Source organism: Orbicella franksi, chromosome 2 (genome assembly GCF_964199315.1).
Source record: "Orbicella franksi chromosome 2, jaOrbFran1.1, whole genome shotgun sequence".
Classification (NCBI taxonomy): Eukaryota; Metazoa; Cnidaria; class Anthozoa; order Scleractinia; family Merulinidae; genus Orbicella; species Orbicella franksi.
The window spans coordinates 29,914,045-30,057,087 of NC_138146.1; the positions used below are offsets into that span (position 1 = coordinate 29,914,045).

The 143,043-nt window shown below is 39.1% G+C and overlaps 9 protein-coding genes, 1 long non-coding RNA gene and 10 other non-coding genes across 24 annotated transcripts in view; 6 read left to right on the forward strand and 14 right to left on the reverse strand.

The window, feature by feature from the left end:
• The window catches only part of LOC145479180 (uncharacterized), a 23,766-nt gene extending 21,950 nt beyond the window's left edge, over positions 1-1,816 (forward strand). Inside the window, exons 22-23 of the mRNA XM_081457459.1 lie at positions 560-729; positions 1,113-1,816. Coding sequence (XP_081313585.1) covers positions 560-729; positions 1,113-1,378 — 436 coding nt within the window. The 3' untranslated portion in view covers positions 1,379-1,816. The remainder of the gene's footprint in view (positions 1-559; positions 730-1,112) is intronic.
• A 19,773-nt stretch (positions 1,817-21,589) lies between these two features.
• Positions 21,590-30,488, forward strand: LOC145472853 (uncharacterized). Its single transcript, XM_081454994.1, has 14 exons — positions 21,590-21,723; positions 23,107-23,120; positions 23,636-23,663; positions 23,833-23,912; positions 24,419-24,844; positions 25,613-25,636; positions 25,749-25,943; positions 26,567-26,767; positions 27,169-27,281; positions 27,476-27,549; positions 27,685-27,705; positions 28,021-28,145; positions 28,513-28,533; positions 28,747-30,488. The coding sequence occupies exons 1-14, from the start codon at positions 21,590-21,592 to the stop codon at positions 30,486-30,488; spliced, it is 3,198 nt and encodes a 1,065-aa protein (XP_081311120.1).
• Positions 30,489-51,766: 21,278 nt separating this feature from the next.
• LOC145472899 (snaclec 1-like) lies at positions 51,767-53,530 on the forward strand. Its single transcript, XM_081454995.1, has 4 exons — positions 51,767-51,775; positions 52,016-52,019; positions 52,614-53,006; positions 53,406-53,530. Exons 1-4 carry the CDS (start codon positions 51,767-51,769, stop codon positions 53,528-53,530), a joined length of 531 nt encoding a protein of 176 aa, XP_081311121.1.
• Positions 53,531-53,868: 338 nt separating this feature from the next.
• Positions 53,869-55,853, forward strand: LOC145469595 (uncharacterized). The gene is made up of 4 exons (XM_081453352.1): positions 53,869-54,126; positions 54,245-54,451; positions 54,962-55,125; positions 55,468-55,853. The coding sequence occupies exons 1-4, from the start codon at positions 53,993-53,995 to the stop codon at positions 55,731-55,733; spliced, it is 771 nt and encodes a 256-aa protein (XP_081309478.1). The 5' UTR covers positions 53,869-53,992; the 3' UTR covers positions 55,734-55,853.
• Positions 55,854-59,453: 3,600 nt separating this feature from the next.
• Positions 59,454-73,292, forward strand: LOC145472915 (uncharacterized). The gene is made up of 16 exons (XM_081454996.1): positions 59,454-59,523; positions 59,918-60,493; positions 60,806-61,277; positions 62,782-63,026; positions 63,443-63,562; positions 65,070-65,138; positions 65,573-65,671; positions 66,176-66,613; positions 66,926-66,949; positions 67,545-67,937; positions 68,368-68,480; positions 68,973-69,106; positions 69,225-69,419; positions 69,930-70,093; positions 70,439-70,533; positions 70,891-73,292. The coding sequence occupies exons 1-16, from the start codon at positions 59,454-59,456 to the stop codon at positions 73,021-73,023; spliced, it is 5,340 nt and encodes a 1,779-aa protein (XP_081311122.1). The 3' UTR covers positions 73,024-73,292.
• A 3,999-nt stretch (positions 73,293-77,291) lies between these two features.
• Positions 77,292-85,470, forward strand: LOC145479181 (uncharacterized). Its single transcript, XM_081457460.1, has 12 exons — positions 77,292-77,349; positions 78,020-78,061; positions 78,785-79,012; positions 79,244-79,672; positions 80,121-80,144; positions 80,447-80,836; positions 81,100-81,212; positions 81,496-81,560; positions 81,830-82,009; positions 82,296-82,462; positions 82,677-83,296; positions 83,795-85,470. Exons 1-12 carry the CDS (start codon positions 77,292-77,294, stop codon positions 84,485-84,487), a joined length of 3,009 nt encoding a protein of 1,002 aa, XP_081313586.1. The 3' UTR covers positions 84,488-85,470.
• Positions 85,471-96,705: 11,235 nt separating this feature from the next.
• On the reverse strand, positions 96,706-98,250 carry LOC145469605 (uncharacterized). 2 transcript variants are annotated; one of them, XR_014042344.1, is made up of 3 exons: positions 98,128-98,250; positions 97,926-97,986; positions 96,706-97,065 (listed from the first exon to the last, which is right to left on the reverse strand). It is a non-coding gene; the product is annotated as an uncharacterized LOC145469605 (long non-coding RNA). The 2 variants fall into 2 exon arrangements; XR_014042346.1 differs by having other exon boundaries at positions 96,706-97,544.
• Positions 98,251-100,290: 2,040 nt separating this feature from the next.
• On the reverse strand, positions 100,291-102,682 carry LOC145469615 (uncharacterized). The gene is made up of 2 exons (XM_081453373.1): positions 102,575-102,682; positions 100,291-101,106 (listed from the first exon to the last, which is right to left on the reverse strand). Exons 1-2 carry the CDS (start codon positions 102,654-102,656, stop codon positions 100,343-100,345), a joined length of 846 nt encoding a protein of 281 aa, XP_081309499.1. The 5' UTR covers positions 102,657-102,682; the 3' UTR covers positions 100,291-100,342.
• A 924-nt stretch (positions 102,683-103,606) lies between these two features.
• Trnaq-uug (transfer RNA glutamine (anticodon UUG)) lies at positions 103,607-103,678 on the reverse strand. Its single transcript has one exon. It is a non-coding gene; the product is annotated as a tRNA-Gln (tRNA).
• An 839-nt stretch (positions 103,679-104,517) lies between these two features.
• Positions 104,518-104,589, reverse strand: Trnaq-cug (transfer RNA glutamine (anticodon CUG)). The gene has a single exon. It is a non-coding gene; the product is annotated as a tRNA-Gln (tRNA).
• A 422-nt stretch (positions 104,590-105,011) lies between these two features.
• Trnaq-uug (transfer RNA glutamine (anticodon UUG)) lies at positions 105,012-105,083 on the reverse strand. The gene has a single exon. It is a non-coding gene; the product is annotated as a tRNA-Gln (tRNA).
• A 1,848-nt stretch (positions 105,084-106,931) lies between these two features.
• Positions 106,932-107,003, reverse strand: Trnaq-cug (transfer RNA glutamine (anticodon CUG)). The gene has a single exon. It is a non-coding gene; the product is annotated as a tRNA-Gln (tRNA).
• Positions 107,004-107,441: 438 nt separating this feature from the next.
• Trnaq-uug (transfer RNA glutamine (anticodon UUG)) lies at positions 107,442-107,513 on the reverse strand. The gene has a single exon. It is a non-coding gene; the product is annotated as a tRNA-Gln (tRNA).
• Positions 107,514-108,531: 1,018 nt separating this feature from the next.
• Trnaq-uug (transfer RNA glutamine (anticodon UUG)) lies at positions 108,532-108,604 on the reverse strand. The gene has a single exon. It is a non-coding gene; the product is annotated as a tRNA-Gln (tRNA).
• An 866-nt stretch (positions 108,605-109,470) lies between these two features.
• Positions 109,471-109,542, reverse strand: Trnaq-cug (transfer RNA glutamine (anticodon CUG)). Its single transcript has one exon. It is a non-coding gene; the product is annotated as a tRNA-Gln (tRNA).
• Positions 109,543-109,988: 446 nt separating this feature from the next.
• On the reverse strand, positions 109,989-110,060 carry Trnaq-uug (transfer RNA glutamine (anticodon UUG)). Its single transcript has one exon. It is a non-coding gene; the product is annotated as a tRNA-Gln (tRNA).
• A 1,047-nt stretch (positions 110,061-111,107) lies between these two features.
• Positions 111,108-111,179, reverse strand: Trnaq-uug (transfer RNA glutamine (anticodon UUG)). The gene has a single exon. It is a non-coding gene; the product is annotated as a tRNA-Gln (tRNA).
• Positions 111,180-119,064: 7,885 nt separating this feature from the next.
• On the reverse strand, positions 119,065-119,136 carry Trnaq-cug (transfer RNA glutamine (anticodon CUG)). Its single transcript has one exon. It is a non-coding gene; the product is annotated as a tRNA-Gln (tRNA).
• Positions 119,137-122,962: 3,826 nt separating this feature from the next.
• Positions 122,963-130,875, reverse strand: LOC145479182 (uncharacterized). Of its 4 annotated transcripts, none has more exons than XM_081457461.1 (6): positions 130,288-130,875; positions 129,803-129,847; positions 127,631-127,741; positions 127,063-127,458; positions 126,522-126,767; positions 122,963-123,897 (listed from the first exon to the last, which is right to left on the reverse strand). In XM_081457461.1, exons 2-6 carry the CDS (start codon positions 129,840-129,842, stop codon positions 123,677-123,679), a joined length of 1,014 nt encoding a protein of 337 aa, XP_081313587.1. In that variant the 5' UTR covers positions 129,843-129,847; positions 130,288-130,875; the 3' UTR covers positions 122,963-123,676. The 4 variants fall into 4 exon arrangements, with proteins under 4 accessions (XP_081313587.1, XP_081313588.1, XP_081313589.1 ...); XM_081457462.1 differs by having other exon boundaries at positions 129,803-129,843; positions 130,073-130,875; XM_081457463.1 differs by lacking the exon at positions 130,288-130,875 and adding an exon at positions 129,997-130,055.
• A 2,235-nt stretch (positions 130,876-133,110) lies between these two features.
• LOC145469624 (QRFP-like peptide receptor) lies at positions 133,111-134,666 on the reverse strand. Its single transcript, XM_081453384.1, has one exon. It carries the CDS (start codon positions 134,659-134,661, stop codon positions 133,522-133,524), a length of 1,140 nt encoding a protein of 379 aa, XP_081309510.1. The 5' UTR covers positions 134,662-134,666; the 3' UTR covers positions 133,111-133,521.
• Positions 134,667-143,043: the final 8,377 nt, after the last annotated feature.

Sequence of the window (143,043 nt, forward strand, 5' to 3'; positions counted from 1 at the left end):
TGACTGACTGACTGACCGACTGACTGAGTAATTGATTTATTGACCGACAGACTGAATGATTGACTAACTGACTGCCTGTGTAACTGACTGACGGTGAGAAATAAACTGACTAACGGACTAACTAAGCAACTAATCGACAGTCTAACTGGCTGACAAATTGATTGGTTGATTTTCCTAATAGGCCTATTGATTTCGGTTTTAGTCAACTTCAGGCTGATGATTCTCATGATAAAAAAGATGACTGTCTCGCAGACGGAGCACAACAGTTTCATTAGAAACATTCTTTTCATTGGAGTACAAGTAGTTGATTTTGTAATTTTTTCTTACATGAAACTTCCAGGATTGAGAATGAGCTGTCAGTCAGTTGCAGTTTGGTTCCTTCTGTTGTTTATCAGGCAACCTGTTACATTATAGAATAAAATCCAAACAACGTAAAATGATATAAAGATTGTGTCACCTAAAGAGATGTCGTTCAATAGATAAGCAGTCCAAATGTGATACGCTGATGAGGGGAAATAAACCCTAAAACGAAAAACAAAATTTTTAAATGTCGTTTCAGGTGCCTGCCAAATGGTGTATCACATGTTGAGGTTATTTTGAGGCTTGGTCCAGAGGCTAGTTCTGATTCCATACAGTCGCTACAAATCAGCATCAAAGAAAACGACGGAGAACTTGAACTGTCAAACGGAACGTCTGCAAAACTTATCTCTGTCAAGACTCTCAAGCCAGGTAAAAGTCTAGCGCAATGTATGCATATCAGGGCTGTAAGTGAAAAGTAAAAACTTTTATGTACACGCCAAAGATTACGTTACTGACAGAACCGTCAACTACAAATTTTTTTCAAGTAAACGATGCATTGTATGATATTTATCGGTTGATCTAGATCACAACTATATCAGTTCTGAGTTATAATCATGTCGCATGTCTTAGCATGATGCTTAAATGGAGTAAATGGAATTTGCAGTCATCTTTGCTTCTCTTTAGAAGAGAGCAAGCATTTTTCCAGGCCCTAAACTGCTTTAAGGACGTGTTCGGGAACGAGAACTATGCTCAAACCAGTTATTTCTTCAATTCCTGTCCTAAATTAAACCGGCTTCTTATTTGGATTTCAGGCTCGTCATACTGTCCAAATCAATGTGTGAGTACTGCTTGCCAAGCAGGCTGTGATCCCAGCTGCTGCACACCGACGTCTTCGTCGCATCAAATGCAATATCCATCACCAGTGGTTTACGGGCAGCCCGAACCCATCTACCCCAGCCAAAATCCATGGCAATGTCCAGTCGCCTGCACTAGGAACGTCAACTTTTGCCCTCCATACTGCTCTTCCAACTGCTGCAATTCCAAAAGGAGATCACGCGTCAAAATACACAAATTCTAATCTCAATTTTAGTGTTGTTTGCATCTTTTCATTAAGGCTATCTAGTTGAAACTGAAAAAAAGTTTCATTTTATTTTAAAATTGCATTTAGCATTGCTTACTGAATAGTGCCACTGGTTTGATGTTGAGAGGAACGCGGAGAACTTTCGAACAGTTCATTTTGTTACGTTGTGCTTATTTGAAATGCAACAAATTGGAAATTTTTAGCCATAGAATCGATGTATATTAATCATGATTTAGTCATGATGAAAATAGGTCGATGAACTCTGGGTAGAGTCACTTTTTATTTTAAAGGACAGACGACAGCAAGTTTTACTATACTAATCAATTTTCCTTAAATCAATCTATTTCGGTGGTAGACCAGCGGTGTTCATTTCCGGACCCGCGCTTGCCCGAACGTTGCTCAATGCTTGTGTTTGTATATATAGAAAAGAATAAAGAGGACTCTATTCTCTCAATCACGTGTCTCTCATATATTTCAGCGTAGTTTCAATCGTTACTAATCCCTTCTTAAGTTTTTTAAAGCTGCCATAAAAAATTTAGACATAGAGCCTTAATCTTAGTTAAATTGTAATTCTTTGTGAGAATAGTTGACCTTAAGTCAGAATTTCGAAGAATCATATATTTTAAACAAACAGTCTGTATCGCGTTATCGACGCTAGAAGTATACTTTTTTTGTTCTTGCGGAATGGAAGGGAACAATGGTCATAGGTCTGAGAACTTCATTGCGCTAAAAAACGTTGACGGATTTACGAAGTTCTTCTCTCGTGGATTACAACTAGAGAATATATGAGTTTTATTATATACATTAAAATAATCAACGAGGGACCATTTAGCTCCCGTATTATATATGGTTTGAGCCCTCGACACCTACCTACCTTGCTCGTAACCTTACTAACGTAACCAACACTGAAGCCGAATAGACGGACGAAGGCCACTGTTCAGCCACTCAACCTGAGAAGATAAAATGGGAAGATGCTATACACCAGTAACAAACAAAAAAACAGTAGGTGCTCGATGAGCACATGAATCTACGCCCGTAGGTAAGTGGATTAGGAATCTCTGCAGGACCTGGGTTTAATTCAATGTCTCCAGATAACAAAAGCTTCTTTTTTGACAAGAGGTAGTTCTTATTATCAAACTGAACTCGGACAAAAATTCTGGATAACATTTATAATTCCTACCAGAAGACCAACACTTTTAATTTCTTGTTCAAATTTTGTTTAAAAAAATCGAGTAAAAACAAACTCTTCTTCATGAGCAAGCTTGACAATCCATAGTTCACATCTGGTAGCCACAGTGAATAAAACAGATGAAACGGGAACACTTTTCCTCAAGAAATGTTTAATTCTGCCTCTTACTTTTCTGTGTTTAACTGATTTTAAAACTTCACGTGGTTCTCTGTCTCTTTTCCTACATGGAGCAACTGATTAAACAAACCGCTTCTTTTCTTTAACTATGTAACCTTGATAATGGCGCAAGATGCACCGAAACGTCGGTTTCTATCACAAAAGCTAATAAGAACAGGACATTCGACTTAATTCCAGTCATTCAAATTGTATTTTCCAGGCCAATTTAGAAAGGATCTAGTGTATCAAATAAATCTCTTCCGGAAACTACACCAAGCATCCTACGTGTCCTCCTCCAATGAACTTAACCAGTTAGCCCGCAGCTGGGCACTACAGCTCGCAACTGTTGGAACAGAAAGGATAGATCCCTATTCCATATACGGACAACTGGTGTGTAGTCATCAAACGGAAACTGACATCGTTAAGGCATGCGCAGCCAAGTGGTATGCCGGTGTGAAGTTCTTTGACTGGGCCGATCCCAAGTTGACAGTTAAGTTGCCGCCGTTTGCTCAGATGGTTTGGAAAAACAGCACATGCGTAGGAGCTGGCATAGCGAAGGGAGCTGGAAGTGCCAAGGGACATGCAGGGTATCTGGGAAAAATATTCCATATCAGTATTTTTTAACCGTAAAGAGAGTGATGAAGGCAACATCAAGGAAAACGTCCTTCCTGTAGAAGGTCAGTGAAATTCAGCGACAACGCGTTTTATTCAAAACCTATGTTGTACAGTTTTCAATGCTACTTACTGTTTTTAGCGTCACAAAATGCGAAGACAACTTAAATTTTTTAACGCAATGGCATGTAACTTATGTCACATGAAAAAAGACATTTTAGCCCAAAGGATTTTAAAGTCTAATGTCACCTCTAACTTGCTTTGTAATGTGCAAACAAAAGACTACTGACAAGGAGCAGGGCAACTTTTTACATCCTTTGCTCTTTTCGTGTACCATCTGATTGATTGATTGATTGATTGATTGACTGATTGATTGACTTCTTGACTCCCCCGTTCGATAGAGACTGGGATGTATTTTGGACTTTTAAATATTATGATTAATCTATATGTACGGCTAGTTGATCAAAACAGTTGTTTAACAGACATAGAAGAATTCAAAGAGATGACAATCTTATAACTCTAGTAAGTTCTCATTTTATTTCATGATGCAGGCAGGGTTTTCTTTAATGTACATTTTTTTGTCTCTAGTCACAGGGTATTAGCGGACTAATTCTGTATGTCAATAGTGTGTATATTACTGCGCACAAAAATTGAAATAATACTATATGACTGTCTACATGGGATGAAATTTTGAAAACATTTTTGCCTTGCGCGTTTTCCTGATCTCACCATCGTGTGTTTTTTTTCTTAGGAATCTCTGATCCTGCTCCGGAAGGTAAGTATTATGTTCCATGTAATAAATCCTACGCTATAACATGGGAATTTCTCGCTTTTGATGAAAACTATAACTTGATCATTTTCACCAAATAGTCTAAATAGGGCAGTTTTCAGCTGAGTGTCGAAAGTAATCAGGTAATTACTTTGGCTTTGGTTTTGGTTTTACTATGGTTTGAGATTTGCTGAGTAGTCTAATTGGTAAGTAACTGTGGTTTGGTTTAGGTCAGTAGGATACTAAATTGAAAACCGCTGTATTAAGTATTGTTCAAAATCGACTGTGGCGAATTTCCCCTTTTTATCACATTTTCTAGCTTACCGCCCGGAGGGTTACTTTAAGCTCCCTTTTGCCACCAGTCGATCATGGTTTTCTGTCCACAACACAACGGCAAGCTGGGATGCTGCCCTCCTTCGCTGCGCAAAAGACACTGGTAGGCTGGCCTCGATTGAAAGCAGAGAGGAAACTGACTCTGTTTTGAGCCTACTAACAAGTAAGAACATCAAATTCTGAGAGTTTTTTCCAAGATTCAATGTAAGATTATGAGTATGATATTATTTCCTGAATGAGGGCAGAAGCCATAATCGGGGACGGAGACCGTAAGCGCGCGCCATTTCTAGTACTGGGGCTGTCCCCATGATATGGGACAATTTTTCTATTGTTAGAACAAATTGCGCCATCATCTGCGGTACACGCGCGTACATTCTGCGAGGATTTGCGGATGTAGCGCGGGGAAATGGCTTCCGAAATTCCCGAAATGTTCGACTCTTTTGGCCCACAACTCAATAAGTTCATGTCTGTGGGAATTTTACTTCAGTATTTTCGTCGACAGCTGCTCCAGTTTGCGAGAAGTAAGACAATGTCGAATTTAGTTATATCCCGCTTTATATCACTGACCAAGTTGTGTTCCGCTGCTTCTTTGACTTCTTTTACAAGAGCTCCACATTACTCCCCTCCAAGTTTCACATGTGTTGAAGATTAACAGCTTTTCCATAACACAGCAAAAACCTAGTTGGATATATTTGGGTATAGCAGTGTTTCAGGACTTCAAAGTTTCCCTCCTCTTGCCACACGCTTGCGAGGATTTCGCGAGAGTCTATCGCGACCGAAAAGTAAAAAAAGAAAAAAAAAAATTGCAAGTTTGAGTTTCGCCTGAATTGTAAGCAACGCTTGATGTTTTATCAAAGCCCAATAAGTGACAAAGTTTATGTCTGTAGATGATGCTCAGTTTTGTTTGTGTAAAAACCAACAAATTGTCTGTTGTTGATGAAGAAGAGCGCCCGCCGATGTGCGTTTTGTACAGTCAGTAAAATATGACAAATTGAACTCCCGCACTTTCGTGTGAAAACGTACATCGAACTCAGATAATATCCCTAGTTTTTAAATATGTTTAAGGTTGATAAATGTTTGAGAACATAGTAAAAGCTTAACTGAAAATATGTGCATACAGCAGAAATAATCGGCAAAGTTACGATGATGCTTTCTTTAATCAACTCGAACAACGATTTCGATTTTGTTGGTTGAGCTACCAAAACTCCTTGCCTATTTTATCTTTGCAGTGTAAAATTTCACTATGTTAAAGAAACACACATGATGTTAGTAGCCTTTGGGCGTTGGGGAAAATTGTTTGAGTTTTCTTTCATAACTTTTCTTCACAGAGCAAACGCAAATGCTTACGCGTTTAACTAGCGCGAGCAGATAATATTCATTCACAGCGCGAAATTGAAGTCTTGTTTTCGACCCTGAAAAACTCACCTTTTCCATCAGCTCAGAGCATAAAACGACATATAAGAGCCCTTGATCTTATTCCTTGCCTTATTCCCTGCCATCGCTGTGAAAAATCTAAGAGAATCTCGCAACTCTCACCATTTGATTACGCAACGTGACAAAATCCACGCAAGAGCCCCCCACATGTGCATGGATCCGCACGGATATATGACGTCAGGATGGCGCAATTTGTTCTAAAAATAGAAAAATTGTCCCATATCATAGGTGCGCGCGGATCCCAAGACTTACGGTCTCCGTCCCCGATTATGGCTCCTGATGAGGGTAAATAACTAAATAGAGGGGAAGGATAGGGATAGAATTACGTTAAAATTTTTACATATTCTGAAATTCTGAGATGCGTTTTTAATTGGGGGAGGGGGGGGGTTGTGGTAAACGTGTTGGCTTAATAATTTGTCCGCTAGATTCCGGAATAAGGGGGGTTCGGTGCTCCTTACAATGGCCTATACGGAGAGGCTCCATCCGGAAGGGTTACCTCTTTTAAGCTTCTCGTGTATAAAAGGGTTGGGATTTTATAAGTTGAGGTATATGAAAGGGTGGAGAAGTCTGTTATTTAGGTATTTAAAAAAAATTCGAACATACGCACCTTACGACAGTATCATCTAACTTATTAAGCTTTACATCACTAACCTAATTTCTAGGGTTTAGAAAAGAGATGCAATGTTCTTAAGTTAGTACGTGAAAGAGGGATCTTTTTTTCAATGAGGGGTGTATGAAAAGGGTACCTTTTCTAGACAATGGTGTACAAAAGGGTGAGGAGTTGGACCTTGGGGCGGAGCCTCCCCGTTCAAAACTTTGTAGGGCTGGCGTTTGAATAAAGTAGATGCCATTGTTTGCTGGGATCATTAACGGATGCGACTGGCTGATATATGTTTACCTAAACATACAGGGACCAACACGTTTGAATGAGTTAGGATGAAGGTGAAGAGGTCTCCCTCTTACACAAATATAATGTAAAAAATGTAAATCTTATTTACAGTGGTCATGCACTTAGCTATACAAGCACCAAGCTTAGCTAGTTTACAGACAGGCCACTGAAACAAAGGAAACAAATATTCCAATAAACGTAACATTGTTAAAAATCCCACCTGGCAGGAGGCAGACCAGTTGGCTATTTACAAAGCGTGACCGAAGATTTGAACTTGGGACTACCGAGAAACAAATCCTGCTAGTGGCAGGGTAGAGGCCTTGAACCCGCGACTTCCGGATTACAACACCGGCCCCCTAAACCACTCTGCCACGCTGCCTCAAATATATAATGCAGACGCCATACGAACACACAATTTAAAAATTTATTTTAACATGAAAACGCTTGCAGAGCTGACAGACGGCCTTATCCCTTTGCAAAAAAATGAAATAATAATGTACAAAGAGTAATTTTCGTTCCATTGGCTTGTCGTTATAGAATCCAACGTAATGGAAGCTTGGATCGGACTGCATGACCGTTCAACGGAGGGTCGGTACGTATGGGTTGATGGATCACCAATCCCGTTTTCTGAGTGGCTACCTGGAGAACCTGGCGGCAATGAAACTGAGAACTGTGTCGTGCAAGCAAAAGGCGAATTGGGGCCAGGTTGGGCTGACAAGCATTGATTTGATGCCAAGGCTTTCGTCTGCGAGGTGCCATTGCCCGGTAAATAAACTTCCTTTACTTTTAACACATAGTCAGTACGTACTTGACTGAAATTAACGAACGATAGAGTGTGCCTATAGCTGATCAGAGAGAGAACTCTTCCCTTTCCTTTCAAAATGAGTTTGATAGCTTAATTAAACATTTACATTAAAAAATAATTACACTTTTTATTCAAAATTGACGTTTTGCCTGTTTTGTTATTAATTTCCATCGTCATTTTCTCATTAGCAGCTAAAAGTATGCAGATTTGCATTCTTGGCAAATAATTGTGTGAAGAAAATAAATAGTGAAGAAAAATTAGGAATAAATTCGAATAACGGAATAGTGACTTTTACATAAAAGCCGTCTTATTTGCTGACACGTATTGTGACGATCGATCGATGATGACTTTTGGACGGAACGTTTTATTTTTTCCACTCACAGTGCTGTTTCTCTGTTCTTATTTCAGGTTACACATCCCGTAAATTGACTTTCAACCTAACCGAGCAGCAGCCGGTCCAGTCCTACCAAAACCGTAAGTTCTCGCGCGTTTAGGGATGCGCAACACTCACGTTTTAGGTGCGGGATCCCAACCAATGCTTACTTAACTTTTTAAAGATGCTACTTTTATCCCTCCCTCAAATCTACGCACAAGTATTTCACCTGTGGAAGTCTTTCGATTTGGACAGTGCTTGGGTGAGAGATTCTTGCCACTATCAACTTTCTTTTCTCTCGTAAGTTCTCGTGCGCTTACAGATGCGCCACACTCGCGTTTTAGGTGTGGGGATCTTAACCAATACTTACTTAACTTTTTAGAGATGCTACTTTTAGCCCTCCCCCAAATCTTCACACGTGTATTTTACTTGTGGAAATCTGTCGCTTTGGACAATGCTTGGGTTAAAGAATCTCGCCTATTTATATCATTTTTTCACTCGCGTGTTTTGACGCGTTTAGCGATGCGGAACACTCGCGTTTTTTTTGTTTGGGGATCCAAACTGTGGTTACGGGGCTCTTTAAAAATGTTAGTTTTGGCCTTCCCCCAAATCTACACACGTGTATTTCAGTGGTGGAAGTCTATCGATTTGGACAGTGCTTAGATCGGATTTTCTCGCCCATATTAACTCTCTTTCTTCTCGTAATTTCTCGCGCGCTTAGAGATGCGTCACACTCGCGTTTTAGGTGTGGGGATCCCAACCAATGCTTACCTAACTTTTTAAAGGTGCTCCTTTTAGCCCTCCCCCAAATCTACACACGTATATTTCACTTGTGGAAGTTTATCGATTTGGACAGTGCTTGGGTGAGAGATTCTCGCCACTATTAACTTTCTTTTCTCTTGTAAGTTCTCGCGCCTTTAGAGATGCGCCACACTCGCATTTTAGGTGTGGGGATCCCAACCAATGCTTAACTAACTTTTTAAAGGTGCTCCTTTTAGCCCTCCCCCAAATCTACACGCGTATATTTCACTTGTGGAAGTCTATCGATTTGGACAGTGCTTGGGTTTGAGATTCTCGCCCATATCAACTTTCTTTTCTCTAGTAAGTTTCGGGATCTCAAACTATGCTTACCGGACTTTTTAAAGATGCTAGATTTGACCGTTTTTTAATTCTACACACGTGTATTTTACTTGTGGTAGTCTGTCGCTTTGGACAATGCTTGGGTTGGAGACTCTTGCTCATTTATATTTTTTTTCTCTCGCGTGTTTTCGCGCGTTTAGAGATGCGCCCCACGCGCGGTTTTGGTGTCGGTATCTTAAACTATGCTTACTGAACTCTTTGAAGATGCTTGATTTGTCCTTTTCTGAAATCTACACACGTGTATTTCACTTGTGGAAGTCTATCGATTTGGACAGTGTTTTGGTTGGAGATTCTCGCCCATGTCAGTTTTTAATTCTCTCGTAAGTTCTCGCGCGTTTAGAGATGCGCCACACTCGCGTTTTAGGTGCGGGAATCCCAACTAATGCTTACCTAACTTTTTAAAGATGCTACTTTTACCTCTCCCCCAAATCTACACACGTGTATTTCACTTGTGGAAGTCTATTGATTTGAACAGTGCTTGGGTAAGAGATTCTCGCCAAAATCAACTTTCCTTTCTCTCGTAAGTTCTCGCGCGTTGAGAGATGCACCACACTCGCGGTTTTGGCGTCAGGATCCTCAACTATAATTACTGGACTTTTTAAGGATGCTAGATTTGGCCCTTTCTCAAATCTACACACGTGCATGTTACTGTGGAATTGTTTCGCTTCGGACAATGCCTGGGTTAAAGATTCTCGCCCATTTATATCTTTTTGTCACTCGCGTGTTTTCTCGAATTAGTTTTAGAGTCCCTGGGACTCGGAAATTTCGCCCAAGTTGCTGAAAATCCACCCAAAGTTGGTCAAAATCACGCTGCGCGTAGCCTGGTCTCAGCGACTGTAAGCACTATCCAAAATCGATAGACTTCCACAAGTGAAATACACGTATCTAGATTTGAAAGAGTATTAAAAGTAGCATCTTCAAAAAGTTAGGCAAGCATTGGCTGGGATCCCCGCACCTAAAACGCGAGTGTGGCGCATCTCTAAACGCGCGAGAACTTACGAGAGAAAGGAAAGTTGATTTGGGCGAGAATCTCCAACCTAGGCACTGTCTAAAACGATAGACTTCCACAAGTGAAATACGTTTGTGTGCATTTGAAGGAGGGCAGAAACTAGCATTTTTAAGGAACCTTGTAAGCATAGTTTGGGATCCTCACACCAAAAACGCGAGTTTGCCGCATTGCTGAACGCGCGAAAGCCAGTGAAAAAAAGATATAAATGGGCGAAAACCTTTAACTCACGCATTGTCCAAAGCGACATACTTCCACAAGTAAAATACACGTGTGTAGATTTAAATAAGGGCCAAATCTAGCATCATTTAAAAGGTCCAGAAAACATAGGTTAAGATCTTGATACCGAAACCGCGAGTGTGGCGCATCTCTATACGCGCGAGAACTTACCAGAAAGTTGATATAGGCAAAAATCTCTTACCCAATTACTGTCCAAATCAATAGACTTCCACAAAAGAAACACACGTGTGTAGATTTGGAAGACGTCTAAAAGTAGATTCTTTAAAAAGTTAGGTAACCATTGGTTGGGATCACCGCACCCAAAACGCGAGTGTGGCGCATCTCTAAACGCGCGAGAACTTACGAGAGAATAAAATGTGTCTGCAACCTAAACACTGTCCAAATCGATAGACTTCCACAAGTAAAATACACGTGTGTAGATTTGGGGGAGGGCTAAAAGCAGCATCTTTAAAAGTTAGGTAAGCATTGGTTGGGATCCCCGCACCTAAAACGCGAGTGTGGCGCATCTCTAAACGCGCGAGAACTTACGAGACAAACGAAAGTTGATATGGGCACAGAATGTCCAACCCAAGCACCTTCCAAATCGATAGACTTCCACAAGTGGAATACACGTGTGTAGATTTCGGGAAGGGCCAAAAGTAGCATCTTTGAAAAGCTAGGTAAGCATTGATTAAGATCCCCGCACCTAAAACGCGAGTGTGGCGCATATCTAAACACGCAAGAACTTATGAGAGAAAAGAAAGTTGATATGGGCGAGAATCTGTCACCTAAGCACTTTCCAAATCGATACATTCCCACAAGTAAAATACGTGTGTAGATTTAGGGGAGAGCTAAAAGTAGCATCTTTACACATGTGTAGATGTGAAAAACGGGTAAATCTAACATCTTTAACAAGTCCAGTAAGCATAGTTTGAGATCCCGACACCTAAACTGCGAGTGTAGCGATTCTGTAAACGGGCAAGAACTTACTAGAGAAAAGAAATTTGATAGAAGCGAGAATCTCCCACCCAAGCAAGTGAACGCGAGTGTGGCGCATCTCTAAACGCGCGAGAACTTACGAGAGAAAAGAAAGTTGATATGGGCAAGAATCTCCAACCCAAACACTGTGCAAATCGATAGTTTTCCACAAGTGAAATACACATGTCTAGATTTTAGAGAGGGCTAAAAGTAGCAACTTTAAAATGTTAGGTAAGCATTGGTTAGGATCCCTGCACCTAAAACGCGAGTGTGGCGAATATCTAAACGCGCGAGAACTTACGAGAGAAAAGAAAGTTGACATGGGCGAGAATCTCTTAGTCAAGCGCTGTCCAAATCGAAAGACTTCCACAAGTGAAATACACGTGTGTAGATTTGGAAGAAGGCTAAAAGTATCATGTTTAAAAGTTAGGTAAGCATTGGTTGGGATCCCCCGCACCGAAAACGCGAGTGTGGCGCATCTATAAACGCGCGAGAACTTACGAGAGAAAAAAAAGGTTGATAGTGGCGAAGATCTCTGACCCAAGCACTGTCCAAATCGATAGACTTCCACAAGTGAAATACACAGGTGTAGATTTGGGGGAGGGCTAAGAGCAGCATCTTTAAAAGTTAGGTAAGCACTGGTTGGGATCCCCGCCTTTAAAACGCGATTGTGGCGCATCTCTAAACGCGCGAGAACTTCTACAAGAAAAGAAAGTTGATATGAGCGAGAATCTCTGACCCAAGCACTGTCCAAATCGATAGACTTCAACAAGTGAAATACACGTGTGTAGATTTGGGCGAGGGCTAAAAGCAGTATCTTTAAAAGGATACGTAAGCATTGGTTGGGATCTCCGCACCTAAAACGCGAGTGTGGCGCATATCTAAACGCGCGAGAACTTACGAGAGAAAAGAAATTTGATAGAAGCGAGAATCTCCCACCCAAGCACTGTCCAAATGGATAGACTTCAATAAGTGAAATACACGTGTGTAGATTTGGAAGAGGGCCAAAAGTAGCATCCTTAAAAGGTTAGGCAAGCATTGGTTGGGATCCCTGCACCTAAAACGCGAGTGTGGCGCATCTCTAAACGCGCGAGAACTTACGAGAGAAAAGAAAGTTGATGTGGGCGAGATTGTTCAACCCAAACACTGTGCAAATCAATAGTTTTCCACAAGTGAAATACATGTGTGTAGATTTGGGGCACGGCTAAAAGTAGAATCTTCAAAAAAGTTAGGTAAGAATTGGTTGGGATCCCCGCACCTAAAACGCAAGTGTGGCGCATCTCTAAATGCGCGAGAACTTACGAGTGAAAAGAAAGTTGATATGGGCGAGAATCTCTCACCCCATGAGGGGACGCAAATGACTTCTACTGTAGGTATCTCTTCCTGGTGTTTTTTTTGTTTTGTTTTGTTTTGTTTTTTTTGTTTTTTGCGTGTTTTTTTTTTTTTTTTTAGTTTTATGAGAACAGGGCTGTATTTCTCTAAGGCTGCCGGTGTAATTCGTAAAAACACTGAGTTCTTATAAATCGTTTGGAAATTCTTCAGTCCATGCGGTTCAAATTTATGTTGCTGGCATATGGGTGGGCACTTTATATGTAGACCGTGATGTAAGATACCTTAAACTATTTTTACTGTTCGTGGTGCACTGCTACGTTAGTCTGCTTCAGTTTATAAATATTTAACTGCTCTGGTCGAGTTTTTAATTTCAATATGATTACTGAAAGTGAAGAACGATCATCGCAGTTAATTTTCCAATGTAAGCAATTGGAAAGAAGAAGCCTGAAAAAGTCAGGGCTTCAACGGGATTCGAACCCGTGACCTCCGCGAATACCGGTGCGATGCTCTACCAACTGAGCTATGAAGCCACACATTGGGAGCGAGGTCAATTAATTGAGTTCATATCTTCCCATGAGGAGTGAAATGATGTGAAGTTTATATGAAATAATTCATATATGAACTGCGGTTGTAGATGAAAGTGACGAATGATCATCGCAGTTAATTTTCCAATTTAAGCAATTGGAAATTGCTTAAATTGGAAAATTAACTGCGATGATCATTCTTCACTTTCATCTACAACCGCAGTTCATATATGAATTATTTCATATAAACTTCACATCAATATGATTACTGTTAATAATGATGCAAAGTTGCCAATTTTAGTCATTTCAATTTGAAGAAAAGGTCCTGTCAGTACCTTCTTGTTACTTGATGAAATCTTTGCGGGGTTTGCTTCTTCATGACGCCTCCTGGAATAAGCTATACCTTCCCTAGTTGAATCGTCATCAGTTTATCGTACGTTATTGATTGGAAAAATATTTATACTTTTGAACCTTAGTTCCTCTATTTTTAGGGGATCGGGGGTGGGCTCACTTCTTTCGGAGGTCGTTACTTACGGACTTTTACGATTCGTTGCGTGTACGAGCCATTGGCCAAGCGATTGGCCAAGCCATTGGTAGCCGTGCATAGTCTACTAAAACACTGAGAATCTATCTTAGCTCCATGTACTAAGTTTCTTCTCGCGCTTTGTTTTTTTTTTTTTTTTGCCCTCGGCTGTATAATTGTGCGATATTTTCTACACAATAACTTTAATTGCCGAGGATGATAATACTGCATGTGGCTCCCACTGCCAACGACGCACATACTCAGACAAGTATTCCAGATCATCTGGGTTTTTATTCCTTAAGATCTGTGTTAGACTGATTAATCAAACGCTCCTTTACGCACGGACAAGCATCTCGATGCAAGCTCAGAGTTTATTTTGATGGCTTTCATTGGGTAAACAAGACATTACGTCTGCTCGCCGCGCTCAACATCCATTTGTAGGCACTTTGGTACATTGTATCTTTAAGTTCAGTTCGTAGATCTGAACTTGGTTCAGGGGGAAAAGCAGGGGAGGGTTCATGTTGTGTAATTCGTTCATCATTGCAGGATTACTTGATTTATCGGCATTTCCCGGTTTTGTCCGCTTACGTTTTTTCCCTACCCAAGTTTTTCTTCACGTGTGTTTAGACGTGATCCGATAAATAATGACCTTGTTTTGTTCCAGATTATTGGCGTCTGTGAGTCCGCCATCATTTGAAAGCATTGGGAATGACTCGAACACACTATTTACTTTTAAAGCACTATTAATATCGTGACTTCATTTTAAAGCTTGTCTCATATTCCATCGGCCCTTTCTGGTTTACTTTTTTTTATTTAAAGTGCCACTGTAACGAAATTTTCGTACTCTCTTTTTTTAGCCCAATTTATAGTTTCAAACGTGCTTAAAATAATGGTGAACTTTATTTGTGTCAAATCCTAACGGAAAGTGCTCTTTTTAGCTGCTGAAATCGACGTTTTGGAGCAAAACTGTGTCCGGACTCTGGAACCGAGTTTGAGGACCTTGTGACGTCACTGCTTGTATTCACGCAAGAAGCGCTTAAGATTCTCTCTTGTTTTCACTTGATTTATTTAAGTTTATTCTTCATATTGTCGATACCTACTAGTTTTCTACCTTGTAATTTCAGTCCAGTCTTGACAGGAAATACACATCATAAACGTTGGAGGGCGCCAGAGAGTGTAGATTCACTAAAATGAATGCTACAGATTAGAACAGCTCAGTATACTTTTCGAACATCTTGAGTACTCGATTGGAGATTTCGAAGACGAGTGTGGCAACTTTTGTATCACGTCCTGAAGTCTAAACACGATATTTCGTGGTCTGTTTTCAGCCTGGTCCTGAAATCTGGATTCTCACGTTTATCTAAGGCCTATTAACAAGGTTCGAATATATCCTCAGCAACTTTGCTGCATTAAAAGCGGTAAGCGCATCAGCCATCCGCACAATCATGAAGTTATTGGTCCACAAGCTTTGAGTCGAGTACTTTTTTGCACACAGAGAGCATCTTTTTATGATACTAATAAGTGAGAGTTCTTGCGGTAGACAAAATGTATCTTTGAAAATTGTGATCCGCAGCAGGGTTTGCTTTATCGCCGCATACGTATCAGTGTAAACAAAGCGGGAATTTTGCATCTCCTTTACACGTATCTCCCAATTACAATATTTCACGACCGATGGATAACTTAGAGTTCTTTAGCACATACTTATGTCTATGATCTTCACTTAACAGTATTCAAGTTCAAAGCAATTCGTTAAACGTCACTAGTTTATTATTAAACAGAATTTGAACTAATTTGCATTTATGACCTATCACCGCCGACATTGTCACGCTTTCTCTCGTTTCCTGAAAACATATAACTGTAGGGTCATGGCAACTAAGTTTACCTTTATAGTTTAAATTCGCTCCCTCGTATAAAAGAAGAGAGTTTCTTAAATTGTTGCTGTTGTGATAACTTGTAGGATGTAGCAGATACAACTGGACTGAATGTCACTGTAGCACAATCTCGTCCGCGGTGAAACGCACAAAGCGTCCGGTTTCCTCGAAGCGAAGCGACTCGAAAACTCGAAACGTTGTTGCTGCGATTCGTGCAGCAGCACTCCGGATAATATTTTCAAAAGCCGCTTTCTCTTGTTTTCATGCCTTTTTTACTTTATGGGTGTAGATATTGTTTAACTGAGTGCTGGCCATTTCACTAAGAGCGCCGATCATTTTGCGATCCAAGAACTCCCACTCGTTTGCTTTCTTACATAAAATATCCAATTAAATAGACTGAAAAGCCCCAGGATCGACTCTCCACCTCTTCATGTCTAAGGCTACTGTTATTATCTGCTTTAGAGCGCTGAGATGTCCTTAAGATTTTTTGGGAGGGCTTCGAACAGTATTCTCTTCTCCTATAATCACTCTAAATTTTCAGCCCGGCATGAGAGTAATACAACCAGTGACGTCACTAGGCTGTTTTGGCCGCGCCAAGATGGCCGCCAATTTTGGGCTTAACCAGCCAACTTCGAACGGCTGAAAAAAAGCAGTTTTCGGTTACCGTATGCGAAAAAAAAGTCTGCAGTGTTTCCAAGTAAGGTTGAAACTTTATTACTAAGCAAAAATCTCACATATGAAAATTTCGTTTCAGTGCCACTTTAATATCATCGACATGTCACTGAAACAGATTATGACGCCTTCCCTGGCCGCAAGACGAAGAACCCTAGTGAGAGTATGTAAGGAATGCTAGGAAAATTTCCTACCATTTCTCTGCGGTACTTTCAGTAGAAGCCCCGTACGTCCCGTCATGCGGAGCGTCTGCAAAACTGCTCTCTGTCGAGATTCTTAAGCCAGGTAAACATCTAGCGTAATGTATGTATAGCAGTGTAGCAGTGTAATAAGGCATCAGACAAACGCGCGGTTACGCTACAGATACACGCTCGGTAATAGATGGGCTGTTTATCTTATCTGAATGGTCCGGATTAAAGCCTTATCACTGGCTTCAAGAACATGGCACCAAAAATTTCACGGACAGAGTTCCAAAACCGTCTTTGCTTTTATGCTTCACAGAATAGACATTTTTAAGTTCTTTTGAGAACAAGCACACAACAAATAGAAACCAATTAACTTAAATACATTTGCACAAAACAATTATGTACTCAATTCTTGTGGTAATTAGTTAAACGTTATTTGAATTTTAGGCTCGTCATACTGTTCAAATCAGTGTATAAGTGCCACTTGTCAAGCAGGCTGTGATCCGAGCTGCTCCACATCGACTTCGTCATCCTCCGCCCTTCAATATCCCTCACCAGTAGTTTACCAGCCTCAACCAGTCTATCCCGACAGAAACTCATGGCAATGTCCTGTCTCCTGTGCCAGGAACATCATTTATTGCTCCCCCCCCCCCCCCTCCCCTGTACTGGTCGTACCGTTGCTGCAAAAGAAGGCGTTCGCCACTAACAATACACACGTTTTAATGATGTGAAGTTTATTTGAAATAATTCAGTGTGTAAGTGCCACTTGTCAAGCAGGCTGTGATCCCAGCTGCTCCACATCGACTTCTTCATCCTCCGCCCTTCAATATCCCTCACCAGTAGTTTACCAGCCTCAACCAGTCTATCCCGACAGAAACTCATGGCAATGTCCTGTCTCCAATCACAAAGAACATAGGCAATCCAGTGAACCAATCAAAACACGGGGCAAATGCGTGTCGGGAAAACGTGTGCAAGTAAGTTTCGATAGGTTTCGATTTCACTTCTGATTCGATGACCAAAAGTGCCGTAGCAATGCAAAACCAAAGCAAATGCGAATTACTTTCGACAATCAAGTGAACACTGCTTTAAAGGGATACGGGATGGTGAGATAATAATGGACAGGTATTAAACGTATTCACACACGTTTTAAGTTAACTCAGCGCTGTTTATAACTGTTTGTTATGGTTATTACAACTTTATCAATCATCATAAATTGTTGATGAAATAAGCAGGATATATAAATGTCTATTTATATCTTCAGCTATTTTAATTTGTTTTTCTTTGGGTAAATTAAAGGTCTTAGTCTCCAGGAGACCACGGCTGCCTTATACATATATATGACAGACAGACAATCTACTCGCAGCTCGCTTTAATACCTGTCCATTATTATCTCACCATCCCGTATCCCTTTAAAGCAGTGTTCACTTGATTGTCGAAAGTAATTCGCATTTGCTTTGGTTTTGCATTGCTACGGCACTTTGGTCATCGAATCAGAAGTGAAATCGAAACCTATCGAAACTTACTAGCACACGTTTTCCCGACACGCATTTGCCCCCTGTTTTGATTGGTTCACTGGATTGCCTATGTTCTTTGTGATTGGCCAGACCGATGAATGTGGTTTTGGCTTCACAACACTCAACAGGCCTTTTTAGCTTGGCGGTTTGTTTTCTCATCACAGACCACGTGATAGTCTTTAGAGAATTGTTTTGTTGGCAATCTCAAAATTATTCACTCATATAAACGCGAGTACTGAAAGCAAGAATTCTCAAAAGTATCATCAGATGGTCTGAAATGAGACAACAAACCAAATATTAAATGTGTAACATTCTGGGAAGCGCCTCGTAATTGTAATCTCAGGGCGCTTGTATTTATGTCCCTTTCCCTTTTGGGAATTATTCACTTTTCTTTTTTTCCCCCACTATTTTGATATAACTATATTGTTAGATATCCATTACATTCCCAATAAAGATAAAAAAAAAAAAAAAAAAAAAAAAAAGACCGCCCAAGCTCAAAAGGGCTATTGAAAACTTTTTTAGTCTGTAACGTCCATAATCCAGTACAATATTTTCCTGCCCAGAGTAGAAAATCTTAAAATTTGCGCCTCATCTGTAATATCATATCCACATTAACTGATTTTTCTTGCCTTAAAAGTCCAGCTAAAACAATCCTGCATGAATTCAAGTCAAGTCCTTGTTCACCTGTAGCAGGTGCAGTGAAGCACGTGCTTTGTTCACAATATTTCGCTCACTTCGTCGCTATTGTTAACTTTCTTCGAGTTCAGGTCCATATCACAATTGACATTTTTCAGATCTGTTTTCAAATGTTCCATGCGGGATCTCAGTCCTTCAACCTGTGCTTTGAAGTCACATTGTACAGCTTTAATCCTCGCCTCCAATGTCTTGAGTCTCTCCTGAACACGTGTCGTGGTGTTAAAATCTCTTGAACTTTTTGATAGTTTTTCCACAGTTCCTTCGCCTGTTTCTTTGTTCTCGCCTTTCGTACCTTCGCTTGAACGGTCTCCTTTTTCGTTTACCATCGGTGAAAAGAATGTAAAGTCTTCAAGAAATGAGTCAACCAGAATCACAAAGGATGACAAAGAAAATGCAAATGACCTTTGTCTGCGGCTGGCCACTGGCTAAGCCTCGATGTTATGCGACAGATGCGAAGGAATACAATTGAAGTTTATTATAAAAAAGATCATTTATTTATATTCTAGGCCATTTTAGCTTGATGGCAACTCCAGAGGAGTAAACAGTTTGACTGCCACTTTGTAAAGTGAAATAAACGGAAAATAAATAATTCGCAGTAAAGTTGGTAAGAAGAGAAAATAATTTCACTTGTGTTCTAGTAATAATATTTAAAAACTTAAATTGAGGCAAGTCTCAGGAGAAATAAGGTTGTTGTAAGCAGGCTCGTCCACGCGGCCTCTCTGATTATTCAACTGAAATCTCGTTCGTCGCTACTGGTGCATTTAGCTTGAAATTTAAACGAAGACTATTTGGTCATAAACTCTGGTTCTCTTGTCCAGATGGAGGAACGTCCACCAAAATATCTTGTACTTAATACTAGGCTTCCGTGAGCGTAAATAAACTTAGTTTCTTCAGTACAAATTTAATGCTTAATTTTCCATTGTCGTATAGATTTTCCTTTTTAGGAAAGTTAATCTAATAGCCTTTGCCAAATCATTTAAATCGCAAATAGATTGCGTTACACTGTGTTTAATTTCTTGAGGAATAAATATAATTTATAGTTGTACACGATCCAAGGATTTTCTGAGTTTTCCAAACAATTTTACCGAGTTATTTTAATAGATACTCTGACCATTCCTCCAATTTCCAAAGTTGATAGAAATCATCCAAATAGCCATGGATCGATTTTATGTACCGATTATCGATTACATTTCTACCTACCCCTTTGTCCAAGGTTGTTAGAAGGTTATTTTCGTTTTAATTTTCTTTTCTTTTCTTTTCTTTTCTAAAGATGGTCTAAACTGATACCGCGGTTCTGGTCTCTTAAAGCTCTGTATGCTGTAGTGTTCTTGGGCAGGACACTTCACTCTCATAGTGCCTCCTTCTACCCACTTAGGTGTATGAAGGGGTACCCGCGGATTTAATACTGCAGGGTAACCCTGCGAAGGACTAGCATCTTAACCAGAGGGGAGTAAAAATGATGCATGTTACAGATCAGAAACCAGGCTTTATGGTTCACTTTACCCGACGGGCACTTTACTTCGTGTGCCGTTTAAGAATCACGAGAAATATTTCTCAGTTTGGGGCAAGTTGATTCTCCAAGTGGTTTGCAGTTTGAAATAAAGCACGCTTACATATAATTGAGACAATTATTAAGATATCATTGTTTTACCATGACATGATTTTCCGTTCAGTTGTGATAAGGTTGCAAGAAGGCCAGCATAACCATCCTTACTGATATGTGTACACGCTATTAGGAGCTAGTTGAAGAATATACTTAATTTAGAGGGCCTCAGATTCGATGACTTAATTTAAAGACTTTAATGGTCAGTATCATTGTATGACTGCTATGATGGTAAGGTCTTCCGTGACGAATTAACGATAGCTTTTTTTTTTATTTTAAGTGTTTTTTAGATATGAGCTGGTTTCAAGACAAACACCTAGAATGAAACAAATTAAGTGAATAATCTATCTTTACATTTTAACAAGAATAATGATAAAGGTAATTCGGTGAATCACCTTTGAGGTATCAACAAAGAAACATTCCAAAACAAATGAATGAAATTCATTGAGCAAAAATGGATTTTTTTGTATCTGAAAGGGTTCTCTTCTAGATGACGAGCGGGTAAAAAGCTGATTGTTTCTTAAAAAAAGCATTAACCACCTGAAAACTCAAGCCAGTAAATAATTAGAAACCAGCTCAGTAAAGTAAATAGTTTCAGTCCTTTATACTAATTTACGCAGACCTAAAGTGTTTACATTTGGAAGCTGAGATTCTTGGATCCTTTGCCGTTCCATTTCAATCTTTAAGATTCTGAGTAAATTAATTTTTATCAATTTAAAGACCTCTTCATCTGGAAATAACCTTAAACTTTATCATGAGAGGAGCTGTGGCAGTTATATTTCTATCCTGCGTTAGCCTTACACTTCTCGGTGAGTATATACCATCTCTAATTTACCTCCACCAGAAGTGGTATTTACCTCCACTGTAAAATATCTATGGCGTTTATGATGAAAAAGTGGTTCACAGCCGTGTAAAATACGCGCATTATTGTGAAAGGCGACGAAAATGGGAGCAGACAAACTGAGGTGTTTTTGGTTGAAAGAGAAATGTTGAATTGAGAAGTGATAGCTGTAACGCGGAAGTCATGACTTGTCCTGTTAGGAAGTGTTACAGACGTAAACGGTATCTGATTTTTCGTCGTCATGCAACTGAAGATGGTTTTTCGTTTGTCTTGGCTGATGATATAAATTTCCTTTTTAGGAAGGCAAGGAGTTTGTGCTAAGCCACCAGGCAAAGGTTGATACAACACACTGCATGTTTGTTTACTGGTTCACTGAAGTGTTGCTAGGTTAACTAACGTGATCTCAAACATAAAGAGCAAATCGTTAAAAAAATAAACTCGTTGACGGGGAAGGACTGAGACTAGTAAACACAGCTTAGATAGATTGCTACACCGGAACATTTAATGCATTCAGTCTAATTCTTGAGATTTATTTTGCTATTTCATGGTAACAGAATTATTCCATGGTGGATCCCTTGAAGAGACAAGAAACAAAAGGAAAAGAACAATATATGACGAGGAGGGATTCCCGGCTGATGACGATAATGATGACGACTATGATGATGATGACGATGACATGTATTACAGAAGACAACAGCAACACCGCAGATATTACAGACAATCCTAGAGCAAGACAGCCTTGTTAAATTGTACATTAGATCGTGTTAAGGGATGCAATGTAGTGTGGCTAGAATCCCGTATCATTAACACTATTAAAATACTGTGTAAAGAAGAAAGAGTAAAAACGTTTGACCACTATATCTTGAGTGTTGTTTGAAATCAACGCGCGCACCTTAACTCACCACCCTCCACCCCCTACCTCCTGGGCTAAATAATAGAGATCATTCATGCATTAACTTTTTTTTTTTTACCGAGGTTGCCTTTTAAAATGGCGCTGGTAACCGTTTAATTGTCTTGAATAACATGAATTTGACTCGACGTCTCAGTGCAAGTCAGGTGTGCAAGTTTGTTACTTTAGCTTTCCGCAGTTTCTCAAGATGGAAGCCAAATTCTGATTAAAGATTCATTACACTTTTTGCTAACAAGACACACATACGTTGTACGTTATCGTCTGTTAAAGTTGTCCTCAAAGGTTTTATGGATTTGTTTTACCATGAGCCATTATGTAACAGTTGACCTCGTTTAACCCTCATTTGTAAAGCGACGAGTACAAAATTACAAAAATATAATTTTTACATTGTTTTCTATATAATGAATTCAAAACAGAACTGGTGAAAAGCCGGTTAAAATTTGATTTTGTTAGGTTAACAACCGACGATTGTTAACTTCAAAAGCGACGGGCTACATTTTCGATACAACTGAAACAAACTGTACGCGGGCGAAATTTGCGAATAGGAAACAAAATGCGTTCACTAAATTTTTTGAACATTCTTGATACACGGCCAATTATTCTAGATACACGTGACAATTATTTTCTTGGTAGATTTTGTTTACCATCAGATGATAAAGGACTTTTCTTGAAACTGTTTTCACTAAACGAATGAATCACGTTATTTATTTATAAATTAAAAAGAGGCTCTGCAGTTGAAACCACAATGGAGGTCGAAATTGATCCGCGCAAGTTATAAAGATTTGTTAATAACGAGGGCAGATAAAAGTATATTCAATGCTTCATTGTGCCGTGAAAAACGTTTAATGCGACTTGAAGCTTTGTTCAACATCTTGACAGCTTTCTAAGGCCAGGTAAGTACAATTCTTAATACCCTAATCATAGAGGTCTAACGCAACCAACTTCTAAAATGTAAAAATGTCGTCGCATTCAGATGAACTGTTAATTGATCCATTCCTCTGATGGTTTTTATTGACATATAAGTTTTTGTAGGCGGAGATCAAGTTAGTATCAGTTACCCATCCTTACTAAATAAATACGATTTAAAATACCAGTGGCAGTCATCAGATTCGTTGGTTTATGACTTGAAGCTTTGTTCAACATCTTGACAGCCTTCTAAGACCAGGTAAGTACAATTCTTAATGCCCTAATCATAAAGTTCTAACGCAACCAACTTCTTAAAATGTAAAAATGTCGCCGCATTCAGGTGAAGACCGTTAATTGATCCATTCCTGTGGTGGTTTTTATTGACATGTAAGTTTTTGTAGGCGGAGATCAAGTTAGTATCAGTTACCCATCCTTACTAAATAAATACGATTCAAAATACCAATGGCAGTCATTAGATTCGTTGGTTTATAAAGACCATGATTGTTCCCGTGGAAAAAAACGGCGACACCCGTATAGGATGTAACCAAAGCCTATCGGCTCTAATTAATATGCACTTCACTAGCGAATTAATGATTTTGACGCGTTTGCAGGTTGTTATTCGATAATAAGTAAATACTTAATTTCATCTCAGTCCAAGATTGAATCTCCCATGTGAAGTTTTACTACGACATGTTGACTTCAAATGTTTTCGTTCTAGAAGCATTTTTTTCCTTTTGCTAAGGAAGTCAAAAGTTTGTTTGCTCTCTTAATCAGATTTGCCAGAGGAAGATGGAACAAACAAGTAATTCGAGAGCATTGTTTCATTTTTCCGTTAACTTCGTTATCCAAACAACAAAAATACTGATTTAACTTCTACAGTTTTTTAAAAGCGTTGTCAATATAATTAAGATCTTTATTTCAAGAGACGTTTTAAAGGGATGCCCGCCTATCTTTTATTTCATGCTTTACAGGTGTATTAAATTCATCGAACAAATGAATGTGGCACTTGTATTTGCGCTCGCTGCAAGTCTCGTGTTTACAACTGTAAAAGGTATGTTAGTGCTAGCTCAGTTGAATACTCTACCTAGGTCTTCCAATTATACTATAAATCTACCAGCAATCTATTACGAATGCCGTTCTCTGATTGGCTACGCTACTCACTACCTATTCTGTCGAAGATAGTCTAGCAGGGCGGTTGTTACAAAATGGTGGCCGCTTGATGCAAATAAAGTTTTGAACTTCTAGCAGGTTAGACGAGTAGAAACAATTGGATTATTCGCTATCGATTCTAATCGGCCTGCTGATAGGAATCACGAGCTCATAATCTAATTATTTAAGTATGTGTTCAATGTCTTATACGCTGAAGACAGTGAGTGGTCTGTAATTGGTCTCGAGCATTCCCAGTCTCTTAGGCCAATGTTAGTCATCCTAGTTCTTTAATTTGTTGGTTTAATTTTGCTTGCCTCTACAGTGTTTTTGCACTTGACTAAACATTGTTTGAAGTTTCCTTCAGTTAATTGAGTCACTTGAAGATGACTTTGTTATTTTGATTTTCAGGCACACTTCAAAGAGATGTCATCACGTACATTAATGTATTTCGTCATTTACATGCCGTGGGGCCACTATTAGTCGATGACGTCATCCAGAAGAGCGCTCAAAATGCGGCCACGTTATTTATGAAAGCAAAAACCAAAGATTCCGTACCTATTTACAGATATAGCGCCAACTTTTGTACTTATAGCGGCTCTGAAGCAAACCTGGATCGCACGTGCGTGATATCATGGTACGTCTCAATGAAGTATTACATTTGGTGCTATCCTCGAGCCGAGGGCCAAGCTCTGCCATTTGTCAACATGATTTGGAAAGCAAGCACTAAGGCAGGAGTGGGAATAGCGAAGGGAAATGATGGAACTTTCTACGTGGTGGTCTACATTGCTTTGCAAGATGAAAATAACGTCGCAGGAAACGTGCCACCAGTGAAAAGTACGTGACTAGAGCGGTTTTCAATTGAGCGTCGTAAAACCAAATCAATTACTTACCAATGAATATTAGACTACACAGCTTATCCCAAACCGTAGTAAAACCAAAACCAAAGCCAAAGTAGTTGTCTGATTACTTTGACACTCAGTTGAAAACCATTCTATACAAAGCAGTAATTAAGAATGCAAATTCCTTTTACTTGTCTTGGTATATTTTCCAATAACAAGAAGACTAATAAGTGTCAAGTAGATTCCTCTTTCTTTCTTCCCTCTGCCTCCATGCAAGAAAACCGATTCAAACAAGGTCTTAAGTGCTATAAAAATTCTAATAATGTTATGTTCAATCTTATAATAGCTTTTATTAGTAGTTTAACAAACAAACGAGGCGATAGGGTCAATTCAGTGCTTTGAATTGATCCTTTCACTTGGTTTGTATGCCTTTTTCAACAACTGAATGTTTCACCGCAGACTCAACTACAGTAACAGCCATGGTCCATGTAAATTACCAGCGCGAGGCCTTTCAAAATTATATTATGATTTTATTGTATACAATAATACACAACATGACGGGTTGTGGTATTAGTGATGGCGAGAAAAATCAAATGTGTGTAATGAATGCAAATAATTATTACCAAGTGAAGCAAAATGTTGCTTATCTACGTTTGTCTTTACTAATGTTGAAATGTTACAACTTCAATCTGTTCCTACACCTCTCAGCCTAAAAATTATGCAATTATGCAAGTAACATTTAATTAATTTATTTTTTTCACAGTCGTTATGGAGGCAAGCCCAAAAGGTGAGAACTTTGAGAATTAGCATTTTTCACTATACTACTTCAATTTCTCTGCCCTAGATTTAGAAATGTTATCTTGACTTGATTGCGTAAAATATATCATTTTAACTTTCAGCCAAGTGTCCGCCTGGTTATTCACGATTTCGCACTTCTTGCTTCAAGTACGAAACTACAGCAGTGACCTGGGACGAGGCCGTGACACGCTGCGCAAGAGAAAATGCCACTTTGGCCTCAATCCGGAATGTTAAGGAGGAAGAATTTGTAAGAGATCTACAAAAGAAGACGGGATCAGGTGTAGAAACTTGGATAGGTATGATGCGTGGATCTTCAAAGCTATTATAAATATTAAAGACAACGAATTGTACCCAACGTTGAAGGTCATGAATTAAACACCCACCTTTTAATTGAAAGCAGTAACCTGGACACAAGCTTAAAGCGAAAGCTTCTCTTGCGCTCTATTCTTTTATCTTTTATCGGGAAGTACGTGTAGCTTGCCACGCAACTTTTCCTTGTGCCAAAGAACGACTGCTGGAAATATGGGTGAGGCTGTACAGTAAGCTTTATGAAAACCGTGAGACTTAATCTTTTTTGAGATCGAAACGTAATTTTTCTTTCTTTGAATCATGTCTGATTCAAAATTGACTACCTTATTTCACACCAGACAACATTTCTGAAGGGATGTATGGTAACGAAAAATATTGTTGTCTTGGAAAAAAAGGACACCCAATTCCACACTGAATTGCACAAACCATACTCTAAGACCAAACTGGCTTCAAAATCTAAACCCTTCGCCTCTTCAAGTAGTTATTTAGTTCACGTAGGGTCCGGGAGATACCTCAGGATCTGTTTGTACTCTAAGCTTACAAAATTTAGTTCAGCCGCATATTACGACTAATTCGTCATAACGGCCACTTTCTTCTTCATCATTTGAAGGCCTGCATGACAGTTTGCATGAAGGACGCTTCAAGTGGTTCGATGGAGTAAGATTCCATAAGCACGTGTGCGTACCAGTGCACGCTGATGGCGGCAACGTGGAAAATTGTGTGGCATGGAGCATTAACAAGCCAAAGGGCTGCTGGGATGATAGACGTTGCAATGAAAAGATTCCATTTACATGCAGGATTCCTATTGAAGGTAGATAAGAATATTTTTTGGTTATTGTATGTGATGATTTATGATAACTGCAATTTTGAACTGAGTAATTTAGTGGACATGACAAATAAACCGTTCCACTGGCTTTAAATTAATATGACAAAAACAAAAACAGAAAGAAGGAGAAGAGTTTCTAAGTCCACTGCTCCCATGTTGACGTTTTAAAATTATCCCTACTGGTTCGCTCTAGTCATTAAGAGACCGTACATAGTTCTCCTGAATTCCGAGACTTGACATTGCTAAGTAGGTGATGTAATTTGTTTGTCAATTTATGAATCATCGTATATAAACCCTACAGTTAGATACCGCTTCAGTCCTTGGTACACCCTGTCATCGAGGTAAACCCGTCCTATTTAATTCTTTGTACTTATTCCTATCAACAGGCAAATCAACTTACAGAACAGAGGTTTTGTTCAAAAAATTTCGTTGGAGACCTAATTATAAGGACAAGAGCTCCAAAGCGTACAGAGATCTGGTGAATGGCATAAAAGTAACGGTACGTAAATATTACCAAAAAAATAACTCCAGGAAAGTCAAATATTACTGAATTATTGTTAAATCCTAATAGTTTGGGAAAACACGGCGATGGCGTCACTACATTTCCATTACACTGTGCTGAACACTGTGACGTTGAGCTTGAAATGGTATGTAATCTGAGTATTTTGCTGGGCTTTTCCTTTTTCCTCTTAGTTCAAAGAAATCTTCACGCGGATGTCAGGAAAAAAGAAAGGAGGGTTTCGAAAAGTCAAGGTCAAAGGCGTTAGGTACCTGTTTCTTTTCGTTCTGGATGTAACCATTTTAATAAAGGTTACAAGCTGGGTTTTGTTCTTTTAGATTTCTTTTCAATTATGTTTTTTTAAATCTAATGTTATATTTTCTTTGTTTATCTTGCTGGATAGGGCAATCTCTTTTAAAGGAAGGCAAGTTGCATGTCTCGTATTTATACTTTTAACCTTGGTCTGACAATTCCGGCTGCCTTAGGTCAATATTCGCACATGTAATAACACATCACAAGCGCTTAAGTTATTGATACGTTTCAAATATTTCCTTGGATGCTTCGGTGGTTGAAACGTTAACCCTTCAAGTAGTCTGTCATAATATCCAAACCGCACCTCATTCAGGAACAAGGTACACGGCTCTTTCAGGATAATTCGGCCATAGTAGTATGATGTGAATGATAATGACACAATTCAGTTTGAATGCTCCTAATGATCACTTTACTCATCTCCCAACAGGCCCGCAGGTTTGGGGATCGCGGTTTCAATAAAGTTCAGATCCTTTACCCCAGACCCTACCCTCCGATTCCAGAAATTTCTGCGTCCGTCAGAGAAACTTTTAAGTATGGCCATTGACAAACCAGGTATGGCATGATTAAATTTCGGTTCGCCTTTCTGTTTTTGGCTTCCGTTTTTTGTTTCCATCGCTTAATAGTTACGAGCTTCCTCGGCAAAAGCGATTCAGTAATTTTGTTTCTCACTCAGAAACTTCAAAATATAGTAAAATCGCATCAAACAAATTTATTGATATTATTCGATTTTTAACTAAATATAGAAATACAATAGCATCTGGGAGGCTATTAAAGCAATCTAAATTGTATTAGCAGTAAAAAAAAAAGGGAACTACACCTTTTTAAAACAAGAACAAACCCGCCCTTCTCAGTAAGAAAAGTCTGTCAGTATAATGTTTAAAGCTCAATGAAATTCCTTCTTTATTGTTTCATTATGCAGATAAGGTCGTAGGAAGGACAGGTAAGAACACAAAGTAGCTGTTTTATGTGATTACTGATCAATTAAGTTTTACAAAGCTAAGTAGAATAAGTCCGATTAAATGTGAAAAGTTTTTAGCTATACGTCACTGGTAAAGTTTCTCTTGAACATTTTGGAAAACAGAATGTAATTGTGAATTTCCTTTCAGATTTGGTGGTTAAGTGGTAAAAAATTGCGTCTTTTTTCTTTCTTAAGGGAAAGCTGGAAACTACTGCTACGGTACTTGTGGCCATCAAAGCAAATGCAGTGCCTCGCTCCACCAGCCCTCTTACGGTTTTTACCCAACATACCCTGCACCTTCTCCTCCGCCGTACGCCACTCCAGCTTACTCTGTCTACTACCCAGGGGGCGTGCAGACAGTGACAACCACCAGTGATCCTTACCCGTCAGGGTGTCCGATGTCATGCAGTCAGCATCCTACACTGGATTGTTATATGCAGTGCAATGACGAATGCTGCGAAAGCAGGGATGGTAAAAGGAAATGGAAGACCAATGCGCTGACAGCTAAGTCCAAAGAAAAATCTGCAAAGCTAAACGGTGATCTTACTGACGAAGAAAGAAAACGGCCTAAACACAAGCCTGATGTTTTAGATGACAAAGTGATAGCATCTCAGGACAACACCACACAAGAACATAATGTAGAAAATGAAGAAAAGGTTATTGCAGATGACCTCATTGACGAAGAAAGAAAACGGCCAAAACCCAAGCCTGATGTTTTAGATGACAAAGTGATAACATCCCAAGACAACACCGACAGCATCACACAAGCAAGTAATGTAGAAAATGCGGAAAATGGTATTTCAGATGATCTCATCGACGAAGAAAGGAAACGGCCTTCACACAAGACTAATGCTTTAGATGACAAAGCGATAACATCCCTGGACAACACCACACAAGCACATAATGAAGAAGATGCGGAGATTGCTATTGCAAATGATATCACTGACGAAGGAAAAAAATTGCCTGAACACAAGCCTAATGTTTTAGACGACAAAGTGATAACATCCCATGACGACACCGACAACATCACACAAGCAAGTAATGTAGAAAATGAGAAAAACGTTATTGCAGATAATCTCTTTGACGAAGAACGAAAACGACCTAAAGACAAGACTAGTGTTTTAGATGACAAAATGATAACATCCCAAGACACGGCACAAGCACATGATATAAAAGATGCAGAGAATATTATTATAGCCCTTAAGAAAAAGATAAAAAGTCTTCAGATTCGTCTAAAGAAAAAGCGTCGCCCCGAAGAACACAACCAACTCGACAAACTTTTGAACGATTCCATTGGATCAAATGAAGACTATAACAGCGCCACGTCAAACGAAACCGAACTATCGAGTTATGATGAGAAAGACAACGACAGATACGACCACGGAAGAAACCAATCGACGACAACTTCACATGATCTCATTAATGATGATGACCAAGAACCAAGCAACTCTCACGATGAAGGAGAGTTACATAATGCGTTGGAAAATGACACAAGAACCGCCATGAATGAAAGTAGTTACAATGAAGAGAACAACGTAAGCATCACAAATAATGACAAAGAACCAGGCGTTGAAATTGACGCCCTGATAAACGAAGAGAACAAGATTAGCCCAACCCAAAACCCCACTGTCCAGATTACAAATGAAATTATTGATGACAAGGAGAAGTTGAATAAAAACTCAGTTGTTGATATGGACGACCTTGATGAAAAAACTGCAAAAGAACCCGACGAAGACGAAAGTAGGAGCCGCAGTATTTTAACTGAGCCACCGAGTGAACTAGGGCTTGATAGTTTAAAGGATACTGCGATAGATCCAACAGAGGAGCTGCTGAATGAAGAAGCAATTGATGATGCCGGTAGATTTGGAAGAAAAAGAAATTTTATCCGTAAACGGAAAAGCCACATTAAAATCACTCGACAAATTCCTGCAATTTAAACAAATAACCACTTTGTGTTAATTCCAGTTCATTCATGTAAAGACTTGGTAATTGTTTTTATTGCCACTTGCCATTAAAAGAAAACAAGGTGCAAAATTTTTCCGGGCACCGTCTAAAAATAAGGTCTTTGCCAAACAAAGGGGAAAAAAGTTTTTTTAAACACCCCTATGCCAATAAGTAACCTATTATGAAACGCACCCATATTCTAACGTCACCAGAAGTAGTAGCAGACGAAGAAGCGGGAGCAGAAGCAGAAGTAGTTGCAGTAGCAGTAGCAGTAGCAGTAGAAGCAGTGGCAATAGCAGTAGCGCTAGAACAAGCAGCTGTAGCAGTAGCAGCAGAAGCAAAAGTAGTCGCGGTAGCAGCAAAAGCAGTAGCGGTAGCAGCAGCAGTGGCTATAGCATGCAGTAGTAGCAGAAACAGTAGCAGTAGGTATAGCAGCAGCAGTAGCAGTAGCAATAGCAATAGCAATAGCAATAGTAATATCAATAGCAATAGCAATAGCAGTAGCAGCAGCAGTAGCAGTAGCAGTAGCAGTAGCAATAACTGCTGTAGCAATAGCAGTAGCAGTAGCAGTAGAAGTAGCAGTAGTAGCAGCAGCAGCAGTAGCAAAAGCTGCTGTAGCAATAGCAGTAGCAGTAGTAGTAGTAGTAGTAGTAGCAGCAGCAGCAGCAGTAGTAGTAGTAGTAGTGGTAGTAGTAGTAGTAGTAGTAGTAGTAGTAGTAATAGTAGTAGTAGTAATAGTGGTAGCCCTTGTAATAGTAGTAGTAGCAGCAGTCGTTGTAGTAGAAGTAGCAGCAGCAGAAGTAGCAGCATATATTTAACACGATAAAATAGTGACCACCACTTTACATGTAAGTTGGAAAGCAGTAATCATTAAAAGAGACAAAACCAAAATGGGGCAGTAGTTAGGCATCACGCCCGGCAAACGGCTTATTGGAGCCCCTTAATTAAATTAACTGCTCAAGACTGAGTCGAAGGATTATGGCAACGCATTTAAAGTAACACACGCTTCCAATTATTACACTTCAATAATATGTAAATATTTAAAATCCATCAAATATTTTCGCTCGCGCGAAATTAGTTTAAACGTGTCACGTGACTGAACATGCCCCAGCTAAAATCGGGATATCCGAGTGGTATTCCCAAATTTTCAAGACATCCCACAAATATTTGAAGGATAATAAACACAATAGCCTCCTCCGAATATTTGTCCGTGGACATTGCCTGTTCCACGAAGCTCACAGTTTCCTATGAGCGAAGCTATGCAAAGTTCGAGGAAACTTTCTTGTCACAGATAATATCCGCGGACAGTCCAAGCATAGTTTTGCGTCAGATGTAGACTATCGTTTCTTTGTTATCAAATATCCGCTGATAGTTGGCCGACAAACTAGAGGATCGAGTGGGTAAATTTTTTCCAAAACATTATTTAACAAACTGTCAAGGAAAAACATTTAGCAAATAAACAGGCTGATGGGGCAGAAAGTCTTGCGCACTCAGTCCGAGCATACCTTACTAACATGGATTTTTTCACAATTGTTTTAAACATCGAGCAAGTGCCGAACTTAATAACGGAAATTTTGATCAAATTTTCCAACGTCGCAAGTTAGTTTTCATGAAAAATCGCTCTTCGAAAATCCCGAAATAAAGTTGTCGCGAAAGTTTTTTAAAATCAGGTTTTAAGTCTTTGGGCCTCCATGCCACAAACTAGACATTTAGTTGTCGACAACTAATTGTGTCCGTTGAAACATGACACACATTTTAGCATGCGTATTGTGTTTTGAGCATGAGTAGTGAACGTTAGTTCCCAAGCTCTCGCTGACTTGACTTAGTTGTCGATAACTAGCACTCCAACGTGTGGAATGTTCGCATCGGACACAATTAGTTGTCGATAACAAATAACTAAATGTCTAGTCGTCTGAGGAGACCCTCTGAACCAATGATTCCCACTCACCGGAAAAATGGCTTTAGTTGTCAACAACTACAGCAGTTTCTCTTTTCGAAAAGTGAAACTGCTTAGTTGTCGACAACTGAAAGTTTAGCGTTTAGTTGTCGACAAGTTACCTCAAACACGACGTGTTTTAGTTGTCGATAACATTTAGCTGTCGACAACTAATCGTCTAGTGTGTTGAGGCCTTAATTATAACGAGGTACAGTCTGCGTCATCCTCTCTTTATAACATTAATAAGTTTTAAAGAGAGGGAGCTCTCCTATCTTTTTGTAAACTTTTATAAAAGACCAGTTTACAGATATTTGCATAAGATTCGAGGGCAACATTGAAGTGGGGCAATGTGGGGCTGGATACTCGAAGGTTTTGTTGAGCTCCTTATACGAGCTCAGTCACGGTATTTTGAGTTGTTTTGGCCACATACAAAATTACCTTTAAATAGTAGGAATCCTGAAGAAAAACAGTTTAGTAAGATAGAAAAATATCAAAGAGATAATGATAAACCATAAAGGAACAAGGATGGCTAAGGATGGAGAAGATTAACACGGATTACAAACGACGAATTTGAAAAATTGGGGCTAAACTTTTCAATATGCGCAAACCGTGACGTGGCTCCTTTATATCATTATAAAAGACAAAACATTCCATAGGCCATTTCCGAGTTACCACGTGCCTCTGTTTCAAAACGAGTCCTTGGGCAAAACCTTTCATATGAAAATGACTTTGATTTGCATGAAAATAAACCTGTCTCAGAAATGGCCCATTGGAATGTCAAGAGAACTAAAACTATTTCTATTCATTATGTTTGCAGAAAAGACATGTAAAATGCAGTTCATGAGTTAAAAGTTAGTCCTTCGTTTAACGAGCTGTTATAAAAACCCAACGATCGAAGAATTGTGCATTTTGTTTATCTGTATTCTATTTACAGCATTTGGTTTCCTTCACTAATTTTAGGAACTCGAGAACATTACAATATTTTACAGCTTGTGCTGATAGTTATTGCCTTCTATGTTTAGCAGTATTAAATCCGTTTTTCTTCTTGAAGAAAGTGTCGACTTCTGTGTCTGGATCATCATGTAAAATCTCTCTTGATTATTAATTCAAGAGCCCTAAAACTATAGTGTGTTATTTTTGTTATTTTCACTGTCCTATATTTTCAGTCTGGTGGAGGCATGGTGGCCTCATGGTTAGTGCGCTCGTCTCGGGATCGAGCGGTCCGGGTTCGAGTCCTAGCCAGGGACATTGTGTTCTTGGGCAAGATAATTTACTCTAGCAGTGCTTCTCTCCATCCAGGTGAACAAATGGGTACCGGCGAATTTAATGCTGGGGGTAACCCTGCGATGGAGTGGCATCTCATCCAGGGGGGAGTAGAAAAACTCCTAGTCGTTTCATGCTACGAAAACCGGGATAAGCTCTAGCCTGATGGTCCACTTCCCTCGTTTGCAGACTTAACCTATATTTCCGGTGTAGTGACTGAAAAAGGAAAAAGAACTATTTGCTTAGGACTCACACTACATGATTTAAGAGATTCAGTCACGGGTATACGAGTAAGAACAATACAAACATAGCATAGGCAGCTCATAACACCGAAAAACGAGATGAGCAACCCAAAACTAGGTTAACCTGAGACAAAGGGGAAAACAAACATAGCCGGTCTTTAGAACTTGCATGGGCAGGGTACCATAAGCGTTGTTTAACAAATCCCCATGAACCACGAGAGTATTTTGTAGAACCCCTGGCTTGCTTAAGGTCAAAATAAAATTCAAAACAGTTCGTCCAGTAGACAAAGCCGGTTTGCCGTCAAAAGCATAACGTTCAATGACTTTTTTTGTTTCAAAAGAGCTTAAATTTTACTAGATGGGGAAAGGACAAATTATGGGCACACCTCTAATTATCTGATTGTTCAGGTTTTTGATACAACCTAAACTAAAAATAAACTTGTGGAATTGCAGGTTTCTAAAAGTCAATTTAAAATAAACAATTCTTCGAATCTGAACTTCTTTTTCGTAGATAATGAATATATTTATGTACTACACTAAAGACTCAACAAATGGCTGTACTGTGCTAATAGCTAACCTTGGTGAGTATTTATGATGTACTGTAGCTGTAAGTTCTAACTCATTAGGGCCTGTCAGTTTGTAATCGGCTTGCTTACAAGGATTTAAAGATTTTACTTTATATAGGTCTTCATCGGTTTTGTTCTCGACATGCAGTAGACGTTGTTTTAATTCCAGTGAAATGCCGACTTCATCCCTTGAATATTATCTCATTCAATTATAACGAAACGTTGCCTTAATCATTTCAGTTCAAATACGTTATTCTTGGCATATAGAAACAACCACAAAAATGTTGTAGATATCGTGATATTTCAAAAGATATTCTCCATGCCTAAAGATTTATCTGAAATACTTTTCAGTCTTGCTGAAGTCTGACCAATGCGCTTGCCAATCAACGCACAAACTGAAATTCTAGACTTCCTGGATTGAGTTTCTTTATAACATTTAAGAGTTATTTAAAATGCTTGCTGACTGTCCACGATTTCTCTGTTCACGGTTCTTACATTGTGGTGCACCACCAATTTCTCCGTTAGGTAGACTATTACAAAGACGACCAGTTAGCAAAACAATTTAATGGCCATCTTGGCAAATTGATCGCTTAAAGCTCTATCCCACAGCTAACAGTATAGAGGCTTGAGTACTACTCGTAAGAGCATAATCAAAATGACACAAGCACGCCTTCTGGTCCTGTAATTTCAGAGAGTACATCAACTTCATTTTAACTTTTCTAAAAAAATTCATCGATTGATTGATTGATTCCTCACCAATCTACCTCATGCCAAATGGCACATGGTCTCATTCAGTTTAAATTTTCTTGTTTAATTTCATATTAGTGAATTTTGTATAGTCAGGAAGTCATCTCCTTACTTCGTTCCCCGAATGTAATTCAGTGCATGCCTTTATTACGAGTTATGTATGTATGGTTCTCATATAATCGCCCAGATCGTTTCGATCGTCGCGATCGTTTGCAACCGCCGAGTTAATCAGAGGCGATCCAAGCGATTGGGAGCGATAAAGGGATTTTCATATAATCGCCCCAATCGTCTGGTATGAGTAAAGCGCGCGGTCAAGGCCTAGGCCTGATGGAACACTCTTTCGTTTCTTCAAGTAACGTCATCTTCTCTCTGCCTTGGGGACATCCAAACCAAACTTTTCTTCTATAGCTTTCCAAGAGTTAAACCTAATATATTTATTTTAATTTGAAAGTGAAGAATGATCATTGCAGTAAATTTTCCAATTTAAGCAATTGGAAAGAAGAAGCCTGAAAAAACGGGATCCCGTTGAAGCCCTGATTTTTTCAGGCTTCTTCTTTCCAATTGCTTAAATTGGAACATTCACTGCGATGATCATTCTTCACTTTTATCTACAACCGCAGTTCAAATATGAATTATTTCATATATACTTCACATCATACTTATTTTAATTTATATTCATTTGAATACTTGCCGTATATACTCTCGGATTTTTGGACTTCTTCCATGAACAACCCCTGATTAAACTCTAATGTTTTAATGACCATGTTGGTTGTGAGGCCGTGTTGAGTCCTGGATAATACTGATGCACCATGGGACAGTTTGGATCGCTTCGATCGTCTCCCGGTGAGAAAGTAGTTCTCATAAAATCGTTCACGATCGCTCCGGTCTGCGACCAATCGCCCGGATGAACACGGACGATCCCAGCGATCGCGATCGCCCTAATCGCTACCAGCATTAACAATTATCTGTGTGAGACCACTTTTTGAAGTGACAGCGGTGATTGAAACGAACGGGGCCATAATATGAGAACCAGCCTTAAGCGTTGTCCTACGTCGTTAGCCTTGCGGCATTCAGCTGGCACGTGCCAGTGTTGGACATTTACACAGACTTGTTCTCTAGGACCTTGAGCTCATTGAATGTCGGCGAAGATTCTCAAGGTTTTAGTGAGTAAAAGTTAGAGAAGTCAGGGAGATTATGGAAACAAAACAGAAATGTCATACTGGATCTTATTTAGGTGTTGCCGTAACATGTGTTAACTTCCGTGCTAGCATCTCTCGCGCTTTCCACATTCCGGGTAGGATAAAAAAAAAAAAACTAACTAGCACTACTCTAAAAAACAATGTCAGTTCACTGAAGAAAAGTTCACGCGCCATGCTTCAAGGTGGCCCAATCCTGAAATGTGATTATTTTCTGCCAAATGATGGGTTTCTATTTTTTTTTATTTTTATTTTTTTGTCACAAAAATAGTTAAAGTTTTTGAAACGGTGGAAATGGTTAATTGAATTATGTTCTGTCGGTCAACGTTTATTAAACGTCGTTTACTCGAATATTGTTTTAACGGGTTACTTGTGAAGTTCCACCGTACATTGAAAAAGAAAAACTGGATATTATCGGAGTAGTGACAATAGCAAATAGTTATTATTGTTAGCGAGGAGAGAAAACGTTTCAGTGGATGATTCTGGTTTTCTTTCAGACTACAATGGCGTCACTACACTTCTTGCTGGCGCTGTTTCTACAGCTAGCCATTGCTGCTCTTTTCTTTCAACAGAGCAATGGTAAGTTCTCAAAAGATTCTAGATCCTTTCTGCAAAAGAACGAGAACAACAATGTTCAAGAATGGTTATTCAATCCAGGGTCCTTCTGGATACTAACCATGATGTTGAATGGGCCACCCTAGCTAAATAAAGGTTTTTCTCACTTACAGTTACCCAGTAAAACGAAAATAACGAATACGGTAGTTCATAAATAGCTGTGTCTCAATGGATAATGCTTATGGAAAAAAGTGAGTCACTCTTTTGCTTGCAGTATGATGTTCCGTCTACTCTCTTTATTGTTTTAATTAATAGTTACTCAAAAGAACTATTTCATACCATCCAACCGATCTAATCGTTGGAAATAGATTCGAACTTAGATAAAGACTTTCAACATCAATTAACTTTATTTTAACAGGAGCCTTCTGTAGACGACCGGTTGATATCGCCTTTGCAATAGATGCCTCGGGCAGTGTGGGAAGTTGGGGATATTACCAAGAAAAGACCTTTGTAAGCAATACCATTGACAGATTCGGAATCTCGCGCTCAGGCACGCACGCCGCGGTCATAGTTTACAGCACGAGTGCGCAGGTCGCGATATCTCTCACTCAGTACACCAGCTACCCGAGATTCCACTCTGCCGTACAACGAATTCCTTACACTAGAGGACTGACAAGGATTGATTTAGCACTGAAAGTGGCAGCCGAACAAGTGTTTTCGGATGATGGCGGTGTACGGAGTAATGTACCCAAAATACTGGTGCTGATGACGGACGGTTTTCAAACTCGTACCAGGGATTCCTTGCCGCTTGACAAGGCGGTGCTGCCTTTGAAAGCTCAAGGCGTGCAAGTGTATGCTTTGGCTATAGGAAAATACACCGAAGAATATGAATTGAGGTTGATCGTGGAGAAGTCATCACATATTTTTCGATCCAGCAAGTTTAGTGGTCTAAAGAGAGTGATAGGAAGATTGGCAGTAACCACATGTAGAAATGGTGAGTATGTACTGCAGTAAAAATCAAACCGTTCATGATTAATTTTCTGTCTTCTGACACGTGCGCAATTGAGATTAGTTACAAATTCATCATATGCTAGCTCGCGCTTCGTTTTTTTTTCTCAAACCGTTTACTTTTAACAAATTGTGTATATCGCTCCTTGTTTCTGGATCGTTGCCATCGTTCTTCCCGTACTTATTTAATTCAAATCTCAAATGCAAACGACCAAAAAAGTAAAATATTCCTATGTTAGTTAAATCAGTTTTAGTTACGACGAGATTAACGCCAATTTTTTTCTTCTAACTAACAGCTCTCCCTGTGGCATTTGCGATCTATCCACTGAACACGCAAACCCGGGGAAGGGACATCAGTGCACGAAGAGCCCCCACGGGGTATTTAAGTTCAGTAACCAGTGCAATGGGGCCGTATGGGAGACCTGGGGGATCTTTTTATCTACAAGGAACACCCAACAGCTACATCGGCTTCCTTAATTCAGCTTCAGGAAAACTAGACACGTGGACGTCAATTTCTATATTTTTGTGGGTTTATCCCGAGGAAAAACCCGGCCCGATCGTCAACTATCGAAAAAGCGGGCACGGTCTTGGTCTTTGGCTATCAGGCACGCGTGTGCTTGAGGGTCGTGTTTACGGTCGTCGAAATTACTACAGAAGAAAACTGCACTTTACTCATTTCGTGCCAAGAAGATGGTATTATGTGGGTCTCATGTACGATAACACCCACCGATATGCAACCTTGTGGGTCAACGGACGGGTGGTAGGATGATTTCCATTGTACATATTTGAACAATGTATAAATATCATTAATAACTCCCTATTTAAACTATGGTTCATGTGCATGAGGTTACTGCTCCCAAACACATTTAAAACGATAGCTAGTGTTACAAAAACGCGCATTGCGCTTAATTTTCGTTCGCCGGAACTCCAGAGAACAGGCAGTTCCCGTATTTCTTAAGGCCAATTGCCTTCCAGTGTTATTCCTGTTTTTCCACCAGTTTTACTACTTGATGTATGATGCGTACAAAAAAGCCCCTGGCCAATAAACCTGCTGAATCAATTCTTAAATTCAGTACAATACTTAACTAACTATAATACCAGATCATCCACGAATAAGTGCTTCTATATAAAATTTTCAAGAACAGAGAAAACGATAAATCCTTTAAAAGGATATCTTTTATGCATCAGATAAGCAAGTTTTACCCCAAACCTCGCTATTAAGGCGGGATATAACCTAAAATTCTGAAAGAAATTGGAAGTTTTGTTTTTCACGGAACTCGAATCTTAAGGTATTGAAGTTTTATTCAGTGACAAGTACGGTTACTGTAAGTTTAAAGCTCGTTTTCTCAAAACGAGTTATTTTCGCCTTCGAGAAAAGATATCGTGAGAAGGATTTATTCAATTGAGCTAAAATTTTCAGGATTTGTTGTTCTTAGTGCGTTCTGTGGGATAAGCATAGAACTTTTCCATGCAGTGCATTCTGTCGAAGTTATGTATTGACACGTGTGCTAGATTTTCTGTGAGATTTAACTGGTCATCACTTCGTGTATTTTTAACTTAAAATCTCTATGCTTATCCCAGCAAGCTATTTGTCTTCTTTTATAAAATGTAAAAAATCATTCCTTTAGATCAGTTTTTGTAGGAGTGATCTTTTCTCAAGGAAGCCCTGGCATTCGCCAGCAGATGGCAGATTTAATCAGCCGGTGTCATTAAAATTGTGTCCTAGACAAATTTAGAAAGCAGCAAAGATGAAAAGAATATCCTCGTGAAAACAACACGATGGTACCTGAGGTTTGAGAAAATTTCTCGTAAACGAGGCTTGGTGGTGAAGTTTGAGCATGTGACGTAATCATGCACAAGACTTATTCACTGGTAATTAAGCTTTAATTAAAACGTCATAATGAAACGAATTGAAAACAAGGAAAGCTAAAGTGGGGATTACATCCGGAGGGGCTTATAACCGGATGTATTTTTTGGTTTAGCGGTAGATGGGTTCATAAGCGAGGGCCTTATAAGTGGGGCGGGGGGGGGGGGGAGGGCTTATAGGCGACAGTTTACGGGGTTTATTAACAATAGGTTTAGAGACAGACAAAAATTACTTTACGAGATTATCTGAATACTAACTAGTAGCTCTGATTTTCAAAGAATTCCAGCAAGTTTTGACATTTTCTTTTGCATTTATTTGATGTTTCAGGTTTTTCGCACAACAATGAGCCGAATACACCTGGCTACCCAGCATTCCATTCGAATGGGTGCCGTGAGTGGTGTTAATCAGTACTTTAGAGGTCGGGTCACGTGCCTGCAAATATATGGAATGATGTTGACCTCCAATCAGATAGCGACCATAAAGAAGAAGTGTGCTGCTAGGGACCGTAAGTGGCTTAATGTAATCTCTATGCAATCAGTGTATTTTACAATTATTCCACGAGCGTGCGTTAGATAAGAGATGGTTGATAGCCGACCAGGCGGGAAGCGTCGAGTTGGCTATAACCATCTCATATCCAACAAGAGTGAGTGGAATATTTTTTTTTTTATTAAAAACGCCCCTAAAATGTAGAACAAATTAAAATAAAAATAAAAGCGCCCCAAGGAATCACGCGTACGCTAACCATTTGTGTAGAGCAAGGTATAATGGCTCATATACCATGATGGCTAAGCCAATGAAAACTCTTGAACTGCATTATCTAATGATCCAGTTTTTAATATAATAATGTATTGTTGAATTGCATTCCTTTGAATAACCATTTTCTCTTCCTCTTATATCACGACTTTTTTTTATTATTTCAGAGAAAGATCCTTGTCTTTCCAGCCCATGTAAAAATGGCGGAAGCTGTATCGTCGCTTCAAAAGATAAAACTGGTTATCGTTGTCGCTGTAAACCTGGTTATCGTGGGCATAGATGTGAAGGTAATAAATAAACAAACAAATAAATAAATAAATAAATAAATAAATGAATAACTTTCAATTCGTTTTCTCTGTCACTTCTGGTTAAAGAAATTATCCTTGTGGTTGCTGAAAAAAAAGCAGCCTGCTAATTGCAATTGCAAGGATAGTATTAATCACTTTGAACTCTCTATCGGCTGTCCACTGCTTATTATGTGGCTTGTGTTTGTAGCCGATATAACGTGCGCTCTGAATGGCCAATTCTAGAGCATTTTTCTCCCGTGATGTCCACGAGCCGTTTACGGGTCTGCAAAAGCAAAGCAAAAACCGGGTCAGCGGTGCTCATGGCGGTCGGATGTGCTTTTACGATCTCCTGCTACTTCACGTTATTTTGCCTGCTTTTACGAGCTTCAGCAACTGACTACAACTACTCTGGGAGTCCACTAACATCTGTGACTTCCAGCATCTCTGTTGATCTACGAATTTTATCTGAACGACAATTTTGTGACGAATTATTGATACTTCCATCTGGACCATATGGCGGCGATCTTGCTTTGGAAGGACGGCTTCGACGAATTAGGTATTTTTCCATACGAATTGCTTACCATACGAATGGAATTACTACATTTAATTCATCTCCCTTTAAAATTATATGCAGCGGTGATGTTGAAACTAATCCAGGCGACGAAACTGTCGTTAATTCGTCTTCCAATGCAATATCTTCAACCAGAAATCTTCGATATTTACTACTCAATGCCAGAAGTTTGAGAAACAAGGTTCTTGATTTGCAAGCCTTGTTGCTGGAGAATTTTTTTCCGGTCATAGCTATTACAGAAACATGGCTCGACGCTAGCTTCATGGACTTCGAATTGGGTCTGAATGATTACTCTATTCGTCGCAAGGACAGACAAGATCGTAGAGGTGGAGGTGTCTTACTAGCGATACATACAGACTTAATTTCGATACGAAGAAGGGATCTGGAGATCGATGACAGAATTGAAACCGTAACGGTGGACATTTGTCAAAAATCAATGGACAACATCCTATTTGGAGTCTGCTATAGACCACCTAGTGCTGATATGGAATATTCCCTCATATTACGTCAATGTCTGGAGAGAATTGAAATGACTAGATTTGCTACCTGCTATCTTGTGGGCGACTTCAACTTCCCAAGCATTGACTGGTATGGTTTGACTCCCACCTCAATCGATGCATGTACTGTTGATTTTTGTGACGTGCTCAACGATCATTTTCTGGTTCAATGTAACTTCAATCCAACAAGAATGCTAAATGAAACTGATGGCAATATTCTTGATTTAAATCTGACCAAAATCCCTGATTTGGTTAGTAATGTTGAAGTACTGACTGATCATTTTAACTCTGATCATTTTCCTGTCAGCTTTAGTATTAAAATTTTGTCTGGTCGCCCTCGTAAGACTATCCCAAGGAAGGTCTACAATTTTAAGAAGGCAAACTTTACTAAACTGAACGTAGGATTGTGCCTTCTTGGAAGAGGATGTGGACATTTGTACTGAAAGAGTCAACGATCTATTATTGACTGCTGCTGATATGTGCATTCCAACCTTTACTGTAAGAAAGAAAATTAATCCTCCATGGATCACCAAGGACATTCTCAATAAGATCAAAAAGAAAAAAAGGTTATGGCGAAAACTTAAAGCTCATCCATCAGAAGCCCTTAGCAGAAAGTTTAAAGAGTTACCAAGATCAGTCAAACAGCTTATAAGATCTGAGTATAAAAGGTATCTGCAGCACCTGTCCAGTCAACTGAAGGCAAACCCAAAACGATTTTGGAGCTACCATTCAATTAAGTCGAAATCAAAAAGGCTTCCTGAAGTAAACACTTACAACGGAAGATCTGTGACGAAACCTCAACAACAAGCTAATTTATTCAATATTCACTTCCACTCAGTTTTTTGTAAACAGAGCACTCGGGTACCAGCTCCAAAACAGATTGACTTACAAGACTCAAGACTTGATGTCCTCACCAACCATGTGACACGTGGCACTAAAGAAGTTCAAAAATTGCTTAACCAACTTAATGCTAATAATTCTTGTGGAGTTGATAAAATGCCTGCTCGCCTACTTAAAGAGACTGCTGTCACATCTGCAATTCCCCTGAGTGCACTGTTCAATTTATCATTCAATCAGGGACGCCTACCTAAATTATGGAAATCAGCAAATATCACACCTATACATAAGGATGGTGATTGAGAGCCAGTAGAAAATTATAGAGGCATCTCACTCTTGACTATAATTGGAAAATGCCAGGAGAGAATAGTGTACCATGCTATTTATAATCAAGTTATCAGTTTTATACACGACTCTCATCATGGGTTCCTCACTGGTCGCTCTTGCACTACCCAACTACTCTTGGTACATCATGACTGGTTCAAGGCCTTGGATAGGAGTGGCCAGGTCGATGTAGTATTTATTGACTTTTCAAAGGCTTTTGATCTTGTCTGTCATGACATTCTCTTGACCAAACTTTATAAATATGGTGTTCGCGGAGTATTGCTTGATTGGTGCAGAGATTATCATGTTAACAGATCGTCAACAGCGTGTAGTAGTGAAAGGAGAGGCTTCTGATTGGCTACCTGTAACCTCTGGTGTCCCACAAGGTTCTTTGTTGGGACCTTTATTTTTCATAGTGTATATCAATGATTTACCTGGGGTAATTAGTAAGGGCAGTTCAATCGCTTTTTATGCTGATGACAGTAAAATGTACAGGGTTATTAATACTCAAGAAGATCTGTCTAATTTTCAGAGTGACATAGATAAAATATCAGAATGGTGTAAGAGGAATAAGATGATAATGAACACTAAGAAATGTAAGATCATGCACATAACCAGGAAAAAATCACCTTTAGTTGGGGAATATTTTATTGAAGGTCGACCCTTAGAAAGTGTCAATGTGCACAAAGATTTTGGACTGTTTACTGCCAGTGATCTCTCATGGAATCAACATACAGATAAAATTACTGCTAGGGCTAATAGAGTGTTGGTGTTATTTGTCCTCCGTATTTGCGAATACACAACAACTGGCGACGAGGATGGGATCCAGCTAAACAAGCACAAGCGGTAAACGGAAGTGGGCTCGTGAAATTCACGTGAGAAGTTTAACGACACGACAGAAAATGCCGGACGAAGCACCGAACACGAGTCAAACCATTGGCAAAGTGACGAAGTATGTTGTGGGGACGGATTGGGAGTCCTACACCGAACAGCTGGATTTTTGCTTCCTCGCAAATGGCGTTGGGGATGCCAAGACGAAGAAGGCTGTTCGTTTGACGAACCTTCCTGTGGAAACTTATCAATTGGCGAAGGACTTGGTGGCTCCCGCGCAGCTGAAGGATGAAGCCATTACGTACGATGTCATCGTGGAACGAATGAAGAAGCAACTTAAACCCGAAAGGTCAGCACTGGTCGCGAGGTATGAATTCGATAACCGAGCCAGGAATTCCGGTGAGTCAGTTAGTCATTATGTAGCCACTTTGAAGCACTTGGCCACGGAATGCAAGTTTGGAGAAGCTGTGCGAACTGAGCGTCTCCGTGACCGGTTAGTCTCGGGTATTCGCGACCCGAAGATGATTACTGACTTGTTGAAAGTAAAACTCGCGGACCTTACTTTTGAACTTGCGGTTCAAAAGTGCCTAGCTATAGAGCAAGCTAATAAAGATGTTCAAGTGCTTCAGGGAGAACAAGGGCCAGACATTCCAGTCAATAAACTTGACACTGCCCAACCTAGGGAGGGACAGGCTCCACCCAAGTTGCCACAAAAGACACAGGGTTCCCGGGGTAAGGACACCAAGCCACCTAAACCTTGCTACCGTTGTACAGGGTCACACAAATCGCAAAAGTGCCCCTTCATTAAGGAACGCTGCTTTCACTGTGGCATAATTGGACACACACAGCGAGCATGTAAGAAGAAACAAGCCACTCAACAAGTTACTGTCGCTGGAGTAAATGTTATGGAGGGTGCTGATTCAGAAGAAAGCGATGGGGAATATGGGGAACTTTACCATGTTTCTGACAGTAAGAATAGAAAGCCCATTTCTCTTGAAGTCTACCTCGAAGGTCGACCTGTGATCATGGAGCTGGATACAGGTTCTGCTGTGTCAGTTGTGAGTGAGGGGGTGTATAAGGAGTACCTGCGTCATGTTCCGTTAAAGGACACCCCTTTGAAGTTGCGTACGTACACGGGCGAGTCAGTAAAACCTATGAGGTTTTGCTATGTGACTGTGCAGTACAAAGGGCAATCTAAAGAGCTTCCAATTTACGTGATGAAGAACGAGGGACCCACCCTGTTTGGCAGAGAATGGCTGGAGTCCATTCAATTAGATTGGCCTTTACTTCAGTTAGAAACATCAGACACCAATCCAGCCCTGGAAGAAGTTTTGAACAAACATACAAGTGTTTTCTCGGACGGTCTAGGCAGGATGAAGAAAATTCAGGCGCGGGTCCAGCTAAAAGAGAGTGCTCGACCGCGATTCTGGAAAGCCCGCCCGGTAGCGTTAGCTCGTAAGCCAGCAGTGGAGGAGGCGTTGAGAGAGCTAGAGGCTGAAGGGGTTATTAAAAAGGTGACCACTAGTGAGTGGGCTGCTCCAATTGTGACCCCTGTGAAGAAGGATGGTAGTGTTAGGGTGTGCGGTGACTTCAAGGTGACAATCAATCCACAGTTGGATGTGGACGAATACCCTCTTCCACGCATCGATGATATTTATGCCAACCTTGGTGGGGGTACATTGTTCAGCGTTATTGACCTGCGTCATGCCTACCTGCAAATGGAGGTTGAGGAGCAATCCAGGCCATTCCTTACCATCAACACAACCCGCGGTTTGTACCAGTACCAACGTTTACCTTATGGCGTGGCTTCAGCACCAGCCATTTGGCAGCGGGCCATGGACCAGGTCTTAGAGGGTTTACCAGGGGTCTTCTGCTACCTGGACGATATCATTGTGACCGGCAGTACTATGGAGGAACACCTTGAGCGGCTGGTTGCGGTGTTGAAGAGGCTGGAAGAGTATGGCTTGAAGGCAAACCGAGAAAAGTGCAAATTACTCAGAAGCTTTGTGGAGTATCTGGGACATGTCATCTCTGCTGAAGGACTGCACCAGTCTCCCAAGAAAGTCAAGGCCATCACCGAGATGCCAACACCGCAGGATGTCACACAACTGCGCGCTTTCCTAGGCATGGTCCAGTATTATGCCAGGTTCTTACCAGACTTGGCTACCCATCTGGCTCCGCTGCATCGGCTGTTACAGAAAGAGGTGAAGTGGTCTTGGGGAGCTGAGGAAGAAGCTAGCTTCAGAGTGGTGAAAGAGATGCTTCTACAAGATAAGGTTCTCGTGCACTATGACCCTGACTTGCCACTAGTTCTGGCCACAGATAGCTCCTCTTATGGTCTTGGCGCTGTATTGTCACACCGTACTCCAGAGGGTGAGGAGCGGCCCATTGCCTATGCATCCCGTTCTCTGTCAGAAACAGAGAAGAAGTACTCGCAAATCGAGAAAGAGGCCTTATCCCTAGTCTGGGGTGTGAAGAAGTTCCAAACCTACTTAGAGGGTCGTCATTTTACCCTGGTTACAGACCATCAGCCCTTGAAGTACATAATGGATCCTGGGAAGGCCGTGCCAGTTACCGCAGCAGCAAGGATACAGCGTTGGTGTCTCTTCGTAGGCGCTTTTGCATACAGCATTGAGTTCCGAGGGACCAAACAGCATGCTAATTGTGATGGTCTATCCCGCCTTCCGCAACCACGGGCACCTGTTGACAAGCCAGATGAAGTGGAAATGTTCCATACGACTGTGGTCGAGGCCTTACCAGTCACCGAACAAGAGCTGAGAATGCAGACTCGGAGAGACCCAGTACTTTCCCGTGTCCTAGAGCTCGTGCAGTGGGGATGGCAAGAAGCAGAAGTCCACCCAGAGCTAATCCCTTATGCTCATCGTGCGAGTAAAATCACGATCCATCATGGGGTTCTGATGTGGGGTAGTAGAGTAGTCGTCCCAACCAAACTGAGAGAGAGAGTTTTGGAAACCCTACATGAGGGTCACATCGGTATGGTCAAGATGAAAGGTCTGTCCCGGGGTTACGTTTGGTGGCCAAACATTGACAAGGACATCGAAGGAGCAGTCCGAAATTGCGAAGGATGTCAGGAGACAGCAAATAATCCAGCTCGTGCACCCCTGCATCGGTGGGAGTACCCTGCCCTTCCCTGGCAAAGACTGCATGTTGATTTTGCTGGGCCATTTCAGGGGAAGATGCTGATGGTGGCGATCCATGCACACAGCAAGTGGCCTAAGATTTTCGTGCTGGAGAACACCACTGCTGAGGAGGCCGTGAGTGTACTGCGTTCCCTGTTTGCCCGCATGGGACTTCCCGATCAGATTGTGTCTGACAACGGGCCCCAGTTCACATCAGAAACTTTCATGCAACCACTGATCTTAGCCCTGCACAACTCCTGTTAGGCCGAAATGTCAAGACAAGGTTGGACCTAATTAAGCCCGACATTCAAAGAGAGGTCAACAAAAAGTTGCTCCAGCCAAACAAAAGCACCTTGAAGAGTTTTGACCACAGCCAGAATGTTTGGGTCCGCAACTACCGTAGAGGTCCAAAATGGGTGCGGGGCACAGTCATTGGGCAAACGGGTCCAGTCTTGTACACAGTCAAGGTAAATGACCAAACCTGGAAGCGCCATGTCGAGCAACTACGAGATCGCAACATCTGTCCATCTGCAACGGAAGTGGTGAATGATGGTGCTGTTCCTGAGGAGGTGGAGCATGGAGTGCCTGCTGTTGTGGGGTCCGAGTGGAAGGATGTGCCGCCCCTGGCTGTGACGCCCACTAGAGAGGGTCACCCCCCTGAGCCTGAAAGTCAGCGACCGATTCCAGAACCTGAGTTGATTGCTAACAGCACCGGTCGAGTTGTCAAAGCACCCACCAGATTGAAAGACTATGTTTGTGACTAAGGAGAACTGTACTGTTGGGACTGTTTTTACAGTACCGACATTTTACCTGAGAGACTTTGTTATTTGTTCTTGAACTTTGTTTTATTTTTGTTTTGTTTTGTTTGTTAACATTGTTTAGTCTTAAAAGGGGAGGAAACTGTTAGGTTTTCCCGGTTGGGCTCCCTGTTTGTCACGTGATCTGTTTTCCATATTTGGCCTCCCACGAGGTCCTCGCGTTCAGTTGAATAAAGAGTGTTCCGCCATCTTGGTTTAGTCTTTTATTTGTCCTCCCTATTTGCGAATACACAACAGTTGGGATTGGTTAAAAGAACTTGTGGAGATCTCAAGGACATTGATACTAAGAAAACACTATACTGTGGTCTTGTGAGACCTTTATTGGAATATTCATGCGAAACTTGGAACCCTCATACAAAACGTAACATTGATAAATTAGAGTCTGTTCAGCGAAGAGCCACCAGATGGATTACTAAGTCTGATGATGATTACGGTCTTAGATTATCGAAGTTAAAATTGTTGTCTTTATTTAATAGGAGGTTTATTAGAGATACTACATTTTTGTTTAATGTAATTAATGAGCATTATGATATAGATATCTCAGACAAGCTCATGTTTTGTAAGGACAGAAGCACAGGCCACAACTTAAGGGAAAATGACACACAGGATCTTATCCCAAATCTAAGTAGGACTAATGGTTTTAAATATAGTTTTTTTTTAACCGGATTGTTAATGAATGGAATAGTTTACCTAATCACATTAGAGAAGCAAATTGTATTGGAACTTTTAAAAGGACTGTTTTAAGTTATCTTATGGATAATTAGAATATTTGTATATTTGTATTTGTATTTGTATTTGTATTTGTATATTTGTATATATATTTTAAATTTTGATAAGTGGGGACATCCCTAGTATGGTGCCATTGCGCTTTTGGTTGTCTCCTTCTCCACTGCTTTTTGTTTGTTTGTTTGTTTTTAGTTAGTTATCTTAATTTTTCATAATGTATTCGTATTGTATGGAGTAAATTGCAATAAATAAATAAACAAAAAGCCATATAATAAACAACTTGTTAACCTCGATCGATTGTTCGGTAAAGATCTCAAACCTTGGCCTTGCCGTATTAACCTCGCCATTGTTTGGACAATAAGGCAAGGCGGTCTCACTCACGGCACGGTTAACAAGTAGTTATTAATATCGCCGTAATTTGCCCGTTCCTCGTTTGTTATTCTCTTTACTGTAAGGCAAAATTAAATTTGGATTGGCGTATTAAACTTAGTTTAATTAAGATTAATTAATCAGGCTATTTTACTATTGCTGGAGCTGGAGTTTAATGTTTAGGCGCATAAAAAACGAAAAAGACTGTCCAAGGTATATTACGAACCTATTACCTAGAGATGCAGATAACAGGAGTGTCACCAGAGCTGACCGCTATGGAATGTGTAATTTGGTGTGTCCACGTTATAATAGGGAAACTGAAGGGAGGGGGAGTACTTTTCAAGTTCGTGGGTTTAAGCTTTGGAATGCGATTCACTCGATAAGAAAGACACCGTTGACACCTTTAAAACTGCTCTTAAAAAATACTTTTTAGCCTAGTTTCTACGCTACGTGTATAAATGTCTTTTCATCAGAGAATTCTGATGTATATACTTTCTCTCATTTCCTAGTATTTTACATTTTTAATTTACTGTATTTGTCTTAGTATTATTATTACAGTAGAATCTCTATTAAGCGGCCCCCAATTAAGGGGCCAACTTTTATTTGGCGGCCAGCGGCCAAAGTCCCAGACAAATTGTCAGCTATACACTGTAATAAAAACATCTATTCAACGGCCACCTCTATTAAGCGGCCGCGGCCAGCTCTTGCCGTCCCAAGCGTGATTTTGTTTTCTTTTATACCTCTATTAAACGGCCAGGAAGATTTGAAGTTGGACGTTTTTAGCCAAATAAATCTAAAAGAATGACTGTGGAAAAGTAATTGTTTCTTTGGCTTTTGTTGACGTTATGGACCATATTATAACCATCATTGTTCTACTTTTTCTCCACTTGCATTTGTTTGTACATATATATTTGATAAAGTGAAAACTGGACCACGCCCAAAGTTGTTTTCGGGTGAACCTCTATTAAACGGCCACCTCTATTAAGCGGCCAGTTGTCTCGTCCCCGAGAGTGGCCGCTTAACAGAGGTTTGACTGTATTTGTAATTTAGATTGAGGGCCACTGGTTTATCAGTTTTTACTGTTGTGTGCTACCCTCAAAAAATAAAATTGTTACTTTACAGTAATACCTACAACAAGACCAACGGGAAGACCTACCACTAGATTAACAGGTAACCATTCCTTATCTTTAATTTTCTTCTTTTATATGAAAGCAACAGGCTAGAATAGATACAATGGAAACGAAAAAACCTGTTAAGGTAACGGACAACAGTTCTTCCAATAACCATGTGTTACTGTGGATAATAAGTACTGCTGCTCCTCGTGGTTCCGGGAGACGTTGAATGAATGACAAACCCGATACGTGTTATCGAACGTCAACTAACAAGTTGTCTCTTAAAAACACTAACATCAACACAAAAAGGAAAAGTAGGCAGTGGAAATTAATATACATTCTCAGAGTCAGGTACGATCTCTTTGAGTTGTCTTCTCATGGAATAAACTGATTTGGTTGCCTCATATTTCGTTTGATTATATGATTAACACAATCCTTGTGACAGTAGATTTTTAGTGCGGAAACATCATGTTCTCTTTGTCTTTGTAAGGTTCACCTGCCCGAAAGATTTCAACTACAACTGCAGGAAAGTCCACCACTCCATCTGGCACAGGACGAGTTACCACACCAGGAGTTATTACGAATATAGGTTGGTTACTTCAAAAATCAAACTTTGCATAAGTTGGATAAAAGCAATAGCATTAGGTTTAAGTTATGTGAATTTCGTCGTTTGACCAGCTCAAAGTCTTTACACCCTTTATTCATTTCTATGCAGATCCTCTCACGTGTTTGTTTCTTTAAAATTTCTTATTTCCATGGAAAATTCAACGGCATACATATATCTTATGAATATACTTTAAAGATATTTTGACATCTTTATTGTATTTTACGAGTTCTTTATCTTTAACCATATATCGATCAGTGGTACATGTATGACTACATTAGAGTGTTGGTTGCTCTTGGGAATACAAGGCAAGAAAGTTTCCTGAAACAAAATCGGAAGAGGACTCTAACACCTTCTCTGAGGAGTGGGAAGATTAAATTCTATTTATATGCAGGCCATAGAAAGCCCATACAGTATTTGAAGCCATGGTATTGTAAAATTGAGTATAATAAAAGTTAATTAGAAGTCAGTTAAAAGTTAAATCCTGTTTTCGTTTCAGACGGATTCAGAATAGAAGTTGTGGAGTACATCAACCGATTCCGACGACTCCACGGCGCAGGCCCGCTTATCCTCTCGACTCGCATTTCCATAGCCGCTCAGAACTGGGCGCAAACGTTGCTCAGTCGTGGCACCACGTCGATAGATCCGAACACGAGTTACGGCACGAATGTCTTCTCAAAGGTTGGTGCTCGAACGGGATTGGCTCAAACGTCTGTGGTCACATGGTACACTTCAGTGAAGCATTATGACTGGGCGAGACGACAGTTAAAAGTTCTCGCGTTGCCTTTCATTCACCTTATATGGCTCTCAAGTAACTTTGTAGGCGTTGGATTGACCAGGTCGCGAACTGCAAAGTTTTTTGTTGTGGTGTACTTTGACCCAATGCCGGGAAATAAACCACCATCTTTACTGAAAGACAACGTTCTACCATACACAGGTACATTCACAAAATAAGTCAAAGTAACTCTAGTAAAACGGACCTGAATGTCTCAAAGATGACTTTTTTTATCATAGCTCTTGACATGTCTTGCGTATTATTCTTATCCTCTTACTTTTTTTTTATGTTCTGCTTAAGTTAAAGCGTTTTCAAGATTTACATTCCTTTAATTGACTAGTCACTATGTAATCCTGTTAGTTAATTATATTCTTCAATTCCCTTTTATTAATTAGTCAACAAGACGTAATCGAGGACATTTTATAATGAGATTTGCTTTCTCTGATCTAACTACCTTACGTTTTGAATTTTTTTAGATGTGTTCATCCTGCTGCAGAATGGTGAGTCATTTTTTTATATTTCTTATGTTTTATATTTTCGTAATGCATCCGTAGAGTTGCTGAATGGCACCCGGCTTATTAATCGTTATTCTCCAACATGACATTTGGCAAAATTGTAATTATCTAGTCGCATTCGTCTTCTGTTCTATTCACAACATTTGTTTGATTATTTACAGTATCCTCATTTAGCACAGCACTGATGATAAATATTCTGACCCAGTGAATTATTTATTTTATTTCATTTTCTCTGTAAATTAAATTAAATCAAATTAGCCTGGCTCTAGAGAGCGGTCTTCATATGAGTGTCCAATAGCGATTGGTTTTGCATCAACTACGCTACACGATTGGCTTAAAAAAAACTCGCGCCACTATGTCATCCAATCAAAAGTAAAACCAAAACCCATTGTGACTCGCTCGCACTCTTTTCCCCGCGTTTCACGTCAGCTATATGAAATTACTTCGAGTTTTGATTGGTTAACTGTATTCTTGTCTGTGTCCTTTGAAATTGGTTTTGGTTTGACGACACTCAATTGTAAACCGCTCTATATATACAAGACTGAGACGTTGTTTAACACTGTGCTGTTTATTTAATAGCCATAGTGTCTTGCAACCCTGGCTATACGAATGAAGACGGCACTTGTTACAAGTATCACTCAGACACGCAGAATTGGGACGGAGCATTGTTCCAGAGCGCAAAGGAAAACGCTACCTTGATATCGTTTCACAAGACATCAGAGGAAACTTTCGTACAGAAACTGGTCCCTACAGGAAAAACAGGTTTAATTTGGACAGGCCTGAACGATCTGATTACTGAGGGAACTTATACTTGGTCTGACGGCACCAGCGTCGAATACACCAGCTGGAAAGTAAACGAACCAACTGGATCAAAAGAGGATTGTGTTTGCATTGAAATGTCCAGTTACGGCACCATGTCCGATGCTCCATGTACTGAGCCTCATAATTACATTTCAAGGCAACCACTTGAAGGTGAGGGCTTCACTTTAAGATTATTGATAGTTTTTGACATTTTTTATAATAGGAAAAAAGATATTTTCTTGTAGTGACCACTGTTCGTACGAAGTGGAATGCTATTTGATCGGACTGGGAAACGTGATCGTTTCCTTTTTTTCCCTTTTTAATTTTAAACTGCATACTCAAAAGAAAAAGATCTCAATGTTTACTAGTCGTTAAACATACCATGGGATGAAATCGCTTATGAATATAGTTTACAACCTGATGATCCATCCTCGCCATTCCTAATATTAATACTTGCGAATAAACACGAAAACGATGACCAAGACAGATTTACAGCTAAGACAAGTATGAACTAAAGCAATAATTTTCATTCACGAAAACGTTGTCTTCTTTTGAAAAAAAACATTTCAGGTCTCATAACATATCGAGTGAAACTTCAGCTGGTTTTCTTACTGTGGACAGATGACTATAGCCAAACGACCACACTATCGTATATGGAGCTGAAACAAAAGATAGAAATACTGGTAGGCATATAGTGCCGTAAATGGATAATTGATTCCCTTTATATAACCGCAGCGTTACAAATTCCCTCAACATAATGTATTGAGTGTGCACCCCAAGACATTGTGGACCTTTTAGGGATAATGTAAACAAAAGACCAGCCAACTTCAGAAGTGGTATTCTTGAGCCCCGGGACCACCTCTTGACCACCTGGTCACTCCTCCTCCTGGTGCAGTTAATAAAATTTATCCCTAAGCCTGAGTACCTTACTAGCTAGGCTGACGCAATCATTATCTAACTCTGGTTCTCGTTACACGTAACCATAACTTTGTTGCATTTCTTTCGTTGCAATTGTATCTTACAGGAAAAAAACAAAAAAACAAAAAAAACAATAGAAGAACAATAGCCAGGGCTTGATTGCTTGACCCATCGGCTTTATCATGATCATCATGCATCATACAACATGAAGGGCTTCAAAGAACGTTCAAACTTTCTAGATGGACAATGTCGATATAATAGATATTTCCTATTTTTATGTTTATTATTTATCTTTTTTACAATCTTCTTTTCAGCTGTTGGAAATTTTTAAAATCGACACTACTTTTGTATCGGGATACGTCGAAGAGTTCACGTAAGTAACAGTTCAAGCCGCAATATTACTGAATTGAATAATTTTCAAAGCGAATCTGTTCAATAATGGTGATGTTTATAAATAATATATTATTTCTTATTGGAAATTTAAAAAATAGTAAAAGTACGAAGCCATCCCCTCAAACGACAACCAAACCAACAAAGCCCGGAATAACGACACCTGGTTCCCAGACCACCACATCGTCTGTCTCCGTTGCAACTGGCAGACCAACTGGCAAACCAACGACCAGACCAACACTGTTTTCACCAGGAACCACGCAGGCCACAACTCCGGCTTCAAAGCCAACTTCGAGTGGGACCTCTAAGTAGGTTGCTATTTAGTTTTTGTCAGCCAATTAAACGATTATTATGCTACAAATCGAAGGCTGCTCGAGTATGTACGATTTTGAATTGTCATTAGGTGTGCAAACAACAGAACGACAAACCGACTGACCAACGAATAGACAGACGCGCAGGCTGAACGACAAACAGATGATACAGACAGCCTTCTTCATCAACTGCTTTATCTCTCGGTAATTTGTATTTGTCATGGTGAAATAATGGTGCCTTATAACTTGCCTTATAACTTGCCTTATGACACTCTCAGCGTGGTCGTCTAGCCAAATGGCATTTCGGCAACTGAATGAGCAGGATCATATAATGATCAGTGATACGACTCAATTTGTCATCGAAATGTGAGATGCAAAACTAGCATAAATTGGAGACGTTTACAATCCATATTCTCTCCCTACTTCACTACAAACTGTCTCAGTGGAAGTCATTGTTTCTTTAAAGCCCGCTACTGGTTAAGTATCTTTTTTGCTCGAATTCGCCAGTGTGAAGCCCACAGTAACGGTGTCAACCATTCTGAAGTTTGGTCCTGGTGTAGCTCCTGACCCAACTAAGCCACTTCAAGACCATTTGAGGAAGAACCTTGGGCGACTTTCAGCTCCTTTAAATCAGAAATCGCTTATTCAGTCTGTTAGGATAGTGCATCCAGGTATGGATTTTACTTTACATTTTCTACATAGATATCGTTACTGCAAAATGATAGGTTTTGCATTCGCGATCGTTGACGTGGTTCTCATTATTTCCTAAGATGTTTATGTAAACACGTTAACACAATGCCTTTCAGATCATGACTGTCTGTAATAGCGATTTAACTCTTGATCTACCAGAAGTGGGCGGCAAGGGAAGAGTTCAGTGAAGGCTTTCTATTTTGAGAAAGGGGACCGGGATTTTTGACGACGCTATCAAAATAATTTTGCAGAAGCAGGTGTATTTTGCATATAAGAAAATGTCTTTCTTACTTTAAGTCTAAGGCAAGTGTTGTTCGTTGCAGGCGTTCCACCAGCCGTATTGGGAACTTGCACCTCAAGCTGCCTCACAACCTGCGTCGTGTCTTGCAACCCATTCTGTTGTAACTCTAAAAAAAAGTATTTGAATCGGATGGCTATACAACCACCAAGACCTGTACAGCTACCGTGTATCCCTAGTGCTGACAACATTTGTCCGCCTCAGATGAATCCCCCTGTAAAGGCAACGAAAGTAACAGATCCTCCACAGCATATAATTCATCTGCCACCTCCGCAGATGCAACCACCATGACGTGGCTCCTTTATATCATTATAAAAGACAAAACATTCCATAGGCCATTTCCGAGTTACCATGTACCTCTGTTTCAAAACGAGTCCTCGTGCAAAACCTTTCATATGAAAATGACTTTGATTTGCATGAAAATGAACCTGCCTCAGAAATGGCCTATTGGAATGTCAAGAGAACTAAAACTATTTCTATTCATTATGTTTGCAGAAAAGACATGTAAAATGCAGTTCATGGGTTAAAAGTTAGTCCGCCGTTTAACGAGCTGTTATAAAAACCCAACGATCGAAGAATTGTGCATTTTGTTTATCTGTATTCTATTTACAGCATTTAGTTTCCTTCACTAATTTTAGGATCTCAAGAACATTACAATATTTTACAGCTTGTGCTGATAGTTATTGCCTTCTATGTTTAGCAGTATTAAATCCGTTTTTCTTCTTGAAGAAAGTGTCGACTTCTGTGTCTGGATCATCATGTAAAATCTCTCTTGATTATTAATTCAAGAGCCCTAAAACTATAGTGTGTTATTTTTGTTATTTTCACTGTCCTATATTTTCAGTCTGGTGGAGGCATGGTGGCCTCATGGTTAGTGCGCTCGTCTCCGGATCGAGTGGTCCGGGTTCGAGTCCTAGCCAGGGACATTGTGTTCTTGGGCAAGATAATTTACTCTAGCAGTGCTTCTCTCCATCCAGGTGAACAAATGGGTACCGGCGAATTTAATGCTGGGGGTAACCCTGCGATGGAGTGGCATCTCATCCAGGGGGGAGTAGAAAAACTCCTAGTCGTTTCATGCTACGAAAACAGGGATAAGCTCTGGCCTGATGGGCCACTCGGCGCGTTTAATTTGCAGACTTAGCCTATATTTCCGGTGTAGTGACTGAAAAAGGAAAAAGAACTATTTGGTTAGGACTCACACTACATGATTTAAGAGATTCAGTCACGGGTATACGAGTAAGAACAATACAAACATAGCATAGGCAGCTCACAACACCGAAAAACGAGATGAGCAACCCAAAACTAGGTTAACCTGAGACAAAAGGGAAAACAAACATAGCCGGTCTTTAGAACCTGCATGGGCAGGGTACCATAAGTGTTGTTTAACAAATCCCCATGAACCACGAGAGTATTTTGTAGAACCCCTGGCTTGCTTAAAGTCAAAATAAAATTCAAAACAGTTCGTCCAGTAGACAAAGCCGGTTTGCCGTCAAAAACATAACGTTCAATGACTTTTTTTTATTTCAAAAGAGCTTAAATCTTACTAGATCGAGAAAGGACAAATTATGGGCACACCTCTAATTATCTGATTGTTCAGTTTTTTGATAGACCCTAAACTAAAAATAAACTTGTGGAATTGCAGGTTTCTAAAAATCAATTTTAAATAAACAATTCTTCGAATCTGAACTTCTTTTCCGTAGATAATGAATATATTTATGTACTACAATAAAGACTCAACTAATGGCTGTACTGTGCTAATAGCTAACCTTGGTGAGTACTTATGATGTACTGTAGCTGTAAGTTCTAACTCATTAGGGCCTTTCCGTTTGCAATCGGCTTGCTTCACAGGATTTAAAGACTTTACTTTATATAGGTCTTCATCGGTTTTGTTCTCGACATGCAGTAGACGTTGTTTTAATTCCAGTGAAATGACTTCATCCCTTGAATATTATCTCATTCAATTATAACGAAACGTTGCCTTAATCATTTCAGTTCAAATACTTTATTCTTGGCATATAGAAACAACCACAAAAATGTTGTAGATATTATGATATTTCAAAAGATATTCTCCATGCCTAAAAATTTATCTGAAATACTTTTCAGTCTTGCTGAAGTCTGACCAATGCGCTTGCCAATCAACGCACAAACTGAAATTCTAGACTTCCTGGATTGAGTTTCTTTATAACATTTAAGAGTTATTTAAAATGCTTGCTGACTGTCCACGATTTCTCTGTTCACGGTTCTTACATTGTGGTGCACCACCAATTTCTCCGTTAGGTAGACTATTACAAAGACGACCAGTTAGCAAAACAATTTAATGGCCATCTTGACAAATTGATCGCTTAAAGCTTCATCCCACAGCTAACAGTATAGAGGTTTGAGTACTACTTGTAAGAGTATAATCAAAATGACACAAGCACGCCTTCTGGTCCTGTTATTTCAGAAAGTACATCAAGTTCATTTTAACTTTTCTAAAAAAATTCATCGATTGATTGATTGATTCCTCGCCAATCTACCTCATGCCAAATGGCACATGGTCTCATTCAGTTTAAATTTTCTTGTTTAATTTCATATTAGTGAATTTTGTATAGTCAGGAAGTCATCTCCTTACTTCGTTCCCCGAATGCAATTCAGTGCATGCCTTCATTACGAGTTATGTATGTATGGTTCTCATATAATCGCCCAGATCGTTTCGATCGTCGCGATCGTTTGCAACCGCCGAGTTAATCAGAGGCGATCCAAGCGATTGGGAGCAATAAAGGGATTTTCATATAATCGCCCCAATCGTCTGGTATGAGTAAAGCGCGCGGTCAAGGCCTGGGCCTGATGGAACACTCTTTCGTTTCTTCAAGTAACGTCATCTTCTCTCTGCCTTGGGGACATCCAAACCAAACTTTTCTCCTATAGCTTTTTAAGAGTTAAACCTAATATATTTATTTTAATTTATAGTCATTTGAATACTTGCTGTATATAATCTCGTATTTTTGAACTTGTTCCATGAACAATGCCTGATTAAACTCAAATGTTTTAATGACCATGTTGGTTGTGAGGCCGTGTTGAGACCTGGATAATACTGATGCACCATGGGACAGTTTGGATCGCTTCGATCGTCTCCCGGTGAGAAAGTAGTTCTCATAAAATCGTTCACGATCGCTCCGGTCTGCGACCAATCGCCCGGATAGAACACGGACGATCCAAGCGATCGCGATCGCTCTAATCGCTACCAGCATTAACAATCATCTGTGTAAGACCACTTTTTGAAGTGACAGCGGTGATTGAAACGATCGGGGCCATAATATGAGAACCAGCCTTAAGCGTTCTCCTACGTCGTTAGCCTTGCGGCATTCGGCTGGCACGTGTCAGTGTTGGACATTTACACAGACTTGTTCTCTAGGACCTTGAGCTCATTGAACATCGGCGAAGATTCTCAAGGTTTTAGTGAGTAAAAATTAGAAAAGTCAGGGAGATTATGGAAAGAAAACAGAAATGAGACTCAGCAGTCGTTTTTCACAACAGAAATGTAATACTGGATCTTATTTAGGTGCTGCCGTACCGTGTGTTAACTTCCGTTCTAGCATCTCTCGCGCTTTCCACATTCCGGGTAGGATAAAAAAAAAAAAAAAAAAACTAACTAGCACTACTCTAAAAAACAAGGTCAGTTCACTGAAGAAAAGTTCACGCGCCATGTTTCAAGGTGGCCCAATCCTGAAATGTGATTATTTTCTGCCAAATGATGGGTTTCTATTTTTTTTATTTTTTATTTTTTTTCACAAAAATAGTTAAAGTTTTTGAAACGGTGGAAATGGTTAATTGAATTATGCTCTGTCGGCCAACGTTTATTAAACGTCGTTTACTCGAATATTGTTTTAACGGGTTACTTGTGAAGTTCCACCGTACATTGAAAAAGAAAAACTGGATATTATCGGAGTAGTGACAATAGCAAATAGTTATTATTGTTAGCGAGGAGAGAAAACGTTTCAGTGGATGATTCTGGTTTTCTTTCAGACTGCAATGGCGTCACTACACTTCTTGCTGTTTCTGCAGCTAGCCATTGCTGCTCTTTTCTTTCAACAGAGCAATGGTAAGTTCTCAAAAGATTCTAGAACCTTTCTGCAAAAGAACGAGAACAACAATGTTCAAGAATGGTTATTCAACCCAGGGTCCTTCTGGATACCAACCATGATGTTGAATGGGCCACCCTAGCTAAATAAAGGTTTTTCTCACTTACAGTTACCCAGTAAAACGAAAATAACGAATACGGTAGTTCATAAATAGCTGTGTCTCAATGGATAATGCTTATGGAGAAAAGTGAGTCACTCTTTTGCTTGCAGTATGATGTTCAGTCTACTCTCCTTATTGTTTTAATTAATAGTTACTCAAAAGAACTATTTCATACCATCCAACCGATCTAATCGTTGAAAATAGATTCGAACTTAGATAAAGACTTTCAACATCAATTAACTTTATTTTAACAGGAGCCTTCTGTAGACGATCGGTTGATATTGCCTTTGCAATAGATGCCTCGGGCAGTGTGGGAAGTTGGGGATATTACCAAGAAAAGACCTTTGTACGCAATACCATCGCCAGATTCGGAATCTCGCGCTCAGGCACGCACGCCGCGGTCATAGTTTACAGCACGGGTGCGCAGGTCGCGATATCGCTCACTCAGTACACCAGCTACTCGAGATTCTACTATGCCGTACAACGAATTCCTTACACTAGAGGACTGACAAGGATTGATTTAGCACTGAAAGTGGCAGCCGAACAAGTGTTTTCGGAAGATGGCGGTGTACGGAGTAATGTACCCAAAATACTGGTGCTGATGACGGACGGTTTTCAAACTCGTACCAGGGATTCCTTACCGCTTGACAAGGCGGTGCTGCCTTTGAAAGCTCAAGGCGTGCAAGTGTACGCTTTGGCTATAGGGCAATACACCAAAGAATATGAATTGAGGTTAATCGTGGAGAAGTCATCACATATTTTTCGATCCAGCAGGTTTAGTGGTCTAAAGAGAGTGATAGGAAGATTGGCAGTAACCACATGTAGAAATGGTGAGTATGTACTGCAGTAAAAATCAAACCGTTCATGATTAATTTTCTGTCTTCTGACACGTGCGCTATTGAGATTAGTTACAAATTCATCACATGCTAGCTCGCACTTCGTTTTTTTTTTCTCAAACCGTTTACTTTTAACAAATTGTTTATATCGCTCCTTGTTTCTGGATCGTTGCCATAGTTCTTCCCATACTTATTTAATTCAAATCTCAAATGCAAAAGACCAAAAAAGTAAAATATTCCTATGTTAGTTAAATCCGTTTTAGTTACGACGAGATTAACGCCAATTTTTTTTCTTCCAACTTACAGCTCTCCCTGTGGCATTTGCGATCTATCCACTGAACACGCAAACCCGGGGAAGGGACATCAGCGCACGAAGAGCCCCCACGGGGTATTTAAGTTCAGTAACCAGTGCAATGGGGCCGTATGGGAGACCTGGGGGATCTTTTTATCTACAAGGAACACCCAACAGCTACATCGACTTCCCTAATTCAGCTACAGGAAAACTTGACACGTGGACGTCAATTTCTATATTTTTATGGGTTTATCCCGAGGAAAAACCCGGCCCGATCGTCAACTATCGAAAAAGCGGGCACGGTCTTGGTCTTTGGCTGTCAGGCACGCGTGTGCTTGAGGGTCGTGTTTACAGTCGTCGAAGTTACTACAGAAGAAAACTGCACTTTACTCATTTCGTGCCAAGAAGATGGTATTATGTGGGTCTCATATACGATAACACCCACGGATATGCAACCTTGTGGGTCAACGGACGGGTGGTAGGATGATTTCCATTGTACATATTTGAACAATGTATAAATATCATTAATAACTCCCTATTTAAACTATGGTTCATGTGCATGAGGTTACTGCTCCCAAACACATTTAAAACGATAGCTAGTGTGACAAAAACGCGCATTGCGCTTAATTTTCTTCGCGAGAACACCAGAGAACAGGCAGTTCCCGTATTTCTTAAGGCCAATTGCCTTCCAGTGTTATTCTTGTTTTTCCACCAGTTTTACTACTTGATGTATGATGAGCACAAAAAAAGCCTGGATTAAATTAAATTCAGTACAATGCATAACTAACTATAACACCAGATCATCCACGAATAAGCGCTTCTATGTAAAATTTTCAAGAACAGAGGAAACGATAAAATCCTTTAAAAGGATATCCTTTATGCATCAGATAAGCAAATTTTACCCCAAGCTTCGCTATTAAGGCGGGACGTAACCTAAAATTCTGAAAGAAATTCGAAGTTTTGTTATTCACGGAACTCGAACCTTAAGGTATTGAAATATTATTTTGACAAGTACCGTTACTTTAAGTTTAAAGCTCGTTTTCTCAAAACGAGTTATTTTCGCCTTCGAGAAAAGATATCTTGAGAAGGATTTATTCAATTGAGCTAAAATTTTCAGGATTTGTTGTTCTTAGTGCGTTCTGTGGGATAAGCATAGAACTTTTCCATGCAGTGCATTCTGTCGAAGTTATGTATTGAAACGTATGCTAGATTTTCTGTGAGATTTAACTGGTCATCACTTCGTGCATTTTTAACTTTTCAAAAATCTCTATGCTTATCCCAGGAAGCTATTTGTTTTCTTTTATAAAATGTAAAAAATTATTCCTTTTGATCAGTTCTTGTAGGAGTTATCTTTTCTCAAGTAAGCCCTGGCATTCCTCAGCAGGTGGCAATATTAATCAGCGGGTGTCAGGTTACAATACAGTTATAGGGTACAGAAATACTTTTTCCATAATTTTTGGTCTTTAAGCTTTTTAAAAATGTATACTTTGCCATGGTTTGGAGTTAAATCTTAGCCGCGAGAAAGTGTTTAAAACATGGTGTTGTTTCAAGTCCCACCTTAAAATGCAAATTAAAAATTGTGTCCTGGACAAATTCAGAAAGCAGCAAAGATGAAAAGAATACCCTCGTGAAAACAACGCAATGGTGCCTGAGGTTTGAGAAAATTTCTCGTAAACGAGGCTTGGTGGTGAAGTTTAAGCATGTGACGTAATCGTGCATAAGACTTATTCACTGGTAATTAAGCTTTAATTAAAACGTCATAATAAAGCGAATTCAAAACAAGGAAAGCTAGAGTGGGGATTACATCCGGAGGGGCTTATAACCGGATGTATTTTTTGGTTTAGCGGTAGATGGGTTCATAAGCGGGGGCCTTATAAGTGGGGCGGGGGGGGGGGGGAAGGGCTTATAGGCGACAGTTTACGGAGTTTATTAACAATAGGTTTAGAGACAGACAAAAATTACTTTACGAGATTATCTGAATACTAACTAGTAGCTCTGATTTTCAAAGAATTCCAGCAAGTTTTGACATTTTCTTTTGCATTTATTTGATGTTTCAGGTTTTTCGCACAAGAATGAGCCGAATACACCTGGCTACCCAGCATTCCATTCGAATGGGTGCCGTGAGTGGTGTTAATCAGTATTTTAGAGGTCGGGTCACGTGCCTGCAAATATATGGAATGATGTTGACCTCCAATCAGATAGCGACCATAAAGAAGAAGTGTGCTGCTAGGGACCGTAAGTGGCTTAATGTAATCTCTATGCAATCAGTGTATTTAACAATTATTCCACGAGCGTGCGTTAGATAAGAGATGGTTGATAGCCGACGAGGCGGGAAGCATCGAGTTGGCTATAACCATCTCATATCCAACAAGAGTGAGTGGAATAATTTTTTTAATTAAAAACGCCCCTAAAATGTAGAAACAAATTAAAATAAAAATAAAAGCGCCCCAAGGAATCACGCGTACGCTAACCATTTGTGTAGAGCAAGGTATAATGGCTCATATACCATGCTGGCTAAGCCATTGAAAACTCTTGAACTGCATTATCCAATGATCCAGTTTTTAATATAATAATGTATTGTTAAATTGCATTCCTTTGAGTAACCATTTTCTCTTCCTCTTATATCAAGACTTTTTTTTGTATAATTTCAGAGAAAGATCCTTGTCTTTCCAGCCCATGTAAAAATGGCGGAAGCTGTATCGTCGCTTCAAAAGATAAAACTGGTTATCGTTGTCGCTGTAAACCTGGTTATCGTGGGCATAGATGTGAAGGTAATAAATAAATAAATCAATGAATCAATCAATAAATAAATAAACAAATAAATTTTAATTCGTTTTCTCTGTCACTTCTGGTTAAAGAAATTATCCTTGTGGCTGCTGAAAAAAAAGCAGCCTGCTAATTGCAATTGCAAGGATAGTATTAATCACTTTAAACTCTCTATCCGCTGTCCATTACTTATTATGTGGCTTGTGTTTGTAGCCGATATAACGTGCGCTCTGATTAGCCAATTCTAGAGCATTTTTCTCTCGTGATGTCCACGAGCCGATAACGGGCCTGCAAAAGCAAAGCAAAAAGCCATATAACAAACAACTTGTTAACCTCGATTGTTCGGTAAAGATCTCAATCCTTGGCCTTGCCGTATTGACCTCGCTATTGTTTGGGCAATAAGGCAAGGCGGTCTCACTCACGGTACGGTTAACAAGTAGTTATTAATATCGCCGTAATTTGCCCGTTCCTCGTTTGTTATTCTCTTTACTGTAAGGCAAAATTAAATTTGGATTGGCGTATTAAACTTAGTTTAATTAAGATTAATTTATCAGGCTATTTTACTATTGCTGGAGCTGGAGTTTAATATTTAGGCGCATAAAAAACGAAAAAGACTGTCCAAGGTATATTACGAACCTATTACCTAGAAATGCAGATAACAGGAGTGTCACCAGAGCTAACCGCTATGGAATGTGTAATTTGGTGTGTCCACGTTATAATAGGGAAACTGAAGGGAGGGGGAGTACTTTTCAAGTTCGTGGGTTTAAGCTTTGGAATGCGATTCACTCGATAAGAAAGACACCGTTGACGCCTTTAAAACTGCTCTTAAAAAATACTTTTTAGCCTAGTTTCTACGCTACGTGTATAAATGTCTTTTCATCAGAGAATTCTGATGTATATACTTTCTCTCATTTTCTAGTATTTTACATTTTTAATTTGCTGTATTTGTCTTAGTATTATTATTACAATAGAATCTCTATTAAGCGCCCCCCTATTAAGGGGCTAACTTTTATTTGGCGGCCAGCGGCCAAAGTCCCAGACAAATTGTCAGCTATACACTGTAATAAAAACCTCTAGTCAACGGCCACCTCTATTAAGCGGGCGACCAGCTCTTGCCGTCCCAAGCGTGATTTTGTTTTCTTCTATACCTCTATTAAACGGCCAGGAAGATTTGAAGTAGGACATTTTTAGCCAGATAAATCTAAAAGTATGACAATGTGGAAAAGTGATCGTTTCTTTGGCTTTTGTTGAAGTTATGGACCGTATTATAACCATCATTGTTCTACTTTTTCTCCACTTGCATTTGTTTGTACTTATATATTTGATAAAGTGAAAACTGAACCACGCCCAAAGTTGTTTTCGGGTGAACGTCTATTAAACGGCCACCTCTATTAAGCGGCCAGTTGTCTCGTCCCCGAGAGTGGCCGCTTAACAGAGGTTTGACTGTATTTGTAATTTAGATTGAGGGCCACTGGTTTATCAGTTTTTACTGTCGTGTGCTACCCTCAAAAAATAAAAATTGTTACTTTACAGGAATACCTACAACAAGACCAACGGGAAGACCTACCACTAGATTAACAGGTAACCATTCCTTATCTTTAATTTTCTTCTTTTATATGAAAGCAACAGGCTAGAATAGATACAATGGAAACGAAAAAACCTGTTAAGGTAACGGACAACAGTTCTTCCAATAACCATGTGTTACTGTGGATAATAAGTACTGCTGCTCCTCGTGGTTCCGGGAGACGTTGAATGAATGACAAACCCGATACGTGTTATCGAACGTCAACTAACAAGTTATGTCTCTAAAAAACAGTAACATCAACACAAAAAGGAAAAGTAGGCAGTGGAAATTAATATACATTCTCAGAGTCAGGCACGATCTCTTTGAGTTGTCTTCTCATGGAATAAACTGATTTGGTTGCCTCATATTTCGTTTGATTGTATGATTAACACAATTCTTGTGACAGTAGATTTTTAGTGCGGAAACATCATGTTCTCTTTGTCTTTGTAAGGTCCAACTGTCCGAAGCGTTCCATCTACACCTGCAGGAAAGTCCACCACTCCATCTGGCACGGGACGAGTTACCACACCAAGAGTTATTACGAATATAGGTTGGTTACTTCAAAAATCAAACTTTGCATAAGTTGGATAAAAGCAATAGCATTAGGTTTAAGTTATGTGAATTTCGTCGTTTGACCAGCTCAAAGTCTTGACACCCTTTATTCATTTCTCTCACGTGTTTGTTTCTTTAAAATTTCTTATTTCCATGGAAAATTCAACGGCATACATATATCTTATGAATATACTTTAAAGATATTTTAACATCTTTATTGTATTTTACGAGTTCTTTATCTTTTAACCATATATCGATCAGTGGTACATGTATGACTACATTAGAGTGTTGGTTGCTCTTGGGAATACAAGGCAAGAAAGTTTCCTGAAACAAAATCGGAAGAGGACTCTAACACCTTCTCTGAGGAGTGGGAAGATTAAATTCTATTTATATGCAGGCCATAGAAAGCCGATACAGTATTTGAAGCCATGGTATTGTAAAATTGAGTATAATAAAAGTTAATTAGAAGTCAGTTAAAAGTTAAATCCTGTTTTCGTTTCAGACGGATTCAGAATAGAAGTTGTGGAGTACATCAACCGATTCCGACGACTCCACGGCGCAGGCCCGCTTATCCTCTCGACTCGCATTTCCATAGCCGCTCAGAACTGGGCGCAAACGTTGCTCAGTCGTGGCACCACGTCGATAGATCCGAACACGAGTTACGGCACGAATGTCTTCTCAAAGGTTGGTGCTCGAACGGGATTGGCTCAAACGTCTGTGGTCACATGGTACACTTCAGTGAAGCATTATGACTGGGCGAGACGACAGTTAAAAGTTCTCGCGTTGCCTTTCATTCACCTTATATGGCTCTCAAATAATTTTGTAGGCGTTGGATTGACCAGGTCGCCAACTGCAAAGTTTTTTGTTGTGGTGTACTTTGACCCAATGCCGGGAAATAAACCACCATCTTTACTGAAAGACAACGTTCTACCATACACAGGTACATTCACAAAATAAGTCAAAGTAACTCTAGTAAAACGGACCTGAATGTCTCAAAGATGACTTTTTTTATCATAGCTCTTGACATGTCTTGCGTATTATTCTTATCCTCTTATTTTTTTTTTTGTTCTGCTTAAATTAAAGCGTTTTCAAGATTTACATTCCTTTAAGTGCTAGTCACTATGTAATCCTGTTAGTTAATTATATTCTTCAATTCCCTTTTATTAATTAGTCAACAAGACGTAATCGAGGACATTTTATAATGAGATTTGCTTTCTTTGATCTAACTACCTTACGTTTTGAATTTTTTTAGATGTGTTCATCCTGCTGCAGAGTGGTGAGTCATTTTTTTATATTTCTTATATTTTATATTTTCGTAATGCATCCGTAGAGTTGCTGAATGGCACCTGGCTTAATAATCTTTATTCTCCAACATGAAATTTGGCAAAATTGTAATTATCTAGGCGCATTCGTCTTCTGTTCTATTCACAACATTTGTTTGATTATTTACAGTATCCTCATTTAGCACAGCACTGATGATAAATATTCTGACCCAGTGAATTATTTATTTTATGTCATTTTCTCTGCAAATTAAATTAAATCAAATTAGCCTGGCTCTAGAGAGCGGTCTTCATATGAGTGTCCAATAGCGATTGGTTTTGCATCAACTACGCTACAAGATTGGCTTAAAAAAAAACTCGCGCCACTATGTCATCCAATCAAAAGTAAAACCAAAACCCATTGTGACTCGCTCGCACTCTTTTCCCCGCGTTTCACGTCAGCTATATGCAATTACTTCGAGTTTTGATTGGTTAACTGTATTCTTGTCTGTGTCCTTTGAAATTGGTTTTGGTTTGACGACACTCAATTGTAAACCGCTCTATACATACAAGACTGAGACGTTGTTTAACACTGTGCTGTTTATTTAATAGCCATAGTGTCTTGCAACCCTGGCTATACGAATGAAGACGGCACTTGTTACAAGTATCACTCAGACAAGCAGAATTGGGACGGAGCATTGTTCCAGAGCGCAAAGGAAAACGCTACCTTGATATCGTTTCACAAGACATCAGAGGAAACTTTCGTACAGAAACTGGTCCCTACAGGAAAAACAGGTTTAATTTGGACAGGCCTGAACGATCTGATTACTGAGGGAACTTATACTTGGTCTGACGGCACCAGCGTCGAATACACCAGCTGGAAAGTAAACGAACCAACTGGATCAAAAGAGGATTGTGTTTGCATTGAAATGTCCAGTTACGGCACCATGTCCGATGCTCCATGTACTGAGCCTCATACTTACATTTCAAGGCAACCACTTGAAGGTGAGGGCTTCACTTCAAGATTATTGATAATTTTTGAGATAGATTTTTTATAATAGGAACAAACATATTTTCTTGTAGTGACCACCGTTCGTACGAAGTGGAATGCTTTTTGATCGGACTGGGAAACGTAATCGTTTCCTTTCTTTCCCTTTTTTTTAAACTGCATACACAAAAGAAAAAGATCTCAATGAATGAATGATATATGTTTGCCAGTCGTTAAACATATCATGGGATGAAATCGCTTATCCATATAGTTTACAACCTGATGATCCATCCTCGCCCTTCCTAAAATTAATACTTGCAAATAAACACGAAAGATACCAAGACAGATTTACAGCTAATAACAAAGACAAGACAAAAAGACAAGTATGAACTAAAGCAATAATTTTCATTCACGAAATCGTTGTCTTCGTTTGAAAAAACATTTCAGGTCTCATAACATACCGAGTGAAACTTCAGCTAGTTTCCTTACTATGGACAGATGACTATAGCCAAACGACCACACTATCGTATATGGAGCTGAAACAAAAGATAGAAACACTGGTAGGCATATAGTGCCGTAAATGAATAATTGATTCCCTTTACATAACCGCAGCTAGCTAGCGTTACAAATTACCTCAACATAATGTATTGCGCACCCCAAGACATTGTGGACCTTTTAGGGATAATGTAAACAAAAGACCAGCCAACTTCAGAAGTGGCATTCTTGAGACCCGGGACGCCCCTCCCCCCCCCCCCCCCTCCCCTTGACCACCTGGTCACTCCGGCTCCTCCTCCTGGTGCAGTTAATAAAATTTATCCCTAAGCCTGAGTACCTTACCAGCTAGGCTGACGCAATCATTATCTAGCTCTGGTTTTCGTTACACGTAACCATAACTTTGTTGCATTTCTTTCGTTGCAATTGTATCTTCCAAGAAAAAAAAAAAACAATACAAGAACAATAGCCAGGGCTTGATTGCTTGACCCATCGGCTTTATCATGATCATCATGCATCATACAACATGAAGGGCTGCAAAGAACGTTCAAACTTTCTAGATGGACAGTGTCGATATAGCAAATATTTCCTATTTGTATGTATATTATTTATCTTTTTTACAATCTTCTTTTCAGCTGTTGGAAATTTTTAAAATCGACACTACATTTGTATCGGGATACGTCGAAGAGTTCACGTAAGTAACAGTTCAAGCCGCAATATTACTGAATTGAATAATTTTCAAAGCGAATCTGTTCAATAATGGTGATGTTTACAAATAATATATTATTTCTTATTTGAAACTTAAAAAATAGTAAAAGTACGAAGCCATCCCCTCAAACATCAACCAAACCAACAAAGCCCGGAATAACGACACTTGGTTCCCAGACCACCACATCGTCTGTCTCCGTTGCAACTGGCAGACCAACGACCAGACCAACACTGTTTTCACCAGGAACCACGCAGGCCACAACTCCGGCTTCAAAGCCAACTTCGAGTGGGACCTCCAAGTAGGTTGCTATTTAGTTTTTGTCAGCCAATTAAACGATTATCATGCTACAAATTGAAGGCTGCTCAAGCATGTACGATTTTGTATTGTCATTAGGTGTGCAAACAACAGAACGACAAACCGACTGACCAACGAATAGACAGACGCGCAGGCTGAACGACAAACAGATGACATAGACAGCCTTCTTCATCAACTGCTTTATCTCTCGGTAATTTGTATTTGTCATGGTGAAATAATGGTGCCTTATAACTTGCCTTATAACTTGCTTTATGACACTCTCAGCGTGGTCGTCGAGCCAAATGGCATTTCGGCAACTGAATGAGCAGGATCATATAATGATCAGTGATACGACTCAATTTGTCATCAAAATGTGAGATGCAAAACTAGCATAAATTGCAGACGTTTACAATCCATATTCTCTCCCTACTTCACTACAAATTGTCTCAGTGGAAGTCATTGTTTCTTTAAAGACCGCTACTCGTTAAGTATCTTTTTTGCTCGAATTCGCCAGTGTGAAGCCCACAGTAACAGTGTCAACCATTCTGAAGTTTGGTCCTGGTGTAGCTCCTGACCCAACTAAGCCACTTCAAGACCATTTGAGGAAGAACCTTGGGCGACTTTCAGCTCCTTTAAATCAAAAATCGCTTATTCAGTCTGTTAGGATAGTGCATCCAGGTATGGATTTTACTTTACATTTTCTACATAGATATTATTACTGTAAAATGATAGGTTTTGCATTCGCGATCGTTGACGTGATTCTCATTATTTCCTAAGATGTTTATGTAAACACGTTAACACAAAGCCTTTGAGATCATGACTGTCTGTAATAGCGATTTAACTCTTGATCTACCAGAAGTGGGCGGCAAGGAAGAGTTCAGTGAAGGCTCTCTATTTTGAGAAAGGTGACCGGGAGTTTTGGCGATGCTATCAAAATAATTTTGCAAAAGCAGGTGTATTTTGCATATATATAAGAAAATGTCTTTCTTACTTTAAGTCTAAGGCAAGTGTTGCTCGTTGCAGGCGTCCCACCAGCCGTCTTGGGAACTTGCACCTCAAGCTGCCTCACAACCTGCGTCGTGTCTTGCAACCCATTCTGTTGTAACTCAAAGATAGTCGCTGCCAATAACGTCCAATACACCGGCATGCGACATGCAGTGATAGCCCAGGCAGCCCCTAAAGGATCGATTCTTCCTCGTTTGTTTAAGTACCCAATGAGCCCACAAGTTAACATGTTTGCTGCGCAAACTGTAGCTCCACAAGCCCGGCCTGTAGCTGTGCCAGTAACTCTGTCCGTGAGATGTGTTCCAACCCTACAGAGACCTTGTCCACCTGGAACTCAAGCTGCCCAAACGATACGGGGATCTTATAAAATGCCTCAGCCGGGAATTCCCCGGAGAATCTTTCAGCCGCAGCCACGTCCAGTACTTGTCCAGCCACTGGTGTTGCCTGGAGCTCCTGTTCTCACGCCAAAGTATTTGAATCGGATGGCTATACAACCACCAAGACCTGTACAGCTACCGTGTATCCCTAGTGCTTACAACATTTGTCCGCCTCAGATGAATCCCCCTGTAAAGGCAACGAAAGTAACAGATCCTCCACAGCATATAATTCATCTGCCACCTCCGCAGATGCAACCGCCATGTATTCCTAGCCTTTACAATCCTTGTCCACCTCTCATGAGTCCCCCTGTTAAATATAAGACGACAAAAGTAACAGACCCACCACAACATATAATTCATATGCCACCTCCGCAGATGCAACCACCATGTATTCCTAGCCTTTACAATCCTTGTCCACCTCTCATGAGTCCCCCTGTTAAATATAAGACGACAAAAGTAACAGACCCACCACAACATATAATTCATCTGCCACCTCCGCAGATGCAACCACCATGTATTCCTAGCCTTTACAATCCTTGTCCACCTCTCATGAGTCCCCCTGTTAAATATAAGACGACAAAAGTAACAGACCCACCACAACATATAATTCATCTGCCACCTCCTCAGATGCAACCACCATGTATTTCTGGCGCTTACAATCCCTGTCCACCTCTCATGAGTCCCCGTGTTAAATATAAGACGAGAAAGATAACAGATCCACCACAGCATATAATTCATCTGCCACCTCTTCAGACGCAGCCACCATGTATTCCTAGTGCTTACGAGCCTTGTCCACCAGCGATAAATCCTCCTACCCAGACTACAAAAGTAGTGGACCCACCACAACACGTAATACATCTGCCACCCGCACCACCCGCACCTCCACCACCTTCATCAAATTTCTTTCCCATGCCATTATCTGTTCCTGTACTGTGCATTCCTCGCCCTTTCTATCCTTGCCCGCCAACGGCTGGAGCAAGAAAGCTTTCGAAACCCTCGCATATGAAAGGGAAGTCTCGAGCTGTCATGCCTAAACCAATTGTAGGTTCCTATCCAGTTCCTTATGGAAAACAACCATATTGGCAGCCTCCAGTTGCATTATATACCCCGTTTGCCCCACCAGTGATGCCTCTTTCCCTATTGCAGCGACCAGCGCAATACACACCAAATATGTATGGCTATCGTACTCCGTTTCAAGGGTATCGCCCTCCTGTATGGCCACAGGTTATGAGAAGGCCCCTGGTGATGTCCCCTTGGGTTCCAATGCCTCAGCGCCAGTATCCTCCTGTCATGAAACCAGTTCTAGATGACAAGCCAAAACAGAAACCACCTAGACCTATTCCAGCCAAAGGGCCCATTTCTCTAAAAGGCTCTATTTTAGTGTATCCGAAGCCAGTACCAGCTATTCCTCCTTCTCCTCCGGCTGCGGGTCCATGTATTCCTACTATAAATAATCCCTGTCTTCCCTCTCGTCCGTATCCTATGGGACAAAACACTTTCTCCATGATGAAACCCTGCATCCCTTCCGTAGCGAATCCCTGTCTTCCAAACACAGGAAACATACCAACAAAGCCCCCAACAAAACCAGACGAGAGTGAGGCAAAACCTATCCTGTTAACAAGGCCACTGCAGGTGCAAGGGAGTGTATATTTCAATTTTCGCCCACCTCCTCAAGGATCAGCTGCCCCTTCCTCCGCCCCAGTGCCATGTGTTCCAACTGCGACTACGCCGTGTTCACCATTAATGCCACCACGTCAACCTTTTATGCCACCAAGCTACGTTGCCTCGAAGGTCCTAAATCCTTTCTCTAACCTAATGACTCCCAAAGTACCTCAGCCAGCTATTGGGGGTGTTGTTCCTGCCCTTGTCAACCCGAATGTACCAAAGATTCCTCCTGCAGCTCCACATTCAATTATTGTTCAGCTTCCTGAAATTTCCCTTCAGGCAGCCCCAGCATCGTCTCTTCCACGGCCTTTCATTCCTCCCCAGCCGTATACACCAGTCTTTCCAAGCAATTGCCCCGTGTCATGTACTCACTTTCCAGGTGTTTTCTGTCCACCATATTGCGCAAGTTACTGTTGTAAAAACAGAGGTGGAAACCGAAAGAATACTAAGAAGAAAACAGAAAAGAAAAAGAAGGAAGTTAAAAAAGGAGGAAAGGGGACAAAAAAGAAAACTAAAAAGCAAAAGAGCATTTTGAAAGTGAAGAAAACTAAAAAGGGGTAATTTTGATTTTATTTGTTAGTAAGTCGGTACATAGTTAGTAGAGGTCGGTATAATCATTGTTTTCCAGCGGAACTAACTGAATCTATTAATGCAACAAACACACACCAGCGACAGAAGCCTCACCTGAATTCCTACAGAGGAAAATTCTTGACATTCCTCTCAGTCTCACATATGGAGAGAGAAACAAACAGCCACCGCAACTCGGGCATTTCTTCTCTAAGCATGTAAAATTATGATATGTTTTGAAAAAACAGGATTCGTTTGTAGAACGATTTAACCAGTATCAAATCTAGCTCGACATGAGGGGCTAGCTATTAGAATAGTTTAATAAATAGACATTAAAATTATTCAAGGTATCGTCCTTTTGTCGTCATTTTTACAGCTAATACTTACTGAGTAAGCTAAAACGTTCTCGAGGCGTAGTATATTCTGTTTTATATAGAAATACATTTACATTTTTATCGCTGATTTATGTTATACATCTTAGTGCTCTTGGTGCTGAAATTCATTTAAGAAAAGCATCCGTTCAAGAAATGCATGGAAAAATAAAAGACAGAGTAGTCTTCAATTAGAGTCTTAATGAAAGTTAGGGAACAAAATGAAATAATAACCTGGCGTAGATGAATACCTCAATAGCACGAGAAAAGTACGGAATAGACAGATATATCTTCAGTTGTAAAGTACGTGTTAAATTCCTGACTGAGTTAGAAATGGTGTGAGTAAACTAATATAGAATACCATGGTGCTGTGAAAAGATTACTGAAGGACTATAGCGATAATCCAAAAAAATCAGTTCCCTTATTGTAGTTAAATATAAATAAATCCATGCAATTCAACGCCGAATTTGTCTGTTTTGTCATTTAAAGATTCGTCTGTCGAGTCAATAAAACAAATCTCAAACTAACGTCAATACATTCAATTGATGTTAAGAAGATTTCCCACATAATTTTGAACAAATAGAACCCATTTGATTACAGGCGAGTGATAAAATTTGGTCCAAGGCCAATAGTGCTCGGCATCAAATTCATAGTGCACAAAAATGATCCCTTTTTAATTGTTCAATTACTGAGAGAAACTGGAATAACTGTGACCACGATCTAAACTTTACGCAGATATTTCGTTTTCCAATCCTTGGAGATACTTGTCTGTAAGAGTTCCAAGATACATAGTTCCATCTCTCAGATAGAGCAAACCAAGTTCGAAGTGAAAGCCAGTGGAAATATGCTAGTTTGTTCACAGTCTATTATGCAATTAACCTGATCTGTTACGGCCTTACAACAATCATTCTAGGCAATACGGCGCGGCGTGTAATTCTGGGTTGAAAAGTATCTCCTATCACTCGTTCCCATTTTTCCTGGTATGTCTACCCAGTCCCCATTTGGTTTGGCGTGACGTGAGGTGACAAGAGATGTGCACTGAGCTAGCAAATCAAACAGTAAGTAAACGGGACGTTTTGGGATTCACAAGCAATTAAATGGTGTTTTTTAATTCATATACCAGTGACCACATACAGTGTACGTAATCCTAGTCTATAGTTGTTAGCGCTTTCATCAGTTGTAACTGATTTGCACATATTTTAGGCACAATCTTTTTGTGTGAAAAATATCTTATTCTCGTGAATTTACCCAACCGGCGTTTGTTTTAAACAAAGTAGACGTTTTGGGGGAACATCCTCATAGGATTGTTATGAAATGGCGTTAAAAAACAACCTGTTAAACTTCTTTCATCTAAGGCTGAAAACAATTCCAGAAAGTTGTAAGCTCGATGTACTCTACTCATCAAATTACTTATTTTACTATTTCGATAATAAAACAGCATGCGCCAATATCCTACAGACTACAAGTTTGTTGGAAAGCTATACTTCCTTTTCCAGTATTTTTTCATACCATAGAATTGTTCCAAAAACACCATAAATTTTAATGACATAAGGAAGCCCATTTCCTCGAGCCTTCACCGAATTCGGTTGTCTGCAAAAATAAACTTGTGACGTTAGTGCAGTAATATTCAACAGCAAACATACATTTCTTCTAAATACATCCATTTATACACATACTTTTATGAGAAAAGAGACAAACTTGTTCCTAAAATTGAACTAAAACGCCGACATTTTTTGTTCATTGTTTCTCCAACCTTGGACGAAATCCCATCAACAGCCAGATGGCGTCATGTTTGATTCGCTATTTTCAGCAACCTGGTGTTTTACCATGTTTTGACAAAAGAACAACAAAACAAATGGACAATCTATCGTTTCTGTTGGCCAGCCAATTGAAAACATTGAGTGACTTATGATTGAAAATATTTAAACCTTTGGGATTGAATCACTACAATCAGACTAGGAGGTAGTTCTAAGTGAGCCATGTCTGGAGGGTTCTAGCCAAGACCAAAGGACTTCATATATTTGGCTCCGAAAACTGCCTTATTAGATACAGGTAAGAGAAATTCATCGCTTTGACCGATTTATTAACAAAGGTCGGTCGTATTTGCAGCCCGATTTAACGGTAGCGTTAAATCGATTAATGATGGCATTCTGATAGAGGTAAAACATTGAGTAGCGTCGTCGGTCTTTGAGTGAAAAGTGTTCGATGTATGGGGTAAAAATGTCATCCTAGACAATGTGAAAAATTTTACTTTATCTCCAGTTTTGTTTCTTTTTGGAATTTCTAGTTCAGACGCAAATTTGATATTTTGCGGATTAACCTATATTCTGCTCTTTATCCCCGTGGCTTAAATACGTAAGCCCTTCTTTAAACATTTCGGTATTGAAACATCATTGAAAACAGATGGAGATAAAGACTGAATTAAGAATTGAATTACGTTATTTTGGACTTCGCTTCAAGTCTTACGTTAAATCGTTATTTTAACTTGTGACCGTCCATGAGTAATGGAGCAAAGAGTGTTTTTTTTAAATCTTGTTCACACCATGAAGTGATCGTTTATATATCAAAGGAAAACAATTTACGAAAGGACGAAGTAGAAATGTCATCAGCCTGTAAACAAGAAAATGGATCTTTCGTTAAGGTCGCATGTAAATGTGATAGATGGGGTGGAAAAGAAAACACTTGTTACAGCTGATTAATTTCAAAACTTTGCATCGTTTTTGCCAGTGTTTTAGCTTTGTTTCTTGTAATTTACACGTTTGTGGCAACATAAGTCTTCAGTCGATATTGTTATGAATTTAGCATTCCGTCGTGATATGGTAATTTAACTACATGAGATAATATATGTTATCTTTCAAATGATTGGCATGTCTTGACTTTTTCCGAGATCCTGAAACATGCCAACTCCTTTGAAATTTATTTTAACCTGTCCTTTCCTTGGAACAAAAAAAATCCAAATTTCCCCTGTAACACTGCAGGGTTTAATTGCTTCAAAAAAGAGGCCTAGGAGAATACCTGATGTTACACCCACCTGTCATGTTTATAGATTGTATGTTATTATATGAAATGATCCGTGCAATATGTAATACTAAGTGACTGGTTTGTTCATCGTAGGGACGACGCTCTTTGATCAGCAAGGGAAACTCGAGATTGAGGTGAGGGAGAATCAATTGTCGAACAATGAATAGCGAGTTTAACTTAACCTTTGGCTTTTTTTCAGAGTGAATCTTTCATATCAAATATTTCATGTGAGTAGTTAAAAGAGAAAACCTCAAAAGTCACACGTCTTTCCCAGAAGTCTTGCCATCTGTCTAGAGAAATATAAGCAACTTATATATTGTTGTGATGGACTTTTCATGTAAAGATTGTGTATTGTTAAGGTCTTAATTTTTCTTATGACTAAATCAAACTAGCTGTCATATAGGACAGAGCTGAGTGTTTGCTAGAGTCGACTTATTCTACATGAAAGAGTATTCTGGTATGCCTGGATGTGTGAATCAGCAAAGTAGCATTCCTTTGAGTTCCCCAATTGAGACAAATACTGTAACTTCTCCGTACTCCGTTCATCAGCGTTACTATTGAAGGGTACAAAAAAATCCATTCCATATATTCTCTAAAGAACCTTGCCTAAACTTCCATTTTTCAGTCTATCCCGCAATATATTCTACAGAAAAAAAAGCTCTTATTATATAATAGAATATATCCTTGTCGTACTGCCTAAAAATACCGCAACTGTAAGTTAGCTTGTGTAATGCTCTATTTCTTTATGTGTTGGAAGATTTCTGCTACATTCATGTTAAACGACATGTTAACTGATACAAAGACGTAACGTTGCTCACTTTTACTTTGTATCCTTCGTTGCTACAGGTTTGGAAAGCCTAGCCGACTGATATGAGGGGATTCTTAGCAATTTTTCTACTAACGTTTGGTCTCCTCGTAAGAGCTAGAGGTGAGATCCCTTACGTTGTGGGATAGATTAAACAAACAATATATAAATGTTGAATTTTAGTTAGATTTCTGAGTCACTATTGTTGTAGATGCAATATAACGTGGCGTATTATGAAATAAGATGGACTGCCGTGTATCATCACCTCTTGTCAACAGACTATGTTCTATCATGTCAAGCCCCTTTCTAGTCGCTCAGTTAGCAGTCACTTTGATTATGTCGGACTAGCCATACTTAACTGAACAGAGGTGCTCATAATAAAAGCATGTTTTTCTTAAGGTCAACTGGTGGCTTTTTTCCCTGACTGAATTATTAAAAAACCTTTTTTTCCCAAAGCATTATTACACAAACTAAGCGGATTTAATTCCGTGTTAACTGACATATTTGTGTATCGAGAGAGCTAAAGACATCATTCTGCCGTTAAGTTCTTTAATTGAGGTTGCCGTGTTACAGATTGGCAAGCTCTTTTATCAGGAGTAAAATGGAAAATAATTAAACACCATCACTGGAAATTTTCCTAAATAGACACATTTTGAGATTTTGAGATTTCATTAAAACCAAATTACGCGAATTAAACCAGCTAGTCCTACAAAAAACTACTAAATGAAAAGACTTGTTGTATTAGCTAATGGTAATATATTTAATGTCTCTCTTTTTCATCTGATAACTTTAGAACATGACAGGTTTTCTCCAACAAGATCCAGTCTCAATGACGGTTTGTGCTCAGATTTGATCTTTATATTAAAAATAAGTTCTACCCCCTTGTAAGGCCTAAAATGTCAGTTCAGTCCATGGGAAAAGGAACCCTTTCACAGCAAAACCCAATTAATACCTGCCGAAGAATGACGAATTTTGGAAATAATTTTAGTTGTTAGAAATTATACTATTCTAATCAGAAGTTTATTTAAAAATAAAGTACAATTCTCTCTTTCAATCAATAGACCAATCAGGGTGGCACATGTAAAGTTCTAAACTAAAATTCTTTAAGATAACTAAGTATAATAACGTTTGATCAATAACTATAACAGCCACTACTTACTTAAGAGATTTAAAGATTTCAGAATAATAATAAGTTAAGCCCTTTGGATTTTTTCCCGAAATATTAAGAAATAACTCATAGGAGTCTATTGTATAGCTAACAAGGGTTAAACTCAGATATCAACACATCTCATACACACTGACTCTCTTTGTGGCGTGCGCTAGTCGAATAGCGGGCTTAGTTACCGATCGTTACCGTTGCTAGATGTCTCTATAGTGTACCAGTCGTGACAGTGCGTTCGTCGATTATTTGTAATCATTTCTGCATGAACAGAAAACGTGTTAGAATCGTATGTTATATCTGACTTACACTATCAGGTTTACCAGCTTAACGGCATCCAGCATGGTGTAGGCATGTTTTCACAAATAACACTGACCAATGGCAATGATTTAATTGCAGCATTTACTGATAGCAGTGACGAGTCGGCTGCACCATCATCGTTTTCTGATTCCGCATCACGACATAACAACAACAACAACAACAACAACGACTGGCTTACTGACGATGATGACGATGATGAGGATGACGTCATGGACGAAAGTCAACTAAACGTGCAACCAGCAGCTAAAGCGGCAGCAGCGAAAACGGCAGGCAAGCCAAAGGTAGCTGTGGTTCCACTCAGTACTGGTAAGTTACTGGCCTGTCTCCGAGTGAAATCAATATCACGCTGTTTTAATAAGTGTCTTATCTGCTGTCCTACTGTTAATTTCTCTTATTTGTTTTCTGACCAAATTGATGACATAAATCTTTAACTGAAAGCTACCTTTTGTCTAAGTTTCCACTTGCATGTACAGATGTTAACACTTATTACTAAACATAATTTTCATTCCATCTCGTCCATCTCATATTTCTCCTCAGCGCAAATAGCGAGCAAACTGCTCTACGGGCTAAATGGTTTGCGTCGCAGCTTTGGAGCAGGGCCTGTAATTTGGTCGCCAACCCTCGATATTGGAGCTAAGGCCGCTAATGACGCAATGCAAAAGGCAGGTGTAGTCAAGAAAGATCCCAACATCAAACACGGAACCCTGCAGTGTATAAAACTAACAAGTTCAGACAAAGTGGTTGCAGAATGTTTATCGTTTTGGGGGCGGCAAATGCAGGATTATGATTGGTCAAAACCAGCAATCAAGGAAAACAACAGATTTTTTGTCACAGCCGTTTACAAGGCAGCGACACATGCTGGTGTTTCGGTCAAGAAAGGACCTTCGGGAAGATTCTTTTGTACTCTGCTGCTAGATCCTGCCCCTGATGCATCTAAGTTGAAGGACAATGTGAAATCATACACTGGTAAGAGTGTTTTTAATGTTCCTCAGAATTTTCAGTAGGCCTAGTAAGTACCTAGTCACTTTGAGTCACAAGCCTTCCAATGTTTTTAAAGGACATCATATAAAATTGCCTTTTGCACCTTTCATTTTCCGAGAAACAAACCACAAGACTTTGTATTTTCCACTCCCGAAAGTTATTGGTGGGATATGCACTTGACGGACTATGAGTATGTTTGTAGATGGCACGTTTAATTTTCCAAACTTTAAAGAAGTATTCAATCGCTTTCAACAGTTGGTTACTAAATATATCTTCATATTTCTGTCGCTGATCGTTGATCATGCAACCTCTTCTGCCTGGTCCTGTTGAATCATCAAAGGGAATTTATAATTTCATAATTTCTGCAACTAGTCAATTATCTTTTTACTGCAATGCAGTTGTTTCGACTTACTTTGATCCCTCTTTGTTTCAGATCTTTTCACTAGTGTTCCTGGAGGTAAAATATTTTTGTTGTTTACCGTTTTATCGCTAAAATAGTTATGCTTAATCCTTTTAGCCCCAATGTAAGCTTCATTTCAATATATGAAGATAAGCTTTCAATTACGTAGTGACCATGCTTACATTAGCTGAAGCATGGTTTGACTGATCTTTTACCAGTTGAGAGATATAGCTCTGATAAGATAAGAGGCAGCGCTTTCATTGTTATAGCCGCCATGTGAATGAAAAGTGCTTACTTTGTGCAAGCATAATTCTTCCTGATTTTGCAAGTTTTCACCCTTTTTTGCTATTTCTTCGTAGCTAAATGTTCGACTGGATTTACCGAATTCGGAGGATCCTGCTACAAACTTCACAAAGACAAACAAACCTGGATGAATGCAAACGCAGAATGTATCAAGGAATCTGCATTTCTGCCGCCAATCGGGAGTACAACGGAAAACGAATTTTTTAAACAGGGGCTCTTGAAAGGCGAGAAAGGTTTCAGCTGGCTCGGTTTCAATGACCGCCTTTCAGAGAGCATGTATATGTCAGTTGAGGGATCACAAATCCGCTTCATGGACTGGGTTAACGGTCAGCCTACCGGCAAAAATGAAAACTGTATAGGGTTCAATAAAGACGCTAAATACGGAACGATGGCAGACTATCCATGTACCACAGCCAGCACATATGTGTGCAAAAAGCCCTTGGAAGGTAAGTAGGAGTTTCATTCAAAGTAACAGACGACTTGAGTGGTAAAGTCACGAGACGTAAATTTTCCATAAACTAGAATCAAGACTCCCAGATTTGTTGAAGAGAGCAGTGTTCCAAAATTTTGCCTATAATTTGACCGTGCTTGAGTAATCTTTTGCCACCGTAAAAAAGGATGATGTTTCATATATTCACTTTTATATGATTTCATTTTAGTCATGAAATTGGGAGCAATTGAGTAATTGGAATTTGCTTGTTCATTTTAGGTGACATAACCTATCTCCTCAAGATTGTAATAGAATCCATGCTGTGGTTGGACGATTTGAGCAATCCTGGCTCCCTCGCTTCACAGCAGCTTTCCAAAAAGCTCCAACAGGCGGTATGCATAAAACGTTTCCTTGTCCAGAAAATGTTTGCTATTAACAGTGATTGAATAGACTAGCTTTTAGAAAAAGCAAAACTTGATGTACCTGGATCAATTTTAAGTTTAATAACAGAAAAATAGATAAATGAAGTTAATGAGTGCATGTCAGTTTAACAGAATTAACCAAAAGCGACAAAGGTTGTGCAACTTGGGTTCCAAAATGATCAGTCTCAATAAGAAAGCAGCGATGTTGTATAATCATTGATAATGGATCATTTGCTTCCCCTTTGATGTGTAGATCAAAGAAATTTACACGAAGGCGGGAGTCAAAAACCTTAAGGCTGTCACTATCACCTCCGTTAGGTAAGTTAGAGCAAATTCCTTCAAACTAACAGCATTTAATTTGTTATAATTTGTAAGTTGGACAGATATTCTGCTGTTACAATGACGTCAGTCATTTTATCATCCCTGTCATCATAGGCCAAGTTAAATCCTGATGCTTTCTTTGAATGGATAATTCCTTAGTGATGGACATCGTGGTAATTCACGAATATGTGATAAATACTCACAACTATGTGAAAAATATTTTCTCTGAGGATACTTACTGAATAAAATAATGTCATCCCTTTCAGCAATGGTTTACCACCACAGCCAGCACAAGCATACCCAGCATACAACTATCTGGGCAAGCGTCAGGTGACTGCCATCAGAGTCACCCCCGCACCTACCACGCCACCCAAACCCAAACCCTCAGCTGGAGCCGCGAGCAAACCTACTGTCAAACCCACACCTCCCAAAGTTCCAACAACAAAGTAAGGAGTGACGTCTTTCGATTTGATGATATTACAGTGCATTTCATTACTTAGTTAGTGTAAAGGCTCGCAGTAAAGAATAAACGCATGGTTTCCATTACAAAGGTGTAATTTAGCTGCCAAAATGTCCTTCTTAAATGCTTTTTGTAGGATTTTTTGCAGGGCACAGTACTAACTTATGTATTGATCATTTTGTCATCGGAAGAAAGTAATTTATGTCTGAAACGAAATATGACTTGTCTCTTTAACTTGTGCTCCAAATGAAAACACTATCATATATTTTCAGGCCAAAGAAGAAGGTTACTGTCAAACTTTCATTGACGTTCGGACCAAGCGGCATTCTACCTGACCCAACCGCACCTCTTCAGGATTATCTTCGTGCCAACGCCAACAAACTACCAGCGCCATTGAACGAACAAGTTAAACTGCTTTCCATTAGCATTGCTCCTCCAGGTATATAAAAACGTTAATTTTTCGGTAATTATACTTTTCTCTGACAACGCTCAACTTCGTCGCTTGTTGTAGTTCCATCATAAATCTTAACGTAAGCAAAAGGTGAGGTCTAACTTTTCAGTTATGTAGGTCATTTTGTACGATTTCCATTCGTTCCGACGCATGACAACAGAGTAAACAGTACAAATCTAAATGTTTGCGTTTATGATTTTAGGTTCAGCGTCCTGCCCTCCTATCTGCTCCACCTCATGCGTGTCAAGCTGTGCACCGAGTTGTTGTTTCAGACCGGCGCCTGCCCCAGCTCCATACGTACCACCCCAGCCATGTGTCCCCACTCCATATAATCCATGTCCGCCTAAACCAGCACCAACACAGCCAGCGCCGACACAACCGAAGGTCCCAGCCAAACGACCCGCGGCAAAATGTACACCGACTCCATCAACACCGTGTCTACCACCAGTGCCTTATCCTTACCCACCGCCAGCATTTCCTCAGTACCCGGCTCCACCGTGTGTTCCAACTGTAATGAACAACTTTTGCAGGAACCTAGTCGCCAAGCCGCTTGTAGCAAACGGAGGAGGGTTCTTTGCTCCAAAGCCTGTCGTGAATCCTGCCGGCATTACTTACAGATATCCACTTCAACCGGCATACAGGCGTATCATGCCTAGGTTGGTATCTTCAAGGCCGGTTTCTCGCGCTGTGTTGCCTGTTCCACAGGCAGGGGGTTATAGGCAGTGTGTTCCTAGTCCTTCAAACCCATGCTCTCCAATAATGATGCCTCCTCCTCCACCTCCGCCTCAGCCTATGATGATACCTCAGTTTCCTATGCCTCAGGTAAGCAATCGATTTGCTCCATTGTGTTGCATGCCAAAACGTCCATGTTATAGCGGTACGAAACACCACAAAAATCAAATACAGCTAGTAAGCAAAGGACAGCAAGAGTTCCGAGCGGCCTTTTATGAGATTCAAAAGCGGGAATTTATAACAAGGATGAAGAGAATTCGATAAAAATGCTTGAAGAAAAGAGCAAATGCAATAAATTCACTGACTAACAAGTGGTTCTTTACGCAAAACCCTTCTGTGACGAGGTGAGGATGAGGAGAGGTGGAAGGAGACAGGGAGGGCTTATACATATGGGTATTGACAGACCTATTCCAGCGTTTATAATCTGTGGGCATTTGTATATATGTAATTTATTATGTAAGTTAGACATAGAGCGCTTTCAGATAAAAGTAAATTTATGATATCTGATTTGTAACCAATCCTGACTTAAAGCGTTGTTCGATTCGTTCCAATTTTAATCGCAATTCTTTTTTCTCTTTCTTTCCACAGATGGCACCGCCCTGCATTCCAAATATTTCCCCGAACTGTCCCCCAAAACCTCCACCGAAGAAGCCGGCAGCTAAAGCGGTGAAACCAGCCAAACCTTTACGCATAATGGGCTGTACTTATCCACCATGCAGCGTAATGATGCTACCTCCACCACCTCCACCACCACCTCCTCCGATGCCAATGCCCATGCCAATGCCCATGCCAATGCCCATGCCTTGTACCCCGACTCCTTTCAACGCCTGTCCACCTCTTTCCCCTCCAAAAGCAGGCAAGACTAAGTCTAAAAGCACTGCTCCCAAACCGTGCGCTCCAGTACCTACACCCGGATGTGTACCACAAATGCCCATGCCCATGCCCATGCCCATGCCCATGCCAATGCCAATGCCCATGCCAATGCCAATGCCTGTGCCGCCAATGCCCATGCCGATGCCTTGTGGGCCTCCACCGGCAAAGCCATGTGTCAAACCAACCAAGCCGCCACCGCCCAAGCCAATGTTAATCAAGCTCCCCGCCATACAGATCCAGGTTCCTCAGCAGCCAGCACCCCCCATGGTCCCACCCATGATGCCACCTATGCCTCCTTGCCCTCCAATGTGTGTAGCACCTACCCCTGTTTGTCCGCCAGCGTGCCCCAAACCGTGTTGCAAGAGGGCAAGGCTGGGAAGGTCCGTACAGTCTTCCAAAAGGGAATAATTGACTTTTCGTATCAACGCTTTCCAATTAATCGCCAACATGCTGTAATTAGCAGTGTAAGTTGACTACTGAGGAGCTAGTCTGTATATATAGCTTGAAGTGCAGTATTTTGCAATTTTTTAGCCAGATGTGGTTTGCAATTTGTCACCTGGTATTCGCGTGTTTTAAACGCGATATATTAAACAATAACAATAAACTGCACGTTTATAAACTAATGTTAGACGCATAAGCCAAGATAAAACATTTCTTTTTCTCCAAACCACAGCTTATTAATCGTATTTCGGTTCTGCATTCCAAGTCAGTGATGAGATCCATGAATCCGACCTTTTCCGTGCATTGGTTTAATCTCTTTCTGTTCCGTCTGGCGGCAGGAGTTCGATAGGAGTCTCTTATCGTTTCTTTCTTAGAAAGAAAAAAGATAATGTAGGGTATTGAAGTTAGAGTTAGGTTGACAAGTGCATATGTATATTTTATTTTGGCTTGAATTTTATTGTAAATTAAACTATTTGGTTCTTAAGTGATTAAATTGAGATTTTATTTACGAGGGTTCTAGATCCTAGGACAAGGTGATCGTTTTCTGTGATCACGCGTACATAAAATATTCAATAAAGCAGTGGAATAAGTTATGTTCAGTTGTGTCATTCTGAAAACCTGTCACGCATCATGTTTACCACGTCCGGTGATGTGCGGCACAAAGGAACTTAACCCTTTAATAAACCCACACAGCCTCCACCCCCGTCCATGCTGATCCCAACTCTTTCAATCTGTCCCTGGTACGGTCTAAATTCTTCACTTTCCTCTCCATTGCCTGCCTTCTAGTTTTTTCTTTCTCTTCTCTATTTCCACCAACATTGAGGATTCTACTTTCGGAGAGCTCTACTGGTGAAAATTTAAGGTAGAGGTTCCTCTAATTATATGAAGGCAAATGACGTTTGTTATAAAGAGGTCGAAAAGTCTGACTCTCTGCTTTCTCTTTGGGCACTTCCTGGCTGGTAAAACTCGATTAACGAAGGTGTATACGCTTATACATAAAACCAAAAGAAAACAACAACAAACAACAAAAGTCGATGACAGATTTCATTATTGACTCCTTAAACCAAAATAAAGTAATCTCGCTGTCGTGAAACAAAAAACAACTCTAATAATCAATAGGAAACAGTTTGCATCAAGTTGTTACTCGCGCCAGTCATGTCCGAGTAGCTCAAGCTGAACTTACTGAAACACACTTCAATTACTGCAAAAAAGAACAAAAAAACAAAAAAACAGAATTCGAGAGCACTCTATCGACTTCTCATTTACTCCTCTTTCTCTTCATTAAATGTAGAAGCAAAAGATACTACGCAATACTTAGTAACTAGCGTCCACTGCGAAGGCTTGTTTGTACGAAAAATAAAGTGCTGAAAACAAAGATGGTCGCCACCACTACGGGTTGATGTTATCGACAAGTAGTTACAGGTCGACCCAAAACTAAAAGATTGACAAATTCGTCGGTATAAAAAATTGCTGGGATTGTAATGAGGACGACAAAAGTAGGTTTTCTCTTTTAAAACATTTTTTCCTGAGGAGGATTGTTTTATTGTCGGTGACCCCTGACCTAATTTTTCTAACTTTTGTCATCGATGACTTGCATCACACACTGTTGGCTCTGTTGCCATGGATAAGTTTTCTAGGTCGAACAATCAAAACAGCTTAATAATTAAGATAACAATTTTTCTCTAGTCTTTCGAGCCCCTTCAAAATTAAAGAGGAAGATAGAGGTAAACAAATCTCGGAATATGAGAGAATACCTTACCGGACCACGCTTAAACTTCATTTCCTCTCATTGCGGCAAATTTTGATCGTTATAATCGGGAGGTTGGTTATATCTCTTGTTTTCCCGCCTTTGTCAGGACATTTCCGTATGTATTAGAAGCAACTTCCACAATTTTCAGGTTCAACCGTGCGTGCTTTTTGTTTGTTCTTGTTTCTCTTTTTCGGTCAACGCTTAATTCGTTTTGTCAGTCAAATATACAAAACTTTTAGTTTAGCTTACCTTTATCCTTTCTTTTAACAGAAAACCTTTTTTCTCTGATTTAGTACTTAAGCCTTCGCAGCTGCATACTGTGACTGAGGCATTGATGTGAGTGGGCGTGGTAATAGAATGAAATAATCCCTTTGTCCTATAGATCGGAAGTAAGAACCAACCTCTCGGCAATTCGTATGTTAATTAAGTTTCGACCTCAATTATTGCCCACGCGCTCGGGTGAAAATCCATTTATCTGGACGGAAATTTAAACACTATTTGAGATCTCCATTTACTTCCCTGATTGCCTCATTTTTGAGATTGTATTGTCAAACATGAATAGTGTGTGGTGATTATCTCGCAAGCTACAAGCTGCTGTAATAAACACGTTGTAAAAAAAAAAGGTTTATCGGCTGAATAACAGGCTATGGAAATTTAAAGAGATCTTGCGTTCTGCAGGATGTGATAATTGCCTATACCTTTAAATGTGGATGATTGAACGTGTTTCTTGCGTTTCCTTTGAGTGTAGTTGATATATCACTTTTACTTTTTTTTTCAATCAGGATTTGCAAGAAATGAAATCAGATTCATTGAAAATACCGTTCCTTTTATTACCTATAGTGCCTTTCTCCAATCTTGAATAAATTCAAATTGTAGCTTTCAGGCGTAACTGAAACTAAAAGTTTGTCCGGCCACCTGTTGCCTCACTCTTTCTTTTGTGTATTCTTAAGCCGCGTTTCCTTTAGAATCCCATATTTTTATCAATTTCTTAAATCACTGTAAAAATATAGTAACTGTTCGCTGTTTATGCTCTAGTTTTTTTTTCTGTGATGTGCTGTAAATCCCCAATAAATGTTCCTACTCCAATTTTCCTGATAGTTTCCGCTCGAACACAAAGTAACGTTTTCTGACTCATCCTATTAACATCAAAGATAAAAGAGCTGACGTCACCCTAACTACGCCGCGTGTTTCATTAAGTTCACTTTCAAGTAACCAATTTCTTTTTCTCCGTACAAAAAGAAGCTTATCAAAGCTTTTTGTCCGTGGGTGGAGCTCAATTTTCCACGAACACTTTTAATTTCCGGGTTTCCGCGTTACTCGATCTTATTGTCAAGCTCCTCTGAAATTACTGGGCTAATGTGTGATATCACAAGAAAGAAATACTTCATTATTGTTCCACCAGTTGGCATAAAAACCTAGTGATAATCATTGTGCTTCAGTAACACACTAGGTACGCGCCGTCGAAGGAACATGATCGGGAAAGCCAGTCTCTGGTTTGGGTACTTTGTCCTCTGTACGATTATCTCGTGCACGATATCAACCCCTCCAGTCAGAGTTCAAGGTACTTATAACATTCTCAGAATATCTATCATTATTCGTTGTGATTTCAAGGCAAAGTGATTCTCTTCTTACTGTCCAAAGACAGTTCAATCTATATTATTGAGATATGCGAGAGAAATCCATTCAAGAGCAACTGTTAATACTTGTTAGTAGCGATATGCTCGATATTCTACGTACAATTAAGCGATTTACCATATTTCGTCGAACAGTACTGGTAACTCCTGATAATTATTGTTATCATTCCCCTCAATAAAGAGCGATTACCGGTTATTTGAGATGAAAGTTACCTGGGGAAAAATCGTTTCGTCCGCTCACAATATCTTTTATCCTTTAAAAGTAAGAGAGTATTCGTCTCACCACGGCGAATGCAGTTTACGCCACCAAGCAACTTAAAACAGGAGACAACTTCAATCTAACCTGCGTTCACATGAGAATATTAACATAAATCAGTACAAACTGCCCAACGGTTTCTATCAGGAATAACATAACTTATCTTGTTAATACTTACAGAAGCAGTCAGTGCAACGGGTTTTTCCTCATATTTTATATGAAATCACTTTTTTGATACTTTTTGTTTACAGATATATAATCGAAATTACAAAAAAATATATGACTCTCAACAATTATTTTCGGAAACACTGTTTTCGCACTCATCTTCAACTATGGTGGATTTTATTGAGAAGAATGCATTGTCAAGTATCAAGTGACAAGATGAAAAAAGATAGTCTATGTTACTCAAACATGAGAACTTGCCAGTGAAACGCGACTATTTTTCTCTTCCGTGTTCTTGTGTGATAAAATATAATGTTCCAGAATAATGTTTAACTCTGTTCTCATTTGAGGAACAGTTTCCTTAACCGCTTAAGTATTTCTTTCGACACTTTTTGGGTAGGAAATCCTTATCCGTTTTACCAAAGTCCTGATCCGGAAACTGGTGACTCAGAGGGACTGGAACTAGAACGACCAGAGTTTGAGAGAGCAGTTAAACGAAATCCAGCCCCGCCTGTAGAGTGCGTGCAATGTTGCAATAACTTGTGGTAAGTAAACAAGTAGCTTATTTCTTTCATTCTCTTTAATTATTACATGTTTCGTATCTCAAGCACAATACACAAGGATCAGCCTGACTGCAAGACTGAACAACTTAAAGAGTTATTTATTTGTGGTTTGATCACGCACTCTTCTGAATCTATCTTGAAACTATGATTTATAAGCCGTACTTAGACTGTACTTGTCAGGCAGCAGGGTCAAATGATACATTGTAATTAGTAACACTGTGATATAATGCGTCCATTATACTTTCGCCCTGCATTATATTACCAACATTAACGGCCTTTTCCGGTACAGTCTGTTTTGTTTATGTGGGTACAGTTAGTACTTTCGGAATTCTATGGTAGTTATTTATCTATCATTTAGAACCTTCGTATATCCTATTCCAAAGACCTGACCTGTTGAAGCATTACCGTTTAGTTCTCAGTGCGTGGATCGGTCTGTGTGTCGAGCAAGTTTTCAGAACAGGCGCTAGCTGTAATCACTAGCTAACTTGAAATTTATGTAATTACATATTGATACGTACCATGCGAGTGAGGCAACTAAGATTTAGAAACTTGGTAGACAGAAGCTTATAATTATGCTGTAAAATTATTTATTATCTATATGTTTTTATTGGAAGTAGAGGAAAAAACTCTAGCTTGTCTGCGATGTCTTGGCTATGTTTGCAAAGACCGGAACATACGAGTTTCACTCCGTGTTTAAATTGGGGAGTTATTAAAAGCGATTTCTTCATCCTAAAATTCAGTCTATTTACGTTAGTTTTCATAGGACACTTAAGCGTCTTAGCAGAACATGGCTTATGTTTTTGTCAACGAGCTAACAAGCAACAGGCTATTTGTATTCAGGGTATTAATCTGAGCTAACGGTGTTCAATGTTGCTCTTTCCAGGTGCTCTTACGTCAACACTCGATGCCTTTGCACTCCACGGTGGAACATCGGCCCTTAACTTATTACTATTTTTTGATATCAAAATAAAGCATCATCTCATTTAACAATCGTCTGTTATTTCGTATCAGAATGTGATAGACCGCTATTCGGCTGGGAGGTGTCTAATTTTCCCATAGTATTTAATGAATACGGAAAGGGGCAGGGGAAATAAATATGTTACATTTTGTAGTCCCCGTTTTTACCTCGCAGTGTGTTACAGTTGTCACATAAGCAGTTACATTTTCCCAGCTCAAACTTCTTTTTCACAGCAGACACACTAAGCCTTTTGAATAAAGAAATTTATTCATTTGATCTGAACATGTGGTGATATCTAAAGAGTTGGACTGGTTAAATTCTCCAATAATGATTCCTTTTGCGAAAAGATAGAAAATAAAAACATGTGAGCTATTGAAAAGTAATTAGATGTTCAGCAAACGTGTCCTTCGATATTTACAGCATCTCCAAAGGAAGTTTGAAACATGAAGTCCCGAAGCAAGAAAAATATTTCAGCCACTCAATAAACTGTATAAAGTAATGTGTTTATCAAAACAGTGAACCTCTCCCTAATCAAAACGGATCTGGAAAAATGCCACGAAATACTTCAAAAGAATAACGCAAAAAAAATTCACGACTCCGAAATACAGGTTATCCTGCTCGTAAATAGTTAAGTCAATCCAAAAGCGAGTTGCAGCCAGTTTTTTAATACTGCACGAATCGCCGGTTTAGTAGGCTAGAAAGTGCCCTGTAGGCTAGAAAGTGTCGTTAAATCTTGCGATAATAGCCGGCTCAACAATGGGTGTGTCGAACAGGACTGTAATACATGTTACAAGCCCAGTTGGAATTCTAATGTGCTAAGTAATGCTCACTTTATTTCAGTACTGCCCAGTTATGATATCAGAAAGACAATTCCCTTAAAGTAGTCAGCTTGAGTGATTTAAAACGTCTTTTCAAAATCAACTGCCCTTAAACTGTACTTTAAGAAAGAACCAGTTCTGTAGACTTCTCCATAAATGAGTTTCAAGTCAGCTCGGCTTGGGTTATTGACGTCAGTTATGTTATGTATTTTTTTTCGTGAAACCCATGTGCTGTTGGTGGACTACATAACATGTTATGAATTAAGGAACTCCTGCAGCCCTGGGCACCTGCTAGAATAAAAACATTTTCTTATTAAGTAAAGCAATTTCGGAAAATAATGAAATCAATTACAGTTCACGCAATTCTGTTGGAGTTGTTTGGAGTCACAGTGAGGACTCATTGTCCACCGTTGTTACCATTAACCAGACAAGGCAAAAAGATAGACTATATCTGTCTGAGTAAAATTGTTGGTTTCTTTTCCAAGCTATGGCAACTTCGTATCAGATTTGGAAACGTGGTAGAAGCACGACTTTCTCAGTCGATCGCTTCAACTTAATTAAAAAAGAAAAGCGGAACAAAATAAACATTTTAAAAATGTAGCAAAATATGCTCAGGTTATAGGAACGAGGTGATAAGAAGCAGCGTGCCACCATAAAAGATTTAAAGGCCGTGGGAGTTAATCGTGTTAACTTCATTGTATGGCTCTCTGATTTTCTTGAAATCCGAGTGAGAATCGAGTCAGTTTCAACTGTAGCTATGAAAGGCCTCACTGTCTTTGCTGCGTTGTTTTTCTTGGCCATAGCACTTCATATTGGTATTCCCGCTCCTTATTTTGATGACAAAGAAAGAGGTACAATTGTTAAATCGTTGTGCACAATATCACCATGCCATTGGCAATGTTTTTATTTTTTTCACTGATACTCAGGTACACCTTCTTGACGAGCTTTAAATACTATTCTCTAATATGGTACCTCTCTGATATGGTACTTGTATGTTGTTTTTTGTCGTCGAGTGTATACTGAGCTATTCTAACACAACATTAACCAGATGTTTATTCTGACTTTCGCGGCGATGACGCCAATTCTCCGAGGAACGAGTTAGGTCTCAGAGACAATGATTACAGAGACATTTACGACGACAACAGATACGAGGATGTCTCGGAAAGCCTAAGAGAAGCTCTGTTCAACTGTCGATGGTAAGGAGAAAAAGTCTCATCACAAGCAAAAAAAGTTACATACCCGTGACTTCACCGAGGAGGGGGTTGATAAAAGGTCATGTAATGAATGATGAGTTAAAATTCCCAGAAAATCCAATCACGCTCTCCTTGTCTATTGACAAGGTTAAGTCCCGCCGTATAATAGTTTTTTAAGAATCATACCATAACCGTTATAATTTTCTCGTACTGAACTCTTGATCCTCTTCATCCATGAAAGATATAATCAAGAATTCTCACTTATACTAAGTTCTACACCATTTCTGGCTCGATTCAGTCAGTCAAGATCTCGTTGACTGGGATTAAGTAGTTTTCTTCTTGTCTGTCATCATCAAACCAGCCCAACGCGAGAGGAGGAAGCGCTCATCTTTATTTTTTTGGCCATTATTTCCAGCTAAACACTATTTGAATTTTTTTTGTTTTTTACACTAAATGTATATACTTTGTTTTACTGAAGTTTACAATTGACTAAAACGGTTTTTTAAGGTGGCTCAGAACAATTTTTAAAATTTAAGGTGGCTCTGAACTGTGCCAAACGTTGCTTCCTATCATGCTTATCAAAATTTGATAATATAAAAAAAATTCACCGTGCCGTTTTTGAATTGTAAGCCTCTAAAGCTGTAATTAAGGGTGTCTTTAGCAGGTCATACTTTTGCTATGGTAAACCATTGTGTCACAAAAATGATAACAACGTGTTCACAAATGATTGGGCAGTTCGTTTATACAATGATTGTAGCATCAAGTGATAAAGAGTGCTTATAATGACCCATCAAAATCTAACTGCTGGAATCTGTTTTGTGCCGCCCTGAGTCAAGGAGCTAAGTTGTTTGTCCCAGTAATATAAGGAATTAACAAATTGATAAGTATTTTTTTAAGCATTTGACTCGACAAATAATTTTCATTAGAAATAATGTACACAAACCCATTACTCTTTCTTTCCTTCCCACAGGTCCAAGATGTTGAATCTTGATAATTGTTCCTCAGTTTGTCGGTGACAGTCGTTAGCGTAGTTACGTGGCCATTGGATGTGTATCGCAGGCATTCACAACTTCACAGCCTGTAGTAACGAGGAATATATGCTAGTGTTGAAAAAGCAACACTCTTAGCTTGGAAATAAAGAACACGCATTTAAAACATCGTTGTCCCAAGTAATCGTACACCCAGATCTTCTTTGATCTCTGCCACGCCCTATTTAAAGCAACAGCTAAAGTACATTTTCTTGCCTGGCTATTTGCTGCAATCAATAGACCTATAAATCTATTTAAAAGTTGTCCTTGCAAAATCTTGTGACTTCGTTGTTTGAATCGATGAAGGAATCCTTCGGCGAGCCATGTTCAGCAGGAGTTTGCATGATACAGAGCCACTCCTGTATTTACATCACATATATGATAGTTGAAAATAACTTTTTTTTGGCAAAAAATAAAAATAGAAACCTAATCTGTTAGTACAGTTGCACGGCACGGCGGAAAAACCGCTGCTCATGCACAGTAGAGTTCGGTTCGTCTTCCCGCCTTTCCATTTTTAAAATGGCGGACGACGAATCAAAAACGAACACGTCATTGTCATGGCTTTTGGCAACATCTTGCTCGCTCAAGGCAATTACAAACAACTCGGCTACTTTGGGCATTGATCCGTGCTGATGTTTTTACTGTGATCGAGAGGATCGAAACGGTGTTGTCAGTTTTCTCAGGCGATAAAGACAGCTCGTCCGAAAGGAAACTTTCAGCTTTTATTCACCCGAGGTACCGTTTTTCCTTTTCTTAAGGTCGTGTCAAGTTCTTTAAGGTTTTGAACCGCAATTTCTTGTAGCCTGTCTAATTTTACAGAACATATAAAATATGACTTTTTTTTTTCGTGCTGATGAAAATTTTTAAATGCTATTTGTTCTTGGACTTTTGTATCGTTGCCTGAAGAAAGAAAAAGTGGAGGACGAATTCGTAAGTAATACCTAATTTTGTTGTGTTTTTCACTTGTGTGCTATTCATTCGTGCCTTGTTTTACCGCTTCAGTGGATGCCATGTACTCCCGGAGGGGGGGGGGTACTCTGGGAATTTCTGGGTGGGGATGTGCCGCTGGGTCCCTGGAGCCTTTAGCCTATACCAGAGCTAGTTCAGCTGAATTTTGCTACCCTATACTAGAGTAAACTCCCCAAATCCCCATATCTATCGACACTATTGCGCCTGATTTGCGTAAATTTAAACTTGCCGATTTGATTTTTTTTATATTTTTGAGTGGCAATTCCTGGTTTCCTTAGTCTAGAGAAAATCTTCAACCAACTAGTCAGTTTTGGGAAAAATGATACCCTATTCTAGACCCAAACGCTCTGATTTATATACCCTATCCTAGAGTAAACTGCTTGAAAACCATACCCTTCACAGCGGCACATACCTATAAAGCCCATATGTGTTAGTGCCCCCCTCCCCCCGGGCATGTACTGCCATGAACTAAAAACTTGTAGTAAGCTTATAGAGGTTTAATATGGCATTGTAGAAAGTTGTATCGTACACGTAATACGGCTTGAAGGATAAAATAAATTGCTCTTTGTTAATGTTAGCCTGTGTTTGATATTATGGCTTATGCTACTTCGCACTTACTACGATTCTTGTTCCTTGGCTACGCAGCTTTCCCCGCAGCTGCGGGCTTCGTTATTGCAAACATTTCTCCATTGTGCTAACGAAAAAAGCAATCCGCCAAAAGGGGTTCTTGTTCCACTTTATACTGGGGGAACATTCGTTCTTGTGCAGGCTTGTAGTTACATCGAAATTCAGTCAGTGTAAAACGCAGACTGTGCACTGCAGACTGCAGAGTAATGGGGAAATACATACTGCAGAAATTATTATAACTGAATCGTGTTTTGTCGAGAGCCAACCTTAAATAGGCTAACTGGAGAAAATATTCAGGCTAACCCTAGAACTATTTAGGCTAAACTCTCACTTCTTTTAGCTTGAATAAGGTTGGTCTGTTTACTGTTAACACACAGTAACACTTAAAAAGTCTACAGTCTGCATTTTAACACCTGGCCTGCAGTCCAAAGTCTGCGTCATACACTGACCACATTGGAAAGCATGCCTTTTTGCAAAAAGCACCATTGTGAGAAAACACATGAAAACTGCGCCATCCCTCCTCCCCTAGTAGTAAGTTTAAGTCTTGTTCCAAGCAAATACCGTATGCCATCTCTCCTAGACACTTTTAAGGAGTAGGTTCTGTAGCCTTCACTGCAACAAAATTCTACTGTTTCATATTGTGTTCCAGATAAATTCCATACCCTTGCAGACCCTGCCACCAAATTTTGTTTACTCCCTCCCCCAACTTCCAACCATCCTAAGGGGTCACCACCTTATTGTGGAGGGATGGTTTTTGTATCCATGACCCTATGAACTATGTCAGCTGGAGTCTTGTACATCTGGTAGGTTGAAGGATAGGGACCAGACAAATTGTGATCACCAGGCTTTCTAGGTTGGGTGTTGGGCTGAGGGCTGATAACCCACTACTGTAGAAAATAAGACTATAGCAGATACAGAAGATATTCAAATCTCTATCAACATCAGTGAAGCAACAAGGGCTCATATCGTAACACATGCATTTGGAGCAAACCCCTTCCTCTGAACACCCCACTGAAAATGCCAGTTCACCTTCACACATTCCTTTTCAAAATTTTAAGTTTTGAATTCTCGCCCCCCCCCCCCCCCCCCCCCACTCCTCAGAATTTCCAGTGACCTCCCTTGAGGTGGATATGGTTATCTTCTGGCACCACAATTCACTTTTTGGTAAATTAATCAGATCAGGCAATGATGTTTCAGCAAAATGTTTATCTGATTAAAATGCAACTTAGAGATTTGCAATTCCAAAATAACTACATGTAAAAACTACTGTTAAGTTAACCTCTCCCATTCCCAAACAAAAAGACCAAACAAGCATGACTAGAATTGTTCCATTAAAAACAACCCTCAAATATAGAAAACTAAACTGAAATAAAAATAAAATCCAACACAAACAGACAAGCAATGAGCATCATTAAAAAAACTGGATCATTGGATAATGCAATTTGAGAGTTTTCATTGTTTCAGCCATCAGGGGTTATGAGCCATTATACCATGCTCTACAAATATGGAAAGCATATGCATGATTTTTTGAGCATTTTTATTGTTATTTAAGTCTAGTTTTCTATATTTTGGGGGCCTTTTTAATAAAGAATTATTCCACTCGTGCCTGTTGGATATGAGAAGATTAAAGCCAACTCAGCGATACGTGCCTTGTTGGCTATCTATTATCTCATATCCAACATGCTCTCGTGGAATAATTGATAATTATTCACTCCCTAACGAGTGAATGATGCGTGATCCAAACAATAACAGAATGGCTGGCGAAAACTTATGTTCCACCAGTGTTTCTGAAACGGAAATCCTGAGAATATAAGAAGATACTGTACCAGAAAATACAAAAAAGTCTTCAAAGTTTTGAATTTTCAATTTTCATTTCAAGTGAAAATGAAAACTTTGATTGAACAATGAAATTGTTTTGCAAACAGACTTTTCATTTAGATTGCTGATTTGAACAGTGTTAAAAGACCATTTTGCTAGATTGCGATCAACGAGGATTTTATCGCAGGTTAACTAGACTTGCCGTGTTAGAAGATTCTGTAAAGAATTGTGCACAACTTCATGCCACTTGCACGTTTTCCACGCATGAATTGAGAGGTCAATAAATTATCTTTTAATGGTTTCCTTTTCATCTGTTGTTGAGATCACTTTGTACATATAATAAAAACTTGTCAATCTCAGTGAATAACAGCCACTACTCACCTCAATTGCAAACAATAATTGTTAAATATCGCATAAACTTCCACACCAAAATATTATGATCTACAAATTTTTAAGAAGTCAAATCCCAACCAAGTTGTTTACCAAACTATAATTTTTCTGTCTTCAAACATTTTTCTTTATTAATTACTGGGGAATCCTGAAATACTTGTTCCATGCATTTGGTTCCTTAATTATCCCATTTATTATTCCTTAATCTTTTTATAAAAGGGGACATATCATTTAGTATCCTCTCCAAGGAAGATGGCATTCATTTCATCCATGAAAAAAACTTCTTCACATTGATGTACATGGCCACATCACACTGTCTCCAGCCAGAAAATCAAGTAATTGAAAGAGGGGAGGAGAGCTGTGAAAATCTGAGGTCTAACTGTGTAAAAAGAGAGGAAAAAATGTAAAATTAAATTAAGGTATACTTAGTATCTGCACTGTTCATACATTATACAATACTGCGTAGAGCACTGAAGACTACGCAACTTCTTTCAACCTATATTGTGAATACCTCAGTCATTTTGTTAGCTTTGTAACTGGGAAATTTAAATCATGTAGTACAACATAATCATGAAGTACAACAAAAGGATTGTTACTTCTTGAGGTTTCACTCAATAAAAAATAAATAAATAAAAACATTTCATTAACCTCATCATCATCAGACTAATTAAACCCAAAAAAGTCTGCCTTCAGGCCAAAAAATTAATTTTACAAGGTAACTTTTAAAAACTCTATCAAAACCACGCAATTAGTCCATTCAATAACAAAACAAAAAACTTAGTGTACATCTGTCATATCAGATTCTTGCACCGCTGCAAGAACTTTTAAATTGTAGACAACACAAGCCAGAGGATATATCTAAACGTGGAAAGAAATGTGTCACCTTGAATAGTATGCTGATATCCGGACTGAACATCAGTTGGCTACGCTTTTAAAACATGTATTGCATGTAAGATTTATATCCTTAAATCTACAAAATTAAGCTCATTTACAGTACAGTGTCAACGGTTTTCGTCACCTATTTATATGAACATGGCAGACAAAAAACCCAACGGGTCTCTTCCCAGAGGCAAGTCAAAATATGACGGGTAATTCAAATGATAGCAAACAAAATCTTCAACTTTTAAAATGTAGACTCATCGAGCCAAAAAGTTTCCGAAGCCACACACGAACTAGAAAATGTTACCACTTGTAAAAATCAACCATTTACGGAAGGATAGGAAGGAAAACTTGGCTTACCTTTCAACATAGCTTTCCATTATGCTGTGTTCATTGTGTTAAGTCATCTGTACACCAATACCTGTAGCAGAAGAGTATTGTAAATAAACTAAGCAGGTGCTTCCGCTTGGAACACGACACCAACGGCCAAAAGAAATCACAACACAAAGAATAACACTCAAAGAAAGCGACAAAACCAGGCTAACATTTGCAACATACTTACGTTTGCTTAATCCACATTCTCTGTGACAAGTAGAAGTTCTAACTGGGAAAAAAATCCACAACATTTCTTGCTGTTCGATGCTAACGCTTACAAAATGTCCAGACATTTTCGAAACTCGTTTGCAGCCGCAAATTGTCAGTGGCGAGCGCTTGAGCATGCTCCAAGACAACGGATTTTTCAGCCAATCAGCGGTTTTTCCGCCGTGCCCAGTTGCACAAATAGCAGGTAGGATTTGATCAAAGAGTAAAAACGTAACTGACCTGGGACCATAAATACGGCGCGTAGTGCAAATATGCACCCAAGATCGGTGCAACGAAAAAACAACTAAGCAAACAGCAATATTTAGAGGGTGGGGCGTATTGTTAAGGGAGTGACCCTCTATGGCTCGGGGGAGAGAGTTACCCTTCCCCTGCTGGTAGAGTCCCCTTAATCGTTCCTAGATATAGTCAGTATCTAGGAAAGACGGTTGCAGGGTAGGTTTACCCTAGATACAGTTGAAGGTAGGATGACTCTACGCTCAAGCCAGCTTTTTTCCAGGTAAGCGCTTTGCCAATTCTTCCTCACCCACAAGGACATTGGGGGACATAAAGAACATTCGCAGAACCAAGAGCCCCAAGTTTTGGCTCGACCGGCAGGAACAGGCTCAAGGAGAGGGGAACTTTCGCTCCGGGTAAAATGTTCTCCTTATAAACAGTCTCCCAGAATTATTTCTGAAAAGCCCAATCATAATCCTATCATATTCCCCATGCATTGTCCTGAGTTTCACCAACACATACAACGAAAAGGATGAGATGCCTGGATTCAGCCCCTTCGTAGAGTAGGGAGGGGTAAGGTAAGGTAGAGTAAAGTAGGGTAAGGTACGTTGCATGAAGAAATAAAGCTGAGGAATGTGATAGATATGAAAAGGAACTGAAGTAGTGTAATGATGTTTAATAGGATATTGCAATACACTTAAGTGTGATCGTACAAGAGCTGAGTAAATTTAAAAAAACTGCCACGTTTAAGAAACACAAGTGATAAACCCACATCTCATAATCATGGTTGCTATCAGTAGTCCGTTACTCCTGGTACTATAAAGGACATTTATTTGTGAATTAACGCCAAAGAAAAAATCACAAGAATTCGTTTGTCAGGAAATTGCTCATGAGTCTAGTGATAAAGTTAACATGATCAATCTCATCTGACTGCATGCTTCTTGCATCTCGTATATTCTTACAAACAACAGTAAAAATCAGCTTTGCATAACCATAAATTCTTACAGTACTGCAAAAGCAGCTTAACAACTGACAAGAAAAAACAATAACGTAATCATTCATCTGTAATCTTCCAGTTTCTTCAGTTCCGGCAGTGACAAAGATGAGCAAAGTTGGCGACACACCTGTAAAGCAAGCAAAACGTATTACACGAGCAAAATCATACACTGAAAGCCTTTTTGCTAACCTCCTTAGTAGGGCAGTAAGAAACTTAGCTTTTTAACTAAGTGCGAAGGCCATATTTGGAGAATATCGGCCCGAGGTCTTGACAATACGGACCAAGCGCAGCGAGGTCCGTACAAAAAAGACTGAGGGGCGATGGACTCGTGGCCCTTAATATTGCTTTCATAAATGACGTTATCTTCATTCAGCGAATCTCATGAATCACATCACTTTAAAAAAAATAATACGCATTGACGGATTTGATCCTGATGACATAGACTCAAAGGACGCTAATATTCCCTTCATTCAAATATTCAGATTATTGCATATGCAGATTGAAAGACGTGTTTTTGGTCAATATCTTTAGATAACTTTGAATTAAATCTTTTGACAAGAAAATTACGCAACTTTCAAAAGAGTGACTACTCATTCAAGCCCAGTCCTGACGCATAGATTTTCGTTTTAAAAGGGTTTTGTTTTGCTTTTATCCGTCTTTATTTAGTGACTGCGCATAACAGCGTACTATTGCCGATACACCATTGATCTTTTTCTCGTTCTAGAATACTTCTTGCTGTTTGTCACTTGTATAAAGGAATGCCGTACTTTCAATGTATGATTACGGCTGAGTCCATGAATAAACTATATATATTTAAAACGAAACTGTCGTTTCGAACGTGAGCTCATTACTTCAGCAAATTTAACTGCTCACGACAGCAGCCTAGCTCTCGTCAAACTCTCGCAGTGTAAAACGTTCAGCAAACACAGACTACCACCTATACTTTGACGATGTAACCTTTGATTTACCTGATAATATTGCAACAATAGATGCAGGGAACCTGAAGACGGGCACGCTTTGAAATAACCTCTGCCGGGTAACGGCTACGATCTTTTCCATGCTGATTCGCCAAGAATTCATGCTCTTCAGAAACTAGTGTATCATCGTTTTCATTTGCGAGCGCAAGACCCATTGTAACATCATCGTCGGCATTTGCGTGAGCCTCTTGGTGATTCTGAAAGGGTGTTCTGTACCCTTCAATTGAGCTGTCATCGTTTTCGCTGAAGTCGAACGGGAAACTACGATCTTTTCCGTGCTGATTCGCCAAGACTTCATGCTCTTCGGAGCTCGCTGTATCATCGTTTTGATTTGCGAGCACCAAACCCATTCTTACATCATCGTCGGCGTTCGCTTGAACCTCTTGGTGATTCTGAAAGGGAGTTCTATACCCTTCAACTGAACTGTCATCATTTTCATTTAAGTCTATCCCCGTATCATCTTCCCTGTTGATTATTTCCTCAATGGAAAAGTGGCCGTTTTCATGAAGGTTCTCAAATGGTAACGCGTTTTCTTCGTGCATGCTGTCATCGTCTTCAGTGGCCACCATTTGGCGAACTCCCTCTGACGAGTATACCGCGTCCTCTTCAGTCCTGTGACTGCCTGCATGATGGATGTTAAATCGGTCTTCATATTCTCCCAAAGAGCTGTCGTCGTTCTTGTATTTCTCAGACGCACGTGGCATGTAGGCCCGCTTTGCAACATCATACCCCATGTATTTAGTAAGACGGTCTAAAACAAAAACAGAGTTTAAATAGGAGATAATTCATCCACGAAACTGAAGTGACATTATAGCTCTCAGTTACAGTGTTTTTGTATTACGCGTTTCATCAGTGCATTGTTAGTTAGGCTGCAGGTGATTTTCCATTTTACCGCACCCAAATTCAATCAGAATTAGCCAATCAGAAACTCAATCTACTGAGTAGGAGAGAAAAGCGTGCATGTTGAGGCTGCGTTTACAGAAACGCAGTTTTAAATCTACACAGTTAATTACATCCTTTTGAAGCTGTATCGAACAGGACACTGTTTCGAAGCGTTTACATGACAATGATTTATCCATTTCCCAGCTGTTATGTCATGGCCGTGACAGGTTTAGTTACTGAGATCTGGAGACGATTATACCTTGACGTGTCGCCATTTTGTTTTGAAAATGGAAGCGTAAAGAGGTCAGTAATTTCATTTGCACAGACGATGAAGTAGAGTTTCTTTCGAGAATACCGAGCGAATACAGAGTAGATAAAGGGCAGAAACTGTTGATTGGGAGTACAATTCTTCTCCCCCACAAAAAAAATTCTCCCTTTTTTATCGATCACGCCGAACTAAAGCCGTTTTCAAAACGACACCGGCTTTTACCCCCGTTTCCACGTTTTGAGAGCCCTCCACTGTTGACAGCGGTTTCAAAAAGATGCGCTTCATTATTTCTTACATCTTCGCCCTGTAAACGGAAGGCCTAACCGCATCGAATAAGATGCAGTTACAAATGAAACCGCGTCCTTGCAAACGGGACTTGAGACTCCCACGAAATAAATAAATTTTCGCGCCATAAACAGAGCTGCCACACCGATCGCCTCAAGTCACGTTGCTGTGGTTTTGGGTCCAAAAGTTTCATCCTCAGACAATTCCATGTTGTTTAACCCAAATTCACCCTGTTGTAAGAAAATTTAATCTGACCCATTTTTCAACCACGAACAGTTAAAATAGACAATACAAAACAATTTTTGTGGTTTGGCGTCAAATATTAGCTTGAAGAGGTCAGGGTGGAACCATCTAATACTTCTCCCTCCAGAGTTCAATATCACCCCTATAAAAAACGAGCGAGAGGAAAGTTCTAAACTAGAACAAACTTGAAACTACACCGGATAATTTTCATTTCCAGGAATAGAATAATTTGGGATTTGTGTTAAAGACGTTTGCATCAAAGTTAGAAAATTAAATCATTACGCACTGAGAGCAAGATATTAAACTGCTCAAAAAAAGTATCGAAAAAAATATACACATTACAGCCATACGCTATAGCAATTTTTGCCAGTTTTTTCGCATTGAACAATATAACTTAGTCTGATTGAAATATTGCTGCACCATGATTATATATTTTGAAAACGACCTTTATAACTAATTTTCCTCTGCGGCAAAACAACGAAATATAGTTTTTTTTTTCTAAAATAAAGATTAATTCTCAAATGCTGTGCGATTTACTTACTTGCAGCTGGAAACTTCGAAGGTCGTCCACTGACTTGAAGAATAGGAAAAACTATCATTGCCAATGTGAAGAAACTAGCCATGTTAGTATAGGATGTAAATCATACAATGTTTCTATCATACAGGCGTTGGCAATTGTGAGGGACAATGAGCGTGGTGCAAGACCTAAATTTCCCGCAGCACCTGCCAATAAACCACGGGCTGTAATGAAGGATAATAATACTTCATTAAGGACTTTTCAAAAGTTCTATATCTTTTAAGCGCCTGAAGACTTTTTTTGTGAGAGTTAATTACTGCACAAAACGGTTGTTGCTTCTTTAAAATATTTATAGTTTCCTCCGTAAAAAATAGAACAAAAGGAAAGCACGATTGTTTTTCTTCACAATTTAGTACTGCAAATTATACAATGTGCCATGCGAATGGGCAGGTGTCCGAGCGGAGGTTTTTTGTTGTGCCACTGAATTTTTTTTAAGAACTATGAATTCATTTTCAAAATTACATTGCAAAGGTAGTTCCAAAAAAAAAAGCTAGAATGTTGTTTTACATATTCACATTGAGAGACGCCTTGACATCTGAACATGACCATCACGTGCACAGTAATATGCCGATCAATCCGGTGAAGAGTTTCTTTGTTAGGAAAAACTTCTTGACTTCAAAAACAAATGTTGTTTTCTCTTTTAATCCATCTCTGCGTGATCTTTCCTCCTTCTATTCAGAGTTTTTCAGCCTCAGCACGGGGTTGTAACTAATTTGCGACTGTTAATACAAATGCATCATTATCGTTCACACAGCGGTATCATTTTTACATCTTACTCGATCAATCCGGCAGTGACACGCAAACGCATCTTTTTATGTTCACCTATTGTCAACCTGTTGCCTCTGATGCACCTGTATTCTTGATCAATGTCAGTCAAAATGTTAATGACCGACCGGGATGGGGAGAAATATTTATATCTACGCACAGGTCCATGCATGTAATAGGAAGGTCCCGTCCCCCCCACCCCACCCCTCCCAAAAAAAAAAAAAGCTGAGAAGGTCCCACCGAGATTTGAACTCGGATCGCTGGATTCAAAGTCCAGAGTGCTAACCATTACACCATGGGGCCCAATCCATGATTATACTCTAGCAATAACAGTATTGAACTTTTCTTAACCTTTCTTAACCTATTGTTTTACAATTTTCAAAGCTTGCCATAGAGCCCGCAAAGAACAACTTCAGAAAAAGAAACAACAAATTTTGAAAACCCCGAGCTCAGTCGTTCATTCACTTTTTGCTGTGCTTGGGAAGTTAGACAGCATGTGTAGAAGGGTTTGGATGGGGTCATCTAATCTTTGGCTAAGTTCAGACTTGTTACCCGAGCGGGCGGTGCCCGAGTGCGATTCTCGCTGGATAGTAATGTGAATACACCCCTTTTTCCAATTACTCACCCCAGAATTCGGGCACAGAGCTAGTGCCCGGGTACAAGGCCTCGACCTATTACTCGAACACTAAATGGCACTAGAATACTTGGAGCACCAGATAAAGGGTCTGAGTACCAGTGCTCCAGCACTAAGTGTGAACACAGCCTTATGAGTGAAAGTTTTGGCGATATCCCAGGTGATTGGTAAAATATCAGTCAATATTTCAGATTTCACATCTCAGCTGAAATCTGTCATATTTCTAAGCTAACAGTTACAATTTTGACCAGCTCTTATCTGTATCAGTTAAAAAAACATCGTACAAGACTTACTTAGGCCACAGCAGACTGAAAAAAATTCGCCAATGCAATGAACGCACTGCTAATTAAAAGAACAATAGAACCTTTTAATCGCAAAACAACAGACAATGACGAGAAAGAGAGTTATTTTCTGATTTGATGCAAAAAATCCTAGACTATTCAATCCACTACTTTGCAAACAAAAGATAACGTTCTTCTATTAAAGTTAAAAAATATCTCTATGCTATAGGTCCCACCGAGATTTGAACTCGGATCGCTGGATTCAGAGTCCAGAGTGCTAACCATTACACCATGGGACCTCTGTTGTTGACAAACACTTCATACATAGTAACTAAAAATGGACTTTTATTGTACAACGTGTCTACACAGCAAAGTCCTCGGTGTATCGACCCAAAACTTCCAGAACGCTCACCATTACACCAAGGCACCTAACCCACGTTAGCTATAGCGCTCTAATGGCTTTTAAAACGATGTTTTAAATACTGGAACTAGATCATGAATCAAGAATTAAAGATTGCTCAGTATTCTGGGTTTTTATCAACTTTGGGTTGCATACATAACGTTGAAAGCGCACCAAAGAAGCATAAGACTGTTTCAAGAAAACATATTGTTAATCGATGAACGACAGGAAAAAATACGTTTGGCCAGTGTTTTTTTTTTTAACGCAGCCGCTATAAAAACGTGACGAAAAACAAAATATATACTCCGATTTAAAAAACATAGGTCCCACCGAGATTTGAACTCGGATCACTGGATTCAAAGTCCAGAGTGCTAACCATTACACCATGGGACCCTCAGTCACTTTGATTATGAAATAACACTGCCTTAACTTTAATTGATTATTGGCTTGTAGCAACACGCGGGACGTTGAGAGAGCACATTCAAGACACAGGTTGAAACCGTCATATAACGAGCAGTAACTTCTTTAACACCATGGCCTCGAGTTTCAAAGGATGGATAACGCTATCCACCGAATAAAACACTATCGATAAATGTTCATAAAACAAACCTCGCTATCCACTGGATAGTGATTTATCCGGTGCATAGGGTTTTCCGCCTATTGAACAACCTGGGTCAGGTTGCCTGAGAAACAGAAGCTATACCCTGATTTATCACCTTGAATTTTGCCAATGGTAGGATCGTGATCAATAATTGTAGTTCAGTAATATTTTTGCCGTTCAAGAATCCCCATAAAACTTCAAGAAAGTTGTCTCAAAGATCTGAAAGCTTCTGAACTTGGATCGCTGGATTCAGAATCCAGAGTGCTAGCCATCACACTATGGGATAACTCTCGTTTGCACATTCGCTATGAAAGAAATGCAAATGAAATTTCCATTGCTCAGCCTGCGTGTAGCGGGCTCCTCAGTGAAGATACTGATGAGGAGAGAATGAGGGATGGCCTTATGGAGAGTGGAAGAGAAAAAGAAAGAGTGGCTAGAGACGCGAGCGGTATTTAGAAAATAAACGATAATAATAATAATATTCATATTTTTATAGAACACATTTCTCAACTCGATGCGCCTAGCAACACTGAAAACACTGCAATAGAAGCTTTACGCATTTCAAAATTATACTTTCAGTGAAAACATGGGATTCTCTCAGGTTTTTATCAATATCAATATCGTATTATTTCATTGTTCTGGCGCCATGTATTGAACAGTTGAAGTGAAAGTAGGCCTGTTAAATATATAAAAAAATTGCCGATCGATCCCAAGTAGATACCCCAGATACTTCCCTTGCCCTTATATAAAAATTCGAATTAGTGCGACAGAAAGCTTCACACCGAAAAAATAAGGATATTAATGGTTATTCTCTAGCAATAACAGTATTGAACTTTATTTAACCTTTCTTAACCTATTGTTTTACAATTTTCAAAGCTTGCCATAGAGCCCGCAAATTAAGAACAACTTAAAAAAAGAAACAACAAATTTTGAAAACCCGGAGCTCAGTTGCTCATTCACTTTTTGCTGTGCTTGGGAAGTGAGACAGCATGTGTAGAAGGGTTTGGATAGGGTCCTCTAATCTTTGGCTAAGTTCAGTAGTATTCTCCCTGGACACTAATGTGAATACACCCTTTTTCCAATTACTCACCCCAGAATTCGGGCACAGAGCTAGTGCCCGGGTACAAGGTCTCGACCTAGTACTCGAACACTAAATGGCACTAGAATACTTGGAGCACCAGATAAAGGGTCTGAACGCTACACGTACTGTTTTGTGCCAGTGTCCAGGTACCAGTGCTCCAGCACTAAGTGTGAACACAGCCTTATGAGTGAAAGTTTTGGCGATATCCCAGGTGATTGGTAAAATATCAGTCAATATTTCAGATTTCACATCTCAGCTGAAATCTGTCATATTTCTCAGCTATCAGTTACAATTTTGACCAGCTCTCATCTGTATCAGTTAAAAAAACATCGTACAAGACTTACTTAGGCCACAGCAGACTGAAAAAGATCCGCCAATGCAATGAACGCACTGCTAATTAAAAGAACATTAGAACCTTTTCAACGCAAAACAACAGACAATGACGAGAAAGAGAGTTATTTTCTGATTTGATGCAAAAAATCCTAGATTATTCAATCCACTACTTTGCATACAAAAGATAACGTTCTTCTATTAAAGTTAAAAAATATATCTATGCTATAGGTCCCACCGAGATTTGAACTCGGATCGCTGGATTCAGAGTCCAGAGTGCTCACCATTACACCATAGGACCTCTGTTACGTTGTTGACAAACACTTCATACATAGTAACTAAAAATGGACTTTTATTGTACAACGTGTCTACACAGCAAAGTCCTCGGTGTATCGACCCAAAAATTCCAGAACGCTCACCATTACACCAAGATACCTAACTCACGTTAGCTGTAGCGCACTAATGGCTTTTAAAACCATGTTTTATATACTGGAACTAGATCATGAATCAAGAATTAAAGATTGCTCAGTATTCTGGGTTTTCATCAACTTTGGGTTGCATACATAACGTTGAAAGCGCGCCAAAGAAGCATAAGACTGTTTCAAGAAAACACATTGTTAATCGATGAACGACAGGAAAAAATACATTTGGCCAGTGTTTTTTTTGTTTTTGTTTTTTTTCACACAGCCGCTATAAAAACGTGACGAAAAACAAAATATATACTCCGATTTAAAAACATAGGTCCCACCGAGATTTGAACTCGGATCACTGGATTCAAAGTCCAGAGTGCTAACCATTACACCATGGGACCCTCAGTCACTTTGATTATGAAATAACACTGCCTTAACTTTAATTGTTTATTGGCTTGCAGAATCACGCGGGACGTTGAGAGAGCACATTCAAGACACAGGTTGAAACCGTCATATAACGAGCAGTAACTTCTTTAACACCATGGCCTCGAGTTTCAAAGGATGGATAACGCTATCCACCGGATAAAACACTATCGATAAATGTTCACAAATCAAACCTCGCTATCCACTGGATAGTGATTTATCCGGTGCATAGGGTTTTCCGCCTATTGAACAACCTGGGTCAGGTTGCCTGAGAAACAGAAGTTATACCCTGATTTAATACCTTGAATTTTGCCAATGGTAGGATCGTGATCAATAATTGTAGTTCAGTAATTTTTTTGCCGTTCAAGAATCCCCATAACACTGACAAGAAAGTTGTCTCAAAAATCTAAAGCTTCTGAACTTGGATCGCTGGATTCAGAATCCAGAGTGCTAGCCATCACACTATTGGGATAACTCTCGTTTGCACATTCGCTATGAAAGAAATGCAAATGAAATTTCCATTGCTCAGCCTGCGTGTAGCGGGCACCTCAGTGAAGATACTTATGAGGAGAGAATGAGGGATGGTCTTATGGAGAGTGGAAGAGAAAAAGAAAGAGTGGCTAGAGACGCGAGCGGTATTTAGAAAATAAACAATAATAATAATAATATTCATATTTTTTTTATAGGGCGCATTTCTCAACTCGATGCGCCTAGCAGCACTGAAAACACTGCAATAGAAGCTTTAGGCATTTCAAAATTATACATTCAGTGAAAACATGGGATTCTCTCATGTTTTTATCAATATCAATATCGTATTATTTCATTGTTCTGGCGCCATATATTGAACAGTTGAAGTGAAAGTAGGCCTATTAAATATAAAAAAACTTTCCCGATCGATCCCAAGTAGATACTTCGGATACTTCCCTTGCCCTTATATAAAAATTCGAATCAGCACGACAGAAAGCTTCACACCGAAAAAAAAGGATATAAACTGTGAGGTCCCACCGAGATTTGAACTCGGATCGCTGGATTCAAAGTCCAGAGTGCTAACCATTACACCACGGGATCCAATCCATGATTATACTCTAGCAATAACAGTATTGAACTTTATTTAACCTCTCTTAACCTATTTTTTTTACAATTTTTAAAGCTTGCCATAGAGCCCGCAAAGAACAACTTCAAAGACAGAAACAACAAATTTTGAAAACCCCGAGCTCAGTCGTTCATTCACTTTTTGCTGTGCTTGGGAAGTTAGACAGCATGTGTAGAAGGGTTTGGATGGGGTCCTCCAATCTTTGGCTAAGCTAGTTCAGACTTGTTACCCGAGCGGGCGGTACCCAAGTAGGATTCTCCCTGGACACTAATGTGAATACACCCTTTTTCCAATTACTCACCCCAGAATTCGGGCACAGAGCTAGTGCCCGGGTACAAGGTCTCGACCTAGTACTCGAACACTAAATAGCACTAGAATACTTGGAGCACCAGATAAAGGGTCTGAACGCTACACGTACTATTTTGTGCCCGTGTCCAAGTACCAGTGCTCCAGCACTAAGTGTGAACACAGCCTTATGAGTGAAAGTTTTGGCGATATCCCAGGTGATTGGTAAAATATATATCAGTCAATTTTTCAGATTTCACACCTCAGCTGAAATATGTCATTTCTCAGCTATCAGTCACAATTTTGACCAGCTCTCATCTGTATCAGTTAAAAACATCGTACTTAGGCTACAGCAAACTGAAAAAAATCCGCAAATGCAATGAACGCACTGCTAATTAAAAGAACAATAGAACCTTTTAATCGCAAAACAACAGACAATGACGAGAAAGAGAGTTATTTTCTGATTTGATGCAAAAAATCCCAGATTATTTAATCCACTACTTTGCATACAAAAGATAACGTTCTTCTATTAAAGTTAAAAAATATATATATGCTATAGGTCCCACCGAGATTTGAACTCGGATCGCTGGATTCAGAGTCCAGAGTGCTAACCATTACACCATGGGACCTCTGTTGTTGACAAACACTTCATACATAGTAACTAAAAATGGACTTTTATTTTACAACGTGTATACACAGCAAATTCCTCGGTGTATCGACCCAAAAATTTCAGAACGCTCACCATTACCCGGGCACCATTACACCAAGGCACCTAACTCACGTTAGTTATAGCACACTAATGGCTTTTGAAACAATGTCTTAAATACTGGAACGAGAATTAAAGATTGCTCAGTATTCTGGGTTTTATCAACTTTGAGTTGCATGCATAAAGTTGAAAGCGCACCAAAGAAGCGTAAGACTGTTTCAAGAAAACACATTGTTAATCGATGAACGACAGGAAAAAATACATTTGGCCAGTTTTTTTTTTTTTTTTTTTTTTTTTTTTTTTTTTTTTTCACACAGCCGCTATAAAAACTTGACGAAAAACAAAATATATACTCCGATTTAAAAACATAGGTCCCACCGAGATTTGAACTCGGATCACTGGATTCAAAGTCCAGAGTGCTAACCATTACACCATGGGACCCTTCACTTTGATTATAAAATAACAGTGCCTTAACTTTAATTGTTTATTGGCTTGTAGCATCACGCGGGACGTTGAGAGAGCACATTCAAGACACAGGTTGAAACCGTCATATAACGAGCAGTAACTTCTTTAACACCATGGCCTCGAGTTTCAAAGGGTGGATAACGCTATCCATCGGATAAAACACTATCGATAAATGTTCACAAATCAAACCTCGCTATCCACTGGATAGTGATTTATCCGGTGCATAGGGTTTTCCGCCTCTTGAACAACTTGGGTCAGGTTGCCTGAGAAACAGAAGCTATACCCTGATTTATCACCTTAAATTCTGCTAATGGTAGGATCGTGATCAATAATTGTAGTTCAGTAATTTTTTTGCCGTTCAAGAATCCCCATAAAACTGACAAAAAAGTTGTCTCAAAAATCTAACGCTTCTGAACTTGGATCGCTGGATTCAGAATCCAGAGTGCTAGCCATCACACTATTGGGATAACTCTCGTTTGCACATTCGCTATGAAAGAAATGCAAATGAAATTTCCATTGCTCAGCCTGCGTGTAGCGGGCTCCTCAGTGAAGATACTTATGAGGAGAGAATGAGGGATGCCCTTATGGAGAGTGGAAGGGAAAAAGAAAGAGTGGCTAGAGACGCGAGCGGTACTTAGAAAATAAATAATAATAATAATAATAATAATATTCATATTTTTTTTATAGGGCGCATTTCTCAACTCGATGCGCCTAACAGCACTGAAAACACTGCAATAGAAGCTTAAGGCATTTCAAAATTATACTTTCAGTGAAAACATGGGATTCTCTCAGGTTTTTATCAATATCAATATCGTATTATTTCATTGTTCTGGCGCCATATATTGAATAGTTGAAGTGAAAGTAGGTCCGTTAAATATATATATAAAAAAAAAAAAATTGCCCGATCGATCCTAGGTAGTTACTCCGAATACTTTCCTTGCCCTTTTTTAAAAATTCGAATTAGTACTGCAGAAAGCCTGGCACCAAAAAAAAAAGAAAGAAAGAAAAAAGATATCAATTGAAAGGTCCCACCGAGATTCGAACTCGGATCGCTGGATTCAAAGTCCAGAGTGCTAACCATTACACCATGGGACCACAAGTGAAGGAGAGGGGTACAAAACCAGATTTAATCAAAACCACCAGTTATGAGAGGTTTTGATGTTTAAATATTTATTTATCTTGAGTTATGGAGTTGTACAAACTTGAGATAATGTCTACTATTTCCCTCATTTTCCCATGTCACTTTTTGTGTTTTGCAGCGTCTTAGGCCTTTGGAATTATGGTTAGTGAGTGACGGGAATATTGCTCACGCACCACAGGTCCAACGCCAATCGTTTTCTTGGTAAGGCCATTTAAAAAGGAGTATAACTGAGTGATTTATTGAAAGTAAACTGCGATGAATGGACACGTAGGCTAGATCTAGGCAACATCCTAGATCGATCTAGTGGCTGCCATCTTTGTAACTCATAAATTTAATTTCTCTTACAGGACTTTCTGTATATTATTTTCAGATAGTTCTAGTTAGGTGTCCCCTATTAGCAGTGGGGATTCTCCACTGCTAGATGTGATTGACACGATAATGAAGTCATTATTATCATCATCATCATCATCATTATTATCATTATTATTATTATTATTATTATATCTTACTCGCTAAAGGTCATTATCATTATTATCGTGATCGTCAGGATGAGGGTAGCTCACAAAATACGAACTGCTGATACTCCTGGGTTCAAACCATTTACTATCATCATCATCATCATCATCATCATCATCATCATCATTATCATCATCACCGTCATCGTCCGTGTATGTTCGCTGCCTCCCTGAACTGCCATATCTTTTGTTGCTGCCAACTCCGCTCAGAATTCAAAACCCACCCCGTTTCTTTGGTCTGCCTACCAGCTTTGGATAACAGGGTGGCGAACGGTAAATGGAAGACTTTACGAGAAGACGAGACTAGCGTTTTTCTGTGCGAGCCCGAGACATTTTGAGTTTTTAAATTGCGAGACCGAAGCTTCAAAGCATTTTAAATGCGAGTGCGATATGTTCTGATTAAAGGGCGCGATCCATTCAACCAAAATTTCCGGAAAATTCGATCTAAAACTGAATGGATCGGTTCGGTCCAACCGGAAAAGTTTCGAAAAAGCCGGTCCATCTTCCCAGGTTGACCACCTTCCTCCGTTGGACCGGTCCGATATGATCGAAAATTGACCATCCATTTGACTATTCCGACCCATTCTCAGTCCCAGCACCTCGCTGTTCTGTACTTTCTGTCTTCAACGTGGAGAAAAACACTTACAAATGCAGCATGTCAGCGGATTTATCGGTGTTATTCGTACATTCATGGGTAGTCACAACACAGTGCAGGTACGTAGCTGAGCTAACTGTGTGTTTTGGCTATTAATGAAGTGGTGTTTGAACTGAAACGGCAAATATCTGGGAACGATTTCCTCAAAATAACCCATTATGCGGCATAAATTTCTGCGCATGAAACAGCTCGCACATTATCATTGATAAAGTCGAAATCGCTATTTAACTTTAACTCCTGCATCCTCCATTTTAAATAAGAATGCGAAGCCCTTTTTGCGAATGGAATGGAACGAGACCGTCCATTCGCCATCAAGAAATTTTACAGCCTCAGCCCCGAAATTTTGGTCGAATAGATCGCCATAAGACGCTCAGACGCCAGTTTTACAAACAAACAAATAAAATTGGAACTTCGAGACTTTCTTATTGGTCTTTCAAAAAATCGAGACTCTGAGACAGCTTTGGTGAAAAAATCGAGGCTGCGAGATCTCTGCCACCCTCAGTCCGCAGTCCGCAGTCCGCAGTCCGCAGTCCGCAGTCCGCAGTCCGCAGTCCGCAGTCCGCAGTCCGCAGTCCGCAGGCCGCAGTCCACAGGCCGCAGTCCGCAGGCCGCAGTCCGCAGTCCGCAGTCCGCAAGCCGCAGGCCGCAGTCCGTGGACCGTGCTGTTAAGCAAAACCATTCCAAGTCCTACCGAGATCACTGGGGGCTATCATACATACTCCCAGACTACATATTAAAAATCCCAGTAACGAATTATTGTTTAGCAGTTGCAAGGCCCAGATTGTGCGTAGTATTGATCAAGGCGAAAATAAATGAGTCTATTGGAATATTACGATTCGTTTAAAGAAGCAGTAGTTGAGAAATTCTAATTCATAGCTCGCAGGCAGGGGCGGGGCAGAAGACTCCTGAAATTGGAGTATCTGGATCATCCACCAAAAAGTGACGTCACATCCGGTTTAAACTGTGCCGCGCAGCTCGTTTCACAAAGCGAAAAAATGGCGTTTCGATTGGCGAAGATTTTCCTCTATTTGCAAACCATCACGTTCGTGTCCTTTCATACTGAGGATAGAAGGATGTTGCAGGCACATTTCTTCGACTTTTTAAGTAAAACGTTCGGCAAAACAGCACAGTTTAGTATTTTTTTGAAGGAAAATAACGGAGAGCCTTCTGTCATCGAATCGCGGATTTTACACATTTGCAAAACTGGTGTTGTTCCGACTTTTGGTTCTTATTGTTCGTGATTCGGTTATAACACTAAGTGCAATAGCCTATAATGTTAACAACAACCTGGATGAAGTATTGCTGGCCATAGTTTGCACTGTGCACTACGGGAACATGTTTAACAGAAGTCGTTTTTTTCTAAAAGTGAACACAGTTGAAGCTTTGTATCCACGAGTGTGTGGTGGAAAATCGTATACGCAAGGTTAGTATCCTATTTCCGTATCTCTTGTTGAATACTTTTTTTTTCTGTGTAAAAAATAATCTATATTGAGAGCTAGAGTTCATTGTAAATGCGTGTTTTGGGATATCAGATTTCCCAGAAAAGATCAACAAAGGGGTAAAGCAGTCCAGATGAGTAGAACTAATTTCCTTCAGTCATCCAATGGTTAATTGTACATTCCTCCGTATTGTCTGAACTGCAATACTGGCTTGGGGATCAACTTCTTTGGGCAGTTCAAAAAGGGGGGGGGGGGGGGTTGGCCTGTTTAGGGTTAGCTCCAATGGTATGGTATATCCTTACCTCTTAACTTTACCCCTGCTTTTGACAGGTACCCACTTCTGCCGTGACCCGGTGGGGGGGGGGGGGGTCTACTCCCTTACATGCACTATATAGGTATGTGTGCCTCAAAGGGTATGGTTTTTCAGCCGTTTTGGTCATAAATAAAGTATGGATTTTGGCCACTTTGGTCTTAAATAGGGTATGGGTTTTGTAGTCTAGTCTTGAATTGGGTAATGTTGTTTAGAAGAAGCTACTTTTTCATCATTATTGATGACCATAAACAAAAGGCCTTCAAAAATTATGTTTAGGGCAACTGTGTCAGTGGCAACGGTTGTAAATAGGTTGTCAAATAAGCAGTTTCTTCACAACACATTTTAAGATGATAAATAGCCATAAAAATGACATTTTTATCTCTGAGATCATTTTCAAGATTAAAAAAAGTTATTTTTATATATTATAACTTTTTTTAATCTTGAAAATGATCTCAGAGATAAAAATGTCATTTTTATGGCTATTTATCATCTTAAAATGTGTTGTGAAGAAACTGCTTATTAGGAAAATATAAATGTTCAACGAAAAAAATGAACAGAAAAAAACAACAAACTATTCTTTCAGAGGAGCTCCTATATTTTATAATTTTTGTAAACCTTTTATAGAATGTAACTTTTGGATAGGTTGCACTTCACTGTAAAGGAAGAAATCACACCAGAGAGGCTTTGTATCTTTATTATGATTTGCATTATCAGTAAAAAGAATCACATTTGGACAGGTCCACTGGCACTCTTACATGTATGTTAAAGATGGGAAAAGCAGGTTCAGCATCATCTAAATCAAGGGATTGTATGTCAGTGTGGGGTGTATATGCCAGGAGGTAACCACTTAAGAAAATACAAACATAAATGACAGTCACTAAAATTAAACAACAACTGAGAACTTTTAGAGACGCCCATCAGTCACAAAAAGACCAGCAACCGGATCTTTTTCAGTTTAACAAATTGACGTCAGTTTTTCATGCATCTGTCTTGAACATTACTGATCATGAATTTGGTCATAACATGGATCCACGGGGCGATAGCATACACTCAAACACTCATCTGCAAACACAGGAAAAACTGACACCAATTTGTTTTTTTTTAAATAACAAATTCATTGCCAAATTGTATGCTCTTGCTCATTGACACATCTCTTAAATTGTAAATTTATGTGCCTACAGATCTGCTTATTGACGATGAAAATTAGCCAATGAGTGCACAACAATTTCTACAGTTATCGTAAAAAGTATCATTTTCGTTAGCAATGATTATTTTGTTAGTAAGGGTTTCAGAGGAAAAGTCCAGTGTGAAAATGTTATCTCAACAGAAAAAGTAATTTAGTTTAACAAGAGGAATTCAGAAGAACACTGATTAAGAAGAGAAATAAAGTGCCTCTCTTGTTTGTATTTCTCTTGTGGGTATTTGCTCATTTACCACCTAAGAAAAACAAGATATAATGTATAATTTTTACCTCTGCTGTAAATTTTTCAAACCAGTTTGTTTTCACTTTCAGAGTGGTTCTTGAAAAGAATCACAAGCACACCACCCACCCCCTAAGTCCCTATTCCTACCCTACAACAGTACAGCCAGGATCCCATATCAACCCCCCAACATAACTTACCATGGTACTCTCATACTACAATACCATCTTTTTTTTATTTTGTACAGACAGACCTAGATTCAAACATCAGATCTCTGACCTTTTGGTCCACTTCATCTCCACTAGACAATGAGAGCAATCATTGCAAATTTATTTATATTTGTTGGTCTAATTTATTATTGTTCTCAGATTCCCCCTTCTCCTTTGATGACATTAAATTGGTTTAAAAAAATAAACAAGTGTAAACAAATTAAAGCAGAGGTAGAAATTGAGCCATAAAATTACTATAATTTTGGCATGAGGATATTAAAATAACTATACTATTAACATCCATCTATTGTAAAGACAGTGTATTACTACTTAAATTGAACTTCAATGTCAGAGACAAAAACCTAAAAACACCTAAACACAGGTCAGTGAGGACATTGCCAGTTGTGCTTTTGCCAACAACCACTCTGCCTCAAAAATATAGAAGATAATAACAAAAGTAATAGCAAAGCCAACCTCTGTCAATGCAATAACCACATCAAATTCCCCTCCAAAATTCTCTTCAACTCAACGCTTTAACATGCTTCTCTCATTTAACTTTTACTGCTTGAGTCAGAATTTGTAGGTGTATCACATAGAATTCCACAAAAGATTAAAAATACTGTTAACCTTTTGCAAATATCTGCATCAGTTTCAAAGATGTTTAAGTTTGAAAAATGTGTAAAATATGCAAATTAGGTTACCGATGATGTCATACACTCAATCCAATATTACATCAAGTGGGCAGGTTTATAGTTCTACTGGAAACACACCTATGGCTATTAAAATTTAAAGCAAAAATATCAATTTACAGAGAAGAGAAAATTAACTCGGCAAAACCCACTGTGATTGAATGACTGAGGGAAACTCAAACAAAGAGGGATATTTGCACATTTGATTATTCAATAATCAATAATTGAATAATCATGCAGGGTCAACTTCAGCCAAATGCATGGGGAATTAATGGCAAAAAATCACTTTAAGATCAAACCAAGCTAGAACTTTCAGCCCACCCACAATGGAGCAATCACAACTGACCTTTGTGAATTATTTGATACATGCATATGAGACCCATTTTTCCTTTTTTCTTTACGAGATGGAAGGTAGATGCCATTTAAACATTGATCAAATAATGAACAAAGGTCCTGTTGCTACAGAGCTACATTGTATCCCTACCAGATTAACAAAAGATGAGGTGTTGAAAATAGATCTTTGGAAGAACGTAAAAAAGCTGTGTAAACAACCACCAGCGGCCTGTGTTCTCACACCATCTCTCGTTGAGTTAATTTGATAAAGAACATAACTTTAAAATCTCAAAATAGTTGAATTTAACTAATTATGAAGTCCTACAAGTATGAGAATTTCAGATTGTATGATTGCACCCAAGTATGAAGTTTGATAGAGAAACAATGGTAAATCATACAATTCTACTTAACAATATTATTGGATTCCGAGCTCAAGATTCCCATCAGGTAATAATACGGTTGATACAGCCTCAAACTATCACCTCAAAGAAGCCTTGACCTCATAGTCCAATTGTTGAATAGAAAGAGAGAAGATGTTCTCTATTTCATTATTAATAGATAATAATTTACAGGTTAAAGCTAATTACAAGATAAAATCTGAATTCTGTCCAGCATTTATTTATGAACCACTCTACAGTACCCGGGAGGGGGTACTACCAGAAAAAATTGGTGGGGGTGTGCGGCCTGCTTCCCAAAACCTATTGATCACCAAAATCTGCGATTTTCCCTACCCTCTTTATGACCAGATAAAAAATTTGACAACCTGTTTACAACCGTTGCCGCTGACACAGTTGCCCTAAACATAATTTTTGAAGGCCTTCTGTTTATGGTCTTATCAATAATGATGAAAAAGTAGCTTCTTCTAAACAACATTACCCAATTCAAGACTAGACTACAAAACCCATACCCTATTTAAGACCAAAGTGGCCAAAATCCATACTTTATTTATGACCAAAACGGCTGAAAAACCATACCCTTTGAGGCACACATACCTATATAGTGCATATAAGGGAGTAGCCCCCGCCCCCAGGTCACAGCAGAAGTGGGTACCTGTCAAAAGCAGGGGTAAAGTTAAGAGGTAAGGATATACCATACCATTGGGAGCTAACCCTAAACAGGCCAACCCCCTCTTTTTGAACTGCCCAAAGAAGTTGATCCCCAAGCCAGTATTGCAGTTCAGACAATACAGAGGAATGTACAATTAACCATTGGATGACTGAAGGAAATTAGTTCTACTCATCTGGACTGCTTCACCCTTTGTTGATCTTTTCTGGGAAATCTGATATCCCTAAAACACGCATTTACAATGAACTCTAGCTCTCAATATAGATTATTTCTTACAGAGAAAAAAAGTATTCAACAAGAGATACGGAAATAGGACACTAACCTTGCGTATACGATTTTCCACCACACACTCGTGGATACAAAGCTTCAACTGTGTTCACTTTTAGAAGAAAACGACTTCTGTTAAACATGTTCCCGTAGTGCACAGTGCAAACTATGGCCAGCAATACTTCATCCAGGTTGTTGTTAACATTATAGGCTATTGCACTTAGTGTTATAACCGAATCACGAACAATAAGAACCAAAAGTCGGAACAACACCAGTTTTGCAAACGTGTAAAATCCGCCATTCGATGACAGAAGGCTCTCCGTTATTTTCCTTCAAAAAAATACTAAACTATACTGTTTTGCCGAAAGTTTTGCTTAAAAAGTCGAAGAAATGTGCCTGCAACATCCTTCTATCCTCAGTATGAAAGGACACGAACGTGATGGTTTGCAAATAGAGGAAAATCTTCCCCAATCGAAACGCCATTTTTTCGCTTTGTGAAACGAGCTGCGCGGCACAGTTTAAACCGGATGTGACGTCAGTTTTTGGTGGATGATCCAGATAAGCGAATATTTCAGGAGTCTTCTGCCCCGCCCCTGGCTGTCAGGTATAAACTCAAACTAAAAGGGTCTTCTTCGAATACAAAAAGGTCTGACGAACTGAATTTTTCCAGGTATTTGAATCTTCAATAAACGAAAATCTAGGTCTCTGAAAAAAATTTTTTCCTACTTACCCAAACTTGAGGTAGACTGCAATAGGTTGCAACCGAGGTTCCTCTCATCGACCGCAACATAAACAGCGGTGGAAAGCTAACAGTAAAAATATTTACAAGTGAAAATATTATTTCACCTTAGTTTTATTAGTTTTAATGTTGTAAGATCTCGAAATGGTGAAAAAAAACACGACGAAGGGAAAAGAAAAGGAAAAAGAAAAAGAAGGTCCCACCGAGATTTGAACTCGGATCGCTGGATTCAGAGTCCAGAGTGCTAACCATTACACCATGGGACCATCACATGTACAACCCTTGAAAAATTAACTTATCTAAATAATATACTATCTAATTAAAATGGTCGGCGGTGATACTTTCTTTGGTTTCCGTAGCATTATCAAGCGAGGCTAAATTACAGTACTTTCACAATAAGCTTATTCTTCATCTTACAATCTTTAGAGTTGCGTGTTCTCTTCCTGAAACAGACGTTACGTTCACCGGCTCGCTAATTACGCTTTTATACATCGCTAGTGACAAAAGCTTTACACGGCTTAACACCTAGGCAAATTTCTCCTCGAAAGCATCACAACTCTAAAAACACATTTGAGGACAAAGTCAAGTTCAGTATTTGATAGAACAAGGTCGAATTAATTATGGATGCTACAACTACTTCGCAAATTACTCGCAACTCGAATAGGTGACCTTCGTCATCAAATCTCGTTCGCGACACTTCCGTCCACAACTGCACTAACACGAAGAAAACATCGTCGCAAGGGAATGTTTTTATTCCATGAAAACGCTCCCAAAGGTGCTGAGAGAGCTTTTAGTGATGAATAAAACAGGAATATACTGACAAACTGACAAACTCCAATCCGCCATGTTGTTCCGTCATGTTTAGCTAAAACCGCTGACCAACCCAGGCATACATAGATAGATGTGGACGCAAAAGTCAACAGAACAACGAGTGACAACGAAATGAGCTGCATTGGCACATTATTTTACGCTTTTTTGCACTAATAGTGTCTCTGGTTACGCTAAAATTGATTTTCTTTCACTTCGCTGCGTCATTTTACACCGCCCGAGGCTAAGTTGGGGTCTGAGTGTTTAGACAGGAAAGTTTGACTCAACAGTGGTAGAACTTTGAACAGTGGATTCGTCAGTTTGTTGTAAAGGACAGCCGCTATATTGTACTTGGCCCTTTCCAACGAATAAAAGCTAACCGCAAGCGAACATGAGTAAAACTAGCCCCAAACAACCAGTACATTTGCCGATCGCCGTTTGGCGTTCTGCTAATGCTCCAGCCGGTTTTGACAGGTGTTCAGATACGTCTGTTTCCGCAAACTTCTTCCAATGTGGAACGTAGACGCCTAATTTTCTGGACTATACTATTCGGTAGCTGACTGGTGTCATATAAGATGCACCCTCAGTCAAATCATATGAACGATAATTGCTGTTCTGTAAATACTAACGTTAAAAAAATTTAAATGGTGATCCGGGTGGGATTTGAACCCACGACCTTCCCCTAACAAGTCCGCTGCTCTACCAGTTGATCTTACATGTATTTAAATAAAGTCTACGAGTCCTCAGCTTCTACGTTCGCTATGAATGATCAACTGAAAAGTTTGAAGTGTAAATGGAGGAGCACTTAGCAAATGATCAAGGGCTAGGTTTATTGGCTCAGTTGAGTTGCGGACAGAAATACGTGAACGCGGGCTGAGCGTGTTGCTAGCAGGAAAAAGATCATATGTAAATTTTCTTCTGCTTTGAAAACAAACCTTTTGAAAGTGCTTCTTTGTTAACAATTTTTTATGATTGCGGCGTGATTGAAGGAAGTTTTGCGCGGACTAAAATGTCCTTGAGTAGTTTTTCTTTCTTGTAAGATACAATCGGTGGCTGGTTAAAGACATGTGCACGTCTAGGCTGCCGTTGAATGATATGCCAATGTTTCACGAGAATCATTCCGTGTGGCCGGGTTATAAGCGGTAACAAACGGTAAAATTTCTTTTGCCTTCTTTGTTTTGTTACGAAGAGCTTCTGTTCTGTCTGAGAACTGAACTTCAGTGAAGATTTTATGGGATAGCCTCTGTTACAGAGTCTTTGCACAAAATCTCGTTTGTATTTATTAAAATTCTCTTTGACTGAGTTGGTTCTTAAAAGACGTAATGCTTCTCCTTTGATAAAACCCTTTTTAGTATTGAACGGGTGGCAGGATGAGAAGTGCGTATACTGAAAACTTTCAGTGGACTTGAAGTGGGTTTGTGAATCGAGAATTTTAAGAGTTGAAAGGCGAGGTCCTTTGAATACCTCTTTGTCGAGAAAAACAGCGCGTTCGGATGACATTTCACAAGTAAATTGAATCGTAGGGTGGAACGAGTTAGCGAAGTTAACAAAAATGGAAACTTTTCCCATTGGAATGTTCCACAAAGAAAATATGTCATCGATAAACCTCTTCCAAACAAAGGGTTTCAGTTGGCTAGCCGCTAGCAGTCGTTTTTCAAGGTCCGACATGAAAATAACGGAGAAAGTGACCGCCATTTTAGTTCCCATAGCAATGCTGTGAGTTTGTACGAAGTGTTTGTCATTAAACTTAAAGGAGTTTTCTTCAAGTATGAGCCGCATTAGTTTCCGTAAATCTTACACGCAAGGGGTAAATATGCAAGGATGTTTGACGCCATTCTTATTCCAGGGCATTCAGTTACTAGCTTTAGAGGCGTCAAGCCTAAGGCGAGAGTCGACGAGTGGCACTGGTGAGTAGGGTTAAGACTCCAGTGTGGTCTCCAGGAAAGACTGGTGCGAATAACTCGTTCAGTCACTCTGCCTTGATTGTTGCCTCCATGCAAAATAAATTCTCATTGCTTTTTTGTTTCGTTTCTTCAGAAACGAGAAGGTGTTTTTGTAGCTTCAGTGGAAAACTATTTATTTTTGAAATAGCACCTCGTTATCTTTTTCGCTATACAATATCTTTCTTCACTAAATGTGTAAGAAACACAGAATAACATCATGAGCAGAGGTCACTGGGCTTGGTGACTTCTCGCTGACGTCTTTGACCTTTACCTTTTGGGGACTAAAGAACGTAAGGTTAGTTCGAATGACCATGCATTGTAATGAGCGGAATATGGCCATTTAATTTTACGAAAGTCATTTTGAACCTCTAATGCTGGCAGCATCAAGGGATGGTAAGAAAAGGTGAGTATGTTACCAAGACTCCGGTTGCGGTCGCACAACTGTTTCATCTGACTTCATTAAGCCTGGTAAGGTCATTTCCAGATGATTTTTATCCACAAACTTGTTTTATAAATCTCTTTTTTAAAAAAAAAAATCTATAAATAGTTATAACAATTAGTATGATTATCTCCAGTTGCAGTGTCATATTAAATGAAGAAATTATTTAATTTTGAACAGTATTGCCACGCATTCTGTAGGTGAAAAGCAAGCTTTTTAGGTGTTTTGCACCTGCCGTTAGAACAAACGTTTCGAATAAAAAATTAGCCTTCATTCTAGAGGCCTTAATGGTAAAGCCTGACATGATTTGTTTAGCTTTATTTGGTAAGTTTGATTTGTCCAATGTTACATTGTCTACAACGCTTTAATTTTCTTTATAAGAACAACCGGAACAGAATACAAAATACAGCCAAAACCTTCCTTATGTACGTATACATTCCTTAGAGGTTTCACAACCGTCAAAGCGTCGTGTTTTCAGCTTTCCATCCCTAGACCAAGTCTAAGTTCGTGGTTAAGGTTCCAGAGAAAGTGGAATAGGAAACGCGAAGCCACTCTTTCTACCATACTTGCTCACACACTCACCAAGACGATTCAAAAAAATTAATTTTCAAATGACCTCTACGCTGTCGGAACTTTCATTGGTTTTCACAGCATGAAGGATCATAAATCAGTTTCGTAGCATTAAGTAGAGGCTACGTGTGACACCAGTCACGGGAAAAACTATATCAATGTAAAGATGATGTATTATATAGAGGAACTAACTATTTACAGCTCCCACTAGATGGGATCTGTTAGCCCATCCAGCGCAGGCCATGGGAAATAAAGTCAACACATTGTTTTGGGGCTGACTGGTAAGTACTGAAATATTGGGAGTCCAAAGTCTTAAATTTAAGAAAAAGGACAACACACTCGATAACATAATACTGCCCAGTTTATTCCCTAATTGTTTGTTATCCAAACATTTCTTTTCAAGTTGAAAACATAGTTTCCACTCGTCTGCTTCTAGCTTTGTACTTACATCAAGACAGGAATATCAAAGATTTAATAGTATCATATCAAACCAGAGAGATAATCAATAACAATATAAAATCACAACTTACTTTACACGAGATCTGTACATTAATTTCTAATCATGATAACTACTGATTTGCTGTTTACATTGCCTTCATAGTGGACGGATAAAGAGTGGAATTGTCCAGTAAAGTTCCATACATAAATCTCGAGCTCTTCATCTTGTACCCATTCTGGCTGAGACGCTGGTCCTATCTCTCTCGTAAATTTCACAACATTTGTTGACGTCACTTAATTAACCTACCAATCTTGTTTTGAGCAAGTAAATGTATAACTAGCGATGACGTGAAATGACACAAAAAGCGTCATAATTGCAAAACGTTTTTAAATGTTACTTTCCATGTCTTAAACCTATCTCATATCCCCTCAAAAAAAGATTAATTCGCCAAAGGATCTATAAAGCAACCTGGCCTATCTTACAAGTTGTTTGGTTTACCACTAACCGTACAGTTGAAAAAGAAAGATATTCCATTTCTAACCAACAATTTATCTAGCATCGAGCTTGTTTGCATAAGTGACGTCAAACAATAGTATTTTAATGTTATTTTACAGCACGTTGACGCTGCGTGATCCTCTCACGGACGATCTCTTCAGAACTGCTTCCTCCACCGATTCTTCCTGAGGAAACTTGAATTTGTTGTTGGGACCTTTTCCACGGTTGCCAAATTCCGAGTCCTTATTCTGGTCTCTAAAAGGAAGCTTCTTGGTAGTGGCAGTGGCGGGAGGTGGGGTCGCGGTGGGTGCGCTAGTGGGGCCGGCGGCCGCATCTGTTAAAAACAAGGTCACTTACATTAATAAGAAACAAAGACGAGGAAACGGGTGCTGTGTCAGTTTCAGAGAAACAAATCTGTAATTAATCCGTTCTTCGTACTTTTCATTTAAATTAATGCTTGTAGGTTGTAGATAATATAACAGTATATGATAGACCGAGATTTACGTTGTTATTATATCTGAACAAAAAAAAAAGATAGGGTTAGGGTTTACATTGAACTTAACAGTAGACCAACACAGGTGTACTCCTTACAAAGCTTAGTACCTGCGCTTAATGTAAAAAAAACCGTGACCAAAGTAGGTCACCTATTTTTCTGGTCTTTTCAGCAATTACTGTTGCTAAAGTTATCACTAGGTTATCAGTACAGACGTTTGGCTGTGACGGTTGTTATAAAGAGAGAGCCACATACAAGCAGCAAACGAAATAACTAAATGAGCATGAACCAATAAGAATACAGAATAAAAAATAGTGTCCATGGGGAAAAAGAGACGTGTTTGTGCCGAGAAGTAGAAAGAAGAAGGAATGAACCAGATATTAGTCCGGTAAGGGTTTATCCCACCAGCTGAGTCTATCATTAACTAGAAATTGACTAGAATATGCTGCAATGCTTAAAGGAAAATAATTGAAGAACTATGTTACTGCCAAACTCTGATTTTCTCTATATATTATGATCCTTTCGGGTCTAGAGTCCGAAAAAAAAAGCCTGACTCAAATACTCCTCTTTCCGATTTTCTTTTTTATAATTTTGCAATTAAACTGTTACCAAACCATACTATTTGCCTTCGCACCAAAGGTGAATAGAATTTAACTGGTTCAAGCAATCAATTTTCCATCAATGCAACATTCTATATTATTTTCTTGTATTCTGAAGAGTTAGTGTTTTGTTCGTTTGTTTTTTGTTTGTTTTGTTCAGTCTAAATATGACTAAGGCAAATCAAGTTGTGTGTTCAGAGCTTTAACCGTGCATGAAATGCAAGCCCACGAAGTTTCACACTTTTCGAAAATTCTGCTCTCAGTTATGTAGTAGTTATCATACAGCTCAAATGAATTTCGATTGTATTCAGTTGAAGTATTAAACTGATTTTTGATAATAATTGGTTTCGAGTATTGACTTGGACAGCAAATTTTATGATTCTAAAGCCGAGCGTAATCAAGGATGAGATCACGTGCTTCATCAAGAAAATAAGAAAAATGAAAGGTCTGTGTACAGTCAACTCAGCCAGAAGGATTTCCCTACCACGAATTAGCATTCCCCTTGGTTTAGTGCAAACACGTGCCCTGTTTATAAACTTATCCTAACTTGAATGATTGAATATTTAATAATATGTCAATAAAGACTACAGGCTAAAGTAACACTGCCCAGGTTTATTTCCATGCAAGTTGTTTTTGATTCTAAGATTTCTTTCAAAATTGAAAGTATAGGTTTTACTTGTTCCCTTCTGAATACTTACATAAAGTCTGATCCCCAATTAACAAGCGTCAAACAAAATCGTCAACAACAATTATAAATACAGGCTTAATATACAAGCAAATTGTTCATTCAGCTTTAAATCATTACAGCTTTTCATTTGCTGCTTGGATAATTGCCAAGGAAGAGACGGTGAAATCTCCATTACATTTCCTTGAAGGAGTCCTTTCATTTTGGTGCCCGTTAGTGCAAAGTTAGTTCTATTCCGTTTGCTGAATACTAAACAATTGTTGACGTCACTAAGTTATCCCACCGATTTACTTGACGAATTATTACAAAACAAATTACTGCAGGTAAAAACGAAAAAAATTTAATCACAAAGATTTTTGGTTTGTCTGAAGTGACAGAGGCAAGTGCTTTGGAATTGCTGCCATGTGTTATCTTACATTATTTTTTTTTAAGGCAGTCTTACTCCAAAACAAAACTAGTTGAAGACGCCAAACATTGCGGCAAAATAAACATGATGTATCCTACACCTGTCCTTAGACATTTTAAGGCAAACGGTTTTCAAAAGCAAAGAAGTCTTTTATTTTTGGAAAACAAGTGACGTCATATAATCGTATTGGCAACGTAGTTCTACAGTATAATGACGCTGCAAATCTCTAGAGCACTGCTTCCTCCACCGATTCTTCTTGGGGATGATTGAAGCCGTTCCTTGGACCATTTGCGATGTGTCCGAATAGCGCATCATCATTGGAAGGCATGTCTTGCAGGTTTATAGGTTGTTGGATTGGAAAGGGGCCGAGACTGTGACCTTTCAAACAAGACTCATTTAATACGTGCATACAGTTTAACTTCTACAGTCGAGGAACAAAAACTGTTTCTGGCAAGTCTTCGCTGAGACACTCAGAAAGTTTCTGATTTTTTTATCCAATCAAATAACAGCGCATGTATACTCGAGATCAAGTGCACCGAAAGTTTTCACGCCGAAACTGCAGGCCTCAGTGCAGTCTTGCCATCAGCTGTAACTTGTTCCACTCGACTTTCTAAGCGGTAATTATACTAACTTGAGAAAATGAAAGCCCTTCATTTCTGAATTAATAGTCCTGGCGCACATAGATAGACAGATAGATTGGTTTCGTACGTACCAGAATACGTAACTTTTTAAGCATTATATATGAGTCAAACATGGACTAAATGAGAAACAATACCTGGAAGACACATTTTAGCCAAAGCCTCGACCTCAGCCTTGTTCAGAGCATAGTTGTAGATCCTGAATTCATCGATGAATCCCATGAGGGGACGGCCAGCCTTGTGGTCGCCGATTCCAGCGCGTGACATCCAATCCCTCGACAGCAGTCCTCCACCGTTCGTCATGTTACGCAGCTCACCGTTGATGTATATCTTGGAATGGCCAGTGGCTGAATCATAGGTTCCTGCCAAGTGAGCCCATTGATCTAGAAAAGAACAGATAACAAATGAGGTAGAGGCAGTGTTACACCAAGGAGCTTGGCTCACAAGGGTCCATCCGATGCCATGTGCAACATAGAGACCCTGTTGATCATAATCTTGCTTTTTGCTCTAATTTGTGATACTTTGTTTTCTAGCTTCTAGACAAAAACCTCTATTTTGAGAATCCAAGGAGAGTGACAAGTCATATGGTTTGATTTGTCCTTTCCCGCATTAACATTGTACTAATAATTCTAGTGTTCACACTTTTCTAATTGACACTAGAATTACCATAATACTTACTGGGTTGGACTGGTTTTCCCTCAGCGGTGCAGCTGAAAATGATGTGCTGGGTTTCATTCCTGTGGAACCAACGCACGTTACCATAGTTGACCTCAAAATGGAACTGACCGCACTGGTGACTGATGCCAATGGTATCAAAGATAGAACGGCTACCTTCCACGTCCTTCAAGTTGATGAAAGCAGCTATCGTGACTCCCTCTCTGGGTTTGGCCTGAAAGGTGTCCCCGTGGAACAGAATATCACCACAGTAGGTATAAGCTGCATTTCCACATTTGCTTTGAGGAAAGTTCACAACGATGGCCCCGTCCTGCATGATGCCATTGTTAGCGTAGCCCGAAGAATCCTCAATTACGGCTCCTTTGGTGCCATTAAACTGCAAATGTTCTACGAGGCGCTCTTTCACAGCAAAGAAAAACGTTTTTGTCCCATTAGTAACTCATTCAAAGTAAACAGTATTGCTCTAGCTAGCAACTGAGCTAGTAAAATCACTGAGCATGCATGCCAATAGATAAGTCTTAATTTAGCCCGTGATAATCGGTAGGAATGAATGCAAAAGAAGTTTACTTACTGTCGATACCCATGTCATTTGAAGCTGGGTTGTCGCCCACCACCATTGGAATTCCTTGCTTTTTAGAAAGAAACTGGCCTGGTTTGGGATGCCGACATGAGGCCAGTGCACCTATGATGAAATGCATAATCAAAATGAACCACGAAAACATCACATTCAATTCTGGAACAAAGACTGTTGCTTGTAATCACACTCGTGAAGTTCCATAACTGTGTCCTTACTCATTTAGGCAAAATCGAGAACATCGGCTGAAGAGTTTGCAGTTCCTCAGTTTTTTCTCCAAGTGAGGAAGTTCTTGGAAAAAACGAGATCCCGGTTCAGCTTGCGTATTAAGGTGAAGACGGATAGTATCTAAGCAGTTCCTTCTCACTCCTGATTTTCTGATATTTTTCTTCCTTATGGCTTTTTCAGTGGTTTGAGATCGTGCAGTCAGTAAAAATCTGCCGTTGCTTCTAGTAAGGCCTGCAGACTTACCTCCTTCTTGTCAATTTTTACGAAAGGTACAGGACACAGGTGACAGGAAGAGGGGAAACTGGGAGAGACCAAATCAAAAGTTTTATGTTTTGCCATACTGCTGTTAACTTTTCTGCTTCTTTTATTTCAGGTTTTTTTGTGTATTATAAACTTGTCTGAAAAACTCAACAGACAGTCAGAATTCTTTACCAGTTGTTTCTTGGTGATACAATCGTGCCATTTAGTTAAATTTCAACGCTTACACAACGACTCCTTGAAAAGGTGTAATAAAAAGCTGACAAACATATCATAAGCACGTGATCAAGACCAGTGAAGGTCAGCAGTCTTGACCATTACATCACGGAGCGTGTTATTAGAAGCAGGTAACGGTATTGTTTAGAAAACATGAAATCACTCGCCAATGATTCTGGTTTGTTTACTGCAAATATCGTGTCTACTTGTGAATCCAGCAGTAAAATGTTACAAAAATAATTTCTCTGTTGTGAAAATAACCCCACTTTGAGGGAAGCTTTCTAATTGCTGCAAATAAAAATACGTCTACAATTTGTTTTTGTTTTTTTCAATGTCCAGAGAGCCAGCTAAAAGGAATCCTGTCAAGTATATATGATCCTCGTGGTTCAATTACTAACCCACTAAAATGCATCGAAATATTCTAAGAGATAAATTTTAAGCAATATCCTAGCATCTAAACTTCAAAATGGGTTGTAAAACTGTAAAATTGCAAGTTTTTAAGGAAAAAGTCTTTTCGGGGACGTACGAATTACGCGACGATAAAAAGTCACCCATGAGCCTCGAGTTAGTGAACATGATAATAAGTACTGGCATAGTCGTTCTTTTTGGCTGAATCGTAGCTGGAATGGAAATTCTAAGGCCAGACTTAAGTCAATTACGGTTCCGTAGGTTGATAATACCATCCTAAGTTATTTCGCTTAAGCCGGCTCCGAGGCTTCCAAAACAGAATACACCCGTTCGTAGCTCAAAGAACAATTACAAAGCCATTCTATGATATAAACAGTTTATGTTTTAGTTACGCCTCTAATGGAGGTTGTAAAGGAAAACAGGGAACGAGAGGAAACTTCTATCGCACGATCTTTAACGCTTACAACCTAATGAAATTCTTTGAACTCTGCGCAATGTGTAGGTATGTAGATTTCGTGAAAATTACGTCTTTTACTGCGATCTAAAAGTCCTTGAGGTGTATTTCAGGAAGAAAGCAAATAGTTTTTATAAATAATATTATTACAGTTAAGGAAAAGTATACAATATAAAGCCGCAAGGGGATTTGCTAAACAATGCTTTTATTAATTTATGCTCTATACCTACCATACTCTCATTAGCCAGAAATGATATCTTACCTCGTTGGGTCGATGGCTAAGAGTTTGTTAAACTATAAAATTTTGGAAAAGAATCTAGCTAAGTAAACCGATGAAACTAGAAATAAATAAATGCTAGATAAATACCATTGGCATTTCTTCCAGATTTCTATTCTCATGAACAAACCAAATTCCAAACATTAAGACGATAAAATGGTTACTCAATAGGTAACTGAGATTTGCGTGGTAAAACGTCTTCGTCTCAACAAACCTCTAGACCAGCATATGTTGTTATTTTATTACAAGATATTCATAACCGGAAATTTTGAAATGAGTGTGCCAATCTTCAAGGAATATAATCACAGTAAATCACCATATTACTTACCGCTTATGGTTAAGGCTAAAACGAAGACAAGTCTTTCCATCCTTCCTACAAAAAGAAAGAAATTTCAAAATTGTATCGATCAGACAGACAAATGTTTTGCCTTTTACAGGAAAACAAAACTTAATTACCAACGGGTGAAATACACGAACGGAAATCAAAATTGTTATGAAGAATTAACGTAAATATTGACTAACAATAGCCCGTCTGCGTTCGTCCTATAAACGCGGTATAAGCACGCTGCTCCGACGTATCGAATACAAGGGTTGATACCTGCCTTCGTACGATGTTTGGAGTGCGAGGGGTTAAGTACGATTTGCAGTTACGTCAGTTGAAAATCCTTGTTTCTATAACCACGAAGGTTTCCACAAAGAACAACACGGCTGCTTGTAACAGGTAGAAGACAGGTTGAAATCAAAACCTACCGCAAGTCATCTCGTGCGGAAATATACAACGACAGAACGCGGACAATCCCTACTGATTCTTACCTTGAAAAACAACCAAACCCCAAAAAAGTCCTTGTCGAACTTTGTCGGCTGATCCAAAATGGTTTTCAAGTTTCTGATTTCCTTATTTTGACGTGTCTTATCTGGGAGTCTTATTTAATCAACTACACATTCCAAACTCATGACCCCGGCATTCTCTCACTTACCTTGCATGAATATTTCAGAGCAAATGTCAAGAAAGGTGTCGTTTGCGGGAACGGGAAAATCTACTCGGAAAATCTCCACAAATAATGAAGAAAAGAGCAATTAAGTTTACGCAGCGAGTATTTAGCGACTTAAGTTTTGCTTTGCTATCTTTGGGGTATGTGTTGGCGGTAAGGTCAGAAATTATTCCCTGCAGGTTCAGCCACCCAGCAATTTTCTCACTGACTAACAAGGGGCGACAGATTGTTGACACCACCAGTCAAAATCCTCTTTATGAAGTATCTACCTTTGTTCTTTTTTTATTAAACCAATGAGAAACACTACAATGGCGGAACTGCGACTGTGCGGGTCTTACTAAAGCGTAGAAAAGAAAACAAACCGTTTGCATGACAAAAAAGAAAAAACGTGGTGCCTTAAGCTTTTCCTTTGATTTTTTGAACAGCAAAGACCAGCTACGACTATTAATTTTTCAAACGTTTTCCAATGTGTTTTTCTATTTCATTTCTTTCTTTTTACGCGCCTTCAGCAAAAAAATCTCTTGATTGCCTTATCTTGAACTCTAGAGTAGGCTACTGCGAATTTGCACAAAATCAACCAGCTACAAACGAAATCACTGATCGCTCAGTGACTCTAAACAGGTTGTTTACAATATGAGCAGGTAGGTCATGAACCGAACCGCTCGCAGTTCTTTCATTAATTTAAGTTTTCATTTTCCATGTCAATGTGTTCAAATACCATTGTTTGTATTAGTTTTGTGACTTGACACAGTGGAAGGCGGGAATTCTCAACAGTTCATAACGGAATATCTCCCTGGGTTTTGTAGCCCCAGGATTGTATATTTAGCCGTTGAAATCTGTTCCAAAAGTCGAAATTTGAAAATCACTGAAATGGAATATTGATCTGGTCTGTAAACTGAAATACTGACAATTGAACTTTGACTGATAGAGGATAGGTTATGGAGAGGGAGTTTGTTTCTCGGTGTGTAAGTTATTGGTAGATTGCTTCATTAAGCAATGAATGACAACTTCTGCGCCCGCGACATGTACAGCTCTCTCAGTGTGACAGTCTGTCGTGTTGCCCGCGATGTTATAACTTTTCCTTTCTTCCTCTCAGTTCTACTTGGCACCTTTCTGTTTCTCTTTTTTCATCAATTGACGCTATTGTATAAATGTAAAAAAAATACCAAACTAGACTACCAGACTTAGATGTTGGTCTCCATCCTTTCAGTTCGACCATGATCATAGTCTCTTGGTGCAATCGATTGCGCTTAGTCGCAGGCCTGGTCGCTAATTAAAATCCCATGGCTGCGACTCGAGATCAGACACTGTCAACTCTGTAGCATTGAAGCATTGCAACTTTCAGTAGTTTGGTAGCCGGGAAGCAATGATCGTATGTTAAAAGGCCAATCATGGCGAGTTTTGGTCAAACCTGGCCAAATTATGACTGAGTATTTTCTTCTGTACAAGAAATTCCGATTACCATGCGCCATTAAAAAAGAAAAGTGTCAGAGGCATTTGTGCCTCTTGCATGAATTACAACACAACGGCACTGAAAAAACTAGTGTTTCAAAGAGACAGACGTACGAATATTATCTCAAAGTTCCCAATAGGTTCAAACTGGACCTCTTACATGAAATTCAGGAATAAAGTGAATATCGAAATTAAAACCGCCAAAATTCAATATTACAACTCTTGTTTTTTTTTTCAAAGAAACCCTAGAAACATTAAGCATGTTTGGCGATCGAGAAATCAACGGGTTGATGGGAAATGAATCCAGATCCACTAAATAACTAAAATTAAAGAAGGATTAAAGGATTAAAGATATCAGTAACATTTGTAAAGGGAAATTTTTATAAAACGGGACCCTCTTAACCTGTCAGATGTAAGACACGCCCTCTTAATATACTGCATGATTACATTACCCCAATGGAGCAGACTGAGGCAACGTGCCAGGAGACATCATTTAGGGGATACCGTGAAATGAAGCAGCTGGTCTCGCTAATATTTCTGCTCGTTTGCTGGAGGGGGCTGTGCACACCCATAATTACTTTTAGCTTAACTTTTAGAATAAATTTCTCGACTACCACAGGAATATTTTCACAAGCCTGGAAATTGGCTCGAGTCTCCATTATATTCAAAGATGGTGTGAGAACCAATCCTGATACAATACATTTTATATTCCAGACTTACACTCTCAGTACCAGTTGTAAGTAAATTAATTGAGAGAGTGACTTTTAAGCGCCTTTACAATAAATACCTAAGTTGCTAAATATTCTACAGTCCGGATTTGGGCCTGTATTTTCCACGAAAAGTTTACTCAGTTGAGACCACGTCACAAACCAAAGGCTTTGGAATATCAACTAAGGCCTACTAAATGAAATATTATTTTCAGTTCTGAAAAAGTCTTTGAGACCATGGACCATGGTTCTGTTGGAAAAGCTCAGACTCTTTGGTATCAATACTCTTTGGTAACACAAAATAATGCGAAATGATAAATCACATCCTCTTTTTTTTTTTTCTTATTTTATTGTTTATTTATCTGCTGGCTCACTAAACAAATACAAGAATTGTGTCAGCTTTTTATTTAACGGATTATTGATAATTCTACTCCGAAGTAGGTATATGCTTTAAGTGCAGGAGTTCCTCGATCTGCACGACGCTCTTGCATAATATTAATAAATTACACCAGAAAGCTTTTGCCACTGATCCTCAGCTCAGCTAAGCATGTTAAATTTATGCTGTCTTTATAGACTATTTAAAGATCAGTTTTTCATTCACGCTCGACTGCTAGGGAATCCCATATGAATGCAACGGGAATTAGGGACGACCAGCGCGTGCGCTATGTTATAAAGCATTTTAGTATATGGATATTTTTTTTATGTAATCAGTCTTGAATTAATTGTTATATGCAAGCTTAATCACACGTTCCCCGGTGTTAGTTACTACATCCTTTTGTTTCGCCATTTTCATGTTCTTTAAGCGTGATGTGGCGCTGTGTTTTATTGTTGAACTTGCTCGGAGACGGCAGCCATCGTTTCCTGTTGTCAATGTCCAGTTTAAAATTCTCATTGTTTCACATCTGATGTTCATCTTCGCCGCCAGCCTCCTCATAATTCTTGCTGCAGCTCCGTTTCGACAAAGCATACTCGCTCCTCAGGACAGAGGGAACCGTCTGGTGGCGCGAAGACGAAGAACTTGCCACTCTTTGGGGAAGGAAAGCCGAGAACTTCGAACAGCAGCATCTGGCAAGCACCCTTTTAAACCCCTGGCGGTAATTCTCACTGAAAATGGCGTAAACCGCTGGATTGAGAGCGCAGCTGGCGCGCATGAGTATCTCACACGCAAAGTAAAGCGATTCAGAAACGACAGCGTTTTGGAAGAAAAACATGAACGTAGCGATCTGCAATGGTAACCAGGATACGATAAACACCACTACTACCGTGATGAGCATTTTCACGACCTTCCTCCGTGAATTGCGCCGCTTCAATAAATTTTTCGATTCTTCCCTCTCTGTTTCCCCAGGAGGCTTTATGTACCACAGATGACGACAGATCACCGTGTACAATACAGTTATTACGCAGATGGGAAGACAAAACATTACGAAGAACAAAATCAGCGTGTAGTTTTTACTCGCTGTTTCATTGTCAAACGCTGGTTCCCAGATCTCGTGGCAGGTCAAGCTCCCGTCCTCGTCTTCAACCACTCGTAACACCCACAGCAACGGTGTTGCCACGGCAACAGAAGTCACCCAGATGACGGCTATAATCCAGTTGAAGACACGTTTGTTGATTATGCGCTTCAGTGGCATCAAGATGGCGAAGAATCGATCAAAAGCTATTGCAGCTAGAGTGAGAACTGAAACAGGAACAAGCATGAACTGACCGAAGTTCACAACTTGGCAGAAGAAGATTTCGAGACCGCGGCTACTCATGGCCCAGCTGTATCCTTCAAATATCATAACGAACAAAGGAGGCGTAGCAACTAAGGTGTAGAGTATGTCTGCGCAGGCCATGTTCACGATCAGGTAATTTGTTACAGTGCGCATGCGCAGACTTTGCAGGACGACGCAGATCACTAAGGAGTTTCCGAAGAACGAGCCAATCATAACCAGTATGGTGGCGAGTGTCTTTATGATCTGAATTGGCACATTTAATGGCGCTGTTTCCCATGTACCGTCAGAGACATTTTGAGACATCACACTTGAGTCATTCATTTCCCTCCTGTAACAAAAACATTTGGTAAAAATGTCATATATTTCAAACTTTAAATTTCCATTAGGAGGATTACCCTACCTGTTTCCTTTGCTGTATGATTTTAACTTGCAACTCGAAAAGCAAACGGTTCTAAAGTAGTTAGTTGTTGAAATTGCCCCTTTTATAGTTTAATCATCTTCTGAGATGACATGTTTCGACAGTCGATCGCCTGATTTATTGTTTCAGACCTTGAAAACGCCCATTATATGATGGCAAAGATATGAAATCGAAGCAAGCTTGCAAATGTTGGTTAAATTAAATACACGATGGATGTATTGAGGTATCAAACAAGAAGATAACATATATGGAACATAACGCAGTAAAATATGAAACTGAAAAGAAACGAAGGCCTGTAAACGCAACGAGAGATACTTGGCAAATAATCATCATTCAAGTACTTCAATTCAATATTCAACCCACTCATAGCACAGACGCATTTCCCTTATTGATAAAACGAACTGAACGAATAGTTAAAGAGAACGGGAAATACTGAAACTATTTATCACCCGGTAGTAAGAATAAATGTCATGGGAAATACAGTGTCAAGAGAAAATACTTGTTTTCAAGTTAACACGACTGAAAAAAATCATTTTACTGTTTAACTAATACTGAAGATTTCTATCATTGCAAACAGATTTCCAGGAGTGCTTCGGGTCATTTTAGAGAGTGCTAAAATGGCCATATATATATCACTAAAGGTGTCAAATGTCAGGATTTATAATAATCACCTTCTCTTCCTGTTATTTTGTATTGTTGACTGTCTTGTCGTGTCGATCAAGCAAATGACAAATATAGCTGTTTAGGCATCATGATGTTCTTAAATCTAATATCAATATATTTTCATAAAAAAACCAGCAATACTCTCCAAATTGCTTTCATCTTGTTAACAGTACAAAATAGGAGACAACTTGTCGCCAATATTTCCTATTGAAAATTAAAATCCTTTGTTCATCTCTTGAGACTATTTATACCGGGTCAAGAGTACTATATCTTGATCTTAACATCAAAAATTGCCATCTTTGTTTTCTTTTCTAGCCCTCGAGGACAGTAAATTCGTGACATGCTTGACAAATAGTATGCCAGTAACACGTAAATGATATTTCCTTATTCAACGATTAGATATCAAATATCATATCCTGTATGATGTGCTTTTGTTGTTGTCTTTTTCTTGAATAAAGTAAATGAATGAAAACATTGAGAATTGTGTCTAGAATGGGTGTCTAGTCCATCAAAAATTGAAAATACTGAATATTTAATCACATTAAAAATCTGATTGAAATCTCCGGCAGGATTTCATTAACGCCTCGCCTGGGCGAAAGAGGCGAAAAAGTCAACATTCGCAATGGAACTGAAAAAAAAAATGTTTTGGAAAAGCAGTAGATCTAGACATGGCCTTCAGTCAAGTGGAGACTGTTTTGATTTGATCAGCGTTTGAATTGCTAATTTGTGTGCGTATTTTCTTAGCTCAGTCCTGACTTCAAACTATTTAAGAGGATACTCAGTATACTCTGCACCGCCCTCCCCCCCCCCCCCCCCACCTTTGTTTCTTGGGATAAATAGATTCAGTTATAAAAAAATTCCTACCAGCCTTAAACAAGTAAGTATTCCCCCACGGCTGACAAAGTTAAAAATTCCATGAACTCTTGAATACTCGCTCTCCATCTTCGACACTGTTCAGCATATGATGCCGTATTTATAAATAGCAACTAACTAAAATGCCAATCTTGAATTGTATGCCTGTATTATTTTTGTCCTGAGCTAAATATTGTTCAGCTGAATTATAGTCTCCGACCCTGAGCTCCTTGTTTAGTTCATCAGGCCACAAAACTTTACTGACGAGCTATGAATCCAGCCAGAAATAATCAAATCTTACCTTATATTTTACACGCAAAAAATTAAGAGTGCATTTGTACCCAAAGCCACAAAAATGTCGTGAAGTTTTGCACTCAGGTGATAATGAACAAAAACGTCGTGACGGTTTTTCGGGCAATTTTTTCCTGAGAAATATTAAATGACAGCAATTAGACGTGTGAGTTGTTGCTTTTATATAGGTGCGCAAGTCACTAGCTGGAAACGTGACAATGTTTCCCATAATCTCAATGATAAATAAGCGGTTAAGGAATAAGTGGATATATGTCTATTGGTATAGGTTTCCGTGTCCTAAAAAAACAGAGGAAATGAAGCCAGATCAATTATCAAAAGCCATTTTCTTTCCGTTTTCTTTAAGGTTAAAAGATCCATTGTCCGTTTGTCACGCGGGTTGCTGTTAAATGTCACATTTGGTATTAGACTTAACATCATGCACTTTTCACGAGTTTTGTTTTCTCAATAAAGTTTGTCTTGGCCCTTTTTTGTGTGTGCACGGTTTTTTAAAAAACTTTTCAAATCATTTTGGCATTTCCACGGGGCTTAAATATTCAAGGATAGGTTTCCCTTGTTAATTTCCCAATATATATTACCTAGGTTGATATAATTTCCTTTAAAGTGGAAAAAAATAAACGGCTTTTAGAAAAATCAAAATTCAGTAGCCTTATTGTCATGTAAATGTCCATTGCCATTTTAAATTTTTATGCAAATTCTTTATTAAATGTGTATCGCGTGTCATGCATAAAAGAAGAAACAAAAACAAACACCAGAACATAAATTCAAAGTAAATGAATAGCATTTGTATTCCAATTTCTGTTATTAAAACGTCCGGAAAATTAACAATACTAGCCTAGTAACTGAAAGAGAAAGAGTCAGCGACGTGCCCAGCTATCAAAGTTTTACTAGATAAACATTAATGCTAACTCACTGTGTAACAGTTCCTTTGAAAAAAAGAGAATCCCTTTAGCAGACGTTTTCTTTATGGCATTTACGATGGTTGTGTTTTCTGTCGAGACGACGCGACTATTTAGACAATGAACCTGTATTCCCTCAAGCAACAGATATAACTCACTTTGTCATAGCTTTATTAGGTCAGGCGGTCGGAAGATTGAAAATGACATACTGTATTGACCTGGATCAAATGATTAATAAATTGACAGTCACTTTTGAAGCGTGTATTGTGAGTTTTCTCCTGTTTAGGTTTCACCGTCCTAGTAACATTGTTCCTCTCAGAACAAACTGTCAATTTTAGGTTTAGTTTGCTTTTACGGTAGTTTTACCTTTCACCTGATAAGCGTTTTCGATTGCTTTCAGGTTCATGCTGTACTGCAAAAGTCATTTATCGATTAAATTTTTTCGTGTTCTGTAAAAAAAAAAAAAAAGAACAATTATGGAAAAATTACTGTTAAAAAAATACTTTTGATTATCATCGTCATTGCCTTGGTCGCTTCCAGCTACGCAGCGAGGCACACATTTTTCAGTAAATTGACAGTAAGTCAGCCTAAAGTGTGCTTGATTTATCGAGTTTCTGCTCAAAAATGCTATCGGAAAGGGACCTAAGGTTCAGTTCTTACTATAACAATATCTCATTTTGTTAAATATGTATAAATATATATTCATTTATTGATATTCGTAAGATACTGCACCCTTCTTCGTCAAATAAACTCAGTTTCAGTAGACAATCATCTTCCAAGCACCTTCGCATCACATAGCAAATGATTTGCGTTTTTTTTTCTCCATAAGATCATTCTGTATGCCTCTATATGGCAGGAAAAGTCAACAGCTCATTCTAAAGAGTTAAATTTCCATGTTTGGCTTTTACATATTTACAAATATTTGCAGCTATGGCCGGATAAAAGATGAATAACACTACAAACTTCATCTTGTTTCTAAACGGAAACAGCCAGAAAAAAATCCTTATAAAACAAACTGTTCTTGAGGTTTATTTATCTTTAATTTATTTTTTCCACTTTAAGGCTTTTATCAATTTTTTTACAGTTTGATTGTATCTACATCTTTTATAGAACCTAACTGATTCTTAGATTGAACAATCTAGAAAGGGCGGCCTTTTTTGAGCCAGAAACGGAAATTACACCAACACCATTTGCAAAAACAATGAAGTGAGCAAAATGTGAAAACATGATGTTACTAAAATTCTAACTTGCCCTGTTCCAGTTACACTGTAATAGTTTTAAAATATATATCAATTTCAGCAGAAGAAATGCCTTTGTAAAGAAGCTGTTATGAGGAGCCCATGGCTTGCTGTCACTAGGAAAGTTAGTTACATTAAAGTCGATGGCGATCAGATCAAAAATCACAAAGCTTCTGTAAATTTGCACGGTAATGCTACTATTAGAAGCGAGCAAGGTTTAATTAAATATAGCTCGAGATTCGTTCTACTCTATTTGGTCAAAACAACAACGAAACATAGGAATATGTTAATTCTTAGCTGACGATTTAAAGAAATATTTTAGTCTTTTTTTCAAATTCTTTTAAATTTCTTTTGCATTTTCATTTAAAAAGAGGCAATTAAATCAACTCAAAATCCCTTTATTTTCTCGCTGATACCAACATTGTACACGTAATGTAGCACTAGTTAGTGAAGCCTAATTACATATCGTTTTTCTTTAAAAAAATCTTCTTGAGTAGTAATCCTTGTCCATATTGGAGTTAACAGGTAAAAAGTACAAAGAAAATTTCTTTCCTCATTTTATTTTTAACGTCGAATCACTGAGTTGAATAGTATCTCCAGAATTTAACTTAATTGAAGCAAAACTACATATTTTAATGGATGTATTTCGTGCGAGTTTTAGTGTCATCCATTTTTCCAAGTAAAGAATAATTTTCCTTAGAAACTGGGAAAAGTTCCCTATTTGCCTTAGATAACCGTTGCCTTGTAATCAGATCATCACATCTTGCTGAAATTATTCCGTCAAATTTCATCTGGCCAGTAGTGCAAGCTTTTAAAGAAAATGCATTAGCCAAAAACGTTTGACTCATGAATAATATGGCTTTTTATTTAACTTGAGCCGCCATCATTCTAGACAAAAAGTCTAAAAAAATCTTCGGGTTTTTTTGACCATTGACACCAGATGCTTTCAATTGACTTGAACTCGGCGACACTGAGAAGTGAAATTAGCAACTTCATTCGTAAACAGGATTAAGACGTTCCACGCCCTTTCCTTTTACAAGGAAAATGATCAAAGTTTGCTGATTACTAAGAGGACCGTCAATCGCTTTCGATCGCTTGCTGAAGAACAAAAACAAATAATGCAAATTTTTATACGATGGGAATGTGCCAGAACGTCCGCATGATAATGCTAGTGTTACAATAGTAATCTTGAAATTATTGCAGCATTTTTCAAATTTGTCGAGCGTGACCCACGTTAATTTTTCGGATCTTGATCTATTTTGTTTCGTTTTTGTTTTTTTGTTTTTTTACTTAGAATTTATGTTTATCTTATTTAATAAACGGTTCTGTCGATGTTTCCTTGGATTATAGGGTAAGTTTGTACACAACGAAAATGTCACAAAAGACTCCGACATTTTCGAATTAAAGTTACAAGAAAACAAATTCAAACAAACTAACCAGTAGCCTTCAAACGTAAATCAAAGGAAATATGGGTCTTGACTTTAAATTTTGCTGGTGAAGGCGTGAAATCAGGCAAATATTTTTGGCAAACTTCGCAGTTCCTAACAAACCACTTATGCCACGTTGTATACGAACTGGACGTTGATAAATTGTATTTAAGTCCAGATTTACAGAAAGAACTCTTTCGTGTCATAAGCGAATACAGGATCAACGACAAGGAAAAGATTAATTACATTAAAAAGCTCCTAGCCTCTCTTGACGTTACCCAAAACAAGGAGAACACGCCCCTTCAGGTAATAAATATTCTCCCTAATGGTAGCTCTTTAAGTTAGTGGTTTATTTAAAGTGAACGAGAGGAATTTTTGTTCGACGCAATCAAAGCGGAATAAGTTGCAAAGAAAGTTTTAAGACCGTACTATCGGTCGGAAGATGCAACTCTTTCGTGGCACTTTGGTCGAACTATATTATGGGAAGTAATGAAAAAAAGCGTGATATGCCAAATTAAAACAGGTGAAATTCATGGGTATGGATCTCAATCACATTGTGCTCATCCTCTCCCGAGACAAAAAAATGATTTGTATACTGGGGATATTTGATTTGATTAATGACTTCTGAAAGGTTTTCGTTGTTAATGCTAGAGACATACTGTAGACGTAATATATGAAGCCAATGCTTGATGTAAAATCCGTTTATAAACAGTGGACCTAAAAACTCAAAACTCCTTTGCCATTAGATGGACATAGGCAATTTGTAGTCAGAAAATTTTTTTTTTTTATCGCAAAGAATAAGTGGATGGCTGGTACCTTTTGGTTGAGGCCTTTTCTATCTAGTTTGCTCGAAAGTTTTCTGTTTCTTATCAGTTTTGTTTTGTATTCTTTTTTCATGCAGAATCACTTTGTTTCAGTAATTTTTGGACATTTCAATCTGAGTATCATGATTTTTATATGTGTTTATTTATTTATTTATTTATTTATTTATTTCTGCATTTGATAAGTTCGATTATTTGTTGTTGTCGGTGCAAAACAATAAAACTTGTGGAGTCTTTTGTCAAATCAAATGAACGCCCACCTAAATACGTTAAACCTGATAAAAACTGTCAATTGTTACTTGATTCTTAGCGTTAATACCATTCTAAGTTCATTAACTGTAAGTTAATGAATTGAAAAGGCGTTTGTCTAGATTGTTTGCAAGATTTAGGCATTGATTTCAAAACAAAAGACTAATCTTCTGCATTTTGAGTGACGTAGATCATAAAACTACCGAAACCCATTAACCAACAAATAAAAAAGGAAAATTACTATAATGAAATCTATTTAAACCCTTTTAAACGATATATTTGCTCAGGAGATGGACCTAATGGCAGACGGTAATTTACTTTCAAAGCTGGTTTTATATGCCAGTGAAATATTGCAACCCTAAAACAAATTACACTCTCTTTTAATCAGTTGTGCAAATGTTTTGGGATTTCTGGTAAGAAAAAATTAGATGTAAAGCAAATGACTATAGTATGCTATGACAAGTTGTAGGCTTTAATGACGCTAAATGAGAAAAATTTGGTCCGGCAGAAATTTTCTGTCATTTGTCCCTTACCAAGAAAAAGATATCACGAATTACTTGCATTTTGAAATGAAGTGTTAAAAATCCGGGAATTTGTTTTAGTTAAACCGGACGAACAAAATAAACTACCACGATTTTTAAAAAAAAAAAAAAAAAAACTTCATTGACGGCTAAATAGTATCGCAAATTAATTTCGCGATTATTTTAGGATAAGAGTCGGTAGACTAAAAACGAAAAGAAACCCCCGACTTTCTGCGGTTTAATCACGTCAAGTCACTAGCGATAAAAATAAACTAAGTTTCTTTACATAAATTTGGTTTTTGATTCGTAAACTTAAAAGCTGTAGAACGGCTAAACCATGTTATTGAATTCAGGCTAGAATTTAAGAAGCTATCGACGACAAAGGCTAAACTGACCACAGGGGTAAAGGAATCAAGTTATGAAACATGAAAGGATATTGTCGGCGGCGGGACAATCAGCTAAAAAACGACAAAACAGAAGAGGATAATCTGTTTTAATTAACGTAGATGGAATCTGCTTTATCGCACAGGCTTGCGCCACCTAAATTGAAATCTGTTCAGCCCTTTCATGCATAAAGTCAAATTGCGCGTTCACATCCCAGTAGTTATTATACGAATCGGCATTAAATATTATACTTAGAAAAGTCTCCTACCTGAATAATGTGCCACTTATTATATGACAAGAAACTGTCCTAACCAGTCGGTTTTACGAAGGATTTCGATGGTTCGCCCCAATTCAACGTTGCAGTTAATGGTTAAAAGCCGTGCTGTACTAGTTATCGGTGAAACGGCTTTGTTGTCAGCGGTTGCTTCCTTAATTCTATTGGTTTTCATCCGCTTTGAGCGTTAAACTAGCTGGAGACTGGGCGCAAGTGGCTGAGAAACAGCAACCATGAGAAGAAAATTAAACAAAGCAAGCTAAAGACAGCTGGTTTGACACAACATTTTTTTCTAATATCGAATGTAACGCTCCAGGCTGAAGGTTCAAGAAATTCCCTACGCTATTTAAAGAACTGAAGCAACGACATTAAGATTGACTGATTTAAACTAAACCAATTTGTGGCGTTCCGTAGAATTCTAGAAAATATGGGTCCTTAGCCAACAATTTTATAATTTATTTGTAGTTGAACATTGTCTTAAGTTTGATATATCTCAGACACTGAGAAGCAAACTGATAATATCACATCAGTTTTTTAAACAAAAAATAGACGGCATCTCCGACAAGGTTGTGTAAACTTTTCTTGACGAATAGACCTTAACAAATGAACGTGGTTGTTACCTGATTCCCATGACAGCAAATTTCCGTT

Coding starts and splice junctions, on each gene's coding strand:
- LOC145472853 (XM_081454994.1), top strand. CDS start 21,590: ATGGTAACAGAATTATTCCATGGTGGATCCCTTGAAGAGACAAGAAAC. Junction 25,637..25,748: donor TATGGAGGCAAGCCCAAAAG/GTGAGAACTTTG, acceptor TTTAACTTTCAG/CCAAGTGTCCGCCTGGTTAT. Junction 28,534..28,746: donor TAAGGTCGTAGGAAGGACAG/GTAAGAACACAA, acceptor TTCTTTCTTAAG/GGAAAGCTGGAAACTACTGC.
- LOC145479182 (XM_081457461.1), bottom strand. CDS start 129,842: ATGGAAAGACTTGTCTTCGTTTTAGCCTTAACCATAAGCG. Junction 126,768..127,062: donor GGGAAAACCAGTCCAACCCA/GTAAGTATTATG, acceptor GTTCTTTTCTAG/ATCAATGGGCTCACTTGGCA. Junction 123,898..126,521: donor GGCTAAAATGTGTCTTCCAG/GTATTGTTTCTC, acceptor TGTTTTTAACAG/ATGCGGCCGCCGGCCCCACT.
- LOC145469624 (XM_081453384.1), bottom strand. CDS start 134,661: ATGAATGACTCAAGTGTGATGTCTCAAAATGTCTCTGACGGTACATGG.
- LOC145472915 (XM_081454996.1), top strand. CDS start 59,454: ATGGCGTCACTACACTTCTTGCTGTTTCTGCAGCTAGCCATTGCTGCT. Junction 63,027..63,442: donor GAAGTGTGCTGCTAGGGACC/GTAAGTGGCTTA, acceptor GTATAATTTCAG/AGAAAGATCCTTGTCTTTCC. Junction 65,672..66,175: donor AAGAGTTATTACGAATATAG/GTTGGTTACTTC, acceptor TTTTCGTTTCAG/ACGGATTCAGAATAGAAGTT.
- LOC145469615 (XM_081453373.1), bottom strand. CDS start 102,656: ATGGCTAGTTTCTTCACATTGGCAATGATAGTTTTTCCTATTCTTCAA. Junction 101,107..102,574: donor TTCGAAGTTTCCAGCTGCAA/GTAAGTAAATCG, acceptor TTTTTGTTTTAG/ACCGTCTTACTAAATACATG.
- LOC145479181 (XM_081457460.1), top strand. CDS start 77,292: ATGAGGGGATTCTTAGCAATTTTTCTACTAACGTTTGGTCTCCTCGTA. Junction 79,673..80,120: donor CAATGTGAAATCATACACTG/GTAAGAGTGTTT, acceptor TCTTTGTTTCAG/ATCTTTTCACTAGTGTTCCT. Junction 80,837..81,099: donor GTGCAAAAAGCCCTTGGAAG/GTAAGTAGGAGT, acceptor TGTTCATTTTAG/GTGACATAACCTATCTCCTC.
- LOC145472899 (XM_081454995.1), top strand. Junction 53,007..53,405: donor TTCAAGGCAACCACTTGAAG/GTGAGGGCTTCA, acceptor AAAACATTTCAG/GTCTCATAACATATCGAGTG.
- LOC145469595 (XM_081453352.1), top strand. CDS start 53,993: ATGGACAATGTCGATATAATAGATATTTCCTATTTTTATGTTTATTAT. Junction 54,127..54,244: donor GGATACGTCGAAGAGTTCAC/GTAAGTAACAGT, acceptor TTTAAAAAATAG/TAAAAGTACGAAGCCATCCC. Junction 55,126..55,467: donor TGTTAGGATAGTGCATCCAG/GTATGGATTTTA, acceptor TGTTCGTTGCAG/GCGTTCCACCAGCCGTATTG.